This window comes from Pecten maximus, chromosome 13 (assembly GCF_902652985.1).
Source record: "Pecten maximus chromosome 13, xPecMax1.1, whole genome shotgun sequence".
Classification (NCBI taxonomy): Eukaryota; Metazoa; Mollusca; class Bivalvia; order Pectinida; family Pectinidae; genus Pecten; species Pecten maximus.
Genome location: NC_047027.1, coordinates 410,368 through 554,546, shown reverse-complemented (window position 1 = coordinate 554,546; position 144,179 = coordinate 410,368). Strand labels below are relative to the sequence as shown.

Here is a 144,179-nt window from a genome sequence, read left to right as displayed (position 1 = left end):
CAGAATCTAATTTCCTGCTTAAATTCTGCCAAAATACCTCCATGATGAAAATCCCAGCCGAACATGTTCACATGGGTCCCGTAATCTGGTGTCCAGGGACGCTGAACGGCATAAAATGTCAAATCTGGTAGCTCCCTATAGGGACCACGGAACCAAATGATTTCCCATAGACGGTAATGTTAACGTTTATCACTGTACTGCTTAAATGGAGTTTTCAACACTGGTACAGTAGCAATAATTTTGAAGTATGTCATCTCGGAAACCTCTAAATGGAATTATAAAAAATTCTACCAATTTGAACTTTTTTTATATGGGGGCCGCCACCTTGTATTGAAATCAGCACCAAAAATTCATCTAAATTAACAACAAAATACACACTTTACTCCCCCTGACAAAAACAGGCTAGCAAAAAAATAACTGTTTTTCTATATATTTTACATCTATATGTATTGCCCAACCCACATATTAAAACTTTGGAAACTTCTCTCACCTTAATATCCAATCAGTAGGCCCCGATGTATTCACCTTCCTATTAAATCTTCTGCCCAAACGGGGAAAACCCACATTCTATTTTTAGCTCACCTGCCCGAAGGGCAAGTGAGCTTATGCCGTGGTGCGGCGTCCGTCGTCCGGCCGTCCGTCCGGCGTCAACTTTTCCATTCAAGCAACTTCTTCTCAATAACCAAAAGGCCCAGAGACCTAATATTGGGCCTGTAGCATGCTGGGGTGAAGGGCTACCAAGTTTGTTCAAATGAATAACGTTGACCTTCATTCAAGGTCACAGGGGTCAAAAAGGCTAAAATCTTTAAACGACTTCTTCTCAATAACCAAGAGTCCCAGGGAGTTGATATTAGGTCTGTAGCATGCTGGGGTGAAGGGCTACCAAGTTTGTTCAAATGAATGACCTTGACTTTCATTCAAGGTCACAGGGGTCAAATATGCTAAAAAAAATTAAACGACTTCTTCTAAATAGCCAAAATACCCAGGGACTTGATATTGGGTCTGAAGCATGCTGGGGTGAAGGGCTACCAAGTTTGTTCAAATGAATGACCTTGACCTTCATTCAAGGTCACAGGAGTCAAAAAGGCTAAAATCTTTAAACGACTTCTTCTCAATAACCAACAGATCCAGAGACCTAATATTTGGCCTGCAGCATGCTAGGGTGAAGGGCTCCCAAGTTTGTTCAAATGAATGACCTTGACCTTCATTCAAGGTCACAGGAGTCAAAAAGGCTAAAATCTTTGAACGACTTCTTCTCAATAACCAAGAGTCCCAGGGAGTTGATATTAGGTCTGTAGCATGCTGGGGTGAAGGGCTACCAAGTTTGTTCAAATGAATGACCTTGACCTTCATTCAAGGTCACTGGAGTCAAAAAGGCCAACATTTTAAAACGACTTCTTCTCAATAACCAAGAGTCCCAGGGGATTTATATTGGGTCTGTAGCATGCTGCGGTAAAGGGTTACCAAGTTTGTTCAATTGAATGACCTTGATCTTCATTCAAGGTCACAGGAGTCAAAAAGGCTAAAATCTTTAAACGACTTCTTCTCAATAACCAAGAGTCCCAGGGAGTTGATATTAGGTCTGTAGCATGCTTGGGTAAATGGCTACCAAGTTTGTCGAAATGAATGACCTTGACCTTCATTCAAGGTCACAGCGGTCAAAAAGGCTAAAAATTTTAACAACTTCTTCTCAATTACCAACAGTCCCAGAGACCTAATATTTGGCCTGTAGCATGCTGGGGTGAAGGGCTCGCAAGTTTGTTCAAATGAATGACCTTGATCTTCATTCAAGGTCACAGGAGTCAAAAAGGCTAAAATCTTTAAACGACTTCTTCTCAATAACCAAGAGTCCCAGGGACTTGATATTAGGTCTGTAGCATGCTTGGGTAAATGGCTACCAAGTTTGTTGAAATGAATGACCTTGACCTTCATTCAAGGTCACAGGAGTCAAAAAGGCTAAAATCTTGAAACGACTTCTTCTCAATAACCAAGAGTCCCATGGAGTTAATATTGGGTCTGTAGCATGCTGGGGTAAAGGGCTACCAAGTTTGTTCAAATGAATGACCCTGACTCGCATTCAAGGTCACGTCCATCAAGTATGCTTAAATCTTTGAATGACTTTTAGTGAAAAGCCAAAGTGCAGAGAGACATTATTATATTGGTCCTGTAGCATGCTTTCAAATAACTGCAGGATCCATATACGAAAAGATCACTGCATTGCAGGTGAGCGATTTGGGCCCATTGGGCCCTTGTTTCTTAATCTCTCTAAGGAGTTAGTCAAAATCCCTAATAGTATCATACTTCTGCCTCGTCTGACTTTTAAGTCTATCAGAGGATAGGGAGGTCCAAAATTGTGGCCGCAACCACTCACTCTTTGAGTATGGATCTAAATATCCATGCTCTACGGCGACATACAGCATGGTCTCAAGCCTGCAGCCAAAATCTGTCACCGACTCTTCAGGCTTTTGATACGAATTAAAAACATCTTGCATGATCATGCCGTTTGTACTCACATCTCCAAAAAGATCGTCTAATTTAGAGAGTATGAGAGTGAGTGCTGGGTTCTCTCCCTAATGACATCATCATTCGACGTACAGTGCCCCGCAGAGACCTACGGACAGCCTGGGACAGCACACTATCTGTGACCTCGTCATCATTGGAAAGGCACTGTACCTCAAACCGCCATTCTCGAAAAGATACATCTCCCTTTATTGGAGGATCTTCTCCTGAGAATTGAGGAATCTTTGGTACCTCTGGTGCTCGAATGAGATGAGACTCATTATGGTGAGTATCATATCGGACTGATGGTTTTTCATCATCCCGATCCTGATTTGCTCTACAAGGGGTACTAGTTTTCACAAACTCCCCACTGAAGACAGGTTTTGAATCTTTCTTCTGGGTGATGTTAAACGTCCCCGTTGCACTTAAGATCCTAATAATTGCCATCTCCTCTGGAGACAGGCTCTGATCAGGTAACACCCTATCATCAGCATTACCATCTGCCCTATTGACAAATCCAGGTAATTTTATACAAAAAGATAAAGAAGTAATAGTATTATATATACAACAGTAACACACCTACAATCAATACTAGTATCAGCAAACTCGAGTTAACCAAGTGATTGGGAGTCCCCCTACCTACAAGGCGCTCGAGACAATATAACAGTAACACACCTACAACTAATACTAGTATAATAAAACTCGAGTTAACCAAGTGATTGGGAGTCCCCCTACCTACAAGGCGCTCGAGACAATATAACAGTAACACACCTACAATCAATACTAGTATCATAAAACTCGAGTTAACCAAGTGATTGGGAGTCCCCCTACCTACAAGGCGCTCGAGACAATATAACAGTAACACACCTACAACCAATACTAGTATCATAAAACTCGAGTTAACCAAGTGATTGGGAGTCCCCCTACCTACAAGGCGCTCGAGACAATTTACCAGCAGTGATTGACGTAGTATGCTTCTACTAAATTAACATACTTGTAAAACTATATAAGCACAATAAACAAAATTGTAGTGAATGGCACTACACACTCTATCAAAACAAATACTCAGTAATAGTAGTTAAATGACTTGAGTTAACAAAGTGATTGGGATTCCCCTACCTACAAGGCACTCTATAACTATCAAGATCAATCATCTTACACACAATCGGTTATCACAGCCCTGACAAATTTTTCCATCTAACATCGAGCTAACATAGCTCCAGGATGGATACCATCTTTATATAGACCAAAGTTTACAGAAAACCTTGACTGTTTCTTGGCCTTTCTATATCTGAGCAGGTCAACCCTTAATGAAGGAACCTTCACGGATAATTCCGAATTAACCGTGGACAGACGGTCATTCAAATCTAACAATCTTTCCCTAAGAATCAAGTCCTGTGTCCGAAATGATTCTGGTTCAGGATGACCCTTAGAGACATTCCACTCTACTATTGAATAGGGTGGTATTTCCACAAATATTAGTTTAACACTAGGGTATAAAGACACAAAATGTTTAAACTTGTAGATATAATGACATAAATATGCATGTGCTGACTCATTTGAAGAATGTCTCGGTTTAACATATCTACCCTGCTTGACCGTGAGATCACATGTCCCAAGCCAAACATACAAAGTCATATCACCATACAAGTCTATGTGATGTTGCAAATGTTTGTGTAACCAAGGGAGATAATACGCAAATCTCGCCCCAGCCTTACAAAGGAAATTAATATCTATCCCCAACTGTTTGGCTAAATCAATATTCCTAACTAAAGAAAACCCCTTACTGGATGTCAACACTTTTGGATGACGAGATAATGTACTGTACCATGTCATTCCACAGGTTTAGCAATATATTTTTCTAACTTACTGGTCATCACCTATAATCTGAAATTGATAAATACTCACAATTTCTTCACTACTCTGTATGCAACACAGCACCAGGTACCAGCTATGTGAAAAAAATACCTCTGCAGCAGACCATACAGCACTGACATTCTGTTAGTATGTGAAGACTGCTTAGTATCTTGCGCTGAAAATTCAAACGTTGAAAATAATATCAAAATTAATAAACGTACAGCAATGATACATATCACATACCCAGTAGCATTCTTATACACAGACTACAGTATAGAACACGAAACTAGAGACATATACACAACAATCTGCTTTATTTGTCTTGTCAAGCGTCGTGTGTGCAGGGTTTAATATTAGAAGTATATGATAAGCAAATGGGATTATAGATATCAGATATGAAAGTAGTATTATAGAAACAAAAATCTATAATATATATATATAATTTCAACTTTACAAAATATCGATAATCAACGGTGAGAAACCTGGCAAGTTGATAATGCTGTTCAAACCTACGTTCACACCTACTCCGTACTTACGAACAGAATACAATACAATTTACATATAACAATACATGAAATATAAATATCGCAGTCAAAAAATGTTCAAATGTCCCATAGCCGCGCACTGTGGTCCACTCCGTCCATAATCACTCACAAGTTCGGCATAGCGGTCAGTTCAGCACATATACACAAATACTCTGCGTTAGCCAAACGCTTCTCTCTATAGCCCGTTCCAGAAAAGAATGGTGGGGTATCCCTCGGCCCTCGTCAGGTCCATCTCCCAGAACTCTGTGAGCAATGATTCCGCCGCCTGGTTATTTAGAACATTGGGCGCCATTTGTCACCGGGGTCGTCAAACTCATAACCCAAGACAAGTTCGGTTTATCATTTGTGGTTTTATTATTTCTCATGGAGAAAGAAAAACTAAAAGTAAAATAGACAACAATATAACAATGAAACAGACCATAACACGACTGACGCACACCAAATAGATTCACGCCTCTCACTCCGATAAACACACACGCTTACATATGACTTCCCAGGCCTCCCACCAGCGGTATCCAGTGCCCTTTGCAGGGGTATAGGATGATGTATATTCGACTCTAGATCTACAAGAATACGAACGTGCTCTCGCGAGCGCGATCCGATCTAGAGTGATAGAAAGAGTTGTGGCGGCGTTAGTTAGGACAGAAATTGGCGGGAGAAATCGTGGGTCGCATGCAGGAGTGTGGTGGTCAGTGAACCGTCAATGTCAGAGGTCATGTCACATAATTATATACATACATTACATGGACAGCACATATAACACGTGCCGTAAATACAAGACTACTACTCACGGGTACTATACCCGTCCTACATCTAAATACTCTACATTCGTATATAGCATACATATATATATACCGTACACGGGTTACATACCTAAAACCTAACCTAACTAAGGAAGGCTTTGGGTTCTGTCCCCTGGCCGAGACATACCAGAGTCTTTAAAAATGGTAGTTGCTACTCCTGCTTAGCGCTCAGCATATTTGGAGTGGAACGACTGGTTCGCCCGTTGTCAGTATAATGTGACCGGGTGGGGTGTTCTGCTGGGTGTCTTCGGCAGTATGCTTCAGTGAGGTAGCACTTTAAATCGGCAAAAGTTCCGGCCTATCACAAGGAGACTTAACACGAACATACCGCAGCCTCCCAAAACACATACGCACTCACCACACGCATGCATGTCGCACGCACGGGAGGCCGTCCTTAAATGACCTTAGCTGTTAATAGGACGTTAAACAAAATAAACCAAACCAAACCTAACTATAAATACCTTAGAAGAGAAGGTGACAGCATGCAGGAACTCAATCCGTCAGACTGCCCAGTCTACAAGTAAAACCCTGAATTTATCACCCAATACGACACTAAACAACCAATCACAATACAGGACTCGCAGTGGTACACGGGTAAGACGGACTCTAACGAGAAAGCAAGAAACAACTACACGACAAAAACATCAACACAGACAGGGCACGTGAATAGAGTACAACAAGGGTCACAGTGACAGGTACACACACACAATACACAATATAGAGACAAGCTTGACTAGTCAGCTTACCCTCTGAACATACAAACAGGAACATCCCCTGCTACACAAACATAGAACAACAAAAAATTGCGATTTAAAAAAAATCGATTATTTTTTCGAAGTTTTTTTTAAGAAATATGTCTTTTAATGGCTGAGTCCTACTTAATTGCTTTAATTATTTGTTTTTGAAAAATGTTTTTTAAACAAATTTCCTTCTTTGAGACTAGTTAATTTGTTGCGATTATCCAGCATAGTAGATACACGATATGGCCGTTTGTGTTAGTAGTCTTAGTAGATTTTCGTTGTTCTATGTTGGGTTCACAGACAGAAGTCTTATTATTGGGCGAGCATATATAGCATAAAACACCACAGCGCCCCCATACTGCATAATGAGGAACTAAATAATGAGATCGCCCACAATCACAAAGTCAACGCGAATGCCGATAATGCAATACTGAATGTTGACTTAGCGAATACCGGATTGCGCAATGCAAACTCGTAATGACAATGTTGACGACTGGAATAATCAAACTGCAATATGCAATCTTAACACTGAATACATGAATGATAATAAAGGAAATGATAAGGTTCAATTCGCATAACACATGTTAATGTTGCAAACAAGAATGCAATAACGGATAGTTTAATATTTACTTGCATTCCATTCCATATAAGGCGTAAGAATTGTACCTCCTGCCCCCATTGCATGATCGTAATAGGCGACTAAATCTGTGATGTTATCTTTTCTCTTCTTTCTTAACAACTTTCTACTTCCCAATGCATACATCACTCACTACATGCATGCATGTCGCACACACGGGAGGCCGTCCTTAAATTACCTAAGCTGTTAATAGGACGTAAAACAAAATAAACCAAACCAATAAACCAATACCATCAGGAGACCTACTACAGGTAGACATAACCTCGCCATTCATATCAAAATTTTATAGATCTTTAGCAGGAAAACTGTGAATCAAGCTTAAAGTGATAAAAATAGGGCGTACTGTGAATCTCCTGTAACCTGTGACCTCTGTGATCCTCCTGTAACCTGTGACTACTGTGGTCCTCCTGTGACCACTGTGGTCCTCCTGTAACCTGTGACCACTGTGGTCCTCCTGTAACCTGTGACCACTGTGGTCCTCCTGTAACCTGTGACCTCTGTCATCCTCCTGTAACCTGTGACCACTGTGATCCTCCTGTAACCTGTGACCTCTGTGATCCTCCTGTAACCTGTGACCACTGTGGTCATCCTGTAACATGTGACCTCTGTGATCCTCCTGTAACCTCTATGATCCTCCTGTGACCACTGTGGTCCTCCTGTAACCTGTGACCACTGTGGTTCTCCTGTAACCTGTGACCACTGTGATCCTCCTGTAACCTGTGGTCATCCTGTAACCTGTGACTACTGTGGTCCTCCTGTAACATGTGACCACTGTGGTCCTCCTGTAACCTGTGACTACTGTGGTCCTCCTGTAACATGTGACCACTGTGGTCCTCCTGTAACCTGTGACCACTGTGGTCCTCCTGTAACCTGTGACCACTGTTGTCCTCCTGTAACCTGTGACCACTGTGGTCCTCCTGTAACCTGTGACCACTGTGGTCCTCCTGTAACCTGTGACCACTGTCATCCTCCTGTAACCTGTGACCACTGTCATCCTCCTGTAACCTGTGACCACTGTCATCCTCCTGTAACCTGTGACCACTGTCATCCTCCTGTAACATATGACCACTGTGGTCCTCCTGTAACCTGTGACCACTGTCATCCTCCTGTAACCTGTGACCACTGTCATCCTCCTGTAACCTGTGACCACTGTCATCCTCCTGTAACATGTGACCACTGTCATCCTCCTGTAACATGTGACCACTGTGGTCCTCCTGTAACCTGTGACCTCTGTGATCCTCCTGTAACCTGTGACCACTGTGGTCCTCCTGTAACCTGTGACCACTGTGATCCTCCTGTAACCTGTGATCCTCCTGTAACCTGTAACCACTGTGATCCTCCTGTAACCTGTGACCACTGTGGTCCTCCTGTAACCTGTGATCCTCCTGTAACCTGTGACCACTGTGGTCCTCCTGTAACATGTGACCACTGTGGTCCTCCTGTAACATGTGACCACGGTGGTCCTCCTGTAACCTGTGACCTCTGTCATCCTCCTGTAACCTGTGACCACTGTGATCATCCAGTAACCTGTGACCACTGTGATCCTCCTGTAACCTGTGACCTCTGTGATCCTCCTGTAACCTGTGACCACTGTGGTCATCCTGTAACATGTGACCTCTGTGATCCTCCTGTAACCTCTATGATCCTCCTGTAACCTGTGACCACTGTGGTCCTCCTGTAACATGTGACCTCTGTGATCCTCCTGTAACCTCTATGATCCTCCTGTAACCTGTGACCACTGTGGTCCTCCTGTAACCTGTGACCACTGTGGTCCTCCTGTAACCTGTGACCACTGTGATCCTCCTGTAACCTGTGACTACTGTGGTCCTCCTGTAACATGTGACCACTGTGGTCCTCCTGTAACCTGTGACCACTGTGGTCCTCCTGTAACCTGTGACTACTGTGGTCCTCCTGTAACATGTGACCACTGTGGTCCTCCTGTAACCTGTGACCACTGTGATCCTCCTGTAACCTGTGACCCTCCTGTAACCTGTGACCACTGTGATCCTCCTGTAACATGTGACCACTGTGGTCCTCCTGTAACATGTGACCACTGTGGTCCTCCTGTAACCTGTGACCCTCCTGTAACCTGTGACCACTGTGATCCTCCTGTAACATGTGACCACTGTGGTCCTCCTGTAACCTGTGATCCTCCTGTAACCTGTGACCACTGTGCTCCTCCTGTAACCTGTGACCTCTGTGATCCTCCTGTAACCTGTGACTTCTGTGATCCTCCTGTAACCTTTGACCTCTGTGATCCTCCTGTAACCACTGTGACCATTGTGATCCCTGTAACATAAGCACACATCATACACATGCATGTCGCACGCACGGGAGGCCGTCCTTTAATGACCTTACCTGTTAATAGGACGTTAAACAAACTAAACCAAACCTCTGTGATCCCTGTGACCCTCTGTGATCCCTGTGACCCTCTGATATGTGATCAAGGTTTCAAGTAATGTGTTAAATATTGACAGAATATATCGTATGTCGGAATACTAATATCACTAGAAATAACAAACAACTGCTCAATATGATATTGAAATATTCTATATCGCTGTCTGCCTTAAATGTACAAACACCCGACCGAGAGTTCGCTGTTCGTTATACCTAATTAGACCCATCATGTCGTGTGTTTAAATATTAAAAACAGCTGAACGACTCTGTAAGAATACTCGCATGATTACTGCATATTTCATAAGTCGCTCAAATTATCTGCTTGTCTAATCAATTCGTATACATAGTTTTTCTACAGTCGGTTACATGTTTTCCAGCTGTTCAAAATATTTACGGCGCCATGTAACAGAGCTTGAATCTCGTGAGAGTTTCCGTGGTGATGGCGGTCGTCTCTACAACATGTAGGCTTCAAATATCAAAACTTCTATTTTACTTTTCAAGTTTCGAAATGCCCGAATAATTTTACCATACGTCTTTCTTACCTAATCGGAAGTGACAGTTTCTAACCCATATCGGTCATTATCGGCCCCCTTGTATCTACCCTTTCCTTAAATGACCTTAGCTGTCGATATGACGTTAAACAATTATACAAACAAAAATCTTTCGTTATAGTTCGATCTGACAGTTTGATTTTGTTTATCGCCTCCTCATCCTGATATCACAATATTGAATATATTTAATATTTGCTGTTAACTAGATTAAAATTGGGGTGGTTTTTCATCTGATTATTTTTATCTTTCTTTTTGAAGGGGGTTTCAACTTGTATAGCATATCCATTTTCCAATAGATACAAAAGATTAAATACCCCGGGCCGCGGCTTTGTGTCACAGTTCTAAACATTATCACTTATAAAAGGTCTGTAGTGTTATACGTACGAAAGACTTACCACCAGCCCTCCATTATCCCTCTGCCAACCTCGTGTGCAAAGGGGTTCCGTCCGTTCGGAGTCGTTTTCCGCACGATATATTTTGAAAGTATATGCTTAGAAGACTTATCACCTGAATCCCTTGCTTAAGTTTGATCATCGGCATGTTCCGAACATATTTCATGAGGCTGCTGTGATTGTATTGGCCGATAGCTTTCCGCACGAAATCTTTTGAAGGAATTATAGGATTTTGATGAAACTCGCTTGGTAGATTTGTTACTTATTATATTGATTACTTTCACATGACGCCCTGCAGGTAGGGCGTAAGAATTGTACCTGCTGCCCCCATTGCATGATCGTAAGAGGCGACTAAATTTGGGATCTTATCTTTTCTCTTCTCTCTGAACAACTTTCTTCCTAATGTCTCCCTTGACAATGCCTCACTTTTGGCCATTAGTTGAGCGTTCGCCCCTGTGAGGGAGGCTTTGGGTTCTGTCCCCTGGCCAAGACATATCAGAGTCTTTAAAAATGGTAGTTGCTGCTACTGCTTAGCGCTCAGCATACAAGGAGGGGGACGACCGGTTCGCCCGTTGTCAGTATAATGTGACCGGGTGGGGTGTGCTGCTGGGTGTCTTCGGCAGTATGCTTCAGTGAGGTAGCACTAAATCGGCAAAAGTTCCGGCCTATCACAAGGAGACTTAACACGAACATACCGCAGCCTCCTAAAACACACATACGCACTCACCACACGCATGCATGTCGCCCGCACGGGAGGCCGTCCTTAAATGACCTTAGCTGTTAATAGGACGTTAAACAAAAGTGTTTAATTTCGTTTTAATCATATTATCGTGTTTATGACATAGAAAGACAGTGGTGTAGAAGGTTATAGAGAGAAAGTGATTAATGTAGTAGTAATTAATTAACCACGAGTCCGTTAACAGCCCTTCTTTGTCGTTGGGACATTTTCAGTCATTTATTCATTATCAAAGAACTATTAGCCTCAGAAAACAACAATAATCCTTTATCACCGGTGCATCCGGGCACTGCTTATGAATTTTGCATGTGATATTGGTCGACTTTGTGAAAGATAATTAATGAAATCGTCCATAATGGGACAGATATTGGAATTCTAATAATCCTCGGGTTATACAAAGGACAACATCATAAATATATCATAACCGTATATATATATCTGATCACATTAATGTTATACAGGTAGGGCGATAAGAATACTCGGAATTTCGATACCCCATAATGCTTTGCGCACGACAGGAGTTCCGGTTGCTAGGTGAACGTAAACAAACTACAGCGGATCGGTTGCCCGCTCAAAACTATCGCTTCGTTAAAATGGACGTTAAACAAAAGAAACCAAACCAAACTTAGATTTCTTTTTTCAAATTTATTATTATATAGTATTGTAAATTATTCGCCTCAACAACTTAACCTATTTTTAAGTTTAAACCTTTCACCTATTACAGTGTTTAGACTCTAGCTAGCCCGACTGTTGGAGAGTTTTGTGTGTATTCCATCTTAATGTTGGGAGTGTTAAATAAAAAAAAAAGTGATTTTGCGAAGATCGTACTCGGTGAATACGACATGTTTCTTACTGAGGCCCATTAAATGACCATACCCCGTGAATATGACATTGTTTCTTACTGAGATCCATTTAGATGGCAATAGTCAGTGAATACTGTTTGTACATAACTAAATCGCTGACGTCCAGGATACATAATTCCTCCTTGTTCATAAAATCCAGGGTTAATTCAATTCACAGGAGTTTTAGATTTCTCTATTATTGTCTTCATCAAAATGGTCATTTCTTTATACTGTCACATCTACACATTGCTCAGTTCGTTTTAATGTGTAACTCATACAGATTAGACACTAACGAATAAATAAAATAAATAGAAATCGAACCATCCTTGGACAAGGTATTCCTGGAATGTTTTGTTTTTTTTCAATTCTTTTCTAATCATTGATAATAATATTATTTTGTAATCGTATTTATCATATGACTACCGTTATATACGGTGTCATAAACCCATCACGTAAATTTTCTTTATGACACTAGTGTCATAACACCTTTCGCTAGCCTACGTACGCTGATTGGCTGGTTCTGTGAGAACTATTCATACGCGTGGGAACGACCTACTTTTTACTACGACTCGTAAAAATGGCGACTAGTAAAATGACAAAGTTTAAAGTTTGCGATGAAATCAGGATTGACAACAAAGGCAAGGGCCGTATTAAGAAGCTACTGGAAAAAGATGAGTACACTGTTCAGATTGAAGGAATCGATTTCGAGTTTGATTGTACAGCCGATCGGTTGGTGTTAGAAGTTAAGTCGGGTCTGGGGTTGTAAAGCAGACGACAGATCAGGTCACGACAGGGGCAGAGCAAAGACATATTCGCATAGACAACAGTGATATCGATGATTTTGTAAACAAACAAGCAAACAAAAACACTTTGTCAAAAACTTTTTATGATTTGAAGCTTCTTCGTCAGTTTTTGAGCCTGGAAAATGCAAATCGTGAAATTGATAAAATCCCACCACAAGAATTGTGCCCCCTCCTTTGCAAATTCTTTATAGGAATACGGAAACAAGACGGTTCCAATTATGAACCGAGTTCGCTGCGTGGTTTTATGAGTTCGTTTGACAGGCAATTGAGACGGTATGATTATGGTTACTCTGTGGTCAGTAGTGTTGAATTTGGGAAAGTCCGAGAAGTTCTGACAGCTAAACAACGGGAGCTTAAGAAGGAAGGAAAGGGGAACAAACCAATGAAGGCACAACCTATTTCAGACGAGGAAATTGAAACTCTGGGAACCGGGCCAGCTCGGATGTAGCAACCCTGACAGTGTGATAAACACACTATGGTTTTTCAGTACTGTCCATTCCGGACTACGTGGTTCCGATGAACATAGATCAATGTAGGAGTTAATTTGTGCCGAGATGTGTCAGGGGAAGAATATCTTGAATTTGATGGAAGACAAACTAAAACGCGGAAAGGAACAAACCCGAGGGACGTCCGCGCTGTAAAACCAAAAATGTGGAGTAATTCCGAGAACCTAGAAAGGTGTTCTGTAAAAGCATACAAATTCTACAAGAGTAAACGTCCTGCAAGTTACTGTGATCCCTTTTACATAGCCACACATACAAAACAGGGAGGATTGAAAGGCGCAGACCAGTGGTTTAAAAACAACAGCCAATAGGTGTAAACAAACTTACCCAAATAATGAAGAAAATGGCCATAGCTGCAGGTCTCCCAAATGACAAAAAACTTTTGAATCACAGTGCCCGCAAACACTTGCTTCAAAAACTAAATGAACAGAACATTCCTCCGAATCAGATAATGCAGATCACTGGACATCGGAATTTGCAAAGTGTTAACAATTACAGCCATGTTAACGACACCCAGCATAAGAACATTTCACGAATCCTATCCAACACAACGGTTACTCAGAATAACATGCTGACACTGTCGTCGACAAACACGTGTAATGTCAACACAAACAACACTGCCAACAAATCGGCATCCAACGTCGCTTTTCATGGCAGTCTGAACACAATGTTCAGTGGGAATATTCACGGTGGAACATTTCACATCTCCATAAACTCCCGCGAGGACGAGGATAAACACAAAGCAGTGAAAAGGCGCCGTACAATGGTTCTGTACGACAGCGACAGCGAATAGACATTTGTACAACGAAGCCTCCATTATCGCGCCAAGTGACGTCACGGCTTCGTCACACCAAAAACAGTCGCTCATGTACTTTCAAACTAAAATATTTTCGTCATTGTTTCAAATACCAAGGACAATTTATCTATTAAAGATTAAATGAAAAAATGCTGAAATTTTGTTTTGAGACGTGTATTTAATAAAATGAATCCTTTTCAAGAGTCAGTTGTGTTAGAACTATTTCTTCTCTCGTCGGTATAATTGACCTACTTCGAAGGTTCGGGTGATTTGGTTGAGATGTGACGATTCAAGGCAAAAGAGAGAATCAGTTTTTGATGGGGAACGATGAACGAAAACGTCATATGATAAAAAGAATATGTAATTCGTTTCCCTTCATATTAGATTTATGATACTCGTTTAGAATTTTTTATTTTTGCTCGCCAGAGGCTCGCAAATATAAAAAAAATTCAGAACTCGTATCATCAATCTAATATGAAGGGAAACTCATGACAGATCCTCTATATCTGTCAATTAACGTATTTGATTAGACATGCTAATATATGAGCCATATAAATAGAGGTATAGATATAAGTCTTTAACGTTTTATCTTATGGACATTGGTATATAGTATCGTAGTTTATCTCATTCACCGGTAAAACGGACATTATCTGGATTCTAAATACATTACGCCTCATATATGTATATCGTTCATTTATAACACTTTCTCACTGTCTGCTTGAACAGCAATCGGTACCGTCATGCTATTAGAATGTGACCGGGTGGGGTGTCTTCGGCAGTATGCTTCAGTGGGGTAGCACTTTAAATCGGCAAAAGTTCCGGCCTATCACAAGGAGACTTAACACCAGCATACCACAGCTTCCCAAAACACACATACGCACTCACCACACGCATACATGTCGCACGCACGGGAGGCCGTCCTTAAATGACCTTAGCTGTTAATAGGACGTTAAACTAAATAAACCAAACCAAACCAAACTATTAGGGAGGTGCTTACCTTTGTTTCGCTTGTTCATACAACGATATGGGTCGATAATGGTCAACTCGGAGCCATACCAATATAATTCGATTCATTTTTATTTCCTTTGGCTTGACAGTCACTCAGTTTTGTGCAAACATAATACATAATACTTCATATGAGTGGGACGACTGGTTCGCCCGTTGTCAGTATAATGTGACCGGGTGGGGTGTGCTGCTGGGTGTCTTCGGCAGTATGCTTCAGTGAGGTAGCACTATAAATCAGCAAAAGTTCCGGCCTATTACAAGGAGAATTAACACGAACATACCGCAGCCTTCAAAAACACATACGCACTCACCACACGCATGCATGTGGCACGCACGGGAGGCCGTCCGTAAATGACCTTAGCTTTAATAGGGCGTTAAACAAAATAAACCAAACCAAACCTCTGATGCTGAATCATCAAGTTTCGCGGCGGACAAATTGCTTTGAAGTTTCGTGGAGGAACATTCACCGCGGATTTTGGTGAGCCAATGGTCATCAGTAATCGTGATGACGCCGTTTTCAAAGTCCCTGGTGTGGATTTAGAATGAGAAATCGCGGTGATTGACCCCTTGACTAGATAAGTTACGCGGTGTCTAGGGGAATTTGTAGGCATTCCTAAGAGCCGGACTGTACGACATGTGTTTTTACATCTTGTATCGCTTACACCAATGTTTCAGGTACAACAATAAAACATGTCCATAGTGACTACCATGACAACCAATCTTTCAAATAAAAAGAAACAGTGGTATGCACATCTAAACACGGTCCCCTGGTACCAATTGGTCATATTATGATACTCTCAACCGAGACAATTACCATTTAAATATGTTAATGTCTTGTCTGTATTCCGTTAACTAATCGGACAGAATGAAGTATTAATGTATGTATCGAGGAAACATAACTTGGATGTCGATAGTTACAAATTAATCCAACTTCAGCTCGTTCTTTGGACCGAAATAAAAGAAGTGTATCTTAAGATGTTTACAGTATTGATCGATGGCTTGTGTAGCTGGTTAATATTTATGTCAACAGGGAGCGTTCGTGTAACGCCTGACTGATGTTTCAAACGGTGTATAATTCCAATTAGTGTTGTAATGAGATGTTGGTGGACGGGGCTAATTGATTTTAGCCATCATTTGATAGCGGATTATACGACGCTAGAGCTGCCTTATCACTGATGTATACAGATATTCCACCGTGGGGAATTCATATTTAGCATTAGCATTATATTAATAAAACAATAGGAAACAGTCTGACGAATATGATATACCAGTGAGCGCCATGTTCTTGATTCTAACATAGAACATGAGTCGAGGACAATGCTTATCGCTTTTCTACATATTTTCAATAACAGTAGATATTTCAAGTAAAAGTTGCCAACGTTATGGAGAAGGAAGAGACCGTTACCTGCCCGGATTTGTACAGACTACTGTATATAATGTCGGCTATCAGCAGTGTATTCAAATGTGTTATAGAAAAGTTAACTGTGATTCTATCAACTACGACAAAGATCAACTAAAGTGTGAAATGAACTCCGTTGTAACTGCCGGACATACTCTGGATGATATCCTAGAATTCAGACAAGGGTCACAACACAGTGTGGTCAACAAGACGGCGCTAAATGAGGATCAGGTAATCAAATCAGACAGGGGCCACTACATAGGGTTGTCAACAACACGGCACTGAATTAGGATCAGGTAATCAAATCAGACAGGGGCCACTACATAGAGGTTCCCCAACGAGTGGAGATTGTTTATCATTTTTATCCAACTCGAGTTAGTTAATTTTCTAATTTTGAAAAGACACGAGCTTTAGCGAGTGTCTTTTCAAAATTAGAAAATTAACTAACGAGAGTTGGATAAAAATGATAAACAATCGTCGCGAGTAGGGGAACTTGTTTATCCCATAACTTCTTTACTTACAAATGTACGCATGTCAAGTTCAAATTCTCCCAACGTAGCAACAAAATTCCGTGAACCAAATCACTACGGGACAAAATATAGTTCGTTATGAACGAAAGCTTATCATCTATTTTAGATGCACGACTCATATCTTCTGTACTATATTTGTACATGATATTATTTTATAAAACGAAATATAAGTTTGAAAGTCCTTGTATCTGTGTAATTTATTAATAGGTAACTTGTTTAAATAACTCCGCTCGAAATATTCGAAGACGACACCGTCATCGATATCGCGAAGTCGAACGTCACCGCTGAATATTAGACTAATCATGTCAGATTCAATTATCGGTCCTTTCCTGGATTTCGTAGGTATGCTATTACTGGTTATTGTGATGTTAAATGTTCATTCTGAGATTTATTTATTCAAGACATCGTGCATTTCAACAAATATTTCGGAAACCGAGCTTGAGTGTTGAGCAAGCCTAACAGTTATGTAGTTTACGTTTGTCAGTGTGTTTACACGAAATCTCGTCAGTTTACTGACATGAGACAAATGTTTGAAGATGATTTTAAATTTTTGTGTTTGGGATAAATATATTCGTAATAAAGGTAAGTGGAATGATAAGAAAACTTGAGTTTTTTCGTTGATTTGTTTTCTGTTCCGTACCGAATGACACCCACTAAAAGGGAAGCTGCCAAACAGTTATGTTAGATGGTGCGACCGTTTCATTGATATAACCATTTTGTATTACATTTGTACATTGTTTTGATAATTGCATTCATTGCTATCAGGATCCGCTGCATATCTAGAATCAAGGGGGGAGGGGTCAGTTTCAATTCGCTACTTATAGGCCTATAACCGATGCAATATCTCGCCTCCGTCGTCTATTTTACCATCAAATTATATTTCGTACGACTCAATCCCCAGATTAATCGACATTTCCATGAGGACACCCGGGGACCCCTCTCATCCAGTTTAATATGCTAATGTTGAGCACCAAAAAATCCACAAAACGTGTCCATGCTGATCTTTTGAAGACAGACGGCAAAAAAAAGAGAAGATAAGTGAGAGTAGTAAAAATAGTCCGTGGTCAAAGGCCAGAGGTTAGCCAATCAGATTCGTTGGAGGTCACAAATGACCAATCGGAGGCTTGGAAAGTGGTTACACACTGCGGTGTGTAAACAAAAACAATAACACACTGCTACGAATGTTATCACGTGAAATATCAGTTGTGAAACAAGCGTGGTTATGGGATAAATAGTGTTGTCAACAAGACGGCACTGAATTAGGATCAGGTAATGAAATCAGACAAGGGCCACTACATAGGGTTGTCAACAAGACGGCACTGAATTAGGATCAGGTAATCAAATCAGACAGGGGCCACTACATAGTGTTGTCAACAAGACGGCACTGAATTATGATCAGGTAATCAAATCAGACAAGGGCCACTACATAGGGTTGTCAACAAGACGGCACTGAATTAGGATCAGGTAATCAAATCAGACAGGGGCCACTACATAGGGTTGTCAACAAAACGGCACTGAATTAGGATCAGGTAATATAATCAGACAGGGGCCACTACATAGGGTTGTCAACAAGACGGCGCTGAATTAGGATCAGGTAATAAAATCAGACAGGGGCCACTACATAGTGTTGTCAACAAGACGGCACTGAATTAGGATCAGGTAATCAAATCAGACAGGGGCCACTACATAGTGTTGTCAACAAGACGGCACTGAATTAGGATCAGGTAATCAAATCAGACAGGGGCCACTACATAGTGTTGTCAACAAGACGGCACTGAATTAGGATCAGGTAATCAATTCAGACCAGGGTCATTACATAGTGTTGTCAACAAGACGGCACTGAATTAGGATCAGGTAATGAAATAAGACAAAGGCCACTACATAGGGTTGTCAACAAGACGGCACTGAATTAGGATCAGGTAATCAAATCAGACAAGGGCCACTACATAGTGTTGTCAACAAGACGGCACTGAATTAGGATCAGGTAATCAAATCAGACAAGGGCCACTACATAGGGTTGTCAACAAGACGGCACTGAATTAGGATCAGGTAATCAAATCAGACAAGGGCCACTACATAGGGTTGTCAACAAGACGGCACTGAATTAGGATCAGGTAATCAAATCAGACAGGGGCCACTACATAGGGTTGTCAACAAAACGGCACTGAATTAGGATCAGGTAATATAATCAGACAGGGGCCACTACATAGGGTTGTCAACAAGACGGCACTGAATTAGGATCAGGTAATGAAATCAGACAGGGGCCACTACATAGTGTTGTCAACAAGACGGCACTGAATTAGGATCAGGTAATGAAATCAGACAGGGGCCACTACATAGTGTTGTCAACAAGACGGCACTGAATTAGGATCAGGTAATCAAATCAGACAGGGGCCACTACATAGGGTTGTCAACAAGACGGCACTGAATTAGGATCAGGTAATGAAATCAGACAGGGGCCACTACATAGTGTTGTCAACAAGACGGCACTGAATTAGGATCAGGTAATGAAATCAGACAGGGGCCACTACATAGTGTTGTCAACAAGACGGCACTGAATTAGGATCAGGTAATCAAATCAGACAGGGGCCACTACATAGTGTTGTCAACAAGACGGCACTGAATTAGGATCAGGTAATCAATTCAGACCAGGGTCATTACATAGTGTTGTCAACAACACGGCACTGAATTAGGATAAGGTAATGAAATAAGACAAAGGCCACTTCATAGGGTTGTCAACAAGACGGCACTGAATTAGGATCAGGTAATGAAATCAGACAAGGGTCATTACACAGTGTTGTCAACAAGACGGCACTGAATTAGGATCAGGTAATGAAATCAGACAAGGGTCATTACACAGTGTTGTCAACAAGACGGCACTGAATTAGGATCAGGTAATGGAATCAGACAAGGGTCATTACACAGTGTTGTCAACTACACGACACTGAATAAGGATCAGGTAATGAAATCAGACAAGGGCCACTATATAGGGTTGTCAACAAGACGGCACTGAATTAGGATCAGGTAAACAATCAGACAAGGGAGTCAGAATAGTTTGGTTTGGTTTGGTTTATTTTGTTTTAACGTCCTATAAACAGCTATAATCATTTGAGGACGTCCTGGTTTTTTGAGGTGGAGGAAAGCCAGAGTACCCGGAGAAAAACCATCGGCCTATGGTCAGTTCCTGGTCTCGGGTAGATTCAAACTCGAAACCAAGTGTTGGAGGGCTAGTGGTAAATTGTCGGAGACACCTTAACCACTCGGCCACCGCGGCCCCCAGTATAATGATCAGTAAAATAATCAATATAATGGTCAGTGCAATGATCAGTAAAGTGTTCATTAATCATCGGTATATTGGTCCGTAAATGGTGAGTATAGTGGTCAGTATAATGATCAGCATAGATTGGCTTGGTTGTATTTGTTCAACGTCATATAAGCAGTTAAGATCATATAAGGACGGCATCACGTGCGTGTGACATGCATGCGTATTGTATGTGTGTTTGGGGAGGATGCGGTATGTTCGTGTTAAGTCTCCATGCGATAGGCCGGATTTTTTGCCGATTTATAGTGCTACCACACTGAAGCATACTGCCAAAGACACCCAGAGGACGGACCCAAATATATGTGTTTTAATGCCCAACTGTATTATATGTAAAATATTAGGGTTTATTTGACCGGGAAATACTTAAAACTATGTTTTAATCATTCGCGTACCGTACCTGGCACCCGCCCCACGTAGGTTTTGAACCCACCAGATGTGGAGGGCTAGTGATAAAGTGTCGGACCAACGTTTTTATCTTAAAAAACACCTAAACCACACGGCCACCGCGATTGGACGATCTATATTGGGAAGTGACAATAAGTATTTTAAATAATTATCAAGATTTTCTAAATGTTATTTATGTACCATTGCATCCTACCAATATTAAACACCATTTCTGTCATTCCATGCCACACACATACACAACATAGTCTTCATTATGTTGAAGGAGGTCGTTAAATGGTAGAAGTACTGAAGTCAGCAATACATCAAAACTTTTGGATTAAGAATTCTAGATTGTCAGTCATGGACATTTCCATACCATCGAGTTGTCATCACATCGTGATAATGATAACAATGTTGGAATGAATTACAATAGAAATCAAACAAATGATAAGTTTATCCCCTCCCAAGAGGCAAACATGAGACCTAAGGGTCATGAATCTCACAATTTTGGTAAAAGAACTTAAAACCCTTCCGTATAAGAAGTGTATTTGATTCTTACTTATTTGTTTTTAGCTCGTCACTTCGAAGAAGAGTGAGAGCTTAAGTCGTTACTCCGGCGTCGGCGTCGGCGTTGGTTTTCCAAATGTTAAATTTTTGGTGCAAGTGTTGAAAGGCATAGTAATTTATGGTAATATGGTCCCTGTGGGTGTCAAACTTTCCCCTGCCGGAGTAAAACTAAAAGATTTTTTTGGGGAAAAAAACAGATTTTTGAAAAATTTTAGACTTAGAAATTGTTTGCGTTAAGTTTTTGGTGCAAATGTTGAAAGGTATTAATACATCACTTTATAATTGTACTAGGGTACTGATAATTGGTAATATACCCCCACCTTGGGTTAAACTATCCCCTGCCGGAGTTAAACTAAAAGATTTTTTGGGGGAAAAACCAGAATTTTCAAATTTTTGGACTAAGAATATTTCTGCGTTAAGTTTTTGGTGCAAGTGTTAAGAGGTTTTAATACATCACTGTATAATTGTACTAGGGTGCTGATATTTGGCAATAGAGTGGCTATGGAGTAAGACAATCCTTTCCTGGAGTAAAACTTTAAAAAAAAATAGGATTTTTTTCTTTTTAAATCTGTGGGTTTTTTTGGGGTTTTTTTTTTTTTTTTTAATCTTTGGACTTTGTGTTAAGTTTATATTGTGAGTGTTGAAAGGCATAGTAATAGATGGTATTAGGTTCCCTGTGGGGGTTAAACTATCCCTTGCCGGAGTTAAACTGGAATATTATTTTGGGGAAAAAACACATTTAAAAAAAAAATTGCAAATGTTGAAAGCTATTTAACATCACTTTATGATTGTACTAGGGTGCTGATATTTGGTAAAAGAGTCCCTATGGAGTTACACTATCCCTTCTCGGGGTGAAACTGAAAATAAAACAATGTGAAAACGCTCACAGTAGACAATTTATACCGGTCCACATTTTTCAAGGGAGACAACTCTCATTAGGATAATATTTTGTAAAAAAATTGAAGAAATATGTCCAAAAGCAATTACATTTGTATTTAATATATTCATTTAATCTACAACAGCATAGCTTGTCTCCCGAATGTTTGTCAATAAATAATTTATATATATATAAATTGGTATGGTTTTGAAAATTGCATCAATTCACAAAGCATAATCTGATCAAGTAAACAATATAAATATTATTAATGTAATTTGCGAAACCATTCCAATTAATATATTTTAATTAATTATTGACAAATATTTGCGAGACGAGCTATGTTGTTCTCCAACAGCTCTTTTTTAGAAGAAGTTAAGAAGCTTTTTTTATATCATCAATTAATTTGAACCTTTTTGGCCCCGCCCATAAGCCACTGGAGGTCAGTCAGTGCCATTACAGCAGGAATCCCATACTAAGAAGTCTAACCAAGTCTGTATTAATAATCTATTGTTAACTTTATTCCTTCCCTAGGGGGAAGCAAGTTTTTGTCATTTGGCCCCATCAGGCCCTTTGAGGGGGGATTGGTCGAGACCATATTATTCACAATTGTGGTTTACCTTTGACCATGGAAGCTTGCATTGAATTTTTTTAATTTTTAATTTTTCAGAATTTTTTACATATTTATACATTAAACATGACATACGACACTTAAGACACACTTTCAACACATTCATCCATTATCATATTACATCTAATACAAATCAAATCAATACCTGGATAGATATTAACAACAGCCAAACAAACTATGAATAGACAAAACAGGAACAAACACAGAAAAACAAGGTTTGTTCTAAATTTGACTCTGACCCCCTTTGTGCCTAAAGGATGGGACCAAATAGGGTAAATAGAGATTCGTCTTTGTATCACTACTAGTCATAAAGTTCTAAATGGAAATCAACCAAATTTGGCCAGCAACATCGTTTGGGGAAGGGGGAAAGAGTTTGTATATTTTTTTTATTCTGACCCCAAGGGGCCAAAGGGGCAGGGCCCAATAGGGGAAATAGAGGGAATTCCTTAAATCACTACTAGTCATAAAGTTATGAATGGATTTGAACCCAATTTGGTCAGAAACATCCTTGGTGAAACAGATTTTTCAAAAATGGTTACTTTGACCCTCCATCCCATAACTTTGTATGGCATCGCTGGACGTTAAGGGATAAACACAATTCTTATGTAAAATAGGCCCAAGGGTCTTTCCCCACCCTAAGAGACTTAGTTTCTTTACGCACAATTATGTTGTAAAAATAATCTGTAGGGTCTTTCAGTCCCTTTGGGAGTATATGTATTAACAAATTGAACATGAACATGAACTCTAGAGTTACCTTGTCGTTAATCCACTTCCCTTCCTCTAGAGTTACCTTGTCTTTAATCCACTTCCCCTCCTCTAGAGTTACCTTGTCGTTAATCCACTTCCCTTCCTCTAGAGTTACCTTGTCGTTAATCCACTTCCCCTCCTCTAGAGTTACCTTGTATTTAATCCACTTCCCTTCCTCTAGAGTTACCTTGTCGTTAATCCACTTCCCTTCCTCTAGAGTTAACTTGACGTTAATCCACTTCCTCTAGAGTTACCTTGTCGTTAATCCACTTCCTCTAGAGTTACCTTGTCGTTAATCCGCTTCCTCTAGAGTTACCTTGTCGTTAATCCACTTCCCTTCCTCTAAAGTTACCTTGTCATCAATCCACTTCCCCTCCTCTAGAGTTACCTTATCGTATATCCACTTCCCTTCCTCTAGAGTTACCTTGTCGTTAATCCACTTCCTCTAGAGTTACCTTGTCGTTAATCCACTTCCCTTCCTCTAGAGTTACCTTGTCGTTAACCACTTCCTCTAGAGTTACCTTGTCGTTAATCCACTTCCCCTCATCTAGAGTTGCCATGTGTACCACCTCTAGTGTCTCGCCTCCAACTGTGAGTCTCTGTGCTTGGTAGAGATGTGGAAGCGTGTGAATATTAACATCCCCGAGATTGGCTGATACCTCCTTGAGTGTTTGCGCAATGGTCATCAGTGCCTGAAACTGATGACAGGCCTTCACACATACTGCATACGTTAGCATAGCCACCGATGTTTTTACTGATAAGTTCAAATCCAAATGTCTCAGATGGGGTAACAATAGTGGGCCAAAGCACTCTAACTCTGCCTCTGATACACTGATAACCTCCTTCAAGAAACTCTGTTGTGGACAGTGGTGATCTTGAAATTCTAATGATATCTTTGATAAATTAAGTTCACTTATAAGTTAAAAAGATTATTCAAACTGCCATATGTACTGACATCTTTAATGCATTGTCCAACAGTGACCTGCACACAAGAAATTTTACTCTCATCAGTAGTCTTGTCAAAGATGTCCTGCGGGCACAAAACTGTATTCCCATCAGTAGTATTGTCAAATGTGTCCTGCGCCCACAAATCTGTTCTCTCATCAGTCGTCTTGTCGAAGGTGTCCTACGGGCACAAAACTGTATTCTCAAGATCTATAAACAGTTGCAGGTGGTCTATGCTCCTTTTCCTCTTAAGAGTACGTCCTAAATCATTCTGTAGAGTGGCACTCTTGCCATCTATATTCACCACTTTATACGGACCATGGTAGTTGGGATCTTAATTTCCCTTCTGCCTTGTAGCAGCCTTCCGTGCATTGTGAATTAGCACCGTATTTCCAACACAAATGTCCTCATATTTCCTCCCTTTTCTCTGTCTTTCTGTGAATTTTCCTTTCTTTTTTTAATGTGCTTTATCAATGTTTGCCTTAACTGACTGGGAAGTTCTCTGTGAGGCTTCTTTCCTCTGCGTAACATACCGATGTTGGGCCTCTTACGTTGATGCCGACGATACCTCATGAGCCGCCTACATTTAAAAGAAAACTATTATATAAATAACTCCATCAAATGAAAGAGCATTCTCGGTAATTTAAATTTGATATTTTGGCAAAGTATATAATTAGACTGATTCCCTTTTGTCATTTCATTCACTATAAATAAACTGGAAAACTTGTCCACTTTCTTCTCTTTGATAACTAATGGAAAATGTTTGCCATTCTAAACAGAGCACTTCCAATTTGTCTTGGTTTGAAACTCTGCCTGGCCTATTTTTGAAACCTTTACAACATGTATACATTCACAAAGAACTTTATTTGAACTAATTTGGACACATTTTACGAATATATTACTCTGGGCACATATTACGAGCACATTAACATAACAGGATAAAAAGAAAATAATGTTCTTTCTTTGCCAACAATTCTGCAACCTGAACATTGTGTAGTGTTATAAACCTTTACCCCTTGATGAAATGAATAAACTATATTATCCAAATTAACTTCTCACCATTTGCTCAAAAGTCCATAGTGACATTTTCCTGTAATGGATATATTGAACATGTGCCAACATCTGCATACCACCAAACTGTCATCCCAGGCTGATAATGTTAATCAGGTTAGAATGAATTCCAATAGAAATCAAACAAGAGTTTAGATTCCAAGGTATCTGAGAGTAGAGATTTTTGAAGTTGAAGTGAATTTGACCCTTTTTGGCCCCGCCCCACAGGCCCCTGGTGGGTAGGGAGCATATACTTCACAATTTAGGTTGACCTTTATATAGCTATAGAAGCTTCCTGCCAAATTTCATTGAATTTGGTTCAGCGGTTTTGGAGAAGAAGTCGAACATTTAAATTGTTTACGGACGCACGACGGACAAAAGGCGATTAGAATAGGTCACTTGAGGACTTTTTTGTGTTATTTGTACATCCCTGATTGATAGTTTTATCATTTTGGTTGAGCTACACTGTAGAAAGAGAATAATATTTGCACAATGGGAATATAATATTAAAATAACAAGTTTGTATTTTGTCTATTAAATTAAAAAAAGGAAAAGAACACATCTGTAACTATACATTATAAAAGCATATCACATATATATTTTTAAAATTTGTTTTGAATGTTTTACTGCAGAACACCTTTTTCCTGAGAACATTTCTGCTAATCTTTATAAAGCAACACTAAAAAGATAAACAGCAATAAATCACACGTACATGTACATGATGACATCATGGCTGGATCAGGTTGGCTTGCCTAAAAATGACCATAATAAATCATTATAACGGTAATATTTGAACTTGTGCTGACCTGATCCAGCCTTGAGAAATGCAAGCACAGGTTTAATAGGTCAAATATCACTGTTATAATGACTTATTATTATCATTTTGAGGTGAACCGACCTGAAGGAGTATATAATGAGCAATAGTGTTTTTCCTGTCTGTATAACTGTGTGCACAACATGACTCCATTCCCAGTCTGTTTTAGCCTTATTTTCCCCAAAGAGACATTAAAAGTTCCCAGTGATGTCCACTGATTAAAACTTCCGAAAAACACAGAAAAAATGAAACGGCAAATAATATACACCAAATAACTGAGCAGGGAAGAGGACAGTCAGTGGTCAACATTGGTGTGTGCCATGATATATACATCTAGAGTTCCGGCCTATCACAAGGAGACTTAACACGAACATACCGCAGCCTCCCAAAACACACATACGCACTCACCACAAACATGCATATCGCACGCACGGGAAGCCGTCCTTAAATGACCTTAGCTGTTAATAGGACGTTAAACAAAATAAACCAAACCAAACCAAACCATTACACTGCATTATAAAGCCTGGTAAGCATGATACTCGTGAAACAAGGCCATGTTTTTAACATAATTTACATGTAAAATGTTACCAATTTTCCAAAAACACTGTCACAAAACTAGTCAGTCATGCAGAGGTCCCTATCGTTTGATTCCTTTTGAAAGCATTGAAATAATTATACCGGTAATTTATCACGGGATAATCATCTGCAGCATGGCCGTATATTTACCAGAATACATATTTAAGATATATCTTATAAAAAAAATCAAAATATATAATTCTATGGAATTTGAGATGGCCGCATTTCTCATTGAATAGTATGTTAGGTTAGGTTCTTGTTGTTTCTTTTTTTTTTTTTTTAATAAAAGTTCAATTACCTATAGGTATGTATGTTGTAAAAACTGGGAAATGATCCTACACCCTTGTTGACCATATATACCGTGATAGGTTTGTTGAAATTATCAGGTTTTTGATAGACACATGATATGTATATAAATTACTGACCAATTCCACAACCATTGATAAGAAAGTAGTTGTGTGATTGTATCTTATGTCATAAAAAGCTTTATGATGGCATTTGATATTAATTTTAATAACCTATGATCCATTCTTTTACCCAAGTTTCATATTACCGACTTTTGATCATTATACCCTCAATTTTTCCCAATTGCTTTTTAATAGCATCTATCACGAGTGCCAAACCTTCATCAATCCAATTTTCTAACAATCACACATTTCATAAGAAAATGAATAGTCCAGTTCTGCTATAATTCTCCCTCATTCAACCCTGACTTTGATGGATAGGAGATGAAAATACAACATCCAGACCAGGACTCGAACCCGGGACCTCCGATTTCTAGATGGGAACTCCAAAATAAATAAAATTGTTAAATTGGTATATTTGGTATAGAAAAATCAACAGGGGTTAGTATTTTTCTATAATTCATGCTAAGCACTTGATGTCTAAAAACGTGTTCTTTTCATAGTGGTATCATATTTTTTTTTGTTATATATATATATATATAACTCTATTCACTGGCAGAATTTCAAACACCTGAAGACCGATTATAGACCAATAGATATTCTACATATCAGTCTATATATAATCAGTCTTTGACTTATACACGTGCTAAGCACCAATGCTCGGTCCAAAGAATCAGGATTTTCAATTTGAATCTGGAAAATAATAAAATACAGCAGTAAATGATACAGTAAATGATACAGTACATTTCTGCTACATTTACCTTTAATGTTGGTACAACTGCTTTCCCTACTGTTATATTTATTTGCGTTGAATCTTTGTTTACATTTTAAACGAGGTGTAACATACGCCGCTCACAACTGACAACGTGTTACAGATGTTAGCGGAGTATTAGCGGGTTACAGATGTTAGCGGAGTATTAGCGGGTAACAGATGTTAGCGGAGTATTAGCAGGTTTCAGATGTTAGCGGAGTATTAGCGGGTTGCAGATGTTAGCGGAGTATTAGCGGGTTACAGATGTTAGCGGAGTATTAGCGGGTTACAGATGTTAGCGGAGTATTAGCGGGTTACATATGTTAGCGGAGTATTAGCGGGTTACAGATGTTAGCGGAGTATTAGCGGGTTACAGATGTTAGCGGAGTATTAGCAGGTTACAGATGTTAGCGGAGTATTAGCAGGTTTCGCGGCATACTTAATATAATTATGTGACTCCTAGATCTTTATCATGGTGTTTTTGAATGTTGACACATTTGATTATCATCATTAACAGTGAAGTACTTGTATTATGATCCGAAAACTTGTAACTACAACGGCGGAAATGACCATTGTCATTGCACTTGCAAAGCACATGGTACACCGTTCCATCTGTTAGACTTCTGTAATCTTTGTATTCAGGTTTGAAGTTTTCTGTTCCTGTTAGCTAAATTAGTCCATGAAGATACAGTCTCTATCTGCTTGTTATCCTTTCACATTGTTGACAATAATTATACCAGGAGTATATCTTCTCATATAAAGATTTATTTACATCAAATGATTCCTGAACAAAAGCCTGAACAAGGCCTTTATTAGCAGCTCTAGTTTTGGCTTTCAATAATTCTTTATACATGTTTCTTCGTACTAAGTCGAAATGTGCCTAACTAACGATGGAACTATCCTAAATTTAGTGCATATTGGAAAGTTTGCATGATACGGTTACAGAGCTCCGACTGTATTATTAGCTCACCTGGTCCGAAGAACTAAGGTAGCACCATTACTGGGTTGGGATTAAACAGTGTACAAATGATGGGGCTGACCCCCTGGGGACCGGAGGGTAGGGCCAAAAGGGGTCAATTTGGCTTAATTGATATAAACGACTTCTCTGAAACTAAGTAATGGATATTGCCCATATTTGTCTGGTAGCATCCTTACGGGTAGGGATTCAAAATTGTAGAAATGGTTTTATCTTTGAAACCATTCAGGTCCCCACTCCATAATCATATATAGCCTTGCTGGGCATCAATATATTAACTCAATCCTGATGTGAACATTTCTAACATGTATTGTGGTTTGTTCAAACTGTCGAGGTAAAGCTTTGATGGTTGGTTGTATGTCAACTGGTACATTGACAACATGTTCATGAATAGGAAGTTCACGCATTTTCTTGAAAGGGATTCTTAATCCAACTTATTGTTCCTCAAGCTGATGCAAATCCAATTCAACTGGTTTATCAGGAAAAGAAATTTGATTGGCAGTTGACAATGTTGGCATTTTCCCACTCTTTAAAGCTTATAGACAAGTTCTACATATCCATTCTTTACCATTCTTTGATTTGTAACTAGTGGTGCATTTTGTAAAAACAGAGCTATGTTCCAGATTTCTATTTACTTCTGTTACAGAGTGTTTAAACCATGTTTGTTGACAACTTGTACATACATAGACTGGTCCTTCTGCTATTGTTTTGTGAAATTTAGCAATAACATCATTGAAATATATTCCTCTTTTACATTGCAATTCTTTCAATTTGAATGCTGGATCATTTCTCTTCACTTTTTGGTCCTTTTACCTGCCTTTCTTTCATTGATAATGTTTCTTAAAATTTGTCTACAAGATTGTTTTGCAATTCGTTCTTTTTCTTGGTAATATTTAGAACTCCGTGCCCGCTTTTTACTTTGAAGATATTTCATTCTTTCTGATGCACGCTAGTCATCATCAGTTCTTGCTTTCTGTTTACTCTTCAGTTCCTTCATTCTTTCATTTGTGCGGTAATCATCATCTGTTCTTGCTTTCTGTTTACTCTTCAGTTCCTTCATTCTTTCATCTTAGCTGTTAATAGGACGTTAAACTAAATAAAACAATAAACCATTGTGCGGTAATCATCATAAAGTCTACTTTTCCGATTGTGTTCTGCTTCATCTAATTTGAATTTTGCATCTGTTCTTGCTTTCTGTTTGTTAATGCGTCCTTTGTTCTTCCTTTTTCTCAGTAACTAAGCAATGTATGAAATTGATATTTCAGTTGTAACATCCCCTGGGATTCAAATTTATAATGGGACTGACACCCCCTCTCACCCCGCTTCCTGGGGTCTTTCATCACCCCTGAAAACTTATTTATTTTTCTTATCATATATAGCCTTGCTGGGCATCAAGATATGAACTCAATTCTGATGTAAAATTATGCCCATAGGTCTATTTCCTCCCAAAGGGACTTATAGTTTCTTTAAATACAATCATGTTGAATGTTGTTATAATGGAGGTAGAGAGATACGGCAGTATTACACATGCCGTTCACCTCGGCGGTCTGGGTTTAAATCCCCGATCGGACGTGGAAAATATGTTCGGTCACATGACCTACCACGTTGGTTTTCTCCGGATACCCGGGTTTCCTACCACAATAATTAAGACCCTTCGAGTTCTTTCATCCTAATTTGGTTTGGTTTGGTTTAATTTGTTTAACGTCCTATCAACAGCTAATGTCATTTAAGGACGGCCTCCCGTGCGTGCGACATGCATGTGTGTGGTGAGTGCGTATTTGTGGTTTGGGAGGCTGCGGTATGTTCGTGTAAAGTCTCTTTGTGATAGGCCGGAATTTTTGCCGATTTATAGTGCCACCTCACTGAACCATACTGCCGAAGACACCCAGCAGGACACCCATTCCGGACCAACAAGAGTGATTTATATGACTTGTTTCGCAATTGATGTCAATCAAAATTACATTTTACGATTTCATTTTGCAGAGATCATGTGATTTGTTGAACTGTCCCCTGAACACTCAATGCCTCAAGTTACGAGACAACACAGCTATATGCCACCCAGGTAACGCCATATATTATATAACATAAATACCTCCGGGTAAGGACGATAGTTATGTGATGGGCGTTATCATACTGATAACAGGGTAGTTGTGTGATGGGTGTTATGATACTGATAACAGGGTAGTTATGTGATGGGTGTTATGATACTGATAACAGGGTAGTTGTGTGATAGGTGTTATGATACTGATAACAGGGATGTTATGTGATGTTAGTTATGATACTGATAATAGGGTAGTTGTGTGATGGGTGTTATGATACTGATAACAGGGTAGTTTTTGATGGGTGTTATGATACTGATAACAGGGATGTTATGTGATGGGTGTTATGATACTGATAACAGGGTAGTTATGTGATGGGTGTTATGATACTGATAATAGGGTAGTTGTGTGATGGGTGTTATGATACTGATAACAGGGTAGTTATGTGATGGGTGTTATGATACTGATAACAGGGTAGTTATGTGATGGGTGTTATGATTCTGATAACAGGGGAGTTATGTGATGGGTGTTATGATACTGATAACAGGGTAGTTATGTGATGGGTGTTATGATACTGATAACAGGGTAGTTATGTGATGGGTGTTATGATACTGATAACAGGGTAGTTATGTGATGGGTGTTATGATTCTGAAAACAGGGTAGTTATGTGATGGGTGTTATGACACTGATAACAGGGTAATTATAATAGATGTTATAACACCGATAACAGGGTAATTATGTGATGGGTGTTATAACACTGATAACAGGGTAGTTATATGATGGATGTTATGATACTGATAACAGGGTAGTTATGTGATGGGTGTTATGACACTGATAACAGGGTAATTATAATAGATGTTATAACACCGATAACAGGGTAGTTGTGTAATAGGTGTTATGATACTGATAACAGGGTAGTTGTGTGATGGGTGTTATGATACTGATAACAGGGTAGTTATGTGACGGTTGTTATGATACTGATAACAGGGTAGTTATGTGATGGGTGTTATGATACTGATAACAGGGTAGTTGTGTGATGGGTGTTATGATACTGATAACAGGGTAGTTTTTGATGGGTGTTATGACACTGATAACATGGTAGTTATGTGATTGGTGTTATTACACTTATAACAGGGTAGTTATGTGATTGGTGTTATGACACTGATAATAGGGTAGTTATGTGATGGGTGTTATGACACTGATAACAGGGTAGTTATGTGATGGGTGTTATGATACTGATAACAAGGTATATTTTTTAATATTTCAGACACATGCCGACGAACAGACTATTTGTTGTCATCAAAACTGAATTTCTGCTTTAAAATCCATGATCAACTAGTCACTTCCGCAGACGCAGTACAGACATGTACGGATGAAAACGCCAGTCTGGCAGTCATCAATTCTGCTGAGAAAAAGGATTACTATGACAAAGAACATCTCAGATTCAAATTTTCAAGTAAGTTTGAGAACCAATAGTCGTCCAAATAACAACCAATAGTCGTCCAAATAACAACCAATAGTCGTCCAGATAACAACCAATAGTCGTCCAGATAACAACCAATAGTCGTCTAAATAACAACCAATAGTCGTGCAGATAACAACCAATGAAATCTACAGAGGGTGTCTACGGACGATAGGAATTATCTGTGATCATACAGAGGGTGTCCACGGACGATAGGACGTGTTTTACATATACTACCGGTAGATGGGTAGGTACGTAATGGCCGTGTGTTACGTATATATCATTGTATCTGTATTACCCTGTCTGATATCTACATTATATAACATTGTATCTTTATTACCCTGTCTGATGTCTACATTATATAACACTATATAACATTGTATCTGTATTACCCTGTCTGATATCTACATTATATAACTGTGTATCTTTATTACCCTGTCTGATATCTACATTATATAACATTGTATCTTTATTACCCTGTCTGATATCTACATTATATAACATTGTATCTGTATTACCCTGTCTGATATCTACATTATATAACATTGTATCTGTATTACCCTGTCTGATATCTACATTATATAACATTGTATCTTTATTACCCTGTCTGATATCTACATTATATAACATTGTATCTTTATTACCCTGTCTGATATCTACATTATATATCATTGTATCTTTATTACCCTGTCTGATATCTACATTATATAACTGTGTATCTTTATTACCCTGTCTGATATCTACATTATATAACATTGTATCTTTATTACCCTGTCTGATGTCTACATTATATAACATTGTATCTTTATTACCCTGTCTGATGTCTACATTATATAACATTATATCTTTATTACCCTGTCCGATATCTACATTATATATCATTGTATCTTTATTACCCTGTCTGATATCTACATTATATAACATTATATAACATTGTATCTTTATTACCCAGTCTGATATCTACATTATATAACATTGTATCATTATTACCCTGTCCGATATCTACATTATGTAACATTGTATCTTTATTACCCAGTCCGATATCTACATTATATATCATTGCATATTTATTACTCAGTCCGATATCTACATTATGTAACATTATATAGCATTGTATCTTTATTACCCTGTCCGATATCTACATTATATAACATTATATAACATTGTATCTTTATTACTCTCTCCGATATCTACATTACATAACATTGTATCTTTATTACCCTGTCCGGTATCTACATTATATAACATTGTATCTTTAATACCCTGTCTGATTTCTACATTATATAACATTAATATTATTTTATTACCCTGTCCGATATCTACATTATATAATTTATTTTATTACCCTGTCTGATATCATTACATATATAACTTGTATCTTTTTACCCTGTCTGATATCTACATTATATAACATTGTATCTTTATTACCTGTCCTGGATTATTATAACATTTATCTTTATACCGCTGTCGTTCACCTTCATATTATATTGTACTGATCTTATTCCCCGTCTCGATATCTAAATATAACATTGTATCTTTATTCACTCCTGTCGAATTCTAAACATTATAATCTTATACCCTGTCGATATTATTATCAGTTTTATCTTATTACCTTCTGTATCTACATTATATACATTATATAATGTATCTTTATTACCTCCTGTATCCTATTATATCATTGTATTTTAACCTCTTACCTACATTATTAACATTTTATCTTGTAACTCGATATAACATTGTATCTGTATGACCCTGTCTGATATCTACATTATGTAACATTGTATCTTTATTACCCTGTCTGATATCTACATTATATAACATTGTATATGTATTACCCCTGTCCGAGTATCTTACATTATGTTAAATTGTATCTTTATTCCCCAGTCCGATAATCTAAATGAATATATCATTGCATATGTTATTACCCAGTCCGATATCTACATTATGTAACATTATATAGCATTGTATCTTATTACCCTGTCCGATATCTACATTATATAACATTATATAACATTATATAACATTATATAACATTATATAACATTATATAACATTGTATCTTTATTACTCTCTCCGATATCTACATTACATAACATTGTATCTTTATTACCCTGTCCGGTATCTACATTATATAACATTGTATCTTTAATACCCTGTCTGATTTCTACATTATATAACATTGTATATTTATTACCCTGTCCGATATCTACATTATATAACATTGTATATTTATTACCCTGTCTGATATCTACATTATATATCATTGTATCTTTATTACCCTGTCTGATATCTACATTATATAACATTGTATCTTTATTACCCTGTCTGATGTCTACATTATATAACATTGTATCTTTATTACCCCGTCCGGTATCTACATTATATAACATTATATCTTTAATACCCTGTCTGATATCTACATTATATAACATTGTATCTTTATTACCCTGTCCGGTATCTACATTATATAACATTATATCTTTATTACCCTGTCTGATATCTACATTATATAACATTGTATCTTTATTACCCTGTCCGATATCTACATTATATAACATTGTATCTTTATTACCCTGTCTGATATCTACATTATATAACATTGTATCTTTATTACCCTGTCTGATATCTACATTATATAACATTATATCTTTATTACCCTGTCTGGTATCTACATTATATAACATTATATAACATTGTATCTTTATTACCCTGTCCGATATCTACATTATATAACATTATATAACATCGTATCTTTATAACCCTGTCCGATATCTACATTATATAACATTATATAACATTGTATCTTTATTACCCTGTCCGGTATCTACATTATATAACATTATATAACACTGTATCTTTATAACCCTGTCTGATATCTACATTATATAACATTGTATCTTTATTACCCAGTCCGATATCTACATTATATATCATTGTATCTTTATTACCCTGTCTGATATCTACATTATATAACATTATATAACATTGTATCTTTATTACCCTGTCCGATATCTACATTATATAACATTGTATCTTTATTACCCTGTCTGATATCTACATTATATAACATTGTATGTGTATTACCCTGTCTGATATCTACATTATATAACATTATATAACATTGTATCTGTATTACCCTGTCTGATATCTTCATTATATAACATTGTATATTTATTACCCTGTCTGATATCTACATTATATAACATTGTATCTGTATTACCCTGTCTGATATCTACATTATATAACATTATATAACATTGTATCTGTATTACCCTCTCCGATATCTACATTATATAACATTGTATCTTTATTACCCTGTCTGATATCTACATTATATAACATTGTATCTGTATTACCCTGTCTGATATCTACACTATATAACATTGTATATTTATTACCCTGTCTGATATCTACATTATATAACATTGTATCTGTATTACCCTGTCTGATATCTACATTATATAACATTGTATCTGTATTACCCTGTCCGGTTTCTACATTATATAACATTATATAACATTGTATCTTTATTTCCCTGTCCGGTATCTACATTATATAACATTATATAACATTGTATCTGTATTACCCTGTCCGATATCTACATTATATAACATTGTATCTTTATTACCCTGTCTGATATCTACATTATATAACATTGTATCTGTATTACCCTGTCCGGTATCTACATTATATAACATTATATAACATTGTATCTGTATGACCCTGTCCGGTATCTACATTATATAACATTATATAACATTGTATCTTTATTACCCAGTCTTTTATCTACATTATATATCATTTTCTATGCTGACCTCTGTATAACATAGTTGTACTCAGAGAGTTATGTAGAATCTATATCTATATCAGTGTAAATTGATACCTAAGTATACCATACCAGAATATTTATATATATATTATATCTTTACAGCTCGACTAGGATTCTTCGTCGCCGGATCATATCTTGGCGGAGTGTGGAAACTCCCTGACAACACTATACTGGACCAGTCCGTTGATTGGTCCACAGTCTACATGAACAATGACGGGCCGTGTGTGGTACTGTGGAGGATACCAGAGAAATATGTCCTCACTGATGGGTCATGTACAGCAAAGTATCGCTTCATCTGCGAGCAAAACTAAACTAGTTGGACTTTTTTAAACATTATTTTATAACGATGTTTTATTACGGAGATTTTATCGGTACTACTTTAGATGATCTACCGTGGATTTATCTGACCAGCCACCAAATATTGGTTTAAATGTGTAACGATATTGTGTCACCTGAACCTGGCAAACTGACACAGTAGTGTTTGTACTCTGTAATTACCCTTACTATAACTGTAAAATGACTTTTAAATTAGATGTCATTTCATAATGTCAGACAGAATTAAGGCTCTCTTGTAAAATAAAGGAATGAAATGTGTAAATGAATGTAAGGTGATGAATGAGAGCCCTCTTGTATGAGGATATATTTGTCAGGATACTGAAATCCAGGGCCTCAACCCTGGCAGCAGTCCAAATTGTTAAATGTTCTGTGGCATTAAAATTTCTTGTACCTTAAAAAAAATATATAGGGTACCATGTGACCTTAATATAACTCAAATCACGTGTATAATATATGTTGGTATAAAATAAGCGAAGGGGGAGGGGGGGGGGGGGGGGGGGTAAAAAAAGCTCTGCTCCTTTACCTTTACAAATCACAGGGTTACTATACGTGTATGTATACTGTTTATATCATGAACTACTGAACGAATAAGTACAATATTATTTCAGTCTTAACTGTTATATTGTACATGGTAACATATATCATTAGCTCTTTAACAAACCACTGCGCTTATAACCTTAACTCAAATCGCGGTTATTTTGTGTAAGGTACAGTAGCATAGATCCTTAACTCTTTATACAGTCAGAGTTTGATCATGTAAGGTAGCATATATTCTTAACTCTAAATCCTGCCAGAGTTTTATTATATAAGGTAGCATACAGCCTTAACTCTAAATCCTGCCAGAGTTTTATCATATAAGGTAGCATACAGCCTTAACTCTTAATCCTGCCAGAGTTTTATCATATAAGGTAGCATACAGCCTTAACTCTTAATCCTGCCAGAGTTTTATCATATAAGGTAGCATACAGCCTTAACTCTAAATCCAGCCAGAGTTTTATCATATAAGGTAGCATACAGCCTTAACTCTTAATCCTGCCAGAGTTTTATCATATAAGGTAGCATACAGCCTTAACTCTTAATCCTGCCAGAGTTTTATCATATAAGGTAGCATACAGCCTTAACTCTAAATCCAGCCAGAGTTTTATCATATAAGGTAGCATACAGCCTTAACTCTTAATCCTGCCAGAGTTTTATCATATAAGGTAGCATACAGCCTTAACTCTAAATCTAGCCAAAGATATACCATATAGTGTTGCATGATAATATCATAATTATACCCTTAACTCAAACTAAAATCGTAGTAAAATTGTGTAAGGTAGCATATATCCTTAACTCTAAATCAAGCAAGAGTTTTATCGTATCAGGTAGCATACAGCCTTAAGTATATAACCCTTAAACAGCAGAGCATTGCCCTATGCATGATGTATGTACGTTACACTCATTATTTATCTATGATAAAACCTTCAACGTTACGTGGGTACGTACACATTTTGTTGATAGCATACGATGTAATGTCGACCGCGACGCCGAGTTACTAAGAATTTTAGAAGAGGCATCCTGTCAAAGGACATGTTTAGTAAAAGAAAAATGTATCAATATTTCAAATGTAAAATCAATATACATGTATTCTGAAGAAATTTTTAAAAAAGGCCCTCTTGTAAAATGTTACGTGACGAACACCGAGACATAATGTCGGACGGAATTAAGGCTCTCTTGTAAAATGTCACGTGACGAACACCGAGACGTAATGTCGGACGGAATTAAGGCTCTCTTGTAAAATGTCACGTGACGAACACCGAGACGTAATGTCGGACGGAATTAAGGCTCTCTTGTAAAATGTCACGTGACGAACACCGAGACGTAATGTCGGATGGAATTAAGGCTCTCTTGTAAAATGTCACGTGACGAACACCGAGACGTTATGTCGGACGGAATTAAGGCTCTCTTGTAAAATGTCACGTGACGAACATCGAGACATCTGATGATGTAACCGAGTAAAAAAATAGACTGATTTGTAAAAACAGCAACGTGACCAACTTTTCTATAGTGTCGGAACATAGAAGTTTATCATGATTTTCGTGGCGTTGTTGGAACATTTATAATTTGTGGCTTGTGCAGGTCTATCGGCATACTCATTTCGACACTGTTTAGTATGTAAGTTTTTTCTGAATAAAACAATGACACTGTTGTCGGTTTATTGTTTTACCTCGCTGAACGACCATGGCGCAGCGTCCGTCGTCCGTCGTCCGTCGTCTGTCCGTTATGAAAGACCATGGCGCAGCTTCCGTCGTCCGTCGTCCGTCCGTTACATGTATGAACGACTCCATGGATGTTGATCATTTCGTGTGTAACAACTTTGGACGAACGGGAACAACTTTGTATAAATGGAGGCTCCCGTCTCCCACGGCCATGCGGGACAGAGCCTAGCACGGACAATTTTTTTTTTTTTTATCTTTCTTCTGATAGAGGAATGATGGCACGATCTGGTCCAAATCGGCTGAAGCGTCTTTTTGGTGAAGTAGAACAATGTTATAAAACGGTGTATTAGGTCCCATGGTTTAAGGGGACGGGCCAAACAGGTATTGTTTATTCTTAAAAACCCGTCGGAAGGCTGGATTCGGACAAAGATTTGGTCTGAATCATTCACGGATAAGAAACAAAGTACTCAATGAATTTTCCATTTCAACATTACAGGCCCTCGGGGTATCTTGTTTTTCGTGATAACAGAAAGAAGATACCAAGCAGCTAAGTTCATAACGTTATTTAATGATATATATAAAACTAAGCAAATTACAGAGATAATTCACAGTTGAAATGACTTATAATTATTCGTACAACTGCTGTCCTTAAGTAATCCTTTCCTACCGTTTCCTCAGAATTAAGAATGTTTATCAATCCCACAGTTAACGGTTCTGGGAATTATTAATCCAACAACATTCACAAAGCTCTCCTTGACAATTGAAAATAAGTTCTGAATAACAATTTGTCTCTCGTGGTATTTACATGTATACTATATTGCCAAATCTTTCAAGTACATTCTCCAACAGACATATTGTAAACACAATATTATGACACATCTCTCTTCAAGAAGATTATACGGTTGCAAGAGTCTTATATCTATGTAAGAGTTGTCTCCCTTTAACCACTTGACCATGTAACACACCCCATCCATGAAGAAATGAAAATTTTCCTGAAAAGGAAACTTTCTTTAATTATCAAATCGTATCTAACTTCTAAAGTGGAGCTGCTATAACAGAAAAATCATGACAGAATTTTCGATAGCATCCAGCCATACCAAGAAATCTTTGGCCTTGACAGGTGTTACCAGCCCCTGTCATACAACATGACCTAACAATTCTATAGTTGCATGACAAAATTCACACTTAAGTTAATTCATAGTCATTTTCATGACGGCGAACCTTTAGAAGAAGTTGCGAATACGGCGCAGATGTTCTTCCCAGCTGTCGTGGTAGATAATAGCATCATCAATGTAGCATCACAGCCGCCAAGATTTGATAGTACGCTATTCAAAACTCGTTGGAAACTTGCCGGAACGTTTTGCATATCGAACGGAATACCTTTATACTGGTACAGGCCTTGTGAACCTTTATACTGGTACAGGCCCTGTGCACCTTTATACTGGTACAGGCCTTGTGGACCTTTATACTGGTACAGGCCTTGTGAACCTTTATACTGGTACAGGCCTTGTGGACCTTTATACTGGTACAGGCCTTGTGAACCTTTATACTGGTACAGGCCCCGTGAACCTTTATACTGGTACAGGCCCCGTGAACCTTTATACTGGTACAGGCCTTGTGAACCTTTATACTGGTACAGGCCTTGTGAACCTTTATACTGGTACAGGCCCTGTGAACCTTTATACTGGTACAGGTCCTGTGAACCTTTATACTGGTACAGACCATGTGAACCTTTATACTGGTACAGGCCATGTGCACCTTTATACTGGTACAGGCCTTGTGGACCTTTATACTGTACAGGCCTTGTGAACCTTTATACTGGTACAGGCCTTGTGAACCTTTATACTGGTACAGGCCCTGTGAACCTTTATACTGGTACAGGTCCTGTGAACCTTTATACTGGTACAGACCATGTGAACCTTTATACTGGTACAGGCCATGTGCACCTTTATACTGGTACAGGCCTTGTGGACCTTTATACTGTACAGGCCTTGTGGACCTTTATACTGGTACAGGCCTTGTGAACCTTTATACTGGTACAGGCCCTGTGAACCTTTATACTGGTACAGGCCCTGTGAACCTTTATACTGGTACAGGCCCTGTTAACATTTATACTGGTACAGGCCTTGTGAACCTTTATACTGGTACAGGCCCCGTGAACCTTTATACTGGTACAGGCCCCGTGAACCTTTATACTGGTACAGGCCTTGTGAACCTTTATACTGGTACAGGTCCTTTGAACCTTTATACTGGTACAGGCCATGTGAACCTTTATACTGGTACAGGCCCCGTGAACCTTTATACTGGTACAGGCCTTGTGAACCTTTATACTGGTACAGGCCTTGTGAACCTTTATACTAGTACAGGCCCTGTGAACCTTTATACTGGTACAGGCCCTGTGCACCTTTATACTGGTACAGGCCTTGTGGACCTTTATACTGGTACAGACCTTGTGGACCTTTATACTGGTACAGGCCCTGTGAACCTTCATACTGGTACAGGCCCTGTGAACCTTTATACTGGTACAGGCCTTGTGAACCTTTATACTGGTACAGGCCCTGTGAACCTTTATACTGGTACAGGCCTTGTAAGCCTTTATACTGGTACAGGCCTTGTGAACCTTTATACTGGTACAGGCCTTGTGAACCTATATACTGGTACATGCCTTGTGAACCTTTATACTGGTACAGGCCTTGTGAACCTTTATACTGGTACAGGCCCCGTGAACCTTTATACTGGTACAGGCCCTGTGAACCTTTATACTGGTACAGGCCCTGTGAACCGTTATACTGGTACAGGCCCTGTGAACCTTTATACTGGTACAGGCCCCGTGAACCTTTATACTGGTACAGGCCTTGTGAACCTTTATACTGGTACAGGCCCTTTGAACCTTTATACTGGTACAGGCCATGTGAACCTTTATACTGGTACAGGCCCTGTGAACCTTTATACTGGTACAGGCCTTGTGAACCTTTATACTGGTACAGGCCTTGTGGACCTTTATACTGGTACAGGCCTTGTGAACCTTTATACTGGTACAGGCCATGTGGACCTTTATACTGGTACAGGCCCTGTGAAACTTTATACTGGTACAGGCCCCGTGAACCTTTATACTGGTACAGGCCTTGTGAATCTTTATACTGGTACAGGCCCTGTGAACGATTATACTGGTACAGGCCTTGTAAACCTTTATACTGGTACAGGCCTTGTGAACCTTTATACTGGTACAGGCCTTGTGAACCTTTATACTGGTACAGGCCCTGTAAACCTTTATACTGGTACAGGCCTTGTAAACCTTTATACTGGTACAGGCCCTGTGAACCTTTATACTGGTACAGGCCTTGTGGACCTTTATACTGGTACAGGCCCTGTGAACCTTTATACTGGTACAGGCCTTGTGGACCTTTATACTGGTACAGGCCTTGTGGATCTTTATACTGGTACAGGCCTTGTGAACCTTTATACTGGTACAGGCCTTGTGGACCTTTATACTGGTACAGGCCCTGTGAACCTTTATACTGGTACAGGCCTTGTAAACCTTTATACTGGTACAGGCCTTGTGGACCTTTATACTGGTACAGGCCTTGTGGATCTTTATACTGGTACAGGCCTTGTGAACCTTGATACTGGTACAGGCCTTGTGGACCTTTATACTGGTACAGGCCCTGTGAACCTTTATACCGGTACAGGCCTTGTGAACCTTTATACTGGTACATGCCTTTTGAACCTTTATACTGGTACAGGCCCTGTGAACCTTTATACTGGTACAGGCCCTGTGAACCTTTATACTGGTACAGGCCTTGTGAACCTTTATACTGGTACAGGCATTGCGAACCTTTAGACTGGTACAGGCCTTTTGAACCTTTATACTGGTACAGGCATTGCGAACCTTTAGACTGGTACAGGCCTTTTGAACCTTTATACTGGTACAGGCCTTGTGAACCTTTATACTGGTACAGGCCCTGTGAACCTTGATACTGGTACAGGCCTTGTGAGCCTTTATACTGGTACAGGCCTTGTGAACCTTTATACTGGTACAGGCCTTGTGAACCTTTATACTGGTACAGGCCTTTTGAACCTTTATACTGGTACAGGCCTTGGGAACCTTTATACTGGTACAGGCCCTGTGAACCTTTATACTGGTACAGGCCTTGTGAACCTTTATACTGGTACAGGCCCTGTGAACCGTTATACTGGTACAGGCCCTGTGAACCTTTATACTGGTACAGGCCCCGTGAACCTTTATACTGGTACAGGCCTTGTGAACCTTTATACTGGTACAGGCCCTTTGAACCTTTATACTGGTACAGGCCATGTGAACCTTTATACTGGTACAGGCCCTGTGAACCTTTATACTGGTACAGGCCTTGTGAACCTTTATACTGGTACAGGCCTTGTGGACCTTTATACTGGTACAGGCCTTGTGAACCTTTATACTGGTACAGGCCATGTGGACCTTTATACTGGTACAGGCCCTGTGAAACTTTATACTGGTACAGGCCCCGTGAACCTTTATACTGGTACAGGCCTTGTGAATCTTTATACTGGTACAGGCCCTGTGAACGATTATACTGGTACAGGCCTTGTAAACCTTTATACTGGTACAGGCCTTGTGAACCTTTATACTGGTACAGGCCTTGTGAACCTTTATACTGGTACAGGCCCTGTAAACCTTTATACTGGTACAGGCCTTGTAAACCTTTATACTGGTACAGGCCCTGTGAACCTTTATACTGGTACAGGCCTTGTGGACCTTTATACTGGTACAGGCCCTGTGAACCTTTATACTGGTACAGGCCTTGTGGACCTTTATACTGGTACAGGCCTTGTGGATCTTTATACTGGTACAGGCCTTGTGAACCTTTATACTGGTACAGGCCTTGTGGACCTTTATACTGGTACAGGCCCTGTGAACCTTTATACTGGTACAGGCCTTGTAAACCTTTATACTGGTACAGGCCTTGTGGACCTTTATACTGGTACAGGCCTTGTGGATCTTTATACTGGTACAGGCCTTGTGAACCTTGATACTGGTACAGGCCTTGTGGACCTTTATACTGGTACAGGCCCTGTGAACCTTTATACCGGTACAGGCCTTGTGAACCTTTATACTGGTACATGCCTTTTGAACCTTTATACTGGTACAGGCCCTGTGAACCTTTATACTGGTACAGGCCCTGTGAACCTTTATACTGGTACAGGCCTTGTGAACCTTTATACTGGTACAGGCATTGCGAACCTTTAGACTGGTACAGGCCTTTTGAACCTTTATACTGGTACAGGCCTTGTGAACCTTTATACTGGTACAGGCCCTGTGAACCTTGATACTGGTACAGGCCTTGTGAGCCTTTATACTGGTACAGGCCTTGTGAACCTTTATACTGGTACAGGCCTTGTGAACCTTTATACTGGTACAGGCCTTTTGAACCTTTATACTGGTACAGGCCTTGGGAACCTTTATACTGGTACAGGCCCTGTGAACCTTTATACTGGTACAGGCCTTGTGAACCTTTATACTGGTACAGGCCCTGTGAACCTTTATACTGGTACAGGCCTTGTGAACCTTTATACTGGTACAGGCCTTGTGAACCTTTATACTGGTACAGGCCCTGTGAACCTTTATACTGGTACAGGCCCCGTGAACCTTTATACTGGTACAGGCCTTGTGAACCTTTATACTGGTACAGGCCTTGTGAACCTTTATACTGGTACAGGCCCTGTGAACCTTAATACTGGTACAGGCCCTGTGCACCTTTATACTGGTACAGGCCTTGTGGACCTTTATACTGGTACAGACCTTGTGGACCTTTATACTGGTACAGGCCCTGTGAACCGTTATACTGGTACAGGCCCTGTGAACCTTTATACTGGTACAGGCCCCGTGAACCTTTATACTGGTACAGGCCTTGTGAACCTTTATACTGTTACAGGCCCTTTGAACCTTTATACTGGTACAGGCCCTGTGAAGCTTTATACTGGTACAGGCCTTGTGGACCTTTATACTGGTACAGGCCTTGTGGACCTTTATACTGGTACAGTCCTTGTGGACCTTTATACTGGTACAGGCCTTGTGAACGTTTATACTGGTACAGGCCCTGTGAACCTTTATACTGGTACAGGCCTTGTGAACCTTTATACTGGTACAGGCCTTGTGAACCTTTATGTTGGTACAGGCCTTGTGAACCTTTATACTGGTACATGCCTTGTGGACCTTTATACTGGTACAGGCCTTGTGAACCTTTATACTGGTACAGGCCCCGTGAACCTTTATACTGGTACAGGCCTTGTGAACCTTTATACTGGTACAGGCCCTGTGAACCTTTATACTGGTACAGGCCCTTTGAACCTTTATGTTGGTACAGGCCTTGTGAACCTTTATACGGGTACATGCCTTGTGGACCTTTATACTGGTACAGGCCTTGTGAACCTTTATACTGGTACAGGCCTTGGGAACCTTTATACTGGTACAGGCCCTGTGAACCTTTATACTGGTACAGGCCTTGTAAGCCTTTATACTGGTACAGGCCTTGTGAACCTTTATACTGGTACAGGCCTTGTGAACCTTTATACCGGTACAGGCCTTGTGAACCTTTATACTGGTACAGGCCTTGTGAACCTTTATACTGGTACAGGCCCTGTGAACCTTTATACTGGTACAGGCCCTGTGAACCTTTATACTGGTACAGGCCCCGTGAACCTTTATACTGGTACAGGCCTTGTGAACCTTTATACTGGTACAGGCCTTGTGAACCTTTATACTGGTACAGGCCCTGTGAACCTTAATACTGGTACAGGCCCTGTGCACCTTTATACTGGTACAGGCCTTGTGGACCTTTATACTGGTACAGACCTTGTGGACCTTTATACTGGTACAGGCCCTGTGAACCGTTATACTGGTACAGGCCCTGTGAACCTTTATACTGGTACAGGCCCTGTGAACCTTTATACTGGTACAGGCCTTGTGAACCTTTATACTGGTACAGGCCCTTTGAACCTTTATACTGGTACAGGCCCTGTGAACCTTTATACTGGTACAGGCCTTGTGGACCTTTATACTGGTACAGGCCTTGTGGACCTTTATACTGGTACAGTCCTTGTGGACCTTTATACTGGTACAGGCCTTGTGAACGTTTATACTGGTACAGGCCCTGTGAACCTTTATACTGGTACAGGCCTTGTGAACCTTTATACTGGTACAGGCCTTGTGGACCTTTATACTGGTACAGTCCTTGTGGACCTTTATACTGGTACAGGCCTTGTGAACGTTTATACTGGTACAGGCCCTGTGAACCTTTATACTGGTACAGGCCTTGTGAACCTTTATACTGGTACAGGCCTTGGGAACCTTTATACTGGTACAGGCCCTGTGAACCTTTATACTGGTACAGGCCTTGTAAGCCTTTATACTGGTACAGGCCTTGTGAACCTTTATACTGGTACAGGCCTTGTGAACCTTTATACCGGTACAGGCCTTGTGGACCTTTATACCGGTACAGGCCCCATGAACCTTTATACTGGTACAGGCCTTGTGAACCTTTATACTGGTACAGGCCCTTTGAACCTTTATACTGGTACAGGCCCTGTGAACCTTTATACTGGTACAGGCCCTGTGAACCTTTATACTGGTACAGGCCCCGTGAACCTTTATACTGGTACAGGCCTTGTGAACCTTTATACTGGTACAGGCCCTTTGAACCTTTATACTGGTACAGGCCCTGTGAACCTTTATACTGGTACAGGCCCTGTGAACCTTTATACTGGTACAGGCCTTGTGAACCTTTATACTGGTACAGGCCTTGTGAACCTTTATGTTGGTACAGGCCTTGTGAACCTTTATACTGGTACATGCCTTGTGGACCTTTATACTGGTACAGGCCTTGTGAACCTTTATACTGGTACAGGCCCCGTGAACCTTTATACTGGTACAGGCCTTGTGAACCTTTATACTGGTACAGGCCCTGTGAACCTTTATACTGGTACAGGCCCTTTGAACCTTTATGTTGGTACAGGCCTTGTGAACCTTTATACTGGTACATGCCTTGCGGACCTTTATACTGGTACAGGCCTTGTGAACCTTTATACTGGTACAGGCCTTGTGGACCTTTATACTGGTACAGACCTTGTGAACCTTTATACTGGTACAGGCCCTGTGAACCTTTATACTGGTACAGGCCCTGTGAACCTTTATACTGGTACAGGCCTTGTGAACCTTTATACTGGTACAGGCCTTGTGAACTTTATACTGGTACAGGCCTTGTGAACCTTTATACTGGTACAGGCCTTGTGAACCTTTATACTGGTACAGGCCTTGTGGACCTTTATACTGGTACAGACCTTGTGAACCTTTATACTGGTACAGGCCCTGTGAACCTTTATACTGGTACAAACCCTGTGAACCTTTATACTGGTACAGGCCCCGTGAACCTTTATACTGGTGCAGGCCTTGTGGACCTTTATACTGGTACAGGCCTTGTGAACCTTTATACTGGTACAGGCCTTGTAAACCTTTATACTGGTACAGGACTTGTGAACCTTTATACTGGTACAGGCCTTGTGAACCTTTATACTGGTACAGGCCCTGTGAACCTTTATACTGGTACAGGCCTTGTGAACCTTTATACTGGTACAGGCCCTGTGAACCTTTATACTGGTACAGGCCTTGTGAACCTTTATACTGGTACAGGCCTTGTGAACCTTTATACTGGTACAGGCCTTGTGAACCTTCATACTGGTACAGGCCCTGTGAACCTTCATACTGGTACAGGCCCTGTGAACCTTTATACTGGTACAGACCTTGTGATGTGACGAATAGCGATACATGGTTATTAAATATGAAAAATGAATGAAATAGAATATACCTAGGTTATATATGGATAGGGGCATTTATGTTTTGTGTATGTGACGGTTCATGGATATGAACATTTATGTTTTGTGTGTGACGGTTTATAGATATGGACATTTATATTTTGTGTATGTGTGACGGTTCATGGATATGAACATTTATGTTTTGTGTGTGACGGTTCATGGATATGAACATTTATGTTTTGTGTGTATGTGACGGTTCATGGATATGGACATTTATGTTTTGTATATGTGTGACGGTTCATGGATATGGACATTTATGTTTTGTGTATGTGTGACGGTTCATAGATATGGACTTTTATGTTTTCTGTGTGTGGGACGGTTCATAGATATGGACATTTATGTTTTGTGTGTATTCGTCGGTTCATGGATATGAATATTTATGATTTTTATGTATGTGACGGTTCATGGATATGGACATTTATGTTTTGTGTATGTGTGACGGTTCATAAATATCGACATTTATGTTTTATGTATGTGTGACAGTTCATAGCTATGGACATTTATGTTTTATGTTTGTGTGACGGTTCATGGATATGGACATTTATGTTTTGTGTGTGACGGTTCATGGATATGGACATTTATGTTTTGTGTATGTGTGACGGTTCATGGATATGGAAATCTATGTTTTGTGTATGTGTGTCGGTTCATAGATATGGACATTTATGTTTTGTGTATGTGTGACGGTTCATAGATATGGACATTTATGTTTTGTGTATGTGTGTCGCTTCATAGATATGGACATTTATGTTTTGTGCATGTGTGACGGTTCATAGATATAGACATTTATTTTTTTGTGTATGTGTGACAGTTCATAGATATGGACATTTATGTTTTGTGTTTGTGTGACGGTTCATGGATATGGACATTTATGTTTTGTGTGTGACGGTTCATGGATATGGACATTTATGTTTTGTGTATGTGTGACGGTTCATGGATATGGACATTTATGTTTTGTGTATGTGTGACGGTTCATGGATATGGACATTTATGTTTTGTGTATGTGTGTCGGTTCATAGATATGGACATTTATGTTTTGTGTATGTATGACGGTTCATTGATATGGACATTTCTGCTGCAAAGTCCAATAGCTGGGTTGTCGTGTCTGTGTACCGAAAGTTAAGAACTTGTTTTATTTGACTCCATGCTGTGTATAAAGAGACGTATGAAAAGTCCTTTGATTCAGGCTATTACACGTGGAATGATTTTTTTTGTCCTTTGAATTATTGATTTTTATCTGTACGATAATAATGAGATCGCGAAATAAAAGTCAATATTTCGTGACTACGATTACCACAATGAAAACAAAACAACATTTTATATGTTTAAGTCAATGTATTCACCTTTCGAATCGTTTCCCTGAAAACTGAACACATCTTTCCGTGTAAAGACGTAGATACAATGACTACAAATTAGAAACTGTGACTACAAATTAGAAACTGTGACTACAAATTAGAAACTGTGACTACAAATTAGAAACTGTGACTACAAATTAGAAACTGTGACTACAAATTAGAAACTGTGACTACAAATAAGAAACTGTGACTACAAATTAGAAACTGACTACAAATTAGAAACTGTGACTACAAATTAGAAACTGTGACTACAAATAAGAAACTGTGACTACAAATTAGAAACTGTGACTACCAATTAGAAACTGACTACAAATTAGAAACTGTGACTACAAATTAGAAACTGTGACTACAAATTAGAAACTGACTACAAATTAGAAACTGTGACTACAAATTAGAAACTGTGACTACAAATTAGAAACTGACTACAAATTAGAAACTGACTACAAATTAGCAACTGACTACAAATTAGAAACTGACTACAAATTAGAAACTGTGACTACAAATTAGAAACTGTGACTACAAATTAGAAACTGTGACTACAAATTAGAAACTGTGACTACAAATTAGAAACTGACTACAAATTAGAAACTGTGACTACAAATTAGAAACTGACTACAAATTAGAAACTGTGACTACAAATTAGAAACTGTGACTACAAGTTAGAAACTGACTACAAATTAGAAACTGACTACAAATTAGAAACTGTGACTACAAATTAGAAACTGTGACTACAAATTAGAAACTGACTACCAATTAGAAACTGACTACAAATTAGAAACTTTGACAACAAATTAGAAACTGTGACTACAAATTAGAAACTGTGACTACAAATTAGAAACTTTGACAACAAATTAGAAACTTTGACAACAAATTAGAAACTGTGACTACAAATTAGAAACTGACTACAAATTAGAAACTGTGACTACAAATTAGAAACTGTGACTACAAATTAGAAACTGACTACAAATTAGAAACTGTGACTACAAATTAGAAACTGTGACTACAAATTAGAAACTGACTACAAATTAGAAACTGACTACAAATTAGAAACTGTGACTACAAATTAGAAACTGTGACTACAAATTAGAAACTGACTACAAATTAGAAACTGACTACAAATTAGAAACTGTGACTACAAATTAGAAACTGTGACAACAAATTAGAAACTGTGACTACAAATTAGAAACTGACTACAAATTAGAAACTGACTACAAATTAGAAACTAACTACAAATTAGAAACTGACTACAATTTAGAAACTGACTACAAATTAGAAACTGTGACTACAAATTAGAAACTAACTACAAATTAGAAACTGACTACAAATTAGAAACTGTGACTACAAATTAGAAACTGTGACTACAAATTAGAAACTGACTACAAATTAGAATCTGTGACTACAAATTAGAAACTGTGACTACAAATTAGAAACTGTGACTACAAATAAGAAACTGTGACTACAAATTAGAAACTGACTACAAATTAGAAACTGTGACTACAAATTAGAAACTGTGACTACAAATAAGAAACTGTGACTACAAATTAGAAACTGTGACTACCAATTAGAAACTGACTACAAATTAGAAACTGTGACTACAAATTAGAAACTGTGACTACAAATTAGAAACTGACTACAAATTAGAAACTGTGACTACAAATTAGAAACTGTGACTACAAATTAGAAACTGACTACAAATTAGAAACTGACTACAAATTAGCAACTGACTACAAATTAGAAACTGACTACAAATTAGAAACTGTGACTACAAATTAGAAACTGTGACTACAAATTAGAAACTGTGACTACAAATTAGAAACTGACTATAAATTAGAAACTGACTACAAATTAGAAACTGACTACAAATTAGAAACTGACTACAAATTAGAAACTGTGACTACACATTAGAAACTGTGACAACAAATTAGAAACTGACTACAAATTAGAAACTGTGACTACAAATTAGAAACTGTGACTACAAGTTAGAAACTGACTACAAATTAGAAACTGACTACAAATTAGAAACTGTGACTACAAATTAGAAACTGTGACTACAAATTAGAAACTGACTACCAATTAGAAACTGACTACAAATTAGAAACTTTGACAACAAATTAGAAACTGTGACTACAAATTAGAAACTGTGACTACAAATTAGAAACTTTGACAACAAATTAGAAACTGTGACTACAAATTAGAAACTGTGACTACAAATTAGAAACTGACTACAAATTAGAAACTGACTACAAATTAGAAACTTTGACAACAAATTAGAAACTGTGACTACAAATTAGAAACTGACTACAAATTAGAAACTGTGACTACAAATTAGAAACTGTGACTACAAATTAGAAACTGACTACAAATTAGAAACTGTGACTACAAATTAGAAACTGTGACTACAAATTAGAAACTGACTACAAATTAGAAACTGACTACAAATTAGAAACTGTGACTACAAATTAGAAACTGTGACTACAAATTAGAAACTGACTACAAATTAGAAACTGACTACAAATTAGAAACTGTGACAACAAATTAGAAACTGACTACAAATTAGAAACTGACTACAAATTAGAAACTGACTACAAATTAGAAACTGTGACTACAAATTAGAAACTGACTACAAATTAGAAACTGACTACAAATTAGAAACTGTGACTACAAATTAGAAACTGACTACAAATTAGAAACTGTGACTACAAATTAGAAACTGACTACAAATTAGAAACTGTGACTACAAATTAGAAACTGTGACTACAAATTAGAAACTGTGACTACAAATTAGAAACTGTGACTACAAATTAGAAACTGTGACTACAAATTAGAAACTGACTACAAATTAGAAACTGTGACTACAAATTAGAAACTGACTACAAATTAGAAACTTTGACAACAAATTAGAAACTGTGACTACAAATTAGAAACTGACTACAAATTAGAAACTGTGACTACAAATTAGAAACTGTGACTACAAATTAGAAACTGTGACTACAAATTAGAAACTGACTACAAATTAGAAACTGTGACTACAAATTAGAAACTGTGACTACAAATTAGAAACTGACTACAAATTAGAAACTGACTACAAATTAGAAACTGTGACTACAAATTAGAAACTGTGACTACAAATTAGAAACTGACTACAAATTAGAAACTGACTACAAATTAGAAACTGTGACTACAAATTAGAAACTTTGACTACAAATTAGAAACTGACTACAAATTAGAAACTAACTACAAATTAGAAACTGTGACTACAAATTAGAAACTTTGACTACAAATTAGAAACTGACTACAAATTAGAAACTGACTACAAATTAGAAACTGACTACAAATTAGAAACTGACTACAAATTAGAAACTGTGACAACAAATTAGAAACTGTGACTACAAATTAGAAACTGTGACTACAAATTAGAAACTGTGACTACAAATTAGAAACTGACTACAAATTAGAAACTGACTACAAATTAGAAACTGTGACTACAAATTAGAAACTGTGACTACAAATTAGAAACTGACTACAAATTAGAAACTGACTACAAATTAGAAACTTTGACAACAAATTAGAAACTGACTACAAATTAGAAACTGACTACAAATTAGAAACTGTGACTACAAATTAGAAACTGACTACAAATTAGAAACTGTGACTACAAATTAGAAACTGTGACTACAAATTAGAAACTGTGACTACAAATTAGAAACTGTGACTACAAATTAGAAACTGTGACTACAAATTAGAAACTGACTACAAATTAGAAACTGACTACAAATTAGAAACTGTGACTACAAATTAGAAACTGACTACAAATTAGAAACTTTGACAACAAATTAGAAACTGTGACTACAAATTAGAAACTGACTACAAATTAGAAACTGTGACTACAAATTAGAAACTGTGACTACAAATTAGAAACTGTGACTACAAATTAGAAACTGACTACAAATTAGAAACTGTGACTACAAATTAGAAACTGTGACTACAAATTAGAAACTGACTACAAATTAGAAACTGACTACAAATTAGAAACTGTGACTACAAATTAGAAACTGTGACTACAAATTAGAAACTGACTACAAATTAGAAACTGACTACAAATTAGAAACTGTGACTACAAATTAGAAACTTTGACTACAAATTAGAAACTGACTACAAATTAGAAACTAACTACAAATTAGAAACTGTGACTACAAATTAGAAACTTTGACTACAAATTAGAAACTGACTACAAATTAGAAACTAACTACAAATTAGAAACTGTGACTACAAATTAGAAACTGTGACTACAAATTAGAAACTGACTACAAATTAGAAACTGACTACAAATTAGAAACTGACTACAAATTAGAAACTGTGACAACAAATTAGAAACTGTGACTACAAATTAGAAACTGTGACTACAAATTAGAAACTGTGACTACAAATTAGAAACTGACTACAAATTAGAAACTGACTACAAATTAGAAACTGTGACTACAAATTAGAAACTGTGACTACAAATTAGAAACTGACTACAAATTAGAAACTGACTACAAATTAGAAACTTTGACAACAAATTAGAAACTGACTACAAATTAGAAACTGACTACAAATTAGAAACTTTGACAACAAATTAGAAACTGTGACTACAAATTAGAAACTGTGACTACAAATTAGAAACTTTGACAACAAATTAGAAACTGACTACAAATTAGAAACTGACTACAAATTAGAAACTGACTACAAATTAGAAACTGTGACTACAAATTAGAAACTGACTACAAATTAGAAACTGTGACTACAAATTAGAAACTGACTACAAATTAGAAACTGTGACTACAAATTGGAAACTGTGACTACAAATTAGAAACTGTGACTACAAATTAGAAACTGTGACTACAAATAAGAAACTGTGACTACAAATTAGAAACTGTGACTACAAATTAGAAACTGTGACTACAAATTAGAAACTGACTACAAATTAGAAACTGTGACTACAAATTAGAAACTGACTACAAATTAGAAACTGTGACTACAAATTAGAAACTGACTACAAATTAGAAACTGTGACTACAAATTAGAAACTGTGACTACAAATTAGAAACTGACTACAAATTAGAAACTGACTACAAATTAGAAACTGTGACTACAAATTAGAAACTGTGACTACAAATTAGAAACTGACTACAAATTAGAAACTGACAAATTAGAAACTGACTACAAATTAGAAACTGTGACTACAAATTAGAAACTGACTACAAATTAGAAACTGTGACTACAAATTAGAAACTGACTACAAATTAGAAACTGACTACAAATTAGAAACTGTGACTACAAATTAGAAACTGACTACAAATTAGAAACTGTGACTACAAATTAGAAACTGACTACAAATTAGAAACTGTGACTACAAATTAGAAACTGTGACTACAAAGGAATGTAAGAGTTATCAGTTATAAGATGTATTTCATGCCTCTTTCGTGCAGTTAACAAGCCATTGACCGACAATCTAATATCGATTTTTTTGGCTATTTAGCCCTAAAGACCCACGCACGGGAGGCCGTCCTTAAATGACCTTAGGTGTCAATAGGAGGTTAAACAATACTAAACTAACCAAACCAGACCTGGAGACACAAAGTAAATATTGTAACAGGGGGACACCTTTATCCAGGTGTTTACACCAATGTCCTATAAAGGGGTTACCTTTGTTGTCACTAGTCCGTACTGAGGAATATGTATTATACGAAACGTATGGAACTCTCCAAGATACTGTCTAACACGTCTTTTTTTAAAAGTGATATATGAAATTTTGAAAAAAAAAAATTTCTTAAATTCTTTTTCAGTTTTCAATTATACAAACATGACAATATTTCTTATTCATATCGTTTATCTTATATACACCATATATCATGAGCATAATACAAAAACATCGTAATATGTATAGGGCTATCATATCAGATATACTATCAATCAGTCAATCAGTTAATTTTGTTTATTTATAATTTATATCTGATATAATGGTCCTGTATATACCATGTATATAATTTATATCTGATATAATAGTCCTATATATACCATGTATATAATGTATATCTGATATAATAGTCCTATATATACCATGTATATAATTTATATCTGATATAATAGTCCTATATATACCATGTATATAATGTATATCTGATATAATAGTCCTATATATACCATGTATAGTAATGTATATCTGATATAATAGTCCTACATATATCATGTATATAATGTATATATGATATGATAGTCCTATATATATTATGTATAGTAATGTATATCTGATATAATAGTCCTACATATATCATGTATATAATGTATATCTGATATAATAGTCTTATCTATACCATGTATATAATGTATATCTGATATAATAGTCCTATATATATAATGTATATCTGATATAATAGTCCTATATATATAATGTATATCTGATATAATAGTCCTATATATATCATGTATATAATGTATATCTGATATAATAGTCCTATATATATCATGTATATAATGTATATCTGATATAATAGTCCTAAATATATAATGTATATAATGTATATCTGATATAATAGTCTTATCTATACCATGTATAGTAATGTATATCTGATATAATAGTCCTATATATATAATGTATATCTGATATAATAGTCCTATATATATCATGTATATAATGTATATCTGATATAATAGTCCTAAATATATAATGTATATAATGTATATCTGATATAATAGTCTTATCTATACCATGTATAGTAATGTATATCTGATATAATAGTCCTATATATACCATGTATAGTAATGTATATCTGATATAATAGTCCTATATATATAATGTATATCTGATATAATAGTCCTATATATACCATGTATAGTAATGTATATCTGATATAATAGTCCTATATATATCCTGTATATAATGTATATTTGATGTAATAGTCCTATATATACCATGTATATAATGTATATCTGATATAATAGTCCTATATATACCATGTATATAATGTATATTTGATATAATAGTCCTATCTATCATGTATATAATGTATATCTGATATAATAGTCCTATATATATAATGTATATCATGTATATCTGATATAATAGTCCTATATATATAATGTATATAATGTATATCTGATATAATAGTCCTATATATACCATGTATAGTAATGTATATCTGATATAATAGTCCTATATATATTATGTATAGTAATGTATATCTGATATAATAGTCCTATCTATCATGTATATAATGTATATCTGATATAATAGTCCTATATATACCATGTATATAATGTATATCTGATATAATAGTCCTATATATATTATGTATATAATGTATATCAGATATAATAGTACTATATATACCATGTATAGTAATGTATATCTGATATAATAGTCCTATATATACCATGTATATAATGTATATTTGATATAATAGTCCTATATATATCATGTATATAATGTATATCTGATATAATAGTCCTATATATATAATGTATATCTGATATAATAGTCCTATATATATAATGTATATCTGATATAATAGTATATATACCATGTATATAATGTATATCTGATATAATAGTCCTATATATATCATGTATATAATGTATATCTGATATAATAGTCCTATATATACCATGTATAGTAATGTATATCTGATATAATAGTCCTATCTATCATGTTTATAATGTATATCTGATATAATAGTCCTATATATACCATGTATATAATGTATATCTGATATAATAGTCCTATATATACCATGTATATAATGTATATCTGATATGATAGTCATATATATATAATGTATATAATGTATATCTGATATAATAGTCCTATATATATCATATATATAATGTATATCTGATATAATAGTCCTATATATACCATGTATATAATGTATATCTGATATAATAGTCCTATATATATCATGTATATCTGATATAATAGTCCTATATATATTATGTATATAATGTATATCTGATATAATAGTCCTATATATACCATGTATATAATGTATATCTGATATAATAGTCCTATATATATAATGTATATAATGTATATCTGATATAATAGTCCTATCTATCATGTATATAATGTATATCTGATATAATAGTCCTATATATATTATGTATATAATGTATATTTGATATAATAGTCCTATATATATTATGTATATAATGTATATCTGATATAATAGTCCTATATATATAATGTATATCAGATATAATAGTACTATATATACCATGTATATAATGTATATCTGATATAATAGTCCTATCTATCATGTATATAATGTATATCTGATATAATAGTCCTATATATATTATGTATATAATGTATATCTGATATAATAGTCCTATATATACCATGTATAGTAATGTATATCTGATATAATAGTCCTATATATACCATGTATAGTAATGTATATCTGATATAATAGTCCTATATATACCATGTATATAATGTATATTTGATATAATAGTCCTATATATATCATGTATATAATGTATATCTGATATAATAGTCCTATATATACCATGTATATAATGTATATTTGATATAATAGTCCTATATATATCATGTATATAATGTATATCTGATATAATAGTCCTATATACCATGTATAGTAATGTATATCTGATATAATAGTCCTATATATATAATGTATATAATGTATATCTGATATAATAGTCCTATATATATCATGTATATCTGATATAATAGTCCTATATATACCATGTATATAATGTATATTTGATATAATAGTCCTATATATATAATGTATATAATGTATATCTGATATAATAGTCCTATATATATCATGTATATCTGATATAATAGTCCTATATATACCATGTATATAATGTATATCTGATATAATAGTCCTATATATACCATGTATATAATGTATATCTGATATAATAGTTGTATATATATAATGTATATAATGTATATCTGATATAATAGTCCTATATATCATATATATAATGTATATCTGATATAATAGTCCTATATATACCATGTATATAATGTATATCTGATATAATAGTCCTATATATATCATGTATATCTGATATAATAGTCCTATATATATTATGTATATAATGTATATCTGATATAATAGTCCTATATATACCATGTATATAATGTATATCTGATATAATAGTCCTATATATATAATGTATATAATGTATATCTGATATAATAGTCCTATCTATCATGTATATAATGTATATCTGATATAATAGTCCTATATATATTATGTATATAATGTATATTTGATATAATAATCCTATATATATTATGTATATAATGTATATCTGATATAATAGTCCTATATATATAATGTATATCAGATATAATAGTACTATATATACCATGTATATAATGTATATCTGATATAATAGTCCTATCTATCATGTATATAATGTATATCTGATATAATAGTCCTATATATATTATGTATATAATGTATATCTGATATAATAGTCCTATATATACCATGTATATAATGTATATCTGATATAATAGTCCTATATATACCATGTATAGTAATGTATATCTGATATAATAGTCCTATATATACCATGTATATAATGTATATTTGATATAATAGTCCTATATATATCATGTATATAATGTATATCTGATATAATAGTCCTATATATACCATGTATATAATGTATATTTGATATAATAGTCCTATATATATCATGTATATAATGTATATCTGATATAATAGTCCTATATACCATGTATAGTAATGTATATCTGATATAATAGTCCTATATATATAATGTATATAATGTATATCTGATATAATAGTCCTATATATATCATGTATATCTGATATAATAGTCCTATATATACCATGTATATAATGTATATTTGATATAATAGTCCTATATATATAATGTATATAATGTATATCTGATATAATAGTCCTATATATATCATGTATATCTGATATAATAGTCCTATATATACCATGTATATAATGTATATTTGATATAATAGTCCTATATATATCATGTATATAATGTATATCTGATATAATAGTCCTATATATATCATGTATATCTGATATAATAGTCCTATATATACCATGTATATAATGTATATTTGATATAATAGTCCTATATATATCATGTATATAATGTATATCTGATATAATAGTCCTATATACCATGTATAGTAATGTATATCTGATATAATAGTCCTATATATATCATGTATATCTGATATAATAGTCCTATATATATAATGTATATCTGATATAATAGTCCTATATATACCATGTATATAATGTATATTTGATATAATAGTCCTATATATATCATGTATATAATGTATATCTGATATAATAGTCCTATATATATCATGTATAGTAATGTATATCTGATATAATAGTCCTATATATATAATGTATATCTGATATAATAGTCCTATATATATAATGTATATCTGATATAATAGTCCTATATATACCATGTATATAATGTATATTTGATATAATAGTCCTATATATATCATGTATATAATGTATATCTGATATAATAGTCCTATATATATCATGTATATCTGATATAATAGTCCTATATATACCATGTATATAATGTATATCTGATATAATAGTCCTATATATATCATGTATAGTAATGTATATCTGATATAATAGTCCTATATATATAATGTATATCTGATATAATAGTCCTATATATATAATGTATATCTGATATAATAGTCCTATATATATTATGTATATAATGTATATCTGATATAATAGTCCTATATATACCATGTATATAATGTATATCTGATATAATAGTCCTATATATACCATGTATAATAATGTTTATCTGATATAATAGTCCTATATATATAATGTATAGTAATGTATATCTGATATAATAGTCCTATATATACCATGTATATAATGTATATCTGATATAATAGTCCTATATATATAATGTATATAATGTATATCTGATATAATAGTCCTATATATATAATGTATATCTGATATAATAGTCCTATATATATAATGTATATCTGATATAATAGTCCTATATATATAATGTATATCTGATATAATAGTCCTATATATACCATGTATATAATGTATATCTGATATAATAGTCCTATATATACCATGTATATAATGTATATCTGATATAATAGTCCTATATATATCATGTATATAATGTATATCTGATATAATAGTCCTATATATATCATGTATATAATGTATATCTGATATAATAGTCCTATATATATAATGTATATAATGTATATCTGATATAATAGTCCTATCTATCATGTATATAATGTATATCTGATATAATAGTCCTATATATATAATGTATATAATGTATATCTGATATAATAGTCCTATCTATCATGTATATAATGTATATCTGATATAATAGTCCTATATATATAATGTATATAATGTATATCTGATATAATAGTCCTATCTATCATGTATATAATGTATATCTGATATAATAGTCCTATATATATAATGTATATAATGTATATCTGATATAATAGTCCTATCTATCATGTATATAATGTATATCTGATATAATAGTCCTATATATAATGTATATAATGTATATCTGATATAATAGTCCTATCTATCATGTATATAATGTATATCTGATATAATAGTCCTATATATATAATGTATATAATGTATATCTGATATAATAGTCCTATATATATAATGTATATCTGATATAATAGTCCTATATATATAATGTATATAATGTATATCTGATGTAATAGTCCTATATATATAATGTATATAATGTATATCTGATATAATAGTCCTATATATACCATGTATATCTGATATAATAGTCCTATACATATATAATGTATATAATGTATATCTGATGTAATAGTCCTATATATATAATGTATATCTGATATAATAGTCCTATATATATAATGTATATCTGATATAATAGTCCTATATATACCATGTATATAATGTATATCTGATATAATAGTCCTATATATATAATGTATATCTGATATAATAGTCCTATATATATAATGTATATAATGTATATCTGATGTAATAGTCCTATATATACCATGTATATAATGTATATCTGATATAATAGTCCTATATATACCATGTATATAATGTATATCTGATATAATAGTCCTATATATACCATGTATAGTAATGTATATCTGATATAATAGTCCTATATATATAATGTATATAATGTATATCTGATGTAATAGTCCTATATATATCATGTATATAATGTATATCTGATATAATAGTCCTATATATATTATGTATATAATGTATATTTGATATAATAGTCCTATATATATTATGTATATAATGTATATCTGATATAATAGTCCTATATATATAATGTTTATCTGATATAATAGTCCTATATACCATGTATAGTAATGTATATACATGGTATATATAGAACTATTATATCAGATATACATTATATACATTATATATATAGGACTATTATATCAAATATACATTATATACATGGTATATATAGGACTATTATATCAGATATACATGATATATATAGGACTATTATATCAGATATACATTATATACATTATATATATAGGACTATTATATCAAATATACATTATATACATGATATATATAGGACTATTATATCAGATATACATTACTATACATGGTATATATAGGACTATTATATCAGATATACATTATATACATGATAGATAGGACTATTATATCAAATATACATTATATATATAGGACTATTACATCAGATATACATTATATATATAGGACTATTATATCAGATATACATTATATACATGGTATATATAGGACTATTATATCAGATATACATTATATATATAGGACTATTATATCAGATATACATTATATACATGATATATATAGGACTATTATATCAGATATACATTATATACATGATAGATAGGACTATTATATCAGATATACATTATATATATAGGAGTATTATATCAGATATACATTATATACATGGTATATATAGGACTATTATATCAGATATACATTATATACATTATATATATAGGACTATTATATCAGGTATACATTATATACATGGTATATATAGGACTATTATATCAGATATACATTATATATATAGGACTATTATATCAGATATACATTATATACATGGTATATATAGGACTATTATATCAGATATACATTATATACATGATATATATAGGACTATTATATCAGATATACATTATATACATTATATAGATAGGACTATTATATCAGATATACATTATATATATAGGACTATTATATCAGATATACATTATATACATGGTATATATAGGACTATTATATCAGATATACATTATATACATGATATATATAGGACTATTATATCAGATAACATGATATATATAGGACTATTATATCAGATATACATTACTAAACATGATATATATAGGACTATTATATCAGATATACATTATATACATGGTATATATAGGACTATTATATCAGATATACATTAGTATACATTATATATTTAGGACTATTATATCAGATATACATTATATACATGATATATATAGGAATATTATATCAGATATACATTATATACATGATATATATAGGACTATTACATCAAATATACATTATATACATGATATATATAGGACTATTATATCAGATATACATTACTATACTTGGTATATATAGGACTATTATATCAGATATACATTATATACATGTACATGGTATATATAGGACTATTATATCAGATATACATTATATACATGATATATATAGGACTATTATATCAGATATACATTATTTACATAATATATATAGGACTATTATATCAGATATACATTATATACATAATATATATAGGACTATTATATCAGATATACATTATATACATGGTATATATAGGACTATTATATCAGATATACATTATATACATGATATATATAGGACTATTATATCAGATATACATTATATACATGGTATATATAGGACTATTATATCAGATATACATTATATACATGATATATATAGGACTATTATATCAGATATACATTAGTATACATTATATATTTAGGACTATTATATCAGATATACATTATATACATGGTATATATAGGACTATTATATCAGATATACATTATATACATGGTATATATAGGACTATTATATCAGATATACATTATATATATAGGACTATTATATCAGATATACATTAGATATATAGGACTATTATATCAGATATACATTATATACATGGTATATATAGGACTATTATATCAGATATACATTATATATATAGGACTATTATATCAGATATACATTATATACATTATATATATAGGACTATTATATCAGATATACATTATATACATGGTATATATAGGACTATTATATCAGATATACATTACTATACATGGGATATATATTGGGTTTTTTGGCGTTTTTTTTATCCCATATTGTGAATCTGTAGATTTTGTCCAATAACACACTGTACGTCCCTGAACAGGTGTATTAACCTACACAGACAACTTATCGGAGTTATTCTATAAACGTCGACTGTATCAGTCCACATCCCAGTGGGATTGATATCAAACTCATACAACCGTTCACATCAATAACCTCGCAGATTGTTAAAAGCATGGACTAATTTGTACAGAAGTTATGTGGATGCGTCCGCCTGATATAGGCCTTCAGAAAATATGTCACGTGACACGTTTAAATATAAACTATGTAGAACGAAAAGAGGACTATATCACCTACACTGCGTACCCGTGGTGACGTCATAATCGTAGACATAGGAACGGTCAAATTACACTTTCCTATAAAGAGTTACGTTACATGATAAATAGCTGACTTAATCGGAACAGCATTATTATGGACGACAGCCACACTGGTTATAAATACAGAAGGCAATTTATATATCCTTCAATTTCATTGGTCAGATCAAATGTCCTTTGACCTCATACATTTAACTAAGTGTGCCGATAATATCGACATATTGGTTTTTGGTCCTCACGGCTCATTATATTGACGGGTAAAGTTGTGACATATGGGCATCACACACTTAAAGTGGCCATCGAGACATTGCTTGTTGTGTGGATGTAAACCTGTCGATATGAAGGTAAGTGTACGACTCGATCAAACCCGATATAATTATACATGTCTAATTTATACCCTGTCCCCGTATACCACAACAAACGTATTTACTGGACAAATACACCCCGAACTGTTAAACGAGAACGTCCGTCGTTTGACGTGGTTTGACGTGGTTTGTCGTCGTTTGTCGTCGTTTGACGTGGTTTGACGTGGTTTGTCGTCGTTTGTCGTCGTTTGACGTGGTTTGACGTGGTTTGTCGTCGTTTGTCATACATAGTTGATCCCCTTTGTATCGATTTTGTTTTAGAATTAATGTATCGCGACTATGTCACGATTATTTGTCATTGTTGTTTTACTGAAAACAAACAAATATACAGATTGATCACCTACTAGATGTGACAAATATCAGGAATTCCACAGTGTAGAGTCGGGCAGTCCTTCGTGACTTACCACAAATAACACTTATAACATACAAAACACACGTAAACTATGCATCGTCTGGTCCAGATCACGTGACTTACCACAAATAACACTTATAACATACAAAACACACGTAAACTATGCATCGTCTGGTCCAGATCACGTGACTTACCACAAATAACACTTATAACATACAAAACGCACGTAAACTATACATCGTCTGGTCCAGATCACCATTACACGTATACATGTCCGTCATCTACAACAAAAGACATTTGTCCTGGCATACCGTAATACAATATCACCGTGAATTATATCGTAAGGACTCGGTTGAGCGCCGCGTGATCAATAAAATAGCGGTGTGTCGGGAGTCTTTGTTGTGGGTACATTAAAGGAGACCCTTAGTATGTCTTACTGGGGTTGTAGTCTCTTATATTTCCAAAACATATGTTAGTGCATGTCTCGGCCCGTTCATTACCTCTATCGGGGACAACCAACTTTCCAACACGGCGATTTTGCTGTGGAAACCTACCAACCTGTGATAATTAGCAAAACGATTTACGATAATGGAAGGTCTGTTGTATTAATGTTTGCTTGGGTTTTATGTGTTTTTTATCTGAACAAGTTAAAAGGCTGAAGAGTTCCGATATTGACATTGCTTCCTTTAATTGTGCCAGCGTTCCTTGTTACTGAAAGGGTAGGCGGTGGCAATGGGTCGGACACCGCGGCACGTCACCGTGGCAGGATTTTGCATACACTTAAGTGATTAAATAAACAACCCATCCGACGCGAATGCAAATTTATAGAATGGTCACGTGTGCCCATGTCCCGACCCTGTTAGCTATGTACCTCAATACCAATGACCTATCTGACAGCTATGTACCTCAATACCAATGGCCTATCTGACAGCGTTTGAAAATCAAAATGTCCTAGCAACTGCCAACTGTCGGCAGGACTGTACCAGTAGAGGAACCACTTAACAGCATCATTTATTAAAACGTTATAAGCTATTGGCGGCATAACGGTATTGAGTGACTCAGTATCAATCGGTATCAATCTGTACTCGATAACAAGCTGTCCCAGCCTTTCCGTCGGAACAGCACACCGTGTGGATTGTTTATAAGTCAAATAAACGTATGTCGTTAAACATGACTGGCTGACCTAGACTACAACCGATTCGTGTTGGTAGAGGTTATAGTCTGTTTTTGGAAAGTGGCTGATTCTTATAAGTTATCATTTACCTGTGTTAATATATATTATAAGATAAGATATCTATTTAATTTACGGGTCGTTGATTTTAAATACATAAAAGTACATAAATCGTAAGCGTCTGATACAATAAGATGTCTAGCCTTATCACACTTACGAGACTTATAAACAATTACATTTCTAGTATCGGGAACAGGTTTACGTACTAACCACTTATATCGCCCCTCACAAGACATACTATCTGTGTAGTAAAGACTTATTAATCTTTCCTTATATTGTAAATATCACTCTATGAATCTATTTTGTTAAGAGTGTTTAAATTGATAAACTTGAAATACAACAAAGTCACATAGGGGGAAATACTAGGATTATATACGACATTATGCAATACGCAGAAGAAAATGATATTCCGGGTATGCTACTCACTGTTGATTTTGAAAAAGCTTTTGATACTGTTAGTTGGAATTTTATTGAGAGAGTTCTTAAATTTTTCAATTTTGGAAATGACATCAGGAAATGGATACATATTTTTCAAAAAGGTTCAAACTCGTCAGTTAATCATAAAAGAATGTGAAAGGAAATGTAAAAATAGTTTTTGGAAAGATGTGTTCAAAGCTTGGGGGTATCTCAGAGATCAAGAAAACCTTATAACTAGTAAGAATACTTCCATACTGAAAACTCCTATTTGGTTTAATGATAATATAAAAGTAAATAGACAAAAGGTATTTTACAGGAACTGGTACAGTAAAGGCGCAATTTTAATTAACGACCTGATTAAATTTCCAGTTCCCCTTACTTCTTATACATTTCAAGAATTTAAAGAAAAATATGACATCAATACCAACTTTCTTATATTCCATGGTATAATAAATTCTGTGAAAAATTACATTGCAAATAAGGAATCAGATAACAAACTCCTATCTTATCCGATAATACCCACTAACCTTGAGATTTTCTATAACAATACTAAAGGCTCAAAAGATTTCTATAATATACTTTCTTTAAATAACTGTGTTCCGACTGGGAAAAGAAAATGGAATGACATATTTCAATTTGATGAGCAAACTTGGAAAATTATTTATCTGACTCCTTTTATTGTCACTAAAAGTCCAAAATTACACCGGCTTCAATATAGAATAAACCAGCATATATTAACTACTAATTCATATTTATTCAAAATTGGATTATCTGAACATCCACAATGTTTCTTTTGCAAAACAGAACCAGAAACAGTAGTACATTTATCATGGGAGTGTAAGGAAGTACAGACTTTTTTTGAGGAGTTTGATTTTTTGTTAGATTCTTTATTTATACCATTTACTTTCAATAAAGAAACTTTCATTTTTGGTATGAGAAACAACAAAAATGTATATTATAAAACTGATAATTTTATTTTACTTCTGATGAAACAGTATATTTACTCAGCAAGATGTTTACAACAAGCACTATCAGTACCTGTTCTAAGATCTATAATCAAAGACAACTACAGAATTCAGAAATATGCATGCACAAGTAAAGGAAATGAAAACCTAGTACAATTTAATGACAACTGGAAAAAATGGAATAAACTATTAAATATTACACCCAATCCTTGACAATGTTATAGAAACATTTATGTTATCATATTTATTTGCTAATTCCAATATTATTCTCCTTCTTAAGTCAATTAATCTTCATGACACTGAATAACTCCATATATTTTCCTGTGTGTTTTTATTATTGTATAAAAAAGTTAAAATGGCACAACTCTCTCCCCTTTGTGTGTGTGTGTTTTGTGTGTGTTAGTGCGTGTGTGTGAGGGTGTGTTTGTGTGAGGCTGTCATCTACATAAACATTTATACCCTCCTGTGTAGATATATAAATGATGATGATGATGATGATGATGATGATGATGATGATGATGAGGATGATTGTGATGATGAGGATGATTGTGATGATGAGGATGACGATGATGACTATTGATGATGATGATGATGATGATGATGATGATGATGATGATTAGAATTATTTTGAGGATGATCATGATTATTTTGAGGATGGCGATAAGTGTTGAAGATTGTAATTTGTTTGAAGGCATGATGAAAGAAGGTGATAGATATGAAATGAATGAATGAGTGTGTATGAAGAATGAAAGCTATGTTTAATGTTGTCTATGTTTTGTGTATATTACATATCTATGAAAATTGGAAAAATAAAACAATTACAAAAAAAGGTTAAAAAAAAAAGTCACATTTTGCAGGACATAATATTTATTTTATGCATGATAAATGAGTCTATACATTCACATTTATAATATTGTAAACAGTTATATAAACATTTAAGTTACTTTTGTCGGACAAAATGCTCATGTTGTACAAATTTTCTGTTTTTATGCTGTAAAGTATCAATATCCCTATATCTATAGAGTGTTCCCCAGAACTTATGTCTAACATTGATATTGGTATAAATTCACTCTGTATATAGGAATCTACCCTTTGTCATCGTTGTACTTATCACGGCGAACATGTTTTCCCTTAAAACAATCCAAATAATAAGTATAAGTCATCTTATTGATAAAATATTAATGCAATGATATATTTCCAATTGGAAAAGGGACTTTTTATGTTTGTAATGAAAATTCACCCTGATACAATGTGCAAAGCTTAAATTCTCTCTCGAACATGATAAATCAGAGAAAACGCTTGAATGATATATCGTTCGCTTTGGTGACACAACTAAAAATGATTTGGAGACGTTGGTTTCATTTGAACATATTTTATTGTGAAACGATTGAAAATCAAGCATAAGTCTATATCAAAGCATTCTCAATAACATTGTACATTTATTATAAATATTGAATATCTGGTTTTTGTCAAGAATGGCAAACAAAAAATATTTATATATGATACAGAGTGATACTCATTTATATATTATTTTGTTATTTTACGATTCATGGTTTAAATCAATACTAGTGCTCAGTTACTAGGAAGGAGAGAGACAAGAGTTTGATCTAAATCAGTGTTTCCAACTCTCATGTCTATTTGGTAATTACCAGTAGTCTTCCGTCCATAAATTGATCAAAAACATCTCCCTACTGAGTATTGATTTGTATACTGTAAGGATTTAAAATAAATAGCAACAATCATCCAAATATTAGTTAAGACAAGATAAGGTTACAGAATCAGTAATCACTTACTGTAGTTGTATGTATTATTATTCTCTTTATTTCCTCCAAAATGAAGATTTTATAAACAGAATAATTACATAAGTGTATATACAAATACATTTGAATGACATGCATGTAGGAATAATTAAATGTGCATATTTTTTTACAAGTGGAATTAATAATAGACTTGTGTATTATAGTCGATTAGTGGTACTATGTACATAATCTACGATAATATGTCTCTATAAACAGACATTACATTTAAGGTGCATTCGAATATCACTTTCTAGACATTTATATTTCACATACTCATAATATATTAAATTACTAAAATTAATAGATTACAATTTAAATCATACGTGCAAACCGTAATAAATGATGTATATTCATTCAAAAAAAAAAGAAGATTCATATTGGTAAAAAGGAATATATTCATCATTATAACGTGGGAGTGTAGATGTTACCTGATGATATACAAACATCATTATAACGTGGGAGTGTAGATGTTACCTGGTGATATACAAACATCATTATAACGTGGGAGTGTAGATGTTACCTGATGATATACAAACATCATTATAACGTGGGAGTGTAGATGTTACCTGGTGATATACAAACATCATTATAACGTGGGAGTGTAGATGTTACCTGGTGATATACAAACATCATTATAACGTGGGAGTGTAGATGTTACCTGGTGATATACAAACATCATTATAACGTGGGAGTGTAGATGTGATGATATACAAACATCATTATACCGTGGGAGTGTAGATGTTACCTGGTGATATACAAACATCATTATAACGTGGGAGTGTAGATGTGATGATATACAAACATCATTATAACGTGGGAGTGTAGATGTTACCTGGTGATATACAAACATCATTATAACGTGGGAGTGTAGATGTTACCTGGTGATATACAAACATCATTATAACGTGGGAGTGTAGATGTTACCTGGTGATATACAAACATCATTATAACGTGGGAGTGTAGATGTGATGATATACAAACATCATTATAACGTGGGAGTGTAGATGTTACCTGGATGATATACAAACATCATTATAACGTGGGAGTGTAGATGTTACCTGGTGATATACAAACATCATTATAACGTGGGAGTGTAGATGTGATGATATACAAACATCATTATAACGTGGGAGTGTAGATGTTACCTGGTGATATACAAACATCATTATAACGTGGGAGTGTAGATGTTACCTGGTGATATACAAACATCATTATAACGTGGGAGTGTAGATGTTACCTGGTGATATACAAACATCATTATAACGTGGGAGTGTAGATGTTACCTGGTGATATACAAACATCATTATAACGTGGGGGTGTAGATGTTACCTGATGATATACAAACATCATTATAACGTGGGAGTGTAGATGTTACCTGGTGATATACAAACATCATTATAACGTGGGAGTGTAGATGTGACCTGGTGATATACAAACATCATTATAACGTGGGGGTGTAGATGTTACCTGGTGATATACAAACATCATTATAACGTGGGAGTGTAGATGTTACCTGGTGATATACAAACATCATTATAACGTGGGAGTGTAGATGTTACCTGGTGATATACAAACATCATTATAACGTGGGAGTGTAGATGTTACCTGGTGATATACAAACATCATTATAACGTGGGAGTGTAGATGTTACCTGGTGATATACAAACATCATTATAACGTGGGAGTGTAGATGTTACCTGGTGATATACAAACATCATTATAACGTGGGAGTGTAGATGTTACCTGGTGATATACAAACATCATTATAACGTGGGAGTGTAGATGTTACCTGGTGATATACAAACATCATTATAACGTGGGAGTGTAGATGTTACCTGGTGATATACAAACATCATTATAACGTGGGAGTGTAGATGTTACCTGGTGATATACAAACATCATTATAACGTGGGAGTGTAGATGTTACCTGGATGATATACAAACATCATTATAACGTGGGAGTGTAGATGTTACCTGGTGATATACAAACATCATTATAACGTGGGAGTGTAGATGTTACCTGGTGATATACAAACATCATTATAACGTGGGAGTGTAGATGTTACCTGGTGATATACAAACATCATTATAACGTGGTAGTGTAGATGTGATGATATACAAACATCATTATAACGTGGGAGTGTAGATGTTACCTGATGATATACAAACATCATTATAACGTGGGAGTGTAGATGTTACCTGGTGATATACAAACATCATTATAACGTGGGAGTGTAGATGTGATGATATACAAACATCATTATAACGTGGGAGTGTAGATGTTACCTGGTGATATACAAACATCATTATAACGTGGGAGTGTAGATGTTACCTGGTGATATACAAACATCATTATAACGTGGGAGTGTAGATGTTACCTGGTGATATACAAACATCATTATAACGTGGGAGTGTAGATGTTACCTGGTGATATACAAACATCATTATAACGTGGGGGTGTAGATGTTACCTGATGATATACAAACATCATTATAACGTGGGAGTGTAGATGTTACCTGGTGATATACAAACATCATTATAACGTGGGAGTGTAGATGTGATGATATACAAACATCATTATAACGTGGGGGTGTAGATGTGATGATATACAAACATCATTATAACGTGGGAGTGTAGATGTTACCTGGTGATATACAAACATCATTATAACGTGGGAGTGTAGATGTTACCTGGTGATATACAAACATCATTATAACGTGGGAGTGTAGATGTTACCTGGTGATATACAAACATCATTATAACGTGGGAGTGTAGATGTTACCTGGTGATATACAAACATCATTATAACGTGGGAGTGTAGATGTTACCTGTGATATACAAACATCATTATAACGTGGGAGTGTAGATGTTACCTGGTGATATACAAACATCATTATAACGTGGGAGTGTAGATGTGACTGGTGATATACAAACATCATTATAACGTGGGAGTGTAGATGTACCTGGTGATATACAAACATCATTATAACGTGGGAGTGTAGATGTTACCTGGTGATATACAAACATCATTATAACGTGGGAGTGTAGATGTTACCTGGTGATATACAAACATCATTATAACGTGGGAGTGTAGATGTTACCTGGTGATATACAAACATCATTATAACGTGGTAGTGTAGATGTGATGATATACAAACATCATTATAACGTGGGAGTGTAGATGTAACCTGGTGATATACAAACATCATTATAACGTGGGAGTGTAGATGTTACCTGGTGATATACAAACATCATTATAACGTGGGAGTGTAGATGTTACCTGGTGATATACAAACATCATTATAACGTGGGAGTGTAGATGTTACCTGGTGATATACAAACATCATTATAACGTGGGAGTGTAGATGTTACCTGGTGATATACAAACATCATTATAACGTGCACGTGGGAGTGTAGATGTTACCTGGTGATATACAAACATCATTATAACGTGGGAGTGTAGATGTGATGATATACAAACATCATTATAACGTGGGAGTGTAGATGTTACCTGGTGATATACAAACATCATTATAACGTGGGAGTGTAGATGTTACCTGGTGATATACAAACATCATTATAACGTGGGAGTGTAGATGTTACCTGGTGATATACAAACATCATTATAACATGGGAGTGTAGATGTTACCTGGTGATATACAAACATCATTATAACGTGGGAGTGTAGATGTTACCTGGTGATATACAAACATCATTATAACGTGGGGGTGTAGATGTTACCTGATGATATACAAACATCATTATAACGTGGGAGTGTAGATGTGATGATATACAAACATCATTATAACGTGGGAGTGTAGATGTTACCTGGTGATATACAAACATCATTATAACGTGGGAGTGTAGATGTGATGATATACAAACATCATTATAACGTGGGAGTGTAGATGTTACCTGATGATATACAAACATCATTATAACGTGGGGGTGTAGATGTTACCTGGTGATATACAAACATCATTATAACGTGGGAGTGTAGATGTTACCTGGTGATATACAAACATCATTATAACGTGGGAGTGTAGATGTGATGATATACAAACATCATTATGACGTGGGAGTGTAGATGTTACCGGGTGATATACAAACATCATTATAACGTGGGAGTGTAGATGTTACCTGGTGATATACAAACATCATTATAACGTGGGGGTGTAGATGTGATGATATACAAACATCATTATAACGTGGGAGTGTAGATGTTACCTGGTGATATACAAACATCATTATAACGTGGGAGTGTAGATGTTACCTGGTAATATACAAACATCATTATAACGTGGGAGTGTAGATGTTACCTGGTGATATACAAACATCATTATAACGTGGGAGTGTAGATGTGATTATATACAAACATCATTATAACGTGGGGGTGTAGATGTGATGATATACAAACATCATTATAACGTGGGAGTGTAGATGTTACCTGATGATATACAAACATCATTATAACGTGGGAGTGTAGATGTTACCTGGTGATATACAAACATCATTATAACGTGGGAGTGTAGATGTGATGATATACAAACATCATTATAACGTGGGGGTGTAGATGTGATGATATACAAACATCATTATAACGTGGGAGTGTAGATGTTACCTGGTGATATACAAACATCATTATAACGTGGGAGTGTAGATGTTACCTGGTGATATACAAACATCAGTATAACGTGGTAGTGTAGATGTTACCTGGTGATATACAAACATCATTATAACGTGGGAGTGTAGATGTTACCTGGTGATATACAAACATCATTATAACGTGGTAGTGTAGATGTTACCTGGTGATATACAAACATCATTATAACGTGGGGGTGTAGATGTGATGATATACAAACATCATTATAACGTGGGAGTGTAGATGTGGTGATATACAAACATCATTATAACGTGGGAGTGTAGATGTTACCTGGTGATATACAAACATCATTATAACGTGGGAGTGTAGATGTTACAGGTTAATCAGGACTTGATGTCGTTCATGAATATGAATTCACTGAGTTGAAATCGAATGTAAATAGTAAGAATACACTGAACTGTACAGGATTAAATTAAGTTATCAATGCAACAAAACTGTATTTAAATATTAATTTGTATTTGAAATCACCTCATCATAGTAAAAATATATGTAAATACACGTTGTTTTTTTAGTTCCGAGCAACTTGCAATGACATAAACGGTATCATTCTATTCAAAATTTGACGTTAAAATAGACAGATTTCTCCTATATGGGATCTGTGTATCCAGGTGTGTAGCGATTAAAAGATAAATCTATTTAGGTATTTTATAATTCTGGGATACACATATCAAGGTTCATTATAAACATACGGAGTCATTCAAAGTTACATTGAACATCAACTTTTAATCAAATTCAGACTGTACTCTTCAATTAGAAACTGACCCATGGTTACTATGTGAAAATAGAATCTGTCCCACACCTCTGTCCAACACTGGAACTAGATATCATTTTGTTTTTAATCTTTGTTACATTGATGGACTATTTTTTGAGCTGATAACATTAACAAAATTGTTGAGTATTATGGTACAATAAAAAGATAATCGTATGTTTCTGGTTACAAGAAACAAAGTTATCGACAGTCCGATATATCCATTCAAAATAAAATAAAATAATAAAAATGAACAAACAAAAAATCAGAAACAAACACAAACAAAATAGTGCATATACCTATGTGAAACACGGTATAAATTTCTAAACGGAATATAATAATTATACATATGTACATTGGCTATAGGGTGAGCTTTACTTTGTATATTTTGAAATAGGCTATAATTAAATTATACATATGTACATTGGCTATAGGGTGAGCTTTACTTTGTATATTTTGAAATAGGCTATAATTAAATTATACATATGTACATTGGCTATAGGGTGAGCTTTACTTTGTATATTTTGAAATAGGCTATAATTAAATTATACATATGTACATTGGCTATAGGGTGAGCTTTACTTTGTATATTTTGAAATAGGCTATAATTAAATTTTGACAATGTAGTCGTGTAACACTACCCCACCATTCACTGTGTTAAAGGGAAGTAAGACCACGTGTTATATGGTCTATAGGAACCGTGTTACTAGGCCACAAGCCGGTGATAGCCGATGACAAGCTGTGATTTTACAACAATTGGCCCGGAGCACCAACTCGTCCGACCAGAGACCTATATTAAATATTTATATATATACACGGGACTTACATCCGGGTGGTCAGTAGTTGTATGAACTATAAATCTATCTGTCAATCAGTGGTCACTACTTCCTTATACTGACCAACTGACCAGCTATGGTGATTTATTCGGTTATTGTTAGTGGTCAGTCCGAGCAGAGACCTATATACTAAATTGATATAGGTCTCTGGTCCGAGTGAGGCAAGTTTAATGAATTTTATCAATATTTGTTTAAAAGGAATATATAAATATAGTATCGCGATATTCTCTGATGTTTCATGGTATTCAGAACAATTTGTCGATAGATAAAATGATATGCCTATATAAAATATAAAATACTGTGTTAAAGTTATAAAATAAGTTTTAAATTTATAAACTAGTTTTTGTCTTCATGAAATACTGTGTCTATATTTATGAAAATGTTTTGTCAGTATAAAAACGTATTTTTGTTATAATAGTGTCTTATAAAACACTTTGTATATAATAAGTTTGCCGATATATAACCTAACTTCTCTTTATCAGATACTTTGTATGTATTAAATGAATATTAAACAGTTTTTGTCTTCATAAAATACGTTGTTGAACATAATATTTTGTCTTCACGAAAATAGCTTGTCAATATGTAAAAATATTTGTCTATACACAATACTTTTCTATAGATAAAATAGTTTTTCTATATAAAATATTTTGTATAAAACAAACACCTCACTCGGATCTGTAAATCAGCAGAAACAGTTAGTCCCCAACATGAGAAAGGAAGGAGTTTTTGTTCTGAACGATTCTCCCTCAAAACAAAAATACTAATTATTGATTTCCGCTAATCGTGATGTTGACAGGGCTGTATCTCCATTTGCCCACTTTTTAAAATCACAATATGGGGAAAATGTTGTGATAGGGATTATAGTCTATTTCAGAGTAGTTCACCTTGTTTTTACCTGTGATTTACCTGTGATTTACCTGTGATTTTCACCTGTGTTACCTGTGCTACATGGCTCATACCTATAAGGAACTATAAGATATAAGTCGCTACATGTATAATTTTATGCAGTACTTTATATAGGAAAAAATACACATTGATTACAGTATTATTATTTTGTTGTTATTTATGATGCGCAATGTACCTGTTTATAAGTATTTATATTTAAATATACAGTACTTTATATGAAAAAAAAAAGCTATTAATGTTTAATATTAAAAGTAATAAGATGTATTTTCATTTGATGTTGTACAGTTCAAAATTTATGTCAGCATAATGATGTGAATATGATGTTCTTTTTAAACTGAAGAATGTAACATAGAATGTTTGAAAAATGTTAACTATTAAAAATGCAATATGTTACTGCTAATGTATTACTAGTGCTTAATGTATAATGTGCTATATATGTTTGTAAATATGTTATGTATCTAATATTATATATATGTGTGAATATGATGTTCTTTTTTAACTGAAGGATGTAATACAAAATGTATGAAAAATGTTTTTAGTATATATATTATAATGTATTACCAGTGCTTATGTATAATGTTTGTGGATATGTTAACTATCTAATGTGTGTTCTTTCTTATATATATATGTATGTAAATATGATGTGTGTATGATGAAATTCACGAATAAATGATAAAATTAAAAAAAAACTATAACTTAGTGTTATTTTCCCCACTTCTCAGGTACATCAAGTTCTTTATTTCCTTGTACATAAATATACCTCTCTTTTTGCCCACTTTTTAGCACAGGTAAATCATACAGGTAAACACAGGTAAAATTATTATGGAACTGACTATAATTGGTTTTCCATTGTTCTCCTATGTATACACTTTTCTTTGTTCTAAAAAAAGTGGGCAAATGGAGAACACACCGTTGACAGCGAACAGCGATAGTCTGAGCTAAACATACAGGTAAAATATCACGTGACCTATTGTGATTCCCGAAGTACGAAAACGTAATCCTCAATGTCCATTGTTGTGATGTGCGTTGTGAAGTTATTACTAAAACAAATAAAGAGAAAATGACAATACATTTCCCACCATCCATGTGCATGTATATCTCTTGTCGACGCTGCAGTTTGTTTACATTTTACTTTGAACGATACGAAGGCAATCCCAACTTTTATTGTACTTTTTTATCTCAACATTTTTATCTTTATACTAAATATATATAAAATCTACTTTTATATGATAAAGAGCAATCATATGGTATAAAAACATAACATAATATTAAAGAGGCTTGCCCGCAGAGAGATCAGAAAAATTGGCTAATAGAAAAAGATTTTTTTACACATGACAGACTGTTGGAATTGTTGAGTTTTTCATTTTATTTTCCTTATAAAACGCTGAAAAGTGATATTAAAACCTCATTTTTCAATATTATTTATTTAATCGCAACCCGCAAAAAGTCCCCGCTATAAAGTGGAGTCTAATTTGATTGACACATCAAAGAAACAAGCACGTGCATAGTGCCGCACAGTGATAACTTCAAAGGCAGTGGCGATTTACAAAGAAGATTTGCCGTTATATTCCATACATTTCCCTCTCAGGTTGAGTTTTAAAACGTCTTTTAAATACATATTCTGTAATTGTTTTCAAGAAATAAAGTCAGAAAGCCTCTAATTTTGTCACATAGAAACGTGTACTGAAGTTTATTTAGTGATCGGAGATGTGCCGTTTACCGGTCCGTCTGCGGGTAAGCCTCTTTAAATTAAGCATCCTTGTGATCCAATCACCAAACTACCAGTCTAGTTAATGCCAAATTCAAAATATTTCATAAACTACATTTTTTTTTCATTTTTCGATATCAGTGTATCAGAGGATTATGATATTTTAAGTGTATTTTGGTATATTTTAAGTGTATTTTGGTATATTTTAAGTGTATTGTGGTATATTTTAAGTGTATTTTGGTATATTTTAACTGTATTTTGGTATATTTTAGCTGTATTTTGGTATATTTTAGCTGTATTTTGGTATATTTTAACTGTATTTTGGTCTATTTTAGCTGTATTTTGGTATATTTTAGCTGTATTTTGGTCTATTTTAGCTGTATTTTGGTATATTTTAACTGTATTTTGGTATATTTTAACTGTATTTTGGTATATTTTAGCTGTATTTTGGTATATTTTAACTGTATTTTGGTATATTTTAACTGTATTTAGGTATATTTAAACTGTATTTTGGTCTATTTTAGCTGTATTTTGGTATATTTTAGCTGTATTTTGGTATATTTTAACTGTATTTTGGTATATTTAAACTGTATTTTGGTCTATTTTAGCTGTATTTTGGTATATTTTAGCTGTATTTTGGTATATTTTAACTGTATTTTGGTATATTTTAGCTGTATTTTGGTATATTTTAGCTGTATTTTGGTATATTTTAACTATATTTTGGTATATTTTAGCTGTATTTTGGTATATTTTAACTGTATTTTGGTATATTTTAACTGTATTTTGGTTTATTTTAACTGTATTTTGGTATATTTAAACTGTATTTTGGTCTATTTTAGCTGTATTTTGGTATATTTTAGCTGTATTTTGGTATATTTTAACTGTATTTTGGTATATTTTAGCTGTATTTTGGTATATTTTAGCTGTATTTTGGTATATTTTAACTATATTTTGGTATATTTTAGCTGTATTTTGGTTTATTTTAACTGTATTTTGGTATATTTTAACTGTATTTTGGTACTTAGAATAAAATGAGACATTGTAAAAGTCGATTATCCGATACGCTCTATGTCAGAAAATGACTTGGATTCGGGAAGAATCATCGAGAGTTGTACAAAGCCTATTGATGCAACTGAAAGGCCATATAGAGAAATATCCACTGAACTAATAAACATATTTTTCGCGATTCAGAACATTTAAATGCTATAGATTTAAGGTTTGTATTCATAAGCTCAGTTTCTGACATTTATTTTTTATGTTAAAAACGGTCACCGTACAGGTCGAAGTGCAGGACAATAGGTGCCTTTCCGCTTTACATGTGAATCATTCAATAGGATCTCTCCTTTTCAAATTGGTGAAATGGATCGATTAAAACACACAAGCTTTGTAATCTTCGCTATTTATTAGATCTCTTTATAGCGGCACTATTGCCGTACACAATATATATCTACTGGTACGCGTGATAAACCATGAAAAGCTCGTCTCCCATTGAATAGTTAGGACTTCGTAAAGCTGAAGGAAATTGTCTTAATGTATGGAAAGGTGTCATTACAACTAATGGTTTCTAATATTCTAACATAGCAATGAAAATTAAACATTTTTGATTTATCTATTTTTGAAAATTGCTTTTTTCCAAGAGTCTCTTTAAACTATTAATATTATGACGTGATGAGTTTAAAAACAACAAAATGAATTCATTTGTGTGTAAGGAGTGTTGACATCTTATAAACTATCGTTTGGTGGTGGTATACTTATCGTTTACCGAGACAACCGTTCCGGGGGCCGCGGTGGCCGAGTGGTTAAGGTGTCCCGACTCTTTAACACTAGCCCTCCACCTCTGGGTTGCGAGTTCGAAACCTACGTGGGGCAGTTGCCAGGTACTGACCGTAGGCCGGTGGTTTTTCTCCGGGTATTCCGGCTTTCCTCCACCTCCAAAACCTGGCACGTCCTTAAATGACCCTGGCTGTTAATAGGACGTTAAAAAAAAAACAAACAAACAAAACAACCGTTCCGTCCATAGAGTGATTCCCAGGCGAGGTCTACTATTTGGTGTAACTAATCTATGAGGATACCACGCCTCACTAAAATTATTAAACATTAAATAGCTAACGAGCAGCACTTGGTATAAGATTGTTACTGTGGAGTAAAGAGATCTTTTAAAAATGCACAACAATCACAAAATAGATTGTTCCATGAAGGTGTCATTAACGGTAACTATGTGTCTAACGTGTTATAACAACACGTATAGAACAAACTAATTCCAACACATAGTCTATCAAAAGACCTTAACTGATAACAAGCTACATTAACATGTCATGTTCACGGACAATAAGCGTTCCGAAATGGTAAGCGTTTTCTGCTTTATCGTCGACGAGTCTAGATAAAATCCAGGTTACAAAATGTAAGATTCATCCTCAGTACGAGAGTGATAATATCGGAACCATCAGGCTTGTCAACAAATACCGAACACGGCTGAGGTCACGCCCCAATTCTAACATTAACATCGACAAAACGATTTCAGCAAAATTTGTTCTAGAAATGGAGACTTTCAGGGTGCAATGGATTTGTTTGATATTTCAAGGTGCTGTCTTAGTTTTAAACTGTTTATTTGACATTTCCCCTTTTAAATTTATATTTTGAGTTGTTATCTCGGTTTTAAGTTCTTTGACATTTCTCCTACAAAATTGATATTTCAAGGTTTTGTCTTAGATTTTGAATTCTTTATTTGACAATTCTGTTATTAAATTGATAGTTCAAGGCGCTGGCTCAGTTTCAATTGTTTATTTGACATTTCTCCTTCTAAATTAATATTTTAATGTGCGTTCTTCCTGTTGAGATGATTTATTTGACATTTCTCCTTCTAAATTAATATTTTAATGTGCGTTCTTCCTGTTGAGATGATTTATTTGACATTTCTCCTTCTAAATTAATATTTTAATGTGCTTTCTTCCTGTTGAAATGATTTAATCGACATTTCTTCGACCAAATTGCTATTTTAAGGTGTACCTAACTTTTAATCAATGTGTTATTTTTACCTGACATATCATCTCCCTACCTGTCGACTTCTCACTCTAAGTTGTCACCCTGGTGTTACCGTACGTGTCGACTTCTCACTCTAAGTTGTCACCCTGGTGTTACCGTACGTGTCGACTTCTCACTCTAAGTTGTCACCCTGGTGTTACCGTACATGTCGACTTCTCACTCTAAGTTGTCACCCTGGTGTTATCGTACGTGTCGACTTCTCACTCTAAGTTGTCACCCTGTTGTTACCGTACGTGTCGACTTCTCACTCTAAGTTGTCACCCTGGTGTTACCGTACGTGTCGACTTCTCACTCCAAGTTGTCACCCTGGTGTTACCGTACGTGTCGACTTCTCACTCTAAGTTGTCACCCTGGTGTTACCGTACATGTCGACTTCTAACTCCATGTTGTCACCCTGGTGTTACCGTACGTGTCGACTTCTCACTCTAAGTTGTCACCCTGGTGTTACCGTACATGTCGACTTCTCACTCCAAGTTGTCACCCTGGTGTTATCGTACGTGTCGACTTCTCACACTAAGTTGTCACCCTGGTGTTACCGTACATGTCGACTTCTCACTCCAAGTTGTCACCCTGGTGTTATCGTACATGTCGACTTCTCACTCTAAGTTGTCACCCTGGTGTTACCGTACATGTCGACTTCTCACTCCAAGTTGTCACCCTGGTGTTATCGTACATGTCGACTTCTCACTCTAAGTTGTCACCCTGTTGTTACCGTACATGTCGGCTTCTCACTCTAAGTTGTCACCCTGTTGTTACCGTACATGTCGACTTCTCACTCTAAGTTGTCACCCTGGTGTTACCGTACGTGTCGACTTCTCACTCTAAGTTGTCACCCTGTTGTTACCGTACGTGTCGACTTCTCACTCTAAGTTGTCACCCTGGTGTTACCGTACATGTCGGCTTCTCACTCTAAGTTGTCACCCTGGTGTTATCGTACATGTCGACTTCTCACTCTAAGTTGTCACCCTGTTGTTACCGTACATGTCGACTTCTCACTCTAAGTTGTCACCCTGGTGTTACCGTACATGTCGACTTCTCACTCTAAGTTGTCACCCTGGTGTTACCGTACCTGTCGACTTCTCACTCTAAGTTGTCACCCTGTTGTTACCGTACGTGTCGACTTCTCACTCTAAGTTGTCACCCTGTTGTTACCGTACGTGTCGACTTCTCACTCTAAGTTGTCACCCTGGTGTTACCGTACATGTCGGCTTCTCACTCTAAGTTGTCACCCTGGTGTTATCGTACATGTCGACTTCTCACTCTAAGTTGTCACCCTGTTGTTACCGTACATGTCGACTTCTCACTCTAAGTTGTCACCCTGGTGTTACCGTACATGTCGACTTCTCACTCTAAGTTGTCACCCTGGTGTTATCGTACGTGTCGCTAATCCACACGAAACAAAATCTGAGTTATTTCTTTCTCGTCGAAACAAATAACTCAAAGTCGGTTTAAATTACCTGATTGTTGACATATCTACACAACACACGTCTCAGACCTGATTCACTTAAAAGTCACCATTTCTATTTTGATTTTGACCGACGAGGTAAATGTATTCGGCGAATTTGATTGGCTTGTGATACTTCGTTGGTTACCTAAATCGGAACACGCTAAGATTTCGGTGCAGATCAAATAGCGAGAGTCAGAAGGGAGGTTATTTCGCTGTACCTCTGCAGTATACATTACAGTTTTTTAATGGTCAATTTGTAAGCTGAACTTTTCGCCACGTAACAATAGAATCCCTAAAATACTACTGAGTAGAGTATGTCTATATTGCCCTCAAGCGTGACGTCATTAAGAATTCCACGTCAAAGATTATGCTACTGAAGCCCCCGCTTTCTAATTACGTGAAGAGTTTTCCGTCGTAAAAATGACGTAAATAATAGATGATAATTACCTGGGGTTCCCGTATGATATCATATATATTTCACTTAAATGACAGAATATATAGATATTCTTATTAATGTCTGTGAAACGACTCAATGTCACCTGTATTAAACGTACCGACAAATTTAACTTTGTATTAAAGGCGTTATTGATCATAAGTGATAAGATATGAGGGTTGATTATAACTTGGTCTATCATTACATTACAGAGTTATGACATATGAGGGTTGATTATAACTTGGTCTATCATTACATTACAGAGTTATGACATATGAGGGTTGATTATAACTTGGTCTATCATTACATTACAGAGTTATGACATATGAGGGTTGATTATAACTTGGTCTATCATTACATTACAGAGTTATGACATATGAGGGTTGATTATAACTTGGTCTATCATTACATTTCAGAGTTATGACATATGTGGGTTGATTATAACTTGGTCTATCATTACATTACAGAGTTATGACATATGAGGGTTGATTATAACTTGGTCTATCATTACATTACAGAGTTATGACATATGAGGGTTGATTATAACTTGGTCTATCATTACATTTCAGAGTTATGACATATGAAGGTTGATTATAACTTGGTCTATCATTACATTACAGAGTTATGACATATGACATATGAGGGTTGATTATAACTTGGTCTATCATTACATTACAGAGTTATGACATATGAGGGTTGATTATAACTTGGTCTATCATTACATTTCAGAGTTATGACATATGAAGGTTGATTATAACTTGGTCTATCATTACATTACAGAGTTATGACATATGACATATGAGGGTTGATTATAACTTGGTCTATCATTACATTACAGAGTTATGACATATGTGGGTTGATTATAACTTGGTCTATCATTAAATTTCAGAGTTACCAGCGGCTATGTTGGATGTCTGCTATCTGCCTCGTTGGTGGTGTAATCCTGTGGCTGGCGACAACAAACGTCACCCCCGAGACAGATGCTGCAAACCGTAAACCGGAACCTGGTATACCGGAACCTGGTATACCGGAACCTCGTAAACCGCACGAGGCACCATTGATACCACAACCACTGATGCCGCAACAAGAAACGCTGATACCAGAACAGGAAAATTATGATACAGGCGGTTACCTAGTGTACGACTGTAGCCATAGACATAACAAGTCATGTGGCGGCTGGTCAGACAGACTGACCGGTATATTGTGTACGTACGTGCTGGCAAAACTGACCAACAGAACTTTCCTCATCAATTTTGACAATCCTTGTAAACTGGAGGACTACTTCGATTTTAAGTCCTATGATTGGAGGTACAATAAGACTTTGTTAGATCACGAACCTTCCCAATATTATGATTACATGAACGACAAGGTCAAGCCACTCATGAGTCTGTTAGTAAGAGCCAACTCCACACAACCCATAAAGGCCCTGTTTACCAGACGCGTCAGTTTTTTCCGGATTAACTGGGACATAACGCCTGAGTTTCGAAAATTTCTCCACATTGACGAGTACGTCCCATGGATATCAACACTCCACTTCGCTGATGTAAATCGTTATATATATGAATTATTTCTCAAGCCGAAACCTTTCTTATACAAAGCGATCAATACTGTTTACAAAACCAAAAAAGCAGACAAAACATTTTGTGCCCACATCCGGATGGGGAGAAGCTCCACTTTCCCTAACGATAGTATAGTACGGAAAACTCCAGAGGAAGTTCGGATCATGTTCGATTTTATAGAGAAAATCGACAAACGTTCTCATGACTTGTTTCTAGCTACAGATAACATTGATATACAAAAACGGTTCTATAGTCAATACTCAGGAGACTTAATTTTAGACATGCCCGGCCGACTAACACATATAGACCAAGCGTTTACTGGCGATGTGTGTCAAGGTTTTTATAAACAACTTCTTGACTTCCTGTTTCTACAGACGTACTGTGACAAACTCGTCATCACCAACAGTGGGTTCAGTATGGTGGCCGCCTACCTCCGAGATATCCCCGGGGGACTCTACTGCTGGACTCCTCGCGCAGTCATCACGTGCTCTCGGTACACTATACATGACTTCTTCCCTTTTCCCATACTGGGCCCACTGAGAGAGTACGACGCCCACGGGAATATTACCCGACTCGGATAAACAAAATGTTCCTTCATGTCCTAAGCAATGTCGGTAAATACGTGTCCGTTGTAGGCCTGTGTGGTGTTGATGTGGGCGACACTGTCCATACACCATTTCGATCTTTGTTCAGTTAAATGTAGAGATGAGGACAAAGCTGGATTTATCAGTAATTGCTGTTGTTGATGGGCGAAAATCCGAGACGTGAAGTAGTTATATAAGAACAATACTACTATCACGCTCGATCTACTGTTTAAACTTAGCTTCGGGCGCGGGAGACCCAGAGCACCCAGAGCTATGCCGGTACAGAGTCTTCAACAAGGACAACCCCGACAGCAGAGACCGACCCTCAGCTGTTACGGGTCAGGAACATCGAATCCCACACCTTGGATCGTCAACTGAGGTTACGAGGCCGGCGACAGCCAATACATGTTACGGCTTACATCACACTGTGTTCTTGTCGAAATGTTATCTGATGTCTTTATGGACTGGGGTATAACCTACTGTCTTTATGGACTGGGGTTTAACCTACTGTCTTTATGGACTGGGGTATAACCTACTGTCTTTATGGACTGGGGTATAACCTACTGTCTTTATGGACTGGGGTTTAACCTACTGTCTTTATGGACTGGGGTTTAACCTACTGTCTTTATGGACTGGGGTTTAACCTTCTGTCTTTATGGACTGGGGTTTACCCTACTGTCTTTATGGACTGGGGTTTACCCTACTGTCTTTATGGACTGGGGTTTAACCTACTGTCTTTATGGACTGGGGTTTAACCTACTGTCTTTATGGACTGGGGTTTAACCTACTGTCTTTATGGACTGGGGTTTAACCTACTGTCTTTATGGACTGGGGTTTAACCTACTGTCTTTATAGACTGGGGTATAACCTACTGTCTTTATGGACTGGGGTTTAACCTACTGTCTTTATGGACTGGGGTTTAACCTACTGTCTTTATGGACTGGGGTTTAACCTACTGTCTTTATAGACTGGGGTTTAACCTACTGTCTTTATGGACTGGGGTTTAACCTTCTGTCTTTATGGACTGGGGTATAACCTACTGTCTTTATGGACTGGGGTTTAACCTACTGTCTTTATGGACTGGGGTTTAACCTACTGTCTTTACGGACTGGGGTTTAACCTACTGTCTTTATGGACTGGGGTTTAACCTACTGTCTTTATGGACTGGGGTTTAACCTACTGTCTTTATGGACTGGGGTTTAACCTACTGTCTTTATAGACTGGGGTTTAACCTACTGTCTTTATGGACTGGGGTTTATCCTACTGTCTTTATGGACTGGGGTTTATCCTTCTGTCTTTATGGACTGGGGTTTACCCTACTGTCTTTATGGACTGGGGTTTAACCTTCTGTCTTTATGGACTGGGGTTTAACCTTCTGTCTTTATGGACTGGGGTTTAACCTTCTGTCTTGATGGACTGGGGTTTAACCTACTGTCTTTATGGACTGGGGTTTAACCTACTGTCTTTATGGACTGGGGTTTATCCTACTGTCTTTATAGACTGGGGTTTAACCTACTGTCTTTATGGACTGGGGTTTAACCTTCTGTCTTTATGGACTGGGGTTTAACCTTCTGTCTTTATGGACTGGGGTTTATCCTACTGTCTTTATGGACTGTACCAGAATACCTTGGTATCAGCCAGTGTAGTGTCAGTTTTGTTTGTAAGAAGGATATATTGATAGGAGTATGACGATGTCATGGATTGTTTTAACACCAATCAGGTTTTATACAGGATCATTCTACAATTGACTAGCTTATTGATTTATATTAATATCATTATCTACATCTACAGTAAAGAAGTCCCTGGCTACCCCCGCCACATTCCAATTCGTCTTGTTTACATTTGTAATTTTACTTGTCATTGTCAGTTTACCATTCTTAATTTTGTTCATTTCATTCATGTTAATCGTATTTCTCTCCATAACCCGTTTATGACACTTCCCTAACCTTAACCCGTTTATCATATTTCCCTAACCTTAACCCGTTTATCATATTTCCCTAACCTTAACCCGTTTATCATATTTCCATAACCTTAACCCGTTATGATATTTCCCTAACCTTAACCCGTTATGATATTTCCCTAACCTTAACCCGTTTATCATATTTCCCTAACCTTAACCCGTTTATCATATTTCCCTAACCTTAACCCGTTTATGACACTTCCCTAACCTTAACCCGTTTATCATATTTCCCTAACCTTAACCCGTTTATCATATTTCCATAACCTTAACCCGTTATGATATTTCCATAACCTTAACCCGTTATGATATTTCCCTAACCTTAACCAGTTTATCATATTTCCCTAACCTTAACCCGTTTATCATATTTCCCTAACCTTAACCCGTTATGATATTTCCCTAACCTTAACCCGTTTATCATATTTCCCTAACCTTAACCCGTTATTTATATTTCCCTAACCTTAACCCGTTATGACACTTCCCTAACCTTAACCCGTTTATCATATTTCCCTAACCTTAACCCGTTATGATATTTGCCTAACCTTAACCCGTTATGATATTTGCCTAACCTTAACCCGTTATTTATATTTCCATAACCTTAACCCGTTTATCATATTTCCATAACCTTAACCCGTTTATCATATTTCCCTAACCTTAACCCGTTTATCATATTTCCATAACCTTAACCCGTTTATCATATTTCCCTAACCTTAACCCGTTTATCATATTTCCCTAACCTTAACCCGTTTATCATATTTCCCTAACCTTAACCCGTTTATCATATTTCCCTAACCTTAACCCGTTTATCATATTTCCCTAACCTTAACCCGTTTATCATAGTTCCCTAACCTTAACCCGTTTATCATATTTCCCTAACCTTAACCCGTTATTTATATTTCCCTAACCTTAACCCGTTTATCATATTTCCCTAACCTTAACCCGTTATGATATTTCCCTAACCTTAACCCGTTTATCATATTTCCCTAACCTTAACCCGTTTATCATATTTCCCTAACCTTAACCCGTTATTTATATTTCAATAACCTTAACCCGTTTATCATATTTCCCTAACCTTAACCCGTTTATCATATTTCCCTAACCTTAACCCGTTTATCATATTTCCCTAACCTTAACCCGTTTATCGTATTTCCCTAACCCTAACCCGTTTATCATATTTCCATAACCTTAACCCGTTTATCGTATTTCCCTAACCCTAACCCGTTTATCATATTTCCCTAACCTTAACCCGTTATTTATATTTCCATAACCTTAACCCGTTTATCATATTTCCCTAACCTTAACCCGTTATTTATATTTCCATAACCTTAACCCGTTATTTATATTTCAATAACCTTAACCCGTTATTTATATTTCAATAACCTTAACCCGTTTATCATATTTCCCTAACCTTAACCCGTTTATCATATTTCCCTTACCTTAACCCGTTATTTATATTTCCCTAACCTTAACCCGTTTATCATATTTCCCTAACCTTAACCCGTTTATCATATTTCCCTTACCTTAACCCGTTATTTATATTTCCATAACCTTAACCCGTTTATCATATTTCCCTAACCTTAACCCGTTTATCATATTTCCCTAACCTTAACCCGTTTATCATATTTCCCTAACCTTAACCCGTTATTTATATTTCCATAACCTTAACCCGTTTATCATATTTCCCTAACCTTAACCCGTTTATCATATTTCCCTAACCTTAACCCGTTTATCGTATTTCCCTAACCTTAACCCGTTTATCATATTTCCCTAACCTTAACCCGTTTATCATATTTCCCTAACCTTAACCCGTTTATCATATTTCCCTTACCTTAACCCGTTATTTATATTTCCCTAACCTTAACCCGTTTATCATATTTCCCTAACCTTAACCCGTTTATCATATTTCCCTTACCTTAACCCGTTATTTATATTTCCATAACCTTAACCCGTTTATCATATTTCCCTTACCTTAACCCGTTTATCATATTTCCCTAACCTTAACCCGTTTATCATATTTCCCTTACCTTAATCCGTTATTTATATTTCCATAACCTTAACCCGTTTATCATATTTCCCTAACCTTAACCCGTTTATCATATTTCCCTAACCTTAACCCGTTTATCGTATTTCCCTAACCTTAACCCGTTTATCATATTTCCCTAGCCTTAACCCGTTTATCATATTCCCCTAACCCTAAACCATTTATCATATTTCCCTAACCTTAACCCGTTTATCACATTTCCCTAACCTTAACCCGTTTATCACATTTCTCTAACCGTAACCCGTTTATCACATTTCCCTAACCCTAAACCATTTATCATATTTCCCTAACCCTAACCCGTTTATGACATTTCCCTAACCCTAACCCGTTTATGACACTTCCCTAACCCTAACCCGTTTATGACACTTCCCTAACCCTAACCCGTTTATGACACTTCCCTAACCCTAACCCGTTTATGACACTTCCCTAACCCTAACCCGTTTATGACACTTCCCTAACCCTAACCCGTTTATGACACTTCCCTAACCCTAACCCGTTTATGACACTTCCCTAACCCTAACCCGTTTATCATATTTTCCTTCAGTGTTAATTCGCCATGATCAATGATATATCTCATTTAAGTCTATTTTACCATCATTTATCACGTGTCATATCCGTTATGAATTATGAACCAAGCCTAGTTATAGGTGAAATGACATTGTTTTGTAAATGGATTACAATGTATATATTATAATTAATAATTGTTAGTATTGTGGATCTGATGTTTGACATTCAGATATAATTATAAGAGAATTGTGTTTTTATAACGTAGTTAGGTATTTATTGATGTCATGACGAAGTCACTTGTACATTGTTACATGTCTGAACTATCAATGAGTATGAAACACGGTCCAAAGGGCTGATTTACACGCCTATAGATGGACAGTTCAGTGTTGTGTATGTGTGTGAGTGGTGTGTTGTGTCACCTGTGTGTGAGTGGTGTGGTGACAGTTCAGTGTTGTGTGTAGGAGCGGTGTGTTGTGTCACCTGTGTGTGAGCGGTGTGGTGTGTCATCTGTATGTGTGTGGTGTGGTGACAGTTTAGTGTTGTGTGTGAGCGGTGTGTTGTGTCACATGTGTGTGAGCGGTGTGTTGTGTCACTTGTGTGTGAGCGGTGTGGTGACAGTTTAGTGTTGTGTGTGTAGGAGCGGTGTGGTGTGTCACCTGTATGTGAGCGGTGTGGTGACAGTTTAGTGTTGTGTGTAGGAGCGGTGTGGTGACAGTTTAGTGGTGTGTGTGTTGAGCGGTGTGGTGTGTCACCTGTATGTGTGTGGTGTGGTGACAGTTTAGTGTTGTGTGTGTAGGAGCGGTGTGGTGTGTCACCTGTGTGTAGAAGCGGTGTGGTGACAGTTTAGTGTTGTGTGTAGGAGCGGTGTGGTGACAGTTTAGTGGTGTGTGTGTTGAGCGGTGAGGTGTGTCACTTGTGTTGTCTATGCTTGTTGATTGAATAAATTCGATAGAAAACCTTTCTCAATTGTTGTCGTCTTGTTGTGGGATCGGTGTAATTGTCTTTACACATATGATCAGCGCTTCTGAAACGACGTATGAAATTTTTCACACGATTGTTCAGATATATATATAATAATCTGTTAAATCTTTGACTGACAAGGACATAGGAACGGGGTTCACCGGATATCCAACCGTATTCAGGATTTTTCCTGTACCACAAATTACATCGCCATCTTGAGCACGGATGAGAAATGTTTTAAATAAATTTTATTGCATATGATGTAAATCCTTGGCAACAGATCATAACAGTATACTTACTACATGTGGTGTATACTTACTACACATTGGTGTATACTTACTACACATTGGTGTATACTTACTACATGTGGTGTATACTTACTACATTGGTGTATACTTACTACACATTGGTGTATACTTACTACATGTGGTGTATACTTACTACATGTGGTGTATACTTACTACATGTGGTGTATACTTACTACATGTGGTGTATACTTACTACATGTGGTGTATACTTACTACATTTGGTGTATACTTACTACATGTGGTGTATACTTACTACATTGGTGTATACTTACTACACATTGGTGTATACTTACTACATGTGGTGTATACTTACTACACATTAGTGTATACTTACTACATGTGGTGTATACTTACTACACATTGGTGTATACTTACTACACATTGGTGTATACTTACTACATGTGGTGTATACTTACTACATTGGTGTATACTTACTACATGTGGTGTATACTTACTACACATTGGTGTATACTTACTACACATTGGTGTATACCCTACTACACATTGGTGTATACTTACTACATGTGGTGTATACTTACTACACATTGGTGTATACTTACTACACATTGGTGTATACTTACTACACATTGGTGTATACTTACTACACATGTGGTGTATACTTACTACACATTGATGTATACTTACTACACATTGGTGTATACCTACTACACATTGGTGTATACTTACTATACATTGGTGTATACTTACTACACATTGGTGTATACTTACTACACATTGGTGTATACTTACTACATGTGGTGTATACTTATTACACATTGGTGTATACTTACTACATGTGGTGTATACTTACTACACATTGGTGTATACCTACTACACATTGGTGTATACTTACTATACATTGGTGTATACTTACTACACATTGGTGTATACTTACTACATGTGGTGTATACTTACTACACATTGGTGTATACTTACTACATGTGGTGTATACTTACTACACATTGGTGTATACTTACTACATGTGGTGTATACCTACTACACATTGGTGTATAATTACTACATGTGGTGTATACTTACTACATGTGGTGTATACTTACTACACATTGGTGTATACTTACTACATGTGGTGTATACTTACTACACATTGGTGTATACTTACTACACATTGGTGTATACTTACTACACAGTGGTGTATACTTACTACACATTGGTGTATACTTACTATACATTGGTGTATACTTACTACACATTGGTGTATACTTACTACATGTGGTGTATACTTACTACACATTGGTGTATACTTACTACACATTGGTGTATACTTACTACACAGTGGTGTATACTTACTACACATTGGTGTATACTTACTATACATTGGTGTATACTTACTACACATTGGTGTATACTTACTACACATTGGTGTATACTTACTACATGTGGTGTATACTTACTACATGTGGTGTATACTTACTACACATTGGTGTATACTTACTACATGTGGTGTATACTTACTACACATCTACACATTGGTGTATACTTACAACATGTGGTGTATACTTACTACACATTGGTGTATACTTACTACACAGTGGTGTATACTTACTAAACATTGGTGTATACTTACTACACATTGGTGTATACTTACTACTCATTGGTGTATACTTACTACATGTGGTGTATACTTACTACATGTGGTGTATACTTACTACACACTGGTGTATACTTACTACACAGTGGTGTATACTTACTACACATTGGTGTATACTTACTACACATTGGTGTATACTTACTACACATTGGTGTATACTTACTACACATTGGTGTATACTTACTACATGTGGTGTATACTTACTACATGTGGTGTATACTTACTACATGTGGTGTACACTTACTACACATTGGTGTATACTTACTACACATTGGTGTATACTTACTACACATTGGTGTATACTTACTACACATTGGTGTATACTTACTACATGTGGTGTATACTTACTACACATTGGTGTATACTTACTACACATTGGTGTATACTTACTACATGTGGTGTATACTTACTACACATTGGTGTATACTTACTACACATTGGTGTATACTTACTACACATTGGTGTATACTTACTACACATTGGTGTATACTTACTACATGTGGTGTATACTTACTACACATTGGTGTATACTTACTACACATTGGTGTATACTTACTACATGTGGTGTATACTTACTACACATTGGTGTATACTTACTATACATTGGTGTATACTTACTACATGTGGTGTATACTTACTACATGTGGTGTATACTTACTACACAGTGGTGTATACTTACTACACAGTGGTGTATACTTACTACATGTGGTGTATACTTACTACATGTGGTGTATACTTACTACACATTGGTGTATACTTACTACACAGTGGTGTATACTTACTACATGTGGTGTATACTTACTACATGTGGTGTATACTTACTACATGTGGTGTATACTTACTACACATTGGTGTATACTTACTACATGTGGTGTATACTTACTACACATTGGTGTATACTTACTACATGTGGTGTATACTTACTACACATTGGTGTATACTTACTACACATTGGTGTATACTTACTACATGTGGTGTATACTTACTACACATTGGTGTATACTTACTACATGTGGTGTATACTTACTACACATTGGTGTATACTTACTACACATTGGTGTATACTTACTACATGTGGTGTATACTTACTACACATTGGTGTATACTTACTACACATTGGTGTATACTTACTACACATTGGTGTATACTTACTACACATTGGTGTATACTTACTACACATTGGTGTATACTTACTACATGTGGTGTATACTTACTACACATGTGGTGTATACTTACTACACATTGGTGTATACTTACTACACATTGGTGTATACTTACTACATGTGGTGTATACTTACTACATGTGGTGTATACTTACTACACATTGGTGTATACTTACTACACATTGGTGTATACTTACTACATGTGGTGTATACTTACTACATGTGGTGTATACTTACTACACATTGGTGTATACTTACTACACATTGGTGTATACTTACTACATGTGGTGTATACTTACTACACATTGGTGTATACTTACTACACATTGTTGTATACTTACTACATGTGGTGTATACTTACTACACATCTACACATTGGTGTATACTTACTACACATTGGTGTATACTTACTACACATTGGTGTATACTTACTACACATTGGTGTATACTTACTACACATTGGTGTATACTTACTACACATTGGTGTATACTTACTACACATTGGTGTATACTTACTACATGTGGTGTATACTTACTACACATTGGTGTATACTTACAACATGTGGTGTATACTTACTACACATTGGTGTATACTTACTACACAGTGGTGTATACTTACTAAACATTGGTGTATACTTACTACACATTGGTGTATACTTACTACTCATTGGTGTATACTTACTACATGTGGTGTATACTTACTACATGTGGTGTATACTTACTACACATTGGTGTATACTTACTACACAGTGGTGTATACTTACTACACATTGGTGTATACTTACTACACATTGGTGTATACTTACTACACATTGGTGTATACTTACTACATGTGGTGTATACTTACTACATGTGGTGTATACTTACTACATGTGGTGTACACTTACTACACATTGGTGTATACTTACTACACATTGGTGTATACTTACTACACATTGGTGTATACTTACTACACATTGGTGTATACTTACTACATGTGGTGTATACTTACTACACATTGGTGTATACTTACTACACATTGGTGTATACTTACTACATGTGGTGTATACTTACTACACATTGGTGTATACTTACTACACATTGGTGTATACTTACTACACATTGGTGTATACTTACTACATGTGGTGTATACTTACTACATGTGGTGTATACTTACTACATTGGTGTATACTTACTACACATTGGTGTATACCTACTACACATTGGTGTATACTTACTACATGTGGTGTATACTTACTACACATTGGTGTATACTTACTACACATTGGTGTATACTTACTACACATTGGTGTATACTTACTACATGTGGTGTATACTTACTACATGTGGTGTATACTTACTACATTGGTGTATACTTACTACACATTGGTGTATACCTACTACACATTGGTGTATACTTACTACATGTGGTGTATACTTACTACACATTGGTGTATACTCACTACACATTGGTGTATACTTACTACACATTGGTGTATACTTACTACATGTGGTGTATACTTACTACACATTGGTGTATACTTACTACACATTGGTGTATACTTACTACATGTGGTGTATACTTACTACACATTGGTGTATACTTACTATACATTGGTGTATACTTACTACATGTGGTGTATACTTACTACATGTGGTGTATACTTACTACACATTGGTGTATACTTACTACACAGTGGTGTATACTTACTACACAGTGGTGTATACTTACTACATGTGGTGTATACTTACTACATGTGGTGTATACTTACTACACATTGGTGTATACTTACTACACATTGGTGTATACTTACTACACATTGGTGTATACTTACTACACATTGGTGTATACTTACTACATGTGGTGTATACTTACTACACAGTGGTGTATACTTACTACACATTGGTGTATACTTACTACATGTGGTGTATACTTACTACACATTGGTGTATACTTACTACACATTGGTGTATACTTACTACATGTGGTGTATACTTACTACATGTGGTGTATACTTACTACATGTGGTGTATACTTACTACACATTGGTGTATACTTACTACACATTGGTGTATACTTACTACACATTGGTGTATACTTACTACACATTGGTGTATACTTACTACATGTGGTGTATACTTACTACACATTGGTGTATACTTACTACATGTGGTGTATACTTACTACACATTGGTGTATACTTACTACACATTGGTGTATACTTACTACAATGTGGTGTATACTTACTACACATTGGTGTATACTTACTACATGTGGTGTATACTTACTACACATTGGTGTATACTTACTACACATTGGTGTATACTTACTACACATTGGTGTATACTTACTACACAGTGGTGTATACTTACTACACATTGGTGTATACTTACTACACATGTGGTGTATACTTACTACATGTGGTGTATACTTACTACACATTGGTGTATACTTACTACACATTGGTGTATACTTACTACATTGGTGTATACTTACTACACATGTGGTGTATACTTACTACACATTGGTGTATACTTACTACACATTGGTGTATACTTACTACACATTGGTGTATACTTACTACACATTGGTGTATACTTACTACACATTGGTGTATATACTTACTACACATTGGTGTATACTTACTACATGTGGTGTATACTTACTACAATGTTGGTGTATACTTACTACACATGTGGTGTTATACTTACTACACATTGGTGTATACTTACTACACATTGGTGTATACTTACTACTACATTGGTGTATACTTACTACACATTGGTGTATACTTACTACTACATTGGTGTATACTTACTACATGTGGTGTATACTTACTACATGTGGTGTATACTTACTACCAGTGGTGTATACTTACTACACATTGGTGTATACTTACTACACATTGGTGTATACTTACTACACTGTGGTGTATACTTACTACCATTGGTGTATAACTTACTACACATTGGTGTATACTTACTACACATTGGTGTATACTTACTACACATTGGTGTATACTTACTACACATTGGGTGTATACTTACTACACATTGGTGTATACTTACTACCATGTGGTGTATACTTACTACCATGTGGTGTATACTTACTACATGTGGTGTATACTTACTACATGTGGTGTATACTTACTACATATTGGTGTATACTTACTACACATTGGTGTATACTTACTACACATTGGTGTATACTTACTACATGTGGTGTATACTTACTACATGTGGTGTATACTTACTACATGTGGTGTATACTTACTACACATTGTTGTATACTTACTACACATTGGTGTATACTTACTACATGTGGTGTATACTTACTACACATTGGTGTATACTTACTACACATTGGTGTATACTTACTACACATTGGTGTATACTTACTACATGTGGTGTATACTTACTACACATTGGTGTATACTTACTACACATTGGTGTATACTTACTACACATTGGTGTATACTTACTACATGTGGTGTATACTTACTACACATTGGTGTATACTTACTACATATTGGTGTATACTTACTACATGTGGTGTATACTTACTACACATTGGTGTATACTTACTACACATTGGTGTATACTTACTACATTGGTGTATACTTACTACATGTGGTGTATACTTACTACACATTGGTGTATACTTACTACACATTGGTGTATACTTACTACATGTGGTGTATACTTACTACACATTGGTGTATACTTACTACATGTGGTGTATACTTACTACATGTGGTGTATACTTACTACACATTGGTGTATACTTACTACATGTGGTGTATACTTACTACATATTGGTGTATACTTACTAAATTGGTGTATACTTACTACACATTGGTGTATACTTACTACACATTGGTGTATACTTACTACATGTGGTGTATACTTACTACACATTGGTGTATACTTACTACATGTGGTGTATACTTACTACACATTGGTGTATACTTACTACACATTGGTGTATACTTACTACATGTGGTGTATACTTACTACACATTGGTGTATACTTACTACATATGGTGTATACTTACTACACATTGGTGTATACTTACTACACATTGGTGTATACTTACTACACATTGGTGTATACTTACTACACATTGGTGTATACTTACTACACATTGGTGTATACTTACTACACATTGGTGTATACTTACTACATGTGGTGTATACTTACTTCATGTGGTGTATACTTACTACACATTGGTGTATACTTACTACATGTGGTGTATACTTACTACACATTGGTGTATACTTACTACACATTGGTGTATACTTACTACACATTGGTGTATACTTACTACACATTGGTGTATACTTACTACACATTGGTGTATACTCACTACACATTGGTGTATACTTACTACACATTGGTGTATACTTACTACACATTGGTGTATACTTACTACACATTGGTGTATACTTACTACACATTGGTGTATACTTACTACACATTGGTGTATACTTACTACATGTGGTGTATACTTACTACACATTGGTGTATACTTACTACATGTGGTGTATACTTACTACATTTGTGTATACTTACTACACATTGGTGTATACTTACTACATTGGTGTATACTTACTACACATTGGTGGATACTTACTACATGTGGTGTATACTTACTACATGTGGTGTATACTTACTACACATTGGTGTATACTTACTAAACATTGGTGTATACTTACTACACATTGGTGTATACTTACTACACATTGGTGGATACTTACTACATGTGGTGTATACTTACTACATGTGGTGTATACTTACTACACATTGGTGTATACTCACTACACATTGGTGTATACTTACTACACATTGGTGTATACTTACTACACATTGGTGTATACTTACTACACACTGGTGTATACTTACTACACATTGGTGTATACTTACTACACATTGGTGTATACTTACTACACATTGGTGTATACTTACTACACATTGGTGTATACTTACTACACATTGGTGTATACTTACTACACATTGGTGTATACTTACTACACATTGGTGTATACTTACTACATGTGGTGTATACTTACTACACATTGGTGTATACTTACTACATGTGGTGTATACTTACTACATGTGGTGTATACTTACTACATGTGGTGTATACTTACTACACATTGGTGTATACTTACTACATGTGGTGTATACTTACTACACATTGGTGTATACTTACTACATGTGGTGTATACTTACTACATGTGGTGTATACTTACTACACATTGGTGTATACTTACTACATGTGGTGTATACTTGCTACATGTGGTGTATACTTACTACACATTGGTGTATACTTACTACATGTGGTGTATACTTACTACATGTGGTGTATACTTACTACACATTGGTGTATACTTACTACACATTGGTGTATACTTACTACATGTGGTGTATACTTACTACACATTGGTGTATACTTACTAAATGTGGTGTATACTTACTACACATTGGTGTATACTTACTACATGTGGTGTATACTTACTACACATTGGTGTATACTTACTACACATTGGTGTATACTTACTACATGTGGTGTATACTTACTACACATTGGTGTATACTTACTACACAGTGGTGTATACTTACTACATGTGGTGTATACTTACTACATGTGGTGTATACTTACTACATGTGGTGTATACTTACTACATGTGGTGTATACTTACTACATGTGGTGTATACTTACTACACATGTGGTGTATACTTACTACACATTGGTGTATACTTACTACACATTGGTGTATACTTACTACATGTGGTGTATACTTACTACATGTGGTGTATACTTACTACACATGTGGTGTATACTTACTACATGTGGTGTATACTTACTACATGTGGTGTATACTTACTACACATTGGTGTATACTTACTACATGTGGTGTATACTTACTACACATTGGTGTATACTTACTACATGTGGTGTATACTTACTACACATTGGTGTATACTTACTACACATTGGTGTATACTTACTACATGTGGTGTATACTTACTACACATTGGTGTATACTTACTACATGTGGTGTATACTTACTACACATTGGTGTATACTTACTACATGTGGTGTATACTTACTACACATTGGTGTATACTTACTACACATTGGTGTATACTTACTACATGTGGTGTATACTTACTACACATTGGTGGTATACTTTACTACATGTGGTGTATACTTACTACACATTGGTGTATACTTACTACATTGGTGTATACTTACTACACATTGGTGTATACTTACTACATTGGTGTATACTTACTACACATTGGTGTATACTTACTACACAGTGGTGTATACTTACTACATGTGGTGTATACTTACTACATGTGGTGTATACTTACTACACATTGTTGTATACTTACTACACATTGGTGTATACTTACTACATGTGGTGTATACTTACTACACATTGGTGTATACTTACTACACATTGGTGTATACTTACTACACATTGGTGTATACTTACTACATGTGGTGTATACTTACTACACATTGGTGTATACTTACTACACATTGGTGTATACTTACTACACATTGGTGTATACTTACTACATGTGGTGTATACTTACTACACATTGGTGTATACTTACTACATATTGGTGTATACTTACTACATGTGGTGTATACTTACTACACATTGGTGTATACTTACTACACATTGGTGTATACTTACTACATGTGGTGTATACTTACTACACATTGGTGTATACTTACTACACATTGGTGTATACTTACTACATGTGGTGTATACTTACTACACATTGGTGTATACTTACTACCATGTGGTGTATACTTACTACATTGGTGTATACTTACTACACATTGGTGTATACTTACTACATGTGGTGTATACTTACTACATATTGGTGTATACTTACTAAATTGGTGTATACTTACTACACATTGGTGTATACTTACTACACATTGGTGTATACTTACTACATGTGGTGTATACTTACTACACATTGGTGTATACTTACTACATGTGGTGTATACTTACTACACATTGGTGTATACTTACTACACATTGGTGTATACTTACTACATGTGGTGTATACTTACTACACATTGGTGTATACTTACTACATGTGGTGTATACTTACTACACATGTGGTGTATACTTACTACACATTGGTGTATACTACTACATTGGTGTATACTTACTACATATTGGTGTATACTTACTACATTGGTGTATACTTACTACACATTGGTGTATACTTACTACACATTGGTGTATACTACTACATGTGTGTACTACTACACATTGGTGTATACTTACTAACATGTGGTGTATACTTACTACACATTGGTGTATACTTATACACATTGGTGTATACTTACTACATGTGGTGTATACTTACCTACACATTGGTGTATACTTACTACATATGGTGTTACTTACTACACATTGGTGTATACTTACTACACATTGGTGTATACTTACTACATTGGTGTATACTTACTACACATTGGTGTATACTTACTACATTGGTGTATCTTACTACACATTGGTGTATACTTACTACACATGTGGTGTATACTTACTACATGTGGTGTATACTTACTACCATTGGTGTATACTTACTACACATTGGTGTATACTTACTACATTGGTGTATACTTACTACACATTGGTGGATACTTACTACACATGTGGTGTATACTTACTACATGTGGTGTATACTTACTACACATTGGTGTATACTTACTACACATTGGTGTATACTTACTACACATTGGTGTATACTTACTACACATTGGTGGATACTTACTACATATGGTGTATACTTACTACACATTGGTGTATACTTACTACACATTGGTGTATACTTACTACACATTGGTGTATACTTACTACACATTGGTGTATACTTACTACACATTGGTGTATACTTACTACACATTGGTGTATACTTACTACATGTGGTGTATACTTACTTCATGTGGTGTATACTTACTACACATTGGTGTATACTTACTACATTGGTGTATACTTACTACACATTGGTGTATACTTACTACACATTGGTGTATACTTACTACACATTGGTGTATACTTACTACACATTGGTGTATACTTACTACACATTGGTGTATACTCACTACACATTGGTGTATACTTACTACACATTGGTGTATACTTACTACACATTGGTGTATACTTACTACACATTGGTGTATACTTACTACACATTGGTGTATACTTACTACACATTGGTGTATACTTACTACATGTGGTGTATACTTACTACACATTGGTGTATACTTACTACATGTGGTGTATACTTACTACATTTGTGTATACTTACTACACATTGGTGTATACTTACTACATTGGTGTATACTTACTACACATTGGTGGATACTTACTACATGTGGTGTATACTTACTACATGTGGTGTATACTTACTACACATTGGTGTATACTTACTAAACATTGGTGTATACTTACTACACATTGGTGTATACTTACTACACATTGGTGGATACTTACTACATGTGGTGTATACTTACTACATGTGGTGTATACTTACTACACATTGGTGTATACTCACTACACATTGGTGTATACTTACTACACATTGGTGTATACTTACTACACATTGGTGTATACTTACTACACACTGGTGTATACTTACTACACATTGGTGTATACTTACTACACATTGGTGTATACTTACTACACATTGGTGTATACTTACTACACATTGGTGTATACTTACTACACATTGGTGTATACTTACTACACATTGGTGTATACTTACTACACATTGGTGTATACTTACTACATGTGGTGTATACTTACTACACATTGGTGTATACTTACTACATGTGGTGTATACTTACTACATGTGGTGTATACTTACTACATGTGGTGTATACTTACTACACATTGGTGTATACTTACTACATGTGGTGTATACTTACTACACATTGGTGTATACTTACTACATGTGGTGTATACTTACTACATGTGGTGTATACTTACTACACATTGGTGTATACTTACTACATGTGGTGTATACTTGCTACATGTGGTGTATACTTACTACACATTGGTGTATACTTACTACATGTGGTGTATACTTACTACATGTGGTGTATACTTACTACACATTGGTGTATACTTACTACACATTGGTGTATACTTACTACATGTGGTGTATACTTACTACACATTGGTGTATACTTACTAAATGTGGTGTATACTTACTACACATTGGTGTATACTTACTACATGTGGTGTATACTTACTACACATTGGTGTATACTTACTACACATTGGTGTATACTTACTACATGTGGTGTATACTTACTACACATTGGTGTATACTTACTACACATTGGTGTATACTTACTACATGTGGTGTATACTTACTACATGTGGTGTATACTTACTACATGTGGTGTATACTTACTACATGTGGTGTATACTTACTACATGTGGTGTATACTTACTACACATGTGGTGTATACTTACTACACATTGGTGTATACTTACTACACATTGGTGTATACTTACTACATGTGGTGTATACTTACTACATGTGGTGTATACTTACTACACATGTGGTGTATACTTACTACATGTGGTGTATACTTACTACATGTGGTGTATACTTACTACACATTGGTGTATACTTACTACATGTGGTGTATACTTACTACACATTGGTGTATACTTACTACATGTGGTGTATACTTACTACACATTGGTGTATACTTACTACACATTGGTGTATACTTACTACATGTGGTGTATACTTACTACACATTGGTGTATACTTACTACATGTGGTGTATACTTACTACACATTGGTGTATACTTACTACATGTGGTGTATACTTACTACACATTGGTGTATACTTACTACACATTGGTGTATACTTACTACATGTGGTGTATACTTACTACACATTGGTGTATACTTACTACATGTGGTGTATACTTACTACACATTGGTGTATACTTACTACATTGGTGTATACTTACTACACATTGGTGTATACTTACTACATTGGTGTATACTTACTACACATTGGTGTATACTTACTACACAGTGGTGTATACTTACTACATGTGGTGTATACTTACTACATGTGGTGTATACTTACTACATGTGGTGTATACTTACTACACATTGTTGTATACTTACTACACATTGGTGTATACTTACTACATGTGGTGTATACTTACTACACATTGGTGTATACTTACTACACATTGGTGTATACTTACTACACATTGGTGTATACTTACTACATGTGGTGTATACTTACTACACATTGGTGTATACTTACTACACATTGGTGTATACTTACTACACATTGGTGTATACTTACTACATGTGGTGTATACTTACTACACATTGGTGTATACTTACTACATATTGGTGTATACTTACTACATGTGGTGTATACTTACTACACATTGGTGTATACTTACTACACATTGGTGTATACTTACTACATTGGTGTATACTTACTACATGTGGTGTATACTTACTACACATTGGTGTATACTTACTACACATTGGTGTATACTTACTACATGTGGTGTATACTTACTACACATTGGTGTATACTTACTACATGTGGTGTATACTTACTACATGTGGTGTATACTTACTACACATTGGTGTATACTTACTACATGTGGTGTATACTTACTACATATTGGTGTATACTTACTACATTGGTGTATACTTACTACACATTGGTGTATACTTACTACATTGGTGTATACTTACTACATGTGGTGTATACTTACTACACATTGGTGTATACTTACTACATGTGGTGTATACTTACTACACATTGGTGTATACTTACTACACATTGGTGTATACTTACTACATGTGGTGTATACTTACTACACATTGGTGTATACTTACTACATATGGTGTATACTTACTACACATTGGTGTATACTACTACACATTGGTGTATACTTACTACACATTGGTGTATACTTACTACACATTGGTGTATACTTACTACACATTGGTGTATACTTACTACACATTGGTGTATACTTACTACACATGGTGTATACTTACTTACATGTGGTGTATACTTACTACACATTGGTGTATACTTACTACATGTGGTGTATACTTACTACACATTGGTGTATACTTACTACACATTGGTGTATACTTACTACACATTGGTGTATACTTACTACACATTGGTGTATACTTACTACACATTGGTGTATACTTACTACACATTGGTGTATACTTACTACACATTGGTGTATACTTACTACACATTGGTGTATACTTACTACACATTGGTGTATACTTACTACACATTGGTGTATACTTACTACATGTGGTGTATACTTACTACACATTGGTGTATACTTACTACATGTGGTGTATACTTACTACATGTGGTGTATACTTACTACACATGTGGTGTATACTTACTACATTGGTGTATACTTACTACACATTGGTGTATACTTACTACATGTGGTGTATACTTACTACATGTGGTGTATACTTACTACACATTGGTGTATACTTACTAAACATTGGTGTATACTTACTACACATTGGTGTATACTTACTACACATTGGTGTATACTTACTACATGTGGTGTATACTTACTACATGTGGTGTATACTTACTACATGTGGTGTATACTTACTACATGTGGTGTATACTTACTACATGTGGTGTATACTTACTACATGTGGTGTATACTTACTACACATTGGTGTATACTTACTACATGTGGTGTATACTCACTACACATTGGTGTATACTTACTACACATTGGTGTATACTTACTACACATTGGTGTATACTTACTACACACTGGTGTATACTTACTACACATTGGTGTATACTTACTACACATTGGTGTATACTTACTACACATTGGTGTATACTTACTACACATTGGTGTATACTTACTACACATTGGTGTATACTTACTACACATTGGTGTATACTTACTACACATTGGTGTATACTTACTACACATTGGTGTATACTTACTACACATTGGTGTATACTTACTACATGTGGTGTATACTTACTACACATTGGTGTATACTTACTACATGTGGTGTATACTTACTACATGTGGTGTATACTTACTACATGTGGTGTATACTTACTACACATTGGTGTATACTTACTACATGTGGTGTATACTTACTACATGTGGTGTATACTTACTACACATTGGTGTATACTTACTACATGTGGTGTATACTTACTACATGTGGTGTATACTTACTACATGTGGTGTATACTTACTACACATTGGTGTATACTTACTACATGTGGTGTATACTTACTACACATTGGTGTATACTTACTACATGTGGTGTATACTTACTACATGTGGTGTATACTTACTACACATTGGTGTATACTTACTACATGTGGTGTATACTTGCTACATGTGGTGTATACTTACTACACATTGGTGTATACTTACTACATGTGGTGTATACTTACTACATGTGGTGTATACTTACTACACATTGGTGTATACTTACTACACATTGGTGTATACTTACTACATGTGGTGTATACTTACTACACATTGGTGTATACTTACTAAATGTGGTGTATACTTACTACACATTGGTGTATACTTACTACATGTGGTGTATACTTACTACACATTGGTGTATACTTACTACACATTGGTGTATACTTACTACATGTGGTGTATACTTACTACACATTGGTGTATACTTACTACACATTGGTGTATACTTACTACATGTGGTGTATACTTACTACATGTGGTGTATACTTACTACATGTGGTGTATACTTACTACATGTGGTGTATACTTACTACATGTGGTGTATACTTACTACACATGTGGTGTATACTTACTACACATTGGTGTATACTTACTACACATTGGTGTATACTTACTACATGTGGTGTATACTTACTACATGTGGTGTATACTTACTACACATGTGGTGTATACTTACTACATGTGGTGTATACTTACTACATGTGGTGTATACTTACTACACATTGGTGTATACTTACTACATGTGGTGTATACTTACTACACATTGGTGTATACTTACTACATGTGGTGTATACTTACTACACATTGGTGTATACTTACTACACATTGGTGTATACTTACTACACATTGGTGTATACTTACTACATGTGGTGTATACTTACTACACATTGGTGTATACTTACTACATGTGGTGTATACTTACTACACATTGGTGTATACTTACTACACATTGGTGTATACTTACTACATGTGGTGTATACTTACTACACATTGGTGTATACTTACTACATGTGGTGTATACTTACTACACATTGGTGTATACTTACTACATTGGTGTATACTTACTACACATTGGTGTATACTTACTACATTGGTGTATACTTACTACACATTGGTGTATACTTACTACATGTGGTGTATACTTACTACATGTGGTGTATACTTACTACATGTGGTGTATACTTACTACATGTGGTGTATACTTACTACATGTGGTGTATACTTACTACATGTGGTGTATACTTACTACATGTGGTGTATACTTACTACATGTGGTGTATACTTACTACACGTGGTGTATACTTACTACACAGTGGTGTATACTTACTACATGTGGTGTATACTTACTACACATTGGTGTATACTTACTACACATTGGTGTATACTTACTACACATTGGTGTATACTTACTACATGTGGTGTATACTTACTACATGTGGTGTATACTTACTACATGTGGTGTATACTTACTACATGTGGTGTATACTTACTACACATTGGTGTATACTTACTACATGTGGTGTATACTTACTACATGTGGTGTATACTTACTACACATTGGTGTATACTTACTACACAGTGGTGTATACTTACTACATGTGGTGTATACTTACTACACATTGGTGTATACTTACTACATGTGGTGTATACTTACTACATGTGGTGTATACTTACTACATGTGGTGTATACTTACTACATGTGGTGTATACTTACTACACATGTGGTGTATACTTACTACACAGTGGTGTATACTTACTACACATTGGTGTATACTTACTACACATTGGTGTATACTTACTACACATTGGTGTATACTTACTACATGTGGTGTATACTTACTACACATTGGTGTATACTTACTACACATTGGTGTATACTTACTACACATTGGTGTATACTTACTACACATTGTTGTATACTTACTACATGTGGTGTATACTTACTACATGTGGTGTATACTTACTACATGTGGTGTATACTTACTACATGTGGTGTATACTTACTACATGTGGTGTATACTTACTACATGTGGTGTATACTTACTACATGTGGTGTATACTTACTATACATTGGTGTATACTTACTATACATTGGTGTATACTTACTATACATTGGTGTATACTTACTACATGTGGTGTATACTTACTACATGTGGTGTATACTTACTACATGTGGTGTATACTTACTACATGTGGTGTATACTTACTACATGTGGTGTATACTTACTACACATTGGTGTATACTTACTATACATTGGTGTATACTTACTACACATTGGTGTATACTTACTACACATTGGTGTATACTTACTACACATTGGTGTATACTTACTACATGTGGTGTATACTTACTACATGTGATGTATACTTACTACATGTGGTGTATACTTACTACACATTGGTGTATACTTACTACACATTGGTGTATACTTACTACATGTGGTGTATACTTACTATACATTGGTGTATACTTACTATACATTGGTGTATACTTACTATACATTGGTGTATACTTACTACATGTGGTGTATACTTACTACACATTGGTGTATACTTACTACACATTGGTGTATACTTACTACATGTGGTGTATACTTACTACACATTGGTGTATACTTACTACACATTGGTGTATACTTACTATACATTGGTGTATACTTACTACACATTGGTGTATACTTACTACACATTGGTGTATACTTACTACATGTGGTGTATACTTACTACACATTGGTGTATACTTACTACACATTGGTGTATACTTACTACATGTGGTGTATACTTACTACACATTGGTGTATACTTACTACATGTGGTGTATACTTACTACATGTGGTGTATACTTACTACACATTGGTGTATACCTACTACATGTGGTGTATACTTACTACACATTGGTGTATATACTTACTACACATTGGTGTATACTTACTACATGTGGTGTATACTTACTACACATTGGTGTATACTTACTACATGTGGTGTATACTTACTACACATTGGTGTATACTTACTACACATTGGTGTATACTTACTACACATTGGTGTATACTTACTACACATTGGTGTATACTTACTACACATTGGTGTATACTTACTACATGTGGTGTATACTTACTACATGTGGTGTATACTTACTACACATTGGTGTATACTTACTACACATTGGTGTATACTTACTACACATTGGTGTATACTTACTACACATTGGTGTATACTTACTACATGTGGTGTATACTTACTACACATTGGTGTATACTTACTACATGTGGTGTATACTTACTACATGTGGTGTATACTTACTACATGTGGTGTATACTTACTACATGTGGTGTATACTTACTACACATTGGTGTATACTTACTACATGTGGTGTATACTTACTACATGTGGTGTATACTTACTACACATTGGTGTATACTTACTACATGTGGTGTATACTTACTACATGTGGTGTATACTTACTACATGTGGTGTATACTTACTACACATTGATGTATACTTACTACACATTGGTGTATACTTACTACACATTGGTGTATACTTACTACATGTGGTGTATACTTACTACACATTGGTGTATACTTATACTTACTACACATTGGTGTATACCTACTACACATTGGTGTATACTTACTACACATTGGTGTATACTTACTACATGTGGTGTATACTTACTACATGTGGTGTATACTTACTACACATTGGTGTATACTTACTACACATTGGTGTATACTTACTACACATTGATATAGATATACCCTCACGTGATATAGATATACCCTCACGTGATATAGATATATCCTCACATGATATAGATATATCCTCACATGATATAGAAATAGATATATCCTCACGTGATATAGATATATCCTCACGTGATATAGATATTTCCTCACATGATATAGATATATCCTCACATGATATAGATATATCCTCACGTGATATAGATATATCCTCACGTGATATAGATATATCCTCACGATATAGATATATCCTCACGTGATATAGATATATCCTCACATGATATAGATATATCCTCACATGATATAGATATATCCTCACATGATATAGATATATAGATATTTCCTCACATGATATAGATATCTCACATGATATAGATATATCCTCACATGATATAGATATATCCTCACCCTGATATAGATATATTTCCTCACATGATATAGATATTTCCTCACACGGAGAAACTTATTCCATTTTAAGAACAAGTTTGGAATTAGAGACTAATATGTTCCAACTTAATTTAGAGAAAAGAAAATCTTTAAGAAGATGTAGGACATCTAATTTCATATTACCAGTTGAAAGTGGTCGATGGGCAGGTGTTCCCCGACAGGTATCTAACGTGACATTTGCGATGAGTTTTGTTATCTTTATCAATTCGAAAATGAGTCACAATAGGTCACAAACACATACCCGAATGTCATTACAAACACATACCCGAATGTCATTACAAACACATACCTGAATGTCATTACAAACACATACCCGAATGTCATTACAAACACATACCTGAATGTCATTACAAACACATACCTGAATGTCATTACAAACACATACCTGAACGTCATTACAGGAAGTCAATTATTATCAAAAGGAAAGAAATGGTCACGATTTGCAATATTGGATTCCTCAAGGAAGCAGTAAGATTCTTGATATATATATATATGTATTAAAACTGATGTAAATTCTACGTACGACTATTTTCACAATCCGACGATGAGGAGATCGACCGCCTGGGCCTAACACACCCATCGAGCGCGGAGTCGAGCTTGTATCGCCGTCAACAATGCCCAACACGCAAACGTTATAAGGACGACGTTTTACAATTACAATGGGAAAAAGTGTGCACGCCTGAGAAACAAAGTAATAATAACGGTGGACTAGAAAATAAACTTAAAAAGAAACACTGTTGAACGGAGTATTCCGACAGATATAAACCCAACCATCCCCAAATAGGCAAAAAGAACTAGTGTCGAATCGAATATGAAAAACAGTACGTTAGATTTATGTAAGGAAATAAGACTAATTGGTATAGTTAATGACAGGAAGTGTTACATTGGGAAGTAACTAGTGATGATGGAGAAACTATCACTGATGTTAATTCAGTTTTTGGTCGCTAGAAATCTGACTTCGCGAGCTTATACTCACCTGATAACCCAGGTACCAGCGCGCGAGACTAATGTACACGTAGAGGAATATATAGCTTACATAAAATACCTAGATAAGGACACGGATTTGAATATGACAGTTTCCCTAGAAGTAAAAACGCGATTCACTTATTAAGCTACACGGCCGCTGGGGTCGACGGTATACACGCGCAAATGTTGAAGAACGACTTTCGTGTGGATTCACATTTTAATATTATCACAAAATGCTTTGGTAGTGGTACTGTGTCTGATCAATGGAAAAGGGGCGTGGTCAATCCATTGATAAAACCAAACAGTACAGATACACAGAACCACTTACATACCGGGGTATCACTCTCCTGTCAGGTAAGTTATAAAACCAAACAGTACAGATCCACAGAACCACTTACATACCGGGGTATCACTGTCCTGTCAGGTAAGTTATAAAACACAACAGTACAGATCCACAGAACCACTTACATACCGGGGTATCACTGTCCTGTCAGGTAAGTTATAAAACACAACAGTACAGATCCACTGAACCACTTACATACCGGGGTATCACTGTCCTGTCAGGTAAGTTATAAAACACAACAGTACAGATCCACAGAACCACTTACATACCGGGGTATCACTGTCCTGTCAGGTAAGTTATAAAACACAACAGTACAGATCCACAGAACCACTTACATACCGGGGTATCACTGTCCTGTCAGGTAAGTTATAAAACACAACAGTACAGATCCACAGAACCACTTACATACCGGGGTATCACTGTCCTGTCAGGTAAGTTATAAAACACAACAGTACAGATCCACAGAACCACTTACATACCGGGGTATCACTGTCCTGTCAGGTAAGTTATAAAACACAACAGTACAGATCCACAGAACCACTTACATACCGGGGTATCACTGTCCTGTCAGGTAAGTTATAAAACACAACAGTACAGATCCACAGAACCACTTACATACCGGGGTATCACTGTCCTGTCAGGTAAGTTATAAAACACAGCAGTACAGATCCACAGAACCACTTACATACCGGGGTATCACTGTCCTGTCAGGTATACTGTCTCATACTGAATCAGTGACTAACAAAATGGATGGAGAGAAATGAACAAATATCCGACGAACAGAATGGTTTCCACTAAAAGAGAAGTTGCCTGATCACACCTACACGGTATTTACGATCCTTACCAACAGGAAGTTAGCAAAGCAATCGACATTCGCGCGCTTTATAGACCTACGCGTGCTTTATAGACCTACGCGTGCTTTACTACACGAAGCCGTTTGACACAGTAGATAGAAGTTATCTATGGTATAAGTGCTGTGTGAAGGTCAAAGGAGTTCAAACGGACTGGTTCGATGTACAAAATGGTTTAAAACAAGGCTGTCCCCGATTCTTTTTGATCTGTATATCAACGATTTAATCGAAAGCCCGAATTCTCTAAATAGAGGTATTGATATCGACGAGCTCAATATTTCTTCATTGCTCTACGCCGACGACATTGAGCCACTAGCCCAGGCAGTGAATGAACTTCACAAGATGCCGTTAATAGTTGGTGTGTTTCTATAGTAAACTGATGTGATATATTTTCGCCCTTTATCAAGGCCGGTCACCGAGTTTTATTTCATATGATTGAACTTACCAGCAAATACAAGTACTTGGGTCTTTGGATGGGTAAGCATTTAGCTATAAAGATTGCACTGAAGGATCGGCCAGTAGGGCGATAGGGGCTCTCACAGTAAAACCTACTGAGGCAGGAGGATTGACGTATATACAAGTCTAGTTGGCCTCATTCTGTTTTACTCTGCGGCTGTCTGGGGTCAAAGAGAACAGTCAGTCATCAACACAATTCTCTATCGTGCTATGAAGTTGGGAGTTAGCAAGAACACTTCAAAAGTGGGGAAACTGGGAGAAATAGGCTAGAAATCATGTTTAAGAAAGCAATTTAAGTGTCCAGAACATTTACTCTATATCCCAGGACCGGATACTATATGAGGTACATAAATGGTCAGTCCGAAAAACAACTCGAGGGACGCTAGAGTCACGAGGTTAGCGAAAAAACTAAATATCAGCGACATTGTGACAAGCTCTTTGACACGACCCAACCCGTCAATGAAACTCATTACAGCTTAGCTCCTCCTACACGACCATACAGATTGGTTTATTAAACTGTGGGATGACCGTGATGGGACCTTATAACATAAGAACATACCGAACATTCAAAAAGGGACACAATTCAGTAATTCCATGCATGCATCCACATGTAAATATTTATATTTCCACTCAATTCAGACTCTATGAACCTACCACAGTTAACTCGAGTCATTTTTCAATGAACTATATCAAGTCCGGCGTAGGAATACATTTGTCGAGCTTGGACTATACTTTTTTAATTCCTTTTCAAAAGTGATCATATTTATATGAAATAAATTCCTTTAAAACTAATATTTGTTTTAATTCGCTATTAAGTTTGTTTACGAAAGAAATGCTAAAAGTATTAACCATATGTAGACGAAGAATGATGACGTACATTCCGGTTAGTTCTGTGGTATACTTGCACAAGTCCCTATTTGTCAAAGACAAAAATATTGTACAAAATATCAAAAAATATAAATATAAGGATTGAATAAAGTTATGTTGAGGTGTATAGGGGTATAAACCTCAATAGGTCTTGAGACAAATTGCTTCGCAGTTCATCAAATTTGTCTCAAGACCTATTGAGGTTTATACTCCCTATACACCTCAACATAACATTATTCAATCCTTAATTGTAACTGTGTCACGGATAATTTACCTGTTGCACACTTACCATGTGTCTTGGGAATGACAATCAAGTGGAATGACGGACATTAAAATAGAGCGTGTCTCGAATAACATGAGTACGTCCATACCCAGTCTGACGCCTCACCTAATATATAATATCGCTCCCTGTGTTCTATTTATGAAGAAATGTATATGTATCTGATAAACGGTATACACAAAACACCTCAGTGACGGTTAGTATAGATACCCACACAAAACATCTCAGTAAGGTTAGTATAGATACCCACACAAAACACCTCAGTAAGGTTAGTATAGATACCCACACAAAACACCTCAGTGAGGTTAGTATAGATACCCACACAAAACACCTCAGTGAGGTTAGTATAGATACCCACACAAAACACCTCAGTAAGGTTAGTATAGATACCCACACAAAACACCTCAGTGAGGTTAGTATAGATACCCACACAAAACACCTCAGTAAGGTTAGTATAGATACCCACACAAAACACCTCAGTGAGGTTAGTATAGATACCCACACAAAACACCTCAGTGAGGTTAGTATAGATACCCACACAAAACACCTCAGTGAGGTTAGTATAGATACCCACACAAAACACCTCAGTGAGGTTAGTATAGATACCCACACAAAACACCTCAGTGAGGTTAGTATAGATACCCACACAAAACACCTCAGTGAGGTTAGTATAGATACCCACACAAAACACCTCAGTGAGGTTAGTATAGATACCCACACAAAACACCTCAGTGAGGTTAGTATAGATACCCACACAAAACACCTCAGTGAGGTTAGTATAGATACCCACACAAAACACCTCAGTGAGGTTAGTATAGATACCCACACAAAACACCTCAGTGAGGTTAGTATAGATACCCACACAAAACACCTCAGTGAGGTTAGTATAGATACCCACACAAAACACCTCAGTGACGTTAGTATAGATACCCACACAAAACACCTCAGTGAGGTTAGTATAGATACCCACACAAAACACCTCAGTGACGTTAGTATAGATACCCACACAAAACACCTCAGTGAGGTTAGTATAGATACCCACACAAAACACCTCAGTGAGGTTAGTATAGATACCCACACAAAACATCTCAGTGAGGTTAGTATAGATACCCACACAAAACACCTCAGTGACGTTAGTATAGATACCCACACAAAACATCTCAGTAAGGTTAGTATAGATACCCACACAAAACACCTCAGTAAGGTTAGTATAGATACCCACACAAAACATCTCTGTGAGGTTAGTATAGATACCCACACAAAACACCTCACTGAGGTTAGTATAGATACCCACACCAAACACCTCAGTGACGTTAGTATAGATACCCACACAAAACACCTCAGTGACGTTAGTATATATACCCACACAAAACATCTCTGTGAGGTTAGTATAGATACCCACACAAAACATCTCTGTGAGGTTAGTATAGATACCCACACAAAACACCTCACTGAGGTTAGTATAGATACCCACACCAAACACCTCAGTGACGTTAGTATAGATACCCACACAAAACACCTCAGTGACGTTAGTATATATACCCACACAAAACATCTCTGTGAGGTTAGTATAGATACCCACACAAAACACATCAGTGAGGTTAGTATAGATACCCACACAAAACACATCAGTGAGGTTAGTGTATAAAAATAGCGCAATATCCTATTATTTCGATTGTTTCCTGTCGGAATTGTATCTCTCTTATGGTTCTAAGTATATGTAAAGTATTGTGAAATTCAATTTTTATATGACAACTGTCCATCTATAAAAATTAAAACTTTACATCTGTACCAGAATGTGGGACTTAGCAGGCAATACCAATACAACAAAAGTGTCTGTATCTTATAATTGTGGTATTTTCAGGAACAACGAAATGTGGCATATAATGGACGTAGTTTGGAAATCTAGCTGAATTCAATTATTTAGGTATGGCTTAATTACAGTGAAAGGAGGGGACAGCTTTATTTTAAGTTTTCAATATACAAAAATGTATGTCGTAAGAATCAGTTTAATATTGGAACCCAGCTATCAGTCTGTGATAACCATACTAAAAATATCTCAAGATTTGGTTCAGAAATATTTGGCCTTCATAAAGTGCATGATACTGAAAAAATACATATTGCATTTTCGAAACAACTTGGTGTACGTAAAGTACTTTTAATGCTATGGTTTATTTAAAGCTTGGTAGATATCGGTTGACATTGCGAAGGAAATTAAAGAGATAAGTATTGATGAGGATAATAAACAATAATGGTATTTTAAGGTCATGTTATAAAACATGTTACAGTATAACAACTAATGGACGGTAAATATCAAGAATGAATTATATATGTCATGGTTATAGATGACAAACAGAAAACATTGATTCTATCTCTTATATTATAATTGAAGACAGATCAACACATACTGACAGACAAGATTCATACAACAAGTTAGAACATCGTCAAAGGTTTGATACAAACTGTACATGTCTTATAAGGAAATTAATATGCAGGGTTATTGATGGAGACCATTAAAGAAAGGTTACTTAAAAGAAATTCCTAATTCGGCCGTCAACTCAGGATTTAAATATAGAAGAAGGTTGTTATCAAAATATTCAGTGGCACTACTGGATGTTATCTAAATGATGTCGAAGATGAATTTGATTCTTAAATGTCCGTGTTATTCTGATATACGGACAATACAGAAAACTGTTTTAGCAATTGGTGTAATGTTTAAACCTTAATACACTGCTGTCATACGATAATATTGACAATAAACCTTAATACACTGCTGTCATACGAGATCATATTGCCAATGAAGCGGATATCAAATCGTAAGCGGAAGTAAATTTTCCTGTTGACGCTTTTGATCACTTCCTCATTGTAACATTACATCACGATATATGTACACCTTATGTGTCTTTGTTCTATACACATGTATATACTGATTCTAGATAACCTTCAGATTTAAATCATATGTGTTGTATTTACCCAATAGTTTGTGATGTAAACAAACCAGTATTGACGGCTTATAATTATTACAAACAAAGAGGAGAAACCGCCAGGTAATCTTTTTTCGGATCCCAAATTGTGAATCTTTTGTCCAATAAAATTCTGTATTTACTTAAATAACAATTTACCGGAGTTATTCCTCAAACCTCGTCTTTATTACTCAATCTTTTGTTAAGGAATGATATCATATTACCTAATTCAACCATTAACATCATTTACTAATACAACCATTAACGTCATTTACTAATACAACCATTAACATAGCTCACTAATACAACCATTAACATAGCTCACTAATACAACCATTAACATCGCTCACTAATACAACCATTAACATCGCTCACTAATACAACCATTAACATCGATAACCTTGCAGATTATCTAATCTTCGAATGCGGCAGCCGAATATAGGCTTAAGTCTATATCAAAATTGTCTCCATTATATAGTACATTTATTACAAATATCAGGTTATTAGTCAAGAATGGAATGTATAGTATATATATATATATATAGAAAGAGAGTTTTATTAATATTATATAATGATCAACTGATTATTATTCATTTTTCATCACGGTTTATTACAATTCATTATCTAATAAACAACAAATCGACGTAACTTGCTCAAAACCGAGTTTCCGACTGTAATATCTGTTTAGTAACTACCAGTAGTCATTTACCCGTGAATGGATCAAATATCCATCTCCCTACTGAGTAGACCTTGGTTCACTGTAAAGATTTAGAATAAATATCAACAATCATCTACATGTTAGTTAAGACTAGATAAGATAATTAATTACGATTGTTAAAATCAATCTGATACCTAACAGGTAAGTCGCCATATCTCATCCACTGTACCGCCCTGTAAGGCATGTTAGTAATATAATTATACTAATTCTGGCGTACCCGTGATGACGTCATAATAGTAGCCATAGGAACGAGCATAGTTCGTCGGCAAAGTATTTTTTTCCTATAAAGAGTCAAGTTTCGAAATATAATCTGAACAGCCTTTTAATGGCAGACATACACACTAACACGCTGGTTATAAACACAGATGGCAATTTATGTACCCTTCAATTTCATTGGTTAGAATGTATTCCGGGTCAGATGTCATTTGACCTCACATATTTGAATATAACACAGATACATCTGCCAATAATATTGACAGGTTGGTTTTCCGTCCTTGCGGCACATTACCTTGACGGGTTCGGATCTACGGAGTGTTGATACTGGAGGTTGTTGTGTGGATGTAAACCTGTCGATATGAAGGTAAGTGTACGACTCGATCAAACCCGATATAATTATACATGTTTGATTTAAACCCTGGTCCGGTGTACCATAGTTAATGTATTTACTGGACTAATTAAAATTAATACACACTGGACTGTTAGACGGGATCTCCGAATAAGAATGGGAGAATTATTGAATAGTTGTTTTGTGCCACATGTCTTCCACACCAGCTGTCTAGTGTTCCAGTAACATGTGTTTTTCGCATGATTTTTCCAAAATTAACAAAACTGCTTACCAAATTTCATTTAAAAAAAATAGCCCATTTTTTGTCTCTTCCCTTGCTTTAAAATCATCAAGATACTCTAGTTAAATTGCATGCTGTCCTTGAAATCAGGTGTACAAGAGATCGTTTGTGTAACAGTATAAAATGTCTTATACCTACAAGAGATAGTTTGTGTAACAGTATAAAATATCTTATACCTACAAGGGATAGTTTGTGTAACAGTATTAAATATCTTATACCTACAAGAGATAGTTTGTGTAACAGTATTAAATGTTTATATGTGTGTGTGTTTGTATGTATGTCCCGTATGTAATTCTCTACACTATTAGTTTATGATAATAAAATCAGGCATTGTCGGTTTTCATAAATTACTAAGTATAACCACATTTTTTATTTGCTTGACATTTACAATGTAAGTATGGGTACTAACGTATTTTAATGTCGTTCTGGTAATTACTTTTTGTTCGCCGTTTTTTATTCTGTTCTATTTATATTCTTTTGTATAATATATACAATGTACGAGTGCCTACTAGCCTATTTTAATGCTGTTCTGTTTAATATACTGTTTCTATCGGCCCTAGTGGCCTGTTTAATATACTGTTTCTATCGGCCCTAGTCGCCTGTTTAATATACTGTTTCTATCGGCCCTAGTGGCCTGTTTAATATACTGTTTCTATCGGCCCTAGTGGCCTGTTTAATATACTGTTTCTATCGGCCCTAGTGGCCTGTTTAATATACTGTTTCTATCGGCCCTAGTGGCCTGTTTAATATACTGTTTCTATCGGCCCTAGTGGCCTGTTTAATATACTGTTTCTATCGGCCCTAGTGGCCTGTTTAATATACTGTTTCTATCGGCCCTAGTGGCCTGTTTAATATACTGTTTCTATCGGCCCTAGTGGCCTGTTTAATATACTGTTTCTATCGGCCCTAGTGGCCTGTTTAATATACTGTTTCTATCGGCCCTAGTGGCCTGTTTAATATACTGTTTCTATCGGCCCTAGTGGCCTGTTTAATATACTGTTTCTATCGGCCCTAGTGGCCTGTTTAATATACTGTTTCTATCGGCCCTAGTGGCCTGTTTAATATACTGTTTCTATCAGCCCTAGTGGCCTGTTCTGTTTAATATACTGTTTCTATCGGCCCTAGTGGTCTGTTTAATATACTGTTTCTATCGGCCCTAGTGGCCTGTTTAATATACTGTTTCTATCGGCCCTAGTGGCCTGTTTAATATACTGTTTCTATCGGCCCTAGTGGCCTGTTTAATATACTGTTTCTATCGGCCCTAGTGGCCTGTTTAATATACTGTTTCTATCGGCCCTAGTGGCCTGTTTAATATACTGTTTCTATCGGCCCTAGTGGCCTGTTCTGTTTAATATACTGTTTCTATCGGCCCTAGTGGCCTGTTTAATATACTGTTTCTATCGGCCCTAGTCGCCTGTTAAGAGTTGATGGCCCGTTAACAATACAAAAGTTAACAAAACCTGTAGTCGGTGTTTTTGTGCAAATTTTACAAAAGAACCATCGACTGGAACCCTAACTTGTTTATTACACCCCTACCTTCACAATACTGATGTCCATCCTGTTTTACCATGTATCATTGTTATCCATTTTTTTATGAATCATATTCTCTGTACTGTAATGTTTACGAGAATAAACAATTGTCATTGTCATATATTTACACTTGCAAAGTTTTGTCACTATATAACAATACCAGACCGATTTGTTTACCATTCTTGCATGGAAACATTGACCTTTGAACTTCGAGTGCTTCGGTCGCGGTCTGTTTTCTGTTACTCTCGATGAACGCGTGATGAAATGTTTCTTAAAATAAAACAACACGCTTTGTTTACCATTGTTAAATGTATAAAAATAACATGTTTGACAATATTAAATATGATAATCTATCAAAATGTTTTTGTTTGTTATGTTAATATCATAATAAAAAACAGAACTATTTTTTACCGCGGAAAAAAAAGTCTCAATTTGTTGTGAAGCGTCACCATTGGCTGTTCTAATAATTGACTCCTCCCACTGTGTCCGACTTTTATATGATTTTTTTTATTTACAAAGAAAAAATATTGTAATCACAAAGACTTATAGAAACAACATCCGTAAGTGTAAATATAGGGATAGCAATTCCTCTAAGAATATATTCTAGCGCGCCCCATAGAATATATTCTTAGAGGAATTGCTCCATAAAAGCATGGTTAACATAAAATGAAATCCAATCCCTATGTAATCTGTAAAAACCTACTTGTCACGCGTGATCTCCGTATAATAGTAGTCTAATTTGGTAGAACGTGACTGTCTGGCCTAAAGGTCCCCACAATACAGGAACATTATACTCCCCACGTATCGTGACTGTCTGACCGAAAGTGGCTTGCTGTCACAAATAATTGTATTTTAAAAACATGTTTTGAAGAAAGGGTAGCATCTAATGACAGCTGGGTATTGAATATAAGCTGAACTGAACAAATTAAGATTAAATCATTTATTGAATTATGATTTTAACGAGAAAATAGCTTTTGATGTGATTAAGCAACGATTTTCTGATGTTTATCAACGGGAACTTTTATCTAATATTAGTGATATTTCTAAAAGTAAACTATCTTCTACTTGTGTAAGCCTATAGATGACCAGTATAAAAAAACAAATAGCTAGATTTAGATTAATCTCTCACAATCTCAATAAAGAACAAGGAAGATACAGAAATCAGCAGAGAGAGCAAAGAATATGTACATTATGTCAGGATAATGATATTGAGGATGAATATCATTTTATTCTCAAATGTAACTTTTATAACAATATTCGAAGTACATACATTGAGCCATATTATTATAGAAGACCAAGTGTTTTTAAGTTGATACAACTGGTATGTGTTCAAAATGTTTCTGAATTGAGTAAGCTAGGAAAATTCCTTTATTTAGCGACAAAACAACGTAATAACGCCATTTAATTGTTTAATTTATTATATGTTAGTCTATTTATAACGTACATGAACTATTGTGTACTGCCATTATGACGTTAATGACATTTCTATAACATATAACAACACTTAAGTGTACGTATACATATATGTGTATGTGAGACTGTTAAGCGTAATGGACATGTACATTTGTAATTGTGTATTGTAATACTATATTACAGTGTATTGTTTTGTAATGTCTCTCTGATGTGTTGTAAAACACAAAGAAATAAAGAGTCTGAATCTGTCACAGTAAAGGTGATATAAGGGTGCGAGTCTACGATATATACGGGGACTTACATCCGGGCGGTCAGTAGTCCTATAACATCTATCTGTCAATCAGTGGTCAGTACTTCCTCATACTGACCAACTGACCAGCTAGGATGGTTTTGATATAAAATACAACAAAGGATTGGTTACATACCTGCTATATCAGACACGTAGTTGGAAAAATGTTTGTTAAAGGAAATATGAGTTAATAAAATACCAAATACTTATCAAAACCTAGTAAAAATTCCCTTTCACTCTGAGAAACACTGTCCATATCGACCCCCTCCTTCACTCCACGAATGTTTATGAATATTTACCCCCAACCCCCCTCCACTCCATGTAATCTGGAGACAATGTCTGTATAATTCATTACATACAGTTTTACAGTCTTTGTAATAACTATATAAACTTGTCCCTAAGACGAGACAGTGGAACATCGTCACCATCGATGTCACCGTCGAGGTCACCGTTCGGCAAAAAACTGATTCCGTCCATGTTGTGGTATAAATATTGATGTCTATCTGATAGTTGTTAATGGTCGGATTTAACTGTGTAATCGACAATTGGAGGTCTCGTTCTCACTCGGCCGACATATTATTTTATAGAAATAACATTATCTGAGTTTATATGGACAAAATTTAAATTTAAGTAACTTTAATCGTGTACAGTTCAAAAGGTTCTTGATATTTGTATTCTATTTAAACTCAGTGAATTTATATTCATCCAACACAACATTAAAATATGTGGTTTTAACTCAAAATACTGGAAAACATACAGAAAATAAAACAAAATCCATCCAATTAGGGCATTGAGTATCATGTACTACAATATAAGTATGTTCCAGGTCTGTCTGATAGGACCGGTACAGTCTGTGAACAAGTGTTAAATATCGGGAATTGGTCAGAAATCATACAGGTTATAGTCTCAAACTGAGAGTTTGATATCGGTATGAGTGTCATAGCTCAGCGATGAGGCTCGTTAATGGTTACATTTTGTTTGTAGAAGCGTACGTTCAGACCTGTATATGAAGGTCCTTCTAAGGGGCATTAACAAAGTGTTTAGCATAGTAGTAAATTATTTATTATATGGAACAAATACGGACGTATGTCGAGTGAATCTTCAGTGTCGGTCAATATTTAGAGAAGATCCAAGATTTACAGGTCACTTCACACGATAAAACTTTCAGGACCTTTATGGTAAATTAATGTACTGTCCAGGAAAATCATTGTCTCCATAACATCAGAATAATTGTGTTACCAAAGGGAACATAATACTTTTCATGAATTATCAAGTATGAGATAGAACTTTAATTTGTGTACAGTGTATCACGGTGAATATTAGATTTGTATAACAGGTATCAAGCTTGTCTTGTACACTTTTAGATATATTATAGTATCTATAGATGTATTATTGTATCTATATATATATTATTGTATCTATATATATATTATAGTATCTATATTATTGTATCTATATATATATTATTGTATCTATATATATTATAGTATCTATAGATGTATTATTGTATCTATATATATATTATTGTATCTATATATATATTATTGTATCTATATTATTGTATCTATATATATATATTATTGTATCTATTTATATATTATTGTATCTATTTATATATTATTGTATCTTTATATATATTATTGTATCTTTATATATATTATTGTATCTATTTATATATATTATTGTATCTATAGATATATTATTGTATCTATATATATATATTATTGTATCTATTTATATATTATTGTATCTATTTATATATTATTGTATCTATATATATATTATAGTATCTATAGATGTATTATTGTATCTATATATATATTATTGTATCTATATATATATTATTGTATCTATATATATATTATTGTATCTATACATATATTATTGTATCTATATATATATTATTGTATCCATAGATATATTATTGTATCTATATATATATTATTGTATCTGTATATATATATTATTGTATCTATATATATATTATTGTATCTATATATATATTATTGTATCTATATATATATTATTGTATCTATTTATATATTATTGTATCTATTTATATATTATTGTATCTATTTATATATTATTGTATCTATTTATATATTATTGTATCTATATATATATTATTGTATCTTTATATATATTATTGTATCTATATATATATTATTGTATCTATATATATATTATTGTATCTATAGATATATTATTGTATCTATAGATATATTATTGTATCTATATATATTATTGTATCTATAGATGTATTATTGTATCTATAGATATATTATTGTATCTATAGATGTATTATTGTATCTGTATATATATTATTGTATCTATTTATATATTATTGTATCTATATATATATTATTGTATCTATATATATATTATTGTATCTATAGATGTATTATTGTATCTATAGATATATTATTGTATCTATATATATATTATTGTATCCATAGATATATTATTGTATCTATATATATATTATTGTATCTGTATATATATATTATTGTATCTATATAGATATTATTGTATCTATATATATATTATTGTATCTATAGATGTATTATTGTATCTATATATATATCATTGTATCTATTTATATATTATTGTATCTATTTATATATTATTGTATCTATATATATATTATTGTATCTTTATATATATTATTGTATCTATTTATAGATGATTCCTCTATTCCCATGGCAAGCTTGTTAGACTTGTAACACATAATAAATTAACAAACACCAAATTGAATTGAAATAAGGCCGTTTTATTAACGACGTAAGGATATCAATAATGTATATAGACATTTTACATACATTGTTACATCAAGTCTAAGATGGGGATATGCAAAACGCCTTATTAACGACGTAAGGATATCAATAATGTATATAGACATTTTACATACATTGTTACATCAAGTCTAAGATGGGGATATGCAAAACGCCCATCAAAAAATATGTTTACATACATTGTTACAAATATAAAGTCTGAGATGGGGATATGCAAAACGCCCCATGGATCTAGGTGGATTGAAGGGGAGGTGGTGGGAAAAGATATAGAGCTTCCAGCTAAACTATAATTAGTAAACATGTACACTAATTATAAAAATAAACAAACGTGTACAGACCTTGTTCCTCCATATCTCAGCGGCCTCTGACCTCTGCGACCAGTGGCCCTGTACTTATATAGGAGCTATAAATAGAAGCAGACTAACTCTGCATCCTTAGCCAATCACCTCACTTCAAATTCTAAAATGGTCAGCATCCATATGATGCACAAAAACTTGAAATAATTACGAATGGAATAATCCATAATATAAATGACATGATAAAGTGGAACATATATAAATGACATTAAACAAAGTTTAATTTGTATTTATAGATGATTCCTCTATTCCCATGGCAAGCTTGTTAGACTTGTAACACATAATAAATTAACAAACACCAAATTGAATTGAAATAAGGCCGTTTTATTAACGACGTAAGGATATCAATAATGTATATAGACATTTTACATACATTGTTACATCAAGTCTAAGATGGGGATATGCAAAACGCCACAGAGATAACCTAACCATGGGTAAATTCCACCCAAGGATAGGTTATCTCTCCCCCCATCCGCAGCCATTTAGAGGGATATGTTAACCATCATATAGTCAGCAAAATTAAAATACTTTGCCAAAATGATGCAAAGCAAAGCTAACAGATTATCACTAATATATATATAAACTAATACATCAAAGGTGAATTAGCAAGATATTTGCCAAGCTTATTTCTCCGTGATAATACAGTAGTAAATATTCTTAAAACACATTCAGAAGTGCTTCTAAACCCCATGATCGGAAATAAAAGTTGTATTTTGGTAAAAACTGTTGTCCTGAATACAAAGTACTAATAATAATACATGACAACATACCATTGACATGATGATTATACCAAAATTAGGAATTCTATATCAAACACAAACCTTCTGTTTCTCGCATAATAAAAAGTACGACAAAACAACATAATATAATTGAGCAACATATTAGCCCATAATAGACTATAATTCGAAAAATCTTCCCGACCCAATGCCTAGAAGACGTCCGAGTTTCAAAAGAACAAAACATGAATATATACAAACAAATCACTTGACTGTTAAAAACACTTCACAATCTTGTGTCATGTACCAGATTTTATTAAAATTGTTCTAGCTGGTACAACTATTCTCTGCACACATTATTATGTAGTAGCTGATGAGACCCTGTAAATCATATATGTATACAATACAAAAACGCCATTGTAGTTAAAAAATTTTACTCATCGACCCCATGCCCATGAGCAAATTAAAATCAAATAAAAATAAGCACAGTTTAAGCAAAATTCAAATGGTGACCAGTAGACCCCATGACTAATGGTCAAGCATATGTTGCAGCAAGGTTACATATCAAAAATTGAAGGCAATCTTATGTATCTTTTAAATGCCGTAGACTGCCATCTTCCCATTTGCTGAATTTCGTTATCAGGGACCCCACGGGCTGCTGCAGAACTCGCAGCACCTATACGAAAACTATGAGATGTCAAACGCAGGTGTGACAGGCCTGCCCAACTTAGGGAATGTTTAAGGCATTCACTGAAATACGCGTAAGAAATAGCCTCAAGACCAGGAAAACAAAATAATGGCCCAGATTGTGTACCACGTAGCAGCAAATACTGTTGCATAGCATGAACAGGACAACATGCCTGATTTGTTTGAGATGCAGCAATGGCCAGTGTTATCGGTCTGATGTTATAATGTGCTTTAAATGAATTGAAAGTTAATTCCAAATTACACAATGACCCCGAGGAGTTGGTGATAATTCGAACATCCTCAAACTGTAAGCTATTGCTAGCAGATCTACTATGCGTCATTTCCCCAACCCGTAAAAAGGCATGAAAAGCTAATAAATACATTGTTTTCAGTAAATGATATTGGTAAGGTGACGATGTAGTGAAATTCAAAGATGTCACAATCTTTACCAGGATATCTGGTGTAATTGGCAAACGGCTATCAGAATGGTAGCTACCGCGTTGTATTGCATTCAGTAATTTCTTGATTAGAAACGATTGTGTTGGATCTTGGTAACCACATATCTTATTGATGTAACCTATAGCTGCAACATATGTAGAAATAGTAGCCGAAGCTAAACGTCTTTCAAACAAATGTGCTATGAAATATGCCAGTACATTGTATGAGGTAGGTAAGACTGTAGTACCAGCAAAAACTGTAGCAACAAATTGGCAAAACAACGTATAGGCTCTATCATAAGTACGGAAAGTCTGTACTGATGTAGCTTTCATCAGCAAGGAATGAATGATATTGGTTAAATGTGCATGAACTGGGTTGGTATTGGTGTTGGATGAACCTCCATATGTGGGGCTAGTTGGCGAAAGGAGTCCACCTGTAAACGAGACAGATGGTCACTTAAGACATTGCTTTTTCCAGGTATGTGACGTGCCCTAAATAAGACATTTAGTTTCATTGATGTCACTACAAAACGTCTTACTAGCCTCATTAGGACTTCATCTTTACTGGTTTGCTTGTTGATAATGTCAACCACTGCATAATTATCACAATAAAAAACTAAACAGCGATTAACAAGGGAGGGGCCCCACAGCTCTAATGCAAGCACCACCGCAAAAAATTCTTTAACAGTGATGTGGAAAGATTGCCATTCTGGTGGCCATTCCCCATACATCCATGCTGTTTGGAAAAAACCACCAAAACCTACATTGCTAGCATCAGTGTAAAACTGTAAATGTTCCGAAGTTTCCCAAGTATCAGTCAGAAACATGGATGTGCCATTGAAGTAATTTAAGAAAATACCCCAAGCAGCTAAATCCGCCCTAGCTGCCTTGTTTAATCTCCTGTGGTGATATGGTTTTGTTAAACCACATGTAAGATCAATAAGTCGACGTAAAAACGGGCGACCTGGCAGAATTACCCGACAAGCAAAGTTAAGTAAGCCTATCAGTGATTGAAGTTCTTTAAGGGTGACCTTGCGACGTTTTGAAAAAGACTGTATACCATCACGCATTTTCTGTAACTTATCCAACGGAAGTCGAGCGACCATCTCAACACTATCCAATTCTATTCCAAGAAAAGTTAGGCAGGTTGTGGGAAGCTCTGTTTTGCTTTGTTTGATAGGGATGGATGTATCGGAACAAAACTTCAGAAATGTTTTAAGATCAACGAGACATTTTTGACTATTTTGGGGACCAACAAACAGAAAATCATCCAAGACATGTACCACCCCTGTCACCTTAAACTTCTGGTCTAAAATCCAATGAATGGCTGAGCTGAAAGCCTCAAACAACCTGCAAGAAATTGAACAACCCATTGGCAGAACCCGATCAAAATAATATTGTCCCTCAATTTTAAAACCTAAAAGTTCATAATCCTCCGGGTGTATAGGGATTAGCCGAAATGCTGATTCTATGTCTGTTTTAGCTAACAGCGACCCTTTTCCATGTTTTTTTATGAGCGAAATGGCATTATCAATTGATTGGTAAACTACCGTAGAATTTTCAGGAGAAATACCATCATTAATTGAGGCGCCCTCAGGAAAAGATAAATGGTGTATGACTCTGTATTCGTTTGGCTCTTTTTTAGGTACTAACCCTAAAGGAGAAATTTGTAAATTAGTATATGGTGGCTGAAGAAAAGGACCATTGCAACGACCTTTGTCAACTTCTTTTTGAATTTTTACTTTCAAGATGTTAATGTTTTCTAGTGCTGATTTGAGATTTTTTGCATCACGAAAAAGTCTAGGCCCTTCATATTGTAACTTAAAACCTTTCAAAAAACCCTGCTCTAAAAATGAGAATTTCAAAGGGGGATAACCTTGTAAATATTCAAAAAATTTATCAACCAAAATTGGGGTAGGTAATGAATTACTTTTGGTGCGGTGGTCGTTGTGGTTTACTGGATTGATTTTGAGATGCACCTGATCCAGCTGGTTGCTGGTTGTCAGGCTTGGGGTTGTTCTGACAATTTCTCTGTTGATGTCTGCCGCCACAGACACCACACCCATGCCAGAATTTGCATCTGTTACCCTTTGCACACTTGCCATGCTTGTCGTAAGCCCAACACACTTTTTTACGCGTGTTAGGCTTGGTGCCCTGAAAGGGCTGCTGTGGGCAGAGTGCACGAAGGCCTATGGCAGTGGCCTCCATATATAACTCGGAGTGTGGCATGTGCCAAGGTGAACATGGATAAAGTTGATGCCACATTCGAAAATTAGAATCATAGTGCATCGCAGCGGCAATGCCCGACCTTTTGTAAAGTGTTTGTATGATATCAGCATATTTCATTAGGCTTGCTGCAGCCTGTGGATGTGCCTGAACATAAATGGCAACAAAAATATGAAAAGCTGAGATCCACTGTTCAATGGATTTGATGGTGAAACCTTTATTGTTATTGCTCAACACTAATTGCTGTCCTTGCATTTCAAATTTCAAGGAGTCTTGCTGATGTGATGTTTTCTTAAGCAATAAGCTTAAGTCCACATACTCATTGTTGAAAATTTTTGATTTTAATTTTACATCAATAAACATGTCAAGAGGTCGGGCAATGCTTACAGAAGTGATATTAGGGGTCTCACCAGCTACATCCTGGAAAACCGTTGAAAAAGACACTGGCTGTGTCCGCGAATTGCCATTAGGTCCTGGAAAGTTAATCGGTTGAGTCACTGTTTGAGGCACTTGTTGAGGTTGTAGTCTGGCTTCAGGTACAGATTGAATAATTGGCTGAGTTGCCACCTGACTTCCCGATCCAGCTGCGGCAGCAGGAATGATGTGTGAACTATACGGGAAGTTCAGTGTGTTTGTACTGATGTCCCTGGGTGATGCTGTAACCATTGCTGGGACTGGTGTTGATGTAAGCACCGGGGCTACCGTTCGGGGGAGCTGGACCTCTGGTGTCGCCACAGCAATGTCCTCATCTGGCCTGCTTATGGCATTCACATGTGCTGGTGGAGGGTTTATTGAGAAACCTGCCTCCTGCATATACTGGAACAGTTGTGCAGCAAGTTCTGGGATGGACACTGTGTTGTTTGGTGCTGTTATACTCCCAGAAGCAGCTGCTGATTGTGTATGTGCTGAGGAAACAGGGGCAGTATTAGCTGTTTGGCGCCTACGGCGCCCCACCGGTTGTGCATTGCCCTCACTTCTGTTTGCAATCAAAGTGTGATTTTGAGCTGCCCGTCGCCGAGATCTTCTGATAGGCCCCACAGAACCAGGATTACCTGTAATTACAATGCGAAAAAGAGCAGTCCAATACATGAACCAATTTCATGATGATGGTTAAATCCTAGATAATGACATTTATGAAAAAGAAAGTTTGAAAAACTCTCTCGAAAGTCATTATCATATTGAACACCAACGAATATATGGCAAAATATGCCATATCATTTTGATATTTTGAACAATGGGAATTCCCCCAGCTAATCCAGGCATACCCCTGGTATAAGTAAAACTGGGATTTCCCCCAGAAAGTCCAGGCATTCCCCCGGGATAATCGTACTGGGCATTCCCCCAGTATACTCCGGGCATTCCCCCGGGAATAAAACTGGAAATTCCAGCAGTATGGACATGCTTCTTATCTCTATGATTATAACAAAACTGAAAAGCCGGGAATTCCCCCAGCCAACCAGGTATTCCCCCGGCATAATCATACAAGGCATTCCACCGAGATATCAAAACTGTAAATTCTTCAAATAAATGTTATAGACCTAGGCCTGTATGCTTTAAAAATATTCATGAATTACCAACATACAAATGGATACCAACTTGTATGAAATCCAAATGTCCAAGTAATTTCTTTATTTTCTTTATTTTCAAACCATTTTCACTAGCTAATAAGTCTAATGAGAATTACCTTAACAATAACAAGGCATAATTACTTTTTAAATCTCAAAATATAACATTGAAAATTATCAAACTGATAATCAGTATTATCTTGTGCATCACATTAAGATATGAGAGTTAAGATTGACTTATCATGATATACAAAGTTTTATTCATCAGAAGTTGAGTTTGCAGATTTACTAATAGCTATAGGGCCTTTTAGAGAAGTCATACACTGAAAACGCGAGTTACGTCCCTTTCATCATACAGACCATCTACAATTTCAGGTCTTCAAGTCGAGAAGACGTATTGTAAGAAATTCATGTCGTTTAATGATGAAAACTAAGGGATGAGTAAAATCCCGGAGCGATAACGATTTAACGGACATGTAATGCATTATACAGTAAACGGTAAGATAATTGAACTACCTGTTAGCTTGTAACTTTCCGTAACAGACTGAACGACCTGGGCGGAAGTTATCGAAGTAAACAACCACCGAGCGCGTGCGCTAGCTGTAAACAGAAGGTAATTAATATTCAAAGCTTACCATATACGGAAATTTAGATACGCCCACTGTCTGATCTTAAGCCATACAGCGCCGCTCCTCTGACCGAGAGGATATACCTTTGCATCCCTGACGTATTCAAATGAACTCCGTCCCCAGAAAGATGAGGAAAGACGCCATCTTTGAGACCTTTGTGACGCCAGAAAAAACACTTGTCCGTGACCCCACATTTCACTTTCAAATTCGCATTTATGAAGTCCACTGCTTCATTATATTGACGAACTGGAACATGTCTTGTACGACTCCGATAAAACAATTGCAGAATGCCGACTTTTGATACTGAGAGTCCAAATAATAGCCATTCAACCACTGATAACAAGTCGGTCACGAGCGAGTCCTTGACACTATTAAAACTTGGGCAATCCAAATCATTACCACCAATTTGGAGTAAAACTAATCCAGGCTGCTGTTCCAATATAATATCGGATATCTTTCGTGTGTAAACATCAGTCAGCTTACCACCTCCTTTACCGAAACACGACACAACAATATCCCTGGGATTGTTTTGAAATCCGAGGTTCGTCCATGAACCCTCGAGCGCGCGGTCAAGGCGTTTCACAAAGCTATGCCCAATAACTACAACGTTCGTCATGATGAACAAGTTAATGTACACGACATATAAGTACACAAAAGATATAGAGCTTCCAGCTAAACTATAATTAGTAAACATGTACACTAATTATAAAAATAAACAAACGTGTACAGACCTTGTTCCTCCATATCTCAGCGGCCTCTGACCTCTGCGACCAGTGGCCCTGTACTTATATAGGAGCTATAAATAGAAGCAGACTAACTCTGCATCCTTAGCCAATCACCTCACTTCAAATTCTAAAATGGTCAGCATCCATATGATGCACAAAAACTTGAAATAATTACGAATGGAATAATCCATAATATAAATGACATGATAAAGTGGAACATATATAAATGACATTAAACAAAGTTTAATTTGTATTTATATATTATTGTATCTATAGATATATTATTGTATCTATATATATATTATTGTATCTATATATATTATTGTATCTATAGATGTATTATTGTATCTATAGATATATTATTGTATCTATTTATATATTATTGTATCTATATATATATTATTGTATCTATATATATATTATTGTATCTATTTATATATTATTGTATCTATAGATGTATTATTGTATCTATAGATATATTATTGTATCTATAGATGTATTATTGTATCTATAGATATATTATTGTATCTATATATATATTATTGTATCTATATATATATATATATTATTGTATCTATATATATATTATTGTATCTATATATATATTATTGTATCTATATATATACTATTGTATCTATAGATATATTATTGTATCTATTTATAGATGTATTGTTGTATCTATATATATATTATTGTATCTATATATATATTATTGTATCTATATATATATTATTGTATCAAAGAAGTAATATAAACAGTATAATCCAGATAACACTGGATCCTCACATAAATGTATGGAGGATACGAATTACTTGTAATGATTATATGGGGCAATAATATATACTTCTTATATATATTATGTGATTGTACTTGTGATTTTTTGTGTTTTGATAAAGGGGCGGATTGCATCGAAAATTTAACAAACCTTATTGTTTACACTGTTTGAATTACTTCTTTGCCCCATATATTATTGTATCTATATATATATTATTGTATCTATATATATATTATTGTATCTATAGATATATTATTGTATCTATAGATGTATTATTGTATCTATTTATATATTATTGTATCTATTTATATATTATTGTATCTATAGATGTATTATTGTATCTATTTATATATTATTGTATCTATAGATGTATTATTGTATCTATTTATATATTATTGTATCTATTTATATATTATTGTATCTATTTATATATTATTGTATCTATAGATGTATTATTGTATCTATTTATATATTATTGTATCTATAGATGTATTATTGTATCTATTTATATATTATTGTATCTATAGATGTATTATTGTATCTATAGATGTATTATTGTATCTATTTATATATTATTGTATCTATAGATATATTATTGTATCTATAGATGTATTATTGTATCTATAGATATATTATTGTATCTATTTATATATTATTGTATCTATTTATATATTATTGTATCTATAGATGTATTATTGTATCTATAGATATATTATTGTATCTATAGATGTATTATTGTATCTATTTATATATATATTATTGTATCTATATATATATTATTGTATCTATATATATAGTATTCTATCTATAGATATATTATTGTATCTTTATATATAGTATTGTATCTATTGATATATTATTGTATGTATTTATAGATGTATTATTGTATCTATATATATTATTGTATCTATTTATAGATGTATTATTGTATCTATATATATTCCTATCACCAGTTAAGTCCATTGTTTTCCATCACCTAACTTACATGTTGTATATATGTTGTTGAAGTTGATGTGTCTTTGTACATACTTATGAGCCGTAATTAAGGCTTAAAGTTGAATAATCAATCGAGCCTGTAGATCTAATCTCGTCCTGGATGGTAAATGTCATTACTGATTTTGAGTAATTAAGAAGCGTTGACTATTCCCTGTAATTAGTAACGACGAGTATTATCTATCAATGACTTATTTCACCGATGAACAGTTTTGAAAGTAGGACGGTATCGTAAACACGCCTTACTCGCCTTACGGGGAAAACGACTTCAAAAATAAGATAGCCTTAATAAAGCCTCAGCTTATGGTCAATATTTTAAGGTTTTACAAATAACACGCGGATGTTGTTGAAAACGAAGATGACTGCTTCGTATCCTGAATGCCCAATAGTCCGAACACTTGATAGTCCGAAAATAGATAAATTTGTAACATGGATAAATGACAATATGTATATACGAAAATAGTGAAATCAAAAACCGAAAGAAAAAAAAAACGTTGTGTCAAAATTGCGGGATCAGTAGTATTATATTTGACGTTATGTTCTTGCAACGTCAAGCTTCACAAGACGGCGCCATTTTGAGTGGTCTGGTCAACGCAATTTAATTGTTTTCTGATAAATAAAAACCAAACTGCCCCGAAGTGAGCGTTGTATACCAAATGAATCTTCACATAAAGCAAACTAACCCTATTTACTATCACTGTATAACGTGTGCCATATTTACTATCACTGTATAACGTGTGCCGTATTTACTATCACTGTATAACCTGTGCCATATTTACTATCACTGTATAACCTGTGCCATATTTACTATCACTGTATAACGTGTGCCGTATTTACTATCACTGTATAACCTGTGCCATATTTACTATCACTGTATAACGTGTGCCATATTTACTATCACTGTATAACCTGTGCCATATTTACTATCACTGTATAACGTGTGCCATATTTACTATCACTGTATAACGTGTGCCGTATTTACTATCACTGTATAACGTGTGCCATATTTACTATCACTGTCTAACGTGTGCCGTATTTACTATCATTGTATAACGTGTGCCGTATTTACTATCACTGTATAACGTGTGGCGTATTTACTATCATTGTATAACGTGTGCCATATTTACTATCACTGTATAACGTGTGCCATATTTACTATCACTGTGTAACGTGTGCCGTATTTACTATCACTGTATTACGTGTGCCATATTTACTATCACTGTATAACGTGTGCCGTATTTACTATCACTGTATAACGTGTGCCGTATTTACTATCACTGTATAACGTGTGCCGTATTTACTATCACTGTATAACGTGTGCCGTATTTACTATCATTGTATAACGTGTGCCATATTTACTATCACTGTATAACGTGTGCCGTATTTACTATCACTGTATAACGTGTGCCATATTTACTATCACTGTATAACGTGTGCCGTATTTACTATCATTGTATAACGTGTGCCGTATTTACTATCACTGTATAACTTGTGCCATATTTACTATCATTGTATAACGTGTGCCGTATTTACTATCACTGTATAACGTGTGCCATATTTACTATCACTGTATAACGTGTGCCATATTTACTATCACTGTATAACGTGTGCCGTATTTACTATCACTGTATAACGTGTGCCGTATTTACTATCACTGTATTACGTGTGCCATATTTACTATCATTGTATAACGTGTGCCGTATTTACTATCATTGTATAACGTGTGCCGTATTTACTATCACTGTATAACTTGTGCCATATTTACTATCATTGTATAACGTGTGCCATATTTACTATCACTGTCTAACGTGTGCCGTATTTACTATCACTGTATAACGTGTGCCGTATTTACTATCACTGTATTACGTGTGCCGTATTTACTATCATTGTATAACGTGTGCCATATTTACTATCACTGTATAACGTGTGCCGTATTTACTATCACTGTATAACGTGTGCCGTATTTACTATCACTGTATAACGTGTGCCATATTTACTATCATTGTATAACGTGTGCCGTATTTACTATCACTGTATAACGTGTGCCGTATTTACTATCACTGTATAACGTGTGCCGTATTTACTATCATTGTATAACGTGTGCCATATTTACTATCACTGTATAACGTGTGCCGTATTTACTATCACTGTATTACGTGTGCCATATTTACTATCACTGTATAACGTGTGCCGTATTTACTATCACTGTATAACGTGTGCCATATTTACTATCACTGTATAACGTGTGCCGTATTTACTATCATTGTATAACGTGTGCCGTATTTACTATCACTGTATAACGTGTGCCGTATTTACTATCACTGTATAACGTGTGCCATATTTACTATCACTGTCTAACGTGTGCCGTATTTACTATCACTGTATAACGTGTGCCATATTTACTATCACTGTATAACGTGTGCCATATTTACTATCACTGTATAACGTGTGCCGTATTTACTATCACTGTATAACGTGTGCCATATTTACTATCACTGTATAACGTGTGCCATATTTACTATCATTGTCTAACGTGTGCCGTATTTACTATCACTGTATAACGTGTGCCATATTTACTATCATTGTATAACGTGTGCCGTATTTACTATCACTGTATAACGTGTGCCGTATTTACTATCACTGTATAACGTGTGCCGTATTTACTATCACTGTATAACGTGTGCCGTATTTACTATCACTGTATAACGTGTGCCATATTTACTATCACTGTATAACGTGTGCCGTATTTACTATCACTGTATAACGTGTGCCATATTTACTATCACTGTATAACGTGTGCCGTATTTACTATCACTGTATAACGTGTGCCATATTTACTATCACTGTATAACGTGTGCCGTATTTACTATCACTGTATAACGTGTGCCATATTTACTATCACTGTATAACGTGTGCCATATTTACTATCACTGTATAACGTGTGCCATATTTACTATCACTGTATAACGTGTGCCGTATTTACTATCACTGTATAACGTGTGCCGTATTTACTATCACTGTATAACGTGTGCCGTATTTACTATCACTGTATAACGTGTGCCGTATTTACTATCACTGTATAACGTGTGCCATATTTACTATCATTGTATAACGTGTGCCGTATTTACTATCACTGTATAACGTGTGCCGTATTTACTATCACTGTATTACGTGTGCCATATTTACTATCACTGTATAACGTATGCCATATTTACTATCACTGTATAACGTGTGCCATATTTACTATCACTGTATAACGTATGCCATATTTACTATCACTGTATAACGTGTGCCGTATTTACTATCATTGTATAACGTGTGCCGTATTTACTATCACTGTCTAACGTGTGCCGTATTTACTATCATGGTATAACGTGTGCCATATTTACTATCACTGTCTAACGTGTGCCGTATTTACTATCATTGTATAACGTGTGCCATATTTACTATCACTGTATAACGTGTGCCGTATTTACTATCACTGTATAACGTGTGCCGTATTTACTATCACTGTATAACGTGTGCCATATTTACTATCACTGTATAACGTGTGCTGTATTTACTATCATTGTATAACGTGTGCCGTATTTACTATCACTGTATAACGTGTGCCATATTTACTATCATTGTATAACGTGTGCCGTATTTACTATCACTGTATAACGTGTGCCGTATTTTCTATCACTGTATAACGTGTGCCATATTTACTATCACTGTATAACGTGTGCCATATTTACTATCACTGTATAACGTGTGCCGTATTTACTATCACTGTATAACGTGTGCCGTATTTACTATCATTGTATAACGTGTGCCGTATTTACTATCACTGTATAACGTGTGCCGTATTTACTATCACTGTATAACGTGTGCCATATTTACTATCATTGTATAACGTGTGCCGTATTTACTATCACTGTATAACGTGTGCCATATTTACTATCACTGTATAACGTGTGCCGTATTTACTATCATTGTATAACGTGTGCCATATTTACTATCACTGTATAACGTGTGCCATATTTACTATCATTGTATAACGTGTGCCATATTTACTATCACTGTATAACGTGTGCCGTATTTACTATCATTGTATAACGTGTGCCGTATTTTCTATCACTGTATAACGTGTGCCGTATTTACTATCACTGTATAACGTGTGCCATATTTACTATCACTGTATAACGTGTGCCATATTTACTATCATTGTATAACGTGTGCCATATTTACTATCACTGTATAACGTGTGCCGTATTTACTATCATTGTATAACGTGTGCCATATTTACTATCACTGTATAACGTGTGCCATATTTACTATCATTGTATAACGTGTGCCGTATTTACTATCACTGTATAACGTGTGCCATATTTACTATCATTGTATAACGTGTGCCATATTTACTATCATTGTATAACGTGTGCCGTATTTTCTATCACTGTATAACGTGTGCCGTATTTACTATCACTGTATAACGTGTGCCGTATTTACTATCACTGTATAACGTGTGCCATATTTACTATCATTGTATAACGTGTGCCGTATTTACTATCACTGTATAACGTGTGCCATATTTACTATCACTGTATAACGTGTGCCGTATTTACTATCATTGTATAACGTGTGCCATATTTACTATCACTGTATAACGTGTGCCATATTTACTATCATTGTATAACGTGTGCCATATTTACTATCACTGTATAACGTGTGCCGTATTTACTATCATTGTATAACGTGTGCCGTATTTTCTATCACTGTATAACGTGTGCCGTATTTACTATCACTGTATTACGTGTGCCATATTTACTATCATTGTATAACGTGTGCCGTATTTTCTATCACTGTATAACGTGTGCCGTATTTACTATCACTGTATAACGTGTGCCGTATTTACTATCACTGTATAACGTGTGCCGTATTTACTATCACTGTATAACGTGTGCCATATTTACTATCACTGTATAACGTGTGCCATATTTACTATCACTGTATAACGTGTGCCATATTTACTATCACTGTATAACGTGTGCCGTATTTACTATCACTGTATAACGTGTGCCGTATTTACTATCATTGTATAACGTGTGCCATATTTACTATCACTGTATAACGTGTGCCATATTTACTATCATTGTATAACGTGTGCCGTATTTACTATCACTGTATAACGTGTGCCGTATTTACTATCACTGTATAACGTGTGCCGTATTTACTTCCTGTTCCTACTTCTTGTGTTTACACCACGAGAGCTTTTTCTGCGCATGACTCCCCCCCCCCTCTTTTTATTCGTGCCTTTACTATTATTTTGTTTCGCGCCAAGACTTTATCTATGAATGTTTTGTTTGAAGCATTGAAACTGTAATAAAATAATGACTGATTTTTAAAAATAGGATTTTTCAAAAAAATAATTCAAGTAATAATTTTGCGGAATGCTGATATTAATTTGTGATAAAATGTGCCTTATCGATATAACTTAACAGCATTTTAGGTCATCTGAGACGAAGTCACAATGCCTTTGTCTTTAAGCAAGGAAGTCACAATGCCCCAGACTCGTGCATCCGTAAACAATTTACAATTTCGACTTCTTCTCCAAAACCGCTGAACCCAATTCAATGAAATTCGACAGGACACTTCCATGGCCAAAGGTCAACCAAAGTTTTGAATTATGTGGTCCTGTTCCCCCAGAGGCCTGAGAGGCGGGGCTAAAAATAATCAATTGAATTAACTTAAATATTTCAAAACGTTTAAGGGTTAAGCGTTAAGGCCCATGGTCTCTTGTTTACTATTTACCTATTTTTGGACTATCGGACCCCCAGACTATCGGACCCCCAGACTATCGGACCCCCAGACTATTGGAGCCCCAGACTATCGGACCCCCAGACTATTGGACCCCCAGACTATCGGACCCCCAGACTATCGGACCCCCAGACTATTGGACCCCCAGACTATCGGACCCCCAGACTATCGGACCCCCAGACTATCGGACCCCCCAGACTATCGGACCCCCAGACTATCGGACCCCCAGACTATTGGACCCCCAGACTATCGGACCCCCAGACTATCGGAGCCCCAGACTATCGGACCCCCAGACTATCGGAGCCCCAGACTATCGGACCCCCAGACTATCGGACCCCCAGACTATCGGACCCCCAGACTATCGGACCCCCCAGACTATCGGACCCCCAGACTATCGGACCCCCAGACTATTGGAGCCTCGGACTATCGGACCCCCAGACTATCGGACCCCCAGACTATCGGACCCCCAGACTATCGGACCCCCAGACTATTGGACCCCCAGACTATCGGACCCCCAGACTATCGGACCCCCAGACTATCGGACCCCCAGACTATTGGAGCCTCGGACTATTGTACCTGTGAATTATCAGTACTTCGGACTTGAGGCATTCGGAATATAAAGGTGTCACGTCGTACTTCATTACAGTGAAAACTGGTAGTCGAAAATGTAACAAAACTTAAGCAAGGAACTATTTTTTAAAATTATCTAAATTGTGGTGTGGACAGGGAACTAGTTGTGTTTTTTAATATTTGAGAATGTTCAGGTCCAATATAAAGGTAGATAGTTGATTACGTTCCTTACATCTCATTGTGATGGTAAATACTTAAATCGAATAAACATGGTACTTTACGGACAAATGAAAATCTATATTATAACAATGTAACTATTTTATAAAAAACTAGAAACTGGCATAATGTCCCCCGCTGCCACTTGATGCTCCAGAACACAGATTATAACTGATAAGAAATGATAAGTGACTATAAATTTGTCTATAATTTCATTTCAGAGTTTCAACAAGTTGTGTTGGATGTCTGCTCTCTGCTTCCTGGGTGGTGTTATCCTGTGGCTGGCGACAACAAACTTCTCTACAATTACCGGATCTGATACCCATCGTAAACCGGAACCTCGTAAACCGGAACCTCGGCAAGAGGCACCACTAATGCTACAACCACTGATAACGGAACCGGGACCGGAACTGATGATACCGGAAAAGGAAGGTCGAGGTACAGGTGGTTACCTAGTGTACGACTGTAGCCATAGACATAACAAGTCATGTGGCGGCTGGTCAGACAGACTGACCGGTATATTGTGTACGTACGTGCTGGCAAAACTGACCAACAGAACTTTCCTTATCAATTTTGACAATCCTTGTAAACTGGAGGACTACTTCGATTTTAAGTCCTATGATTGGAGGTACAATAAGACCTTGTTAGATCACGAACCTTCCCAATATTATGATTACATGAACGACAAGGTCAAGCCACTCATGAGTCTGTTGGTAAGATCCAATTCCACACAACCCATAAAGGCCCTGTTTACCAAACGCGTCAGTTTTTTTCGGATTAACTGGGACATAACGCCTGAGTTTCGAAAATTTCTCCACATTGACGAGTACGTCCCATGGATATCAACACTCCACTTCGCTGATATAAATCGTTATATATATGAATTATTTCTCAAGCCGAAACCTTTCTTATACAAAGCGATCAATACTGTTTACAAAACCAAAAAAGCAGACAAAATATTTTGTGCCCACATCCGGATGGGGAGAAGTTCCACTTTCCCTAGGGATAGCATAGTACGGAAAACTCCAGAGGAAGTTCGGATCATGTTCGATTTTATAGAGAAAATCGACAAACGTTCTCATGACTTGTTTCTAGCTACAGATAACATTGATATACAAAAACGGTTCTATAGTCAATACTCAGGAGACTTGATTTTAGACATGCCCGGCCGACTAACACATATAGACCAAGCGTTTACTGGCGATGTGTGTGAAGGTTTTTATAAACAACTTCTTGACTTCCTGTTTCTACAGACTTACTGTGACAAACTCGTCATCACCAACAGTGGGTTCAGTATGGTGGCCGCCTACCTCCGAGATATCCCCGGGGGACTCTACTGCTGGACTCCTCGCGCAGTCATCACGTGCTCTCGGTATACTATACACGACTTCTTCCCTTTACCATTACTGGGGCCCCCGAGGGAATACAACGCCCACGGGAAAATTACCCGACTCGGATGAGAAATAAGGTGTATTCGTCTCGAATTGTTATTTACTCTCTGTTGGGTTCACCCTAAAACCTGGAAATTAGACATAAACAGCCAGGGCAACTATAATGGCGGTACCCATGTAGTAGTAGGTGACTTCCCTACTGAAAAACATATGGAAGGTATTTAGAGCAATACGGTAAAGAGTGTCCTACCTAAGGACACAACCACGACAGCAAACATCGGTCCGTGTCCCAGCTTCTCGAGAAACACAACCCACGTGGGAACATCGAATCACATACCTCGGATTTTTCACCTGAGGCCACGAGGCCGGTGCTCTAACTACGTCGCACTGTATTCCTCTCAAAATGTGACCTAATGTCTCTATGGACTGGGGTTTATCCTGGATATTAGCCAATGGGGTGCCACTGTATTGTATAAACACTGGTGATGTTGTAGAAAAGTCTGGGTACCTGTAATGTACGAAACGAAAGCAAAACGAAAACAATTTCTGTATCGTCAAACTTTGGCAATGTGGGGATTTGCTCATATAGTCCAGTTGTCGTTAACTGTGTAGACTGTTTCTGTGTAAGTAGGACGGTTTTCTGTGTTATATGGAGTGTGTACTGGTTGATTATCGATCTTGTTAACTGTACAAGTAGTTGTATAATCATTGATCTGAATGTTTATATTTAATTTACCACAGACAACATTACGTTGTTATGGTATACAGTACCTATCGATTAGAGTTATCTCCCTTGTCATACTTCATTTTCTCCTAAGACAATACATATAGGCCATGACTTATCTAACGTAATCGTTAAGATCAAAGTAAGCTTTGACTGTTCTACTGTTTATTTCTGGGACTTAGACATACAATCACACATTTAGTCTCAGAACTTACCAATTCGATACTTAGCTTAGACTTACTGAGACTGTATGTGTGTGATTGTATGTGTGTGATTGTATGTGTGTGATTGTATGTGTGTGATTGTATTTGTGTGATTGTATGTGTGTGATTGTATGTGTGTGATTGTATTTGTGTGATTGTATGTGTGTGATTGTATGTGTGTGATTGTATGTGTGAGTGTATGTGTGACTGATTGTGTGTGATTGTATGTGTGTGATTGTATGTGTGTGATTGTATGTGTAAGAATGGTTGTTGATGTAACTATGAAGTTTTAAAGGAGAATATTTGATTATGGATGTAATTTACTAAATAACATTTAGGATGTTTTTTATTCTATTCATTGAGTCTATTCATAGTTTGAATATTATAAGTCAACCTCTTATAACATCGAGTAATGTTCATTTTAATCCAGATCTATCATCAACTTCTTATAATATCGGGTAATGTTTAAATGTTCGATCTCTTAGGAACAGGTGATACTATATCTACTGACTTCCCTGAATATGAGATAGTATGCCTCACTTAAACACATCTCAGCAAAGAAAATACTAATACTGCCATACAAATTAACTCTTATTCAAATATTTACAGATAAGATAGACACACACATTATGGTGGTGGTATAAATATATGTACAAAAACAATGTACTAGCTACTCGGAGAAATGACTTGGAAACTGAAAATATTGAACTTTTACTACCTGGAATTAATATTACATTAAAGAAGTTTCTTCTCAGATGTCTTTGCAGACCACCAATATTTATATATATGTTATATATACTAATCCTAATCTTTACTTGTGACATTACTATCGACCTATTATCCTTTCGACCCAACTCTCATCTATCAGTGATCATGACAAAATGACAATTACAAAATCTTATTGAAGAACCAACTGTTCTCACTAGTACATCATCGACACTCATTTTTATATTGTTACAAACACTATCATCCTATTAATGAACACACAAGTTTACACACCCTTCCGTAGCTATCATTGTCCAACATTAGAACATGTCTCCTTTCAGACCTTAAACATTAGAACATGTCTCCTTTCAGACCTTAAACATTAGAACATGTCTCCTGTTGTGTATGTAGGTTGTATGGGTGTTACGAGATCACATAATTGTACAGTCTAGGGGAGATAATCTAACTCCATATGTATATGAGTTATTCCCCTTTGTTGTAATTCTTTTCGTTTGTGAGATACATTTTGATTATTCATATAAAGACTTGGAACAGGAAAGACGTTTGTGGTTTTGTTTGACGATATCATAATGTAACGTACAGCGAGTCCCCATACCTCACAACATTACACTCCTTTCAGACCTTATAACAACAGTCTTAATAACAGAGTATATAGGGCGTCACTATAGCTGATTGGGATACTACTAACAATGACTTACTTAATGTCAACTAGGATATATTACTTTAAGATAACACTAAGATAAAGTCCATCTATTATATTTAAATAAACAAAATTAATCAATCAACTAGCACATATATTCCCCACAAAATAGTTACAGTTCATCCTGATAACAAACCTGGGATGACGGCAGAAGTAGGGCGTTAATTAAGGGGGAAAATAGAAAACAGAACAAAGCAACAACCTATAATCGAGAACAGGGCAAATTTCAGAACCATTCGTAATGAAGGTGTAGAACTCATTCGGCAAGCTAAAGATATTTACTTGAATTTTTTTTTTACAAAAACACAAAATGAACATAATAAT

At 35.5% G+C, this 144,179-nt stretch overlaps 3 protein-coding genes and 1 long non-coding RNA gene across 4 annotated transcripts; 3 read left to right on the top strand and 1 right to left on the bottom strand.

The window, feature by feature from the left end:
• Nucleotides 1-16,431: 16,431 nt before the first annotated feature.
• Nucleotides 16,432-37,212, top strand: LOC117341472. Its single transcript, XM_033903331.1, has 4 exons — nucleotides 16,432-16,736; nucleotides 31,060-31,138; nucleotides 32,383-32,571; nucleotides 36,509-37,212. The coding sequence occupies exons 1-4, from the start codon at nucleotides 16,569-16,571 to the stop codon at nucleotides 36,715-36,717; spliced, it is 645 nt and encodes a 214-aa protein (XP_033759222.1). The 5' UTR covers nucleotides 16,432-16,568; the 3' UTR covers nucleotides 36,718-37,212.
• A 27,012-nt stretch (nucleotides 37,213-64,224) lies between these two features.
• On the top strand, nucleotides 64,225-87,135 carry LOC117341147. The gene is made up of 2 exons (XM_033902992.1): nucleotides 64,225-64,334; nucleotides 83,792-87,135. Exons 1-2 carry the CDS (start codon nucleotides 64,263-64,265, stop codon nucleotides 85,040-85,042), a joined length of 1,323 nt encoding a protein of 440 aa, XP_033758883.1. The 5' UTR covers nucleotides 64,225-64,262; the 3' UTR covers nucleotides 85,043-87,135.
• LOC117341149 lies at nucleotides 86,988-87,511 on the bottom strand. Its single transcript, XR_004535560.1, has 3 exons — nucleotides 87,490-87,511; nucleotides 87,130-87,185; nucleotides 86,988-87,047 (listed from the first exon to the last, which is right to left on the bottom strand). It is a non-coding gene; the product is annotated as an uncharacterized LOC117341149 (long non-coding RNA).
• Nucleotides 87,512-118,026: 30,515 nt separating this feature from the next.
• On the top strand, nucleotides 118,027-142,575 carry LOC117340853. Its single transcript, XM_033902626.1, has 2 exons — nucleotides 118,027-118,128; nucleotides 140,333-142,575. Exons 1-2 carry the CDS (start codon nucleotides 118,123-118,125, stop codon nucleotides 141,569-141,571), a joined length of 1,245 nt encoding a protein of 414 aa, XP_033758517.1. The 5' UTR covers nucleotides 118,027-118,122; the 3' UTR covers nucleotides 141,572-142,575.
• The last annotated feature ends 1,604 nt before the right edge of the window (nucleotides 142,576-144,179 follow it).

What these genes read in the sequence shown, in the direction of transcription:
- LOC117341472 (XM_033903331.1), top strand. Translation starts at nt 16,569, where the DNA reads ATGTGTTATAGAAAAGTTAACTGTGATTCTATCAACTACGACAAAGAT. An exon ending in CGGCGCTAAATGAGGATCAG is followed by an intron (nt 16,737 to 31,059) that starts GTAATCAAATCA and finishes TTCATTTTGCAG; the next exon opens with AGATCATGTGATTTGTTGAA. An exon ending in TCTCAGATTCAAATTTTCAA is followed by an intron (nt 32,572 to 36,508) that starts GTAAGTTTGAGA and finishes ATATCTTTACAG; the next exon opens with CTCGACTAGGATTCTTCGTC.
- LOC117341147 (XM_033902992.1), top strand. Translation starts at nt 64,263, where the DNA reads ATGGGCATCACACACTTAAAGTGGCCATCGAGACATTGCTTGTTGTGT. An exon ending in GTAAACCTGTCGATATGAAG is followed by an intron (nt 64,335 to 83,791) that starts GTAAGTGTACGA and finishes ATTAAATTTCAG; the next exon opens with AGTTACCAGCGGCTATGTTG.